Source organism: Phacochoerus africanus, chromosome 2 (assembly GCF_016906955.1).
Source record: "Phacochoerus africanus isolate WHEZ1 chromosome 2, ROS_Pafr_v1, whole genome shotgun sequence".
In the NCBI taxonomy this organism is placed as follows: Eukaryota; Metazoa; Chordata; class Mammalia; order Artiodactyla; family Suidae; genus Phacochoerus; species Phacochoerus africanus.
In genome coordinates this window covers 28,894,365-29,038,543 of record NC_062545.1, presented here as the reverse complement: position 1 = coordinate 29,038,543, position 144,179 = coordinate 28,894,365, and the positions used below count along the sequence as shown (strand labels likewise).

General features: G+C 38.9%; 2 protein-coding genes across 3 annotated transcripts; both read right to left on the bottom strand.

The window, feature by feature from the left end:
• Positions 1-16,481: 16,481 nt before the first annotated feature.
• On the bottom strand, positions 16,482-39,691 carry ALDH8A1 (aldehyde dehydrogenase 8 family member A1). Its single transcript, XM_047758244.1, has 7 exons — positions 39,554-39,691; positions 35,440-35,587; positions 33,789-33,944; positions 32,049-32,198; positions 30,391-30,647; positions 27,866-28,027; positions 16,482-21,118 (listed from the first exon to the last, which is right to left on the bottom strand). The coding sequence occupies exons 1-7, from the start codon at positions 39,689-39,691 to the stop codon at positions 20,666-20,668; spliced, it is 1,464 nt and encodes a 487-aa protein (XP_047614200.1). The 3' UTR covers positions 16,482-20,665.
• Positions 39,692-48,009: 8,318 nt separating this feature from the next.
• On the bottom strand, positions 48,010-132,926 carry HBS1L (HBS1 like translational GTPase). 2 transcript variants are annotated; one of them, XM_047758222.1, is made up of 18 exons: positions 132,708-132,893; positions 129,339-129,404; positions 122,720-122,848; positions 118,643-118,837; positions 82,365-82,473; positions 77,044-77,306; positions 76,404-76,569; positions 72,892-73,009; positions 67,161-67,307; positions 65,743-65,817; positions 65,095-65,212; positions 64,623-64,691; positions 61,748-61,852; positions 58,108-58,198; positions 57,572-57,680; positions 53,427-53,527; positions 51,302-51,446; positions 48,010-48,693 (listed from the first exon to the last, which is right to left on the bottom strand). In XM_047758222.1, exons 1-18 carry the CDS (start codon positions 132,748-132,750, stop codon positions 48,682-48,684), a joined length of 2,061 nt encoding a protein of 686 aa, XP_047614178.1. In that variant the 5' UTR covers positions 132,751-132,893; the 3' UTR covers positions 48,010-48,681. The 2 variants fall into 2 exon arrangements, with proteins under 2 accessions (XP_047614178.1, XP_047614187.1); XM_047758231.1 differs by lacking the exons at positions 48,010-48,693; positions 51,302-51,446; positions 53,427-53,527; ... (9 more) ...; positions 77,044-77,306; positions 82,365-82,473 and adding an exon at positions 114,997-117,185 and having other exon boundaries at positions 132,708-132,926.
• Between the last annotated feature and the right edge of the window lie 11,253 nt (positions 132,927-144,179).

Here is a 144,179-nt window from a genome sequence, read left to right as displayed (position 1 = left end):
TCAAGATCGCAACTGAGTACACAAAAGCAAAAGAGGAATCTGACTCTGAAATATTTTTCTGAATCAAGAAATATATAATAATTTGAAATAATTCTGAATATTAAACCAAGGAGAGGCCCAATATACAGGAAGAAGGAAAAAAAGGAGACACCCCCCCCCCCCACCAAAGAAGTTACTCTAAAGAGAAGTAAGTGATCCTGAGCCAAAGCCGGAGGGAGGCAATAACAATGTCAAGGCCCCAGAGGCGTGTAGATTCGTAAGAATTGAGAAAAGAATCTGTTAGACATGGTTCCGCATTGTAGACACTGCATAAATAATGAATGGATTCACTGATTGGTTTATTATTTAATATATTTCCAGTATAGTAGTTTGGGTACATTATAGATGAAGGAAACATACATCCTCACCTCTCACCGCAGTGACAACTTGAGCAACATCCGCAGAACCAGCTGCCTAATTCCAGTGTCATGTCCAATGACATAAGCTCACTGCTGTCCCAGGTGGACCTTCGAGAGGTCTGTGCAGGCATTGGATCTCCCTCCCAAGCTTCCCAACACCCATTCTTTCCCCTGAGACTGGATCCCCAACATCCTGCCAGATTGTCTCTTTGGCCAATGACCTTCTGAAAATGCAAGACCAGCACTGTCAGCACATTGCACGAGAAGTGCCCTAAAAATCAGAGCACTGACCAGGAGATGATGCCTCCCTGTTTTGGTTGATGGAGAAGAGCCTGTGGATGAACTCAGCTTGGGTCTGGGCTGAACTCATGGCTGAGACCATTAGATACTCAAGAGAACAAAGTTACTTTAGTCCTGTCTTGTGCACTTGATTGTGCTGAACCTAAGTGTAGCATATTTCTTTAAGTTACTCCCTCTAGAGTTTCTTTTTTTTTTTTTTTGGCTGTACCCGCAGCATATGGAAGTTCCTGGGCCAGGGATTGAATCCAACCCACAGTTACCACCTACACCACAGCTGTTGCAATGCCAGATCCTTAAACCATTGGTGAGGCTGGGGATTGAACCCGCACCACCACAGTGGGAACTCCTAAAACTTTTTTGACAGCATTTCAGCCCACTGCGTAACACTGGATCTGGTACCTGGTAAATATTTCACAAATATTTAGTGGATGAATAAATAAATGAATTTACTTTTAAAATTTTAATTGTCAACAAATAAATTTACCATTCCTTTCAATTTCCAAATATCCAAGAATCTGACAAGCTTACTATATCAGCTAGGAATGCTTTTGGCAGCAAGTGAAAAACAGAAAAAAATTCATGCACATAAATGTAAGCACATAAATGTAAACACATAAGTTTTATTTTTCTTGTGTAATGACCAGTCTGGAAGTGGGCAGCCTACTTAGTGACATCATACAATAGAATACGATTTAGCAGTTTAAAAAAATAGAATAATCCTGCTGTATAGCACAGGGAACTATGTCTAGTCACTTGTGATGGAACATGATGGAGGATGATGTAAGAAAAAGAACGTATATGTATGACTGGGGCACTTTGCAGTGTAGCAGAAATGGACAGAACATTGTAAATCAACGATAAAAAAAATAAAAATCTTTTTAAAGTAAAATTAAAAATAGAATAAACTACACATACATACTGTGATGCAGATGAATGGCAAAAACATTATGCTCAATAAAAACACCAAGGATTTCCCCTCGTGGATCAGGGATAATGAACCCAACTAGTATCCTTAAGGATCCAGGTTCAATCCCTGGCCTCGCTCAGTGGGTTAAGGATGTGGCATTACCGAGAGCTGTGGGGTAGGTTGCAGATGCAGCTTGGATCCCATATTGCTGTGGCCGTGGCTTAGGCTGACATCTGCAGCTCCAATTTGACCCCTAGCCTGGGAACTTCCATATGCCACAGGTGCAGCCCTAAAAAGACAAAAAATAAAAAACACCAAGCATAAGACCACATGTTATATAATTCCATTTACATGAAACCATCCAGAAAGGCAAAGCTATAAAGACAAAAAGCAGATTCCTGGTGGGGAAGCAAGTGGGGTTAATGAAGATTAGCACCAAATGTACAAGTTAGGATGATGAAAATGTTCTAAAATAGATTTATGCTGATGAATGCACAACTGGTAAAGTGTATATTATGCAAAGGGGTAAAAAATTCAAAGGGGTAAATTATATACTATGCAAAATAAGCCCGGATCATGTATTTTAAGTCAATTTAGGTCTCCAGAAATTTTTCAGCATCCAGGAGCAACACCTATCTGCATAAAGTTCCAAGTAGACATGAACTTCTGCCATCAGCAGGGCAGGTTTTGAATGCAGAGAAAACAGCCACATTTAAGGAACACCACGCTCCCCAGATAAGTCTTCAGTGGACCCTCCATTATACCCTGTTTGAAATTTCCAGCACCAGCCTCAGCAAAACTGTAAAGGTGTTGACTCCACTAGACCCACATAAAATGCTCTCTGGGTCTTTGGGCATCCTCCCCCACCACAGGCCTTCTCTTGAGCATACCAACTGGATTCTGTGGCAGAGTTGCTAGTTAATGCTGTGGGTCCCAAGGAAGTGAGAGGCTTAACTGTTGTGACTAATTTTGACCGAAGCTAAGTGCAACAGACACACAAAAAAACAAAAAGACAATAAAAACAGATCTTCTACTCAGTCCCATGTGATTACTTCTTAGCATAACTTTGACTTGCTATTTGTTAGTGTGCTTGAACACCCCTCTTTCTCTCTCATGTCCTCTCTTTTCTTACTTTAAGTTCTGTTAGTTTGCTAAGGGAGGAACGTGCAAGGCCAAGTTGGTAAAGCAAGAGAGATTTCTTAAGGCATCAGAGGGGGATGGGCTGAGCTCAAGATGGCGCCTGCCCTGACTACGAGAAGAGGCTGGGCTTATAAAGGATCTGTGGCTGGAGTTCATAGTGGGAACTTGCAGCAGGAACATGAAGAAGGAGGAGGGAAAGGTCAAGAAAGGGGCAGGGGGGGGTCAAGACCCAAGACAGAAGGCAGTTAATCCTTGTAGGTGGTTAGTCTATATAGGCAGTTGTTTTCCTCAGGGGAAAAAATGCTTCAGTTTTGGGAAGGGAAACCCAAAACTGTCAGACCACCAAAAGAGTAGACCTACGGTGGTGTTAAAAATGACATTCTACCAACCAAATTTGAAAATGGAATCGGCTTTATTCAACAGTTCATGAATGGGGCAGTATTCCATTGAGCAAGCAGACGTGCTCTCTGAGGGTTTGTACAAAATGGGCCATTTTTTATAAGAAAAAGGGGAGAGGGGTGCGGGAGCTATTCACAAAATCAGGGATTATTTTTAGGCCAGGACTTATATTGGGAGGAGGCATGAGAGAAGCCATTTGGGGCCTAAGCTATTTTGTGATCTAAGCCGGTCATAGGGCTTGTCCTTGAAGAAATCTCAGTAATTAACAATCTTAAGGGAAGAAAAGAACACAGGCACAAATGACTGTTATCAGGCAAGGGAAGTTACTACAGCAAAGATAATACATCGGTTGTAAAGATTCCCAGCTCTGTTTCAATGGTAAAGACAAGCCTGACGAGCTCAACCACCAGGTCAACTGGAACCTAAGGGAGGAGGATGTGGAGCTTTTCTTTTCCTTTTTTTTTTTTTTTTTTTTTTTTTTGCTTTTTAGGGCTGCACCCATAGCATATGAAAGTTCCCAGGCTAGGGGTTGAATCAGAGCTGCAGATGCCATCCGCAGCCACAGCAACGCAGGATCCTTAACCCACTGAACAAAGCCAGGGATCAAACCCACATTCTCATGGATCCTAGTCAGTTTCATCAACTGCTGAGCCATGAAGGGAACTCCCAATGTGCACTTTTTCTAACACTCTTGACGTCAATCAACTAAAGCTTGGATTCTGTCAAGCTTTGCCCTAGTTCTATGTTGAATTCTCCTCTGCCCAAGGCCCATCATGAATATTCACATGCCCTTAGCTTAAAACTTCTGCAATTTTGCTCTCCAGGGAGACACTGCTTTGGGAAAGAAGCCATTATTCTCCTTACTTGCTGCAGGTAATAAAGCCTTCCTTCTCCCGATCTTTGGCTTGGCTGTGTCTTTTGACTCAACACCCACCAAGAGGTGAAGCCAGTTTTCTGGTCACAGTGCCATGCGCTGTAATAATGGATGTAGAAAATACATAAGGAGGAGCAGTCGTTTGGGGGCAGGATGTGAGTAATGAGTTCATTGTCTGCCAGGGTAAGTCACAGCCCTGTGATCCACTTTAGGGGATGTGTCCAGAAGGAGAAGCTAAGCAGATCAAAAAAAAAAAAAAAAAAAAACCTGGAGGTGCAGGTGATGTCTTGGAAGATGTCAAATGCATTTGAAAAGTGTCCCTGTTCAGAGTTCTCCTGTGGCACAAGAGGTTAAGGATCTGGTGTTGTCACTGTAATGGCTTGGGTTCGATCTCTGGCCCAGGAATTTTATACGCCACAGAGCGCCTGCCCCCACCAAAAAAAAAAGAGAGAGAGAGAGAGAGAAAAAGAAAAGTGTCTGTGTTCAGACTGGAAAGTCTGCATCTTCTCTAAAGTGAGAGGGACTCTGCTCAGTGGCAAAGACATTAATTTCTCTGCAGAGTGGAACACCCCGCAGGAAGAGCAGCAGACGCTGGGTGGCCTAACAGAGGGGGCAGCCCTCGCCAGGACATGTAGTGCTCAGAGAGCCTCCATTTCGCAGTGAGAAACAACAGCAGGGTGACGCATAAAGGAGTGGGAGAACCGAAGTAACCTCACTGAAGCTTGTTTCACAGAGGAGGGAAATCAGACACAGAGAAGTTCAGTGGTTTATTCAAGGTCACAAACAATTGGATTTCAGAGCTGAAGCTGGAAAGTGCTCTTTTCATTACAGCATTTCTAAGGTCTCTTTCAGCCTTTAAAGCCCATGCTTTATAAAAGCAATTTATAAATAGAATGAGGGTGCTAGAAGTTTCTAAATAGCACCACACACCAAACACTGCTATTTAAAGAGAGACCTAATTGAAATTCATCAATCTCGCAATTCAGATGTCTCACATTAATTTTGTGCATTGGAGTAAAACTTGGATGGCAGATCATTGAAATGCAGGCCAGACAGATAGTGTGTCTTCAGAGCGTCAAGAGCATTCAAGAGTGCTGTGAACAGAGTTCCCGCTGTGGTGAAGTGGGTTAAGAATCCAACTACAGCGGCTCAGGTGTCTGCAGAGGTGTGGGTTAGATCCCACAGTGGGTTAAAGGATCTGGTATTGCTGCAGCTGTAGTGGAGGTAGCAACTCGGATTCAATCCCTGGCCTGGGAACGTCCATATGCCACGGGTGCAGCCATTTAAAAAAAAAAAAAAGAAAAAAAAGAAAAAAAGCATGCTGTCAAAATCCTTTCATTACAAAGTTTGCGTGTGGGATTTCCACTATTGTCCCCATGGCACAGCAAGTGGGTTGGTTAAAAAGTTTCTTCAACATGCCCCGCTCCAGCTCAAAAAGGAAAACAAATGTGGTGACAGCAGCCTTGTCCTCATGTCAATACCTGAAAACCATGAAAAATAGCACCTGCTGGTTCTCCTGGGTGATGTGTTCACTGAAAAAAGCTTCCGTCAGGCCAAGGCAGGCTCCCCGGTCTGAACTGGATTTGGAGTGTGTCTGACAAATGGAGGGTGGGGTCTAGAGAGGACGCAGCTGAGGAGACATTCACCTACCAGCTGCCATCGCAGGTGGAATCACAGACCAAGACCCGGCCACTGCTGGCAGTTGCTAGCTGTAGGGCAGACAGTGAATCTTCTAGAGAGACAAAGAGAGAAGGCCCTTCTCCCTGTCCCCATCGCTCTTCCTCTCTTATTTTTACTCTGTCTTGGGCCATCCAATTTCCCCTCCTTCCCTTTTCTTTGTCTTCATCCTTTTTTTTTTTTTCATTTTTCGTCTTTTTCAGGGCTGCACCCACAGCATATGGAAGTTCCCAGGCTAGGGTTCGAATCAGAGCTGTAACCACCGGCCTACAGCACAGCCACAGCAACATGGGATCCGACATGGGATCAAAGCCCAGTCTGCAACCTACACCACAGCTCACAGCAACACCAGATCCTTAACCCACTGAGCAAGGCCAGGGATCGAACCCACATCCTCAATGGATACTAGTGGGGTTTGTTACTGCTGAGCCACATTGGAACTCCCTGTCTTCATTCTCATTCTTCTTTCTCTGTTCCTCTTTCTCTTTCTTTTCATATTTTCTCCTTTTACCATGTCTCTTCCGGCTAACCCTCAACTCCAACCCTGGTATCTCTCTTAACTGGATACATGGAAATGAAGTCATTCTCAATCAATCTACGTCAATGATTTCAATGCCTTAAAAGACTAGTTCCATGGGAATAAGTGGGATCTGTCCTTCCCTCCTAAAAGTTTTCAGTGAGTCCAAATGGTCATGGGCTGGCCACCTTGGGATCCGGAATCACCAGCACGAGGAGGACACACCAAGGTCCACAAAGTCAGCACCACCTTGGTTCCTTGGTTGCCTGGGTGGCCAAGTATCAAAGTCTTCAGAATTTAATAACATGGAGGAGTTCCCTTGCAGCACAGTGGGTTAAGGATCCAGTGTTTTCACCATAGCAGCTCAGATGGCTGCTATGGTGCGGGTTCAGTTCCTGGCTCTGGAACTTGCACATGCTGTGAGTGCAGCCAAAAAAAGAATTTAATAATACAGATTCCAAGCTCTATTCTTGATTGAGACAGTAAATTGGACATATATGGGAAATACTCCTTTTACTCCCAACATGTAGAATAGGTTGGTATACTGGGGAAATACACACACACACACACACACACACACACACACACACACACACACACTGTATAATACAGCCACATTCAAAAGAAAGAAAATCTTGAGAATAAGACCTCCAAGGTCATAGCAGTGAAAATGTTTTTGGGCCAGGTAGCCCCCAAGTGTTTTGGGTGAAGCTATGTGTCTCTCAACTCTAGAGTTCCAAGCCCCTACTCAGCAAGTGGTTAGAGCTAAGCTCCCTGCATAAAGCCAAGAGTGAAAAATCCAAGCCCTATCCCTGATGAGTGACCAGAAAATTCTACAGCAAAATTCTAGCATTTCTTCCATAACTCTAATAATGGGCCCTCCCGGCAGGTATTAATCTATGTGGCTGACAGAACCAGAGGAATCTTGCAAGGAAGCCTGCTTTAATTCCGTATTTTGCATCTCATGTTAGCAAATAAGTAGTTAGCACAGACATAGGCCATTGGTGTCTAAAGCCAGATCTTTGGAATTTTGTGGGGAATCAATCATCCTTTTATTTGCCCAACCCTCTACTAGATAGGTCAGATATCCAACAGGCACCCCTGATTGGTTTTTATGGATGTTAATTAACAGCTTCATTGTTAGCAGGTCATTTAGAGACACTCAGCTGCAAAGACAGGCTGCTTCACTGAAGTCGTGGATGGGTCTGAGCTTCCCACTAAGGCTGTGAGTCTTAGTGGAATAGTAGCTCGATAGGACGACTATTTCCTATCCTGTTGTAACTTTTCTTCTTACTTTTCCACCTGCCTGGGAAAGCCGCCTCCAGAACACCACCCTAAGGAAGGGGTGTTGTCCACTTACCATCCAACATGGCGTTTCCATCGCCTCAGGTAGTGATGCCTCCGTGTATGTAGAATTTGATGAGCGCAAAAATACTTTCACAAGATAACCCAGTTCCTAGGAGATAGGACGGGGCGGGGGGGGGGGGGGGGGGTGGGTTTCATGGTTTCTAACTGCTAGTGAAAAAAAAAAAAAAAAAGGCCAAGGAGGCTTGGTGACTTGCTCACTGAAGAGCTGGGCTTGGGTCCTGGTTTCTGGTCCACTATACCAGGCATCCAGGTGGCTTCTCCCTCTGATGACATGACTTTCTATGATCCCTCTCTTGACACACTGACTTTGGCTAACCTGCACTCTCTCTTTTTTTAATCGTGGTAAAATATACATAACAAAATTTACCATTTCAACCCTTTTAAAGTGTACAGCGCCATAATACTAAGTACCTTTTCGTTGTTGTCCAACCTTCCGTACCAACCACCTCCAGAAATTTTTTCTCATCCCAAACTGAAACTCTGTACCCATTAAACAATTATTTCCCCACTTATTTCTCCCCCAGTCCCTGGTGACTATTGTTCTACTTTCTGTCTCAAGAAATTTGGTTATTCCAGGTACCTCACATACGTGGAATCAAACACTATTTGCCCTTTTGCCTCTGGCTTCTGTCACTTTGCAAAGGTTTTCAAGATTCATTCATACTGTAACAATGATCAGAATTTCAAGCATTTTTAAGGCTGGGTAATATTCCATTGTACGTATGCACCACATCTTTAAAAACTTCATTCATCTGTTGAATATCGCCGAAAATCTTCCCCTTAAAAGAAAACACAGTTATAACCAGGAAAGACTGCAACCAAAGCACTCTAACATACATCAAATGTTAAATTTCTACAGCTACTTCCACAGCCTCTATTCTAGTTACAAGCATGACTTTTGGTCCCCTTAAAGCATGTATTCAATGTTTATTTTATATTATTTATCTACTTAGATACATGTGGACAGGATACAGAATGCAGGGAGTAGGGAGAAAGAAAAATAGAAGTTTGTGGTCACCTATTGGCCCTATAAGTGAACTTGAATTTCTTTAAAGAACCTACTTATCTTCACGTTTGTTTACTTTTATGTCAAACTTGGGCTTAATGGATAAGAATTTAATTATCAGTATTCAGTGGCTTTATAACTCCCTCCATCCTGGTCTCCTTCAATTAGTTGGCAGTCTTTGAAATGCGTTTACAAAATGACCTATTTTCATAAGCATTCCATGGTGCCTATTGTACCAAACAGCCACAGCAATGCTCCTGTTTTCACCTACAAAGAAAAGTGCTATTCCTTTCCAAATATTCATTCATTCAACATATAATGATTACACACCTGAAATATACCAGGAACTAGTCTAGGTTCTAGGGACACAGCAGCCAAAAGGACAGACATGCTCTCTGTCTTCATGAGGCTTATTTGCTAGTGGGAGAGACCCAAAGTAATTAAATAATGAGGTAAACTCCATAAAATTCTAACTCAACTTTGAAGAAGGATGTCACCCAGCCAGGGATGCAGAAAAGGCTTCCACTAGAAAGGGTGAGTGATGTGAGTTTTAAAAGCTAAGTAGACTAGGTAGGAGTTACTTAAGTGGATAGTGGGAGACTGACGGAGGAAGGGGTTTAGCAGAAGACTGGACAGCACAGACGGCAGTTCTGTACTTGAAGAGAGTCCGGCATCTCTGTCTCATAACAGAATAAATAAGTTCTCCCATTCCTTTTTTTTTTTTTTTTGTCTTTTTAGGGCTGCACCCGGAGCATATGAAGGTTTTCCCAGGCTAGGGATTGAATCAGAGCTGCTGCTGTTGGCCTAACCACAGCCACAGCAATATAGGATCTTAACCCACTGAGCAAGGCCAGGGATTGAACCTGCATCCTAGTCAGATTTTTTACCACTGAGCCACAACAGGAACTCCTCCCATTCATATTTTACCTAATAGTTTTCACATGTAAGTGCTATAATATACTGTATCTAATGCCGAACTAACAACAGCTCTGTTAGACCATTTCAGGTTTGGGCGTGATCTCAGGATCTGCAGCTCTCTTACTCTACCACCTTCCCATCTTACACACACACACACACACACACACACACACACACACACACACACACACACACACCATCCACTTGAACTGCATACACGAGCTCAGCCCCACCAGACTGAGCATCCCCCAGGGTGGGAAAGAAGGGATCAAAGGAGCTCCAGGCTCAAGTCAGTATGGAGGCTGATCTAACCCTGACCTTATGCCTTAGTTCTCATAGCCAGGTCTCTAAGATAAGATGATTTTACTCATAGGGCTAGTGACAGCTTCCCCTCTGGGTAACCTTTCTGGTGTTGGCATCACTGTCTGACACTGGGGTTCTTTCTTGCTCCTTCCTATTTCCCTTCTGGGAATCAGTGCCCCATCCCTGAATTCCAGCAGAGCTTTTCTGTCTACCAACACATTTCCTGAGGTCAGCTCTGCCTGCCTGAATTTGGAAACCTCTGCTGCTCTGTAACTTCCCACTGTAATGTCTGTCTGCCCCTAGTAAGAACAGGCGCCCTTCAGCTTCCAGCTGTTTGTCATGACTGCCCCCTCGTGGTCATCGCCACAATCATGCTCTCACTTTTGACCTCAGCTCTGCTTCCTTCCCACTCCTTGAGCCCCTGCCCCACTCCTTAGCGGACACCCAGTGCAGGGTCCTTGCCCTTTCTAGTCTTCTACAGGTAGCCAGACCATGCCCTACCATACCAGACCTTGGGCTGGACTATACAGCAAAACTGTTCTTACCCCCTGGTCCAAGGACTTCTCAAGTCCTGTAACTAGTTAATAAATAAAAGCAGCTAGGTTACCTGGGACTTGTGAACTTCGACTCAGATATAAAAAATAATTCATGTTTAGGGAAGGATTTTCTTTTGTTCCTTGAGGAGCACGGCCATCCCCAGTAGGTAATTCCATGGCTGGTCAAGAAACGGGCCTCATGAAACCATCCTCGGCCTGACGAAACTCACACTGTCTATAGATTGACAGAGACCACAAGCCATAAACCAAGTGGCCAGGATCCATGATGATTAGATCAGGGTACACGGAGAGATCTGACCAGATCTCACACACTTCCGTTCCCTGAGGTCTGCCAGGATTCCTGAGGGGACAGGCTACACATGTCCGCAGTACCCACCCGGCTCTCTCACCACATGGCTCTCCCACCCCAGGGCACACAAGGCTGTAGAGCAATGAAAAGCATCAATTCTGCCCAGTACCGAGGAGCCTTTGTGCGGGGAACCAGCCAGCCCTCAAGAAAACCATAGTTCCCCAGCCACCTTCCTTCTCTGTACCCAGAGGGCACTTCAGCGTACATCAGCACACAGGCCAGGTCAATGCCAAGGACAACTACCCAGGCTGAAGTTTTCCTTTTTTTTTCTGTCCCCACTCTTTGGCACACTTTGAAGATAAGAAGAATGTCTCCTCATCTGTCCCAACCCCTTGCCATCAGCCAGAACAAAACCACTCACCCGTTTCCTTGAAAACTGCACAGGTTGCAGAAAGGCCAAGTTCAGCAAAGGCGCCAGGGGACATTAGTTGTCACGCCACCTCACATGATGTCTCAGGAATCTGTAACCTAATACAAACCCCCATAATCTCAACATTTCATCTTACTTAGCAATGTTCAGTGTCAGAAATGCGTGTATAGATCACAGGGGAGCCCTGAGTACAAGCTGTTCCGACCGTATCAGAGAAATACCTCGGGGGGTAGGGGTGAGAATGTCTGATGATTCAGATATATTTTCAAAAAAAAAATCCAGGAACCAGCACACAAATGAAATTACTCTGCACACCACACAGAAAATAAAAATGAAAAAGAATGAGGTATTTCACATTCCCACTCCCGGATAAGGTGCCCATACTGGCATCAAGCACACCAAGGCACTTTCCACTGCAGGCCTTCTGTTTGGTTCTAGAGAGAGGGTTTAATGACATTTGTAAGAAGAGCAACCACTAAACTCTTCAGCTTTGGTGAGCAGGTGTCACCAGGATAGGAAAACAAACAATTATGTCCCAACTCAGTGAAGCTCTGAAAACAAATGAAGATGAAAACTGTGGCCGCAGTCCCTTCCCACCCCCGACTCCCACCACAGCTGGGAAGTGCAATTTATTAATGTCATTCCTATGGGGCATCAGGGCTATAGAACTCAAAACCTCTGGCCAAGACAAGAGTTACTGGACCCTTTTCATCACCCCACCTGTCTCCTTATAATGCCCCCCCACCTTGAGCAACCTGGCCTACTCCTTCTTGCCCCCTACTAGGAAAGATATGTGGCCCACTCCTCACCCTGCCCCTATATGAGCCTTATATGCCCCAACCAACTAGCGGGCATATCAGAAAACCTGTATCAGAAAACCCTCTTTCCCCAACCAATCAATAGGTCAGCAGGTGTATCACGAGACCTCTCCTCTCTCCCTGGGCTGTAAAAACAGATATGACTGAGCTCAGAGTCAGCTCTCCCTGATCAGCAGGAAGTTGTCCTGCTGTGCTAGCAGCACCTCTTCTCTCATCTCAATAAACTCTTCTTTCTCTTCCCCTGCTATGAGACCAGAAATTCTTTTTCCAACTTGCATGCATGGACCATGCCAATTCCCAGTGAGGAGGGTTTGAGGTTGGGGATAACTAGTCCAGCTCAGGATTCTATTTTCCCATTGGACTTGCCCTTCACTTAAGCACAGCCCAAAACTTGTAAGTGAACGCCGTCTGAGCCAGCCACAGGTCCCAGGCAGCCGCTCAGTATTAGCATTCTCCATCCATTGTAAGACTCAATGACTAAATAAGGTCAAATAGGATTTAGATATGATGTGCCCTTCAATCTGGCCTGTTCCAATATGAACTTCATTCCACAGCTCCAACAGTGAGTGGTAGATATAGAACTATTTGAGTTTTAAAATCCCATGCTAACCTTTTTAAGGTCAACCCCACTAGAGAAATGTAAGAGTTTGCAAACTGAGGCTATTAAGAACTTGAGAAATTGTGAAAAGAATGCTCACCCCAAGCTTGGGAAACATGCTCGTGCCCATATTGCCAAGGGTCTCAGGCTGTGCCGCCCAAAGTCCCAGGCCAAGGCTCAGACCAAGGCAAGTCCACAGGTGAAGCTGCAGCTCCACCTCCAGCTCTGGCTCCCAGAGGTGCCCAGGTCCCTGCAAAGACTCCACAATAGGAGTTCCCATCATGGCTCGGTGGTTAACGAATCTGACTAGGAACCATGAGGTTGCAGGTTCAATCCCTGGCCTTGCTCAGTGGGTTAAGGATCTGGCGTTGCCATGAGCTGTGGTGTAGGTCAAAGACACAGCTGGGATCCCACGTTGCTGTGGCTGTGGCGTAGGCCGGTGACTACAGCTCTGATTCAACCCCTAGCCTGGGAACCTCCATATGCCATGGGAGCAGACCTAGAAAAGGCAAAGACAAAAAAATGTGTGTGTGTGTGTGTGTGTGTGTGTGTGTGTGTGTGTGTGTAAATTATGAAAAGAGAAAAAAGGGAAGACAGGATGAGGCCACCTTAAGATCCTTTAGAGCTTGAAAATGAAATGTTGCTTTCTGTATGGTTAACCTCTAAAGCAATCAAAACAGGAGATATGAAGCTATCTATTGTTGCCAAGGCTTGAATTTTTCCGAAATGGCTTGGTGAAGACAGAAGGAGGTATTTTCTGTAATGAAGGAGAAACGAATGACAGGGAGAGTGTGTTGAACAATCTGGAGGAATCACAGCATTTATTTAGGTTTCTGGAGCTATCTGGGTTCTTGAGATGGATAGCAAAGCACAAAGAACTGTCCAAAGGCAGAAATAGCAACGCGCACCTTATCATGCCAGAAATGTCATATTCTTTCTATAAACAATATGGAGCAAAGGTTCACGGAGAGTGAGAAGGCTGACCTGGAACAATGTTTTCACTACTCATCATTGTTGACAGTTACAAGAAATCAAGGGAAGGGATTTTCTTGTCTAATTATTTCTAACCTTAAAGTTCAGAGAGTTAGTCTTTCGCAAGATTAGAATGCACTAAGTACATCCTGAGGAAAGGGTGCAGTGCATTCCCTGGACCACTGTCCAGGAGATGTGAACTCTCTCCTTTTATTCAGGCTATCAGAGGAAGGGCCAGGGAGGGGAGGGGAGCGCAGTCACTGCTCTCAGTAAGTGCTTCCTAAGCGCTTTGTATAGCTTCCACTACTGGGAACAGGGCAGCAGACACCCAGGTGATGGAACTCAGTCTGACCCTAGATCACTCAGCCCAGGCCCCAGCCAAGGGCCATGGGATCCCAGGGAGTTATAAATAACCCCTCACAACTGCTTTCTGGTGATTTATTACTATTAAGGGGGAGAGGGCACTTCCTCAAAGATACCTGAAGTGAACGCAGAAAGGACTCTAGAAGAGCATCCTTTGACCACCTTTTTTTTTTTTTTTTTTTTTGCCTCGCAGTATATGGAGTTCCTGGCCCAGGGATCAGATCCCCGCGGCACCTGCAATCTATACCACAGCTGCAGCACCAGATCCTTTACCCACTGTGCCTAGCCAGGGATCAAACCTGGGTCCCAGCATTCCAGAAACGCCAACGATCCCCTTGCACCATAGCAGGAATTCTCTTTGCTCAACTTTAAACGTCAGGGAAATAGTTCAAAATTCCCTTGAAGAGATAAATAGGCTGATCTTCAAGTTTTTAACTATCTTGATGATTCTTCCATGCTTTGTTCCCAGGGATGTCTCAGGAAAATCGGATTTCTCCTATTTAGAAATTCGTGCGCCTTTGCTGCCTGTTTCCCAGGGGCGGATCTTGTGATCTGATACGTGGACCCCTTGATGAGATACTGCGGGGAGAGCATTTGATGCCCGCAGGAATCCGCTCCCACGCAGGCAGCCTGCACCTGGTGCAGCGGCCCGGCAGCTCTCGTCATCACAGAAATTATACAATATCACGGAGTGCTCCCCAACCCCACCCCTGAGCGCGATCGCCCCTGATAGGGGCACCTCCTGTGCTTGGAGTCTTCCAGAAAGGCGTTCCTACTCTCCCCCACCATTCACTGCTTCTGAGATTGAAACATTTGCATGGAATACTCCTTTTACATAAAAACTCAAACTGTAATTAACAACTCCCCCCACTCCCACATCTTATCCTCAGTGAAGACAGGGGCCAGCTGCTTACTATCTGTGGGAGGGAATTCCAAAATACTTACCAGAATTTGCAATTATTTCCATTGTCCTGAGAATACCCTACCTCTTTGATACTTGTATATTTCTGTTGGTCCAGATCTGCCTCTACTTTTTGCTATGAGATCTTGGCAAGACAGTTAATCCCTGTGTGCTTCATTTGTCCACCTGGGAGTGGGAGAAAACTGTACAGGGCGACCTCAAGATCCCTGGCAACTCTACCTTGTTATGATTCAATGATTCCAACAGTTCTTACTCTTCCAAGGAGTATTTGGAGTATTCACTGTTTTGTTGGAAATCGTTGAGTCACACTGGAATGACAATTATATGAGATTGGAGTACAATGCTATCTCCTGAAATAAGATTGGACTGAGGAATGTGGATGAGGAACGCAATGAGGTGTGGGAGGGAAAGCTTAATCAGAGCACAGAGATGGCATATCCTGGGCCAACAGATGAGATTAGGCAAATGCCAGACCCTTGATAAATGGCCAGCTACAATCAGAAACATGACTCTTCCCAGAAGAGCTACCCAGCATTCATTTGGCAGAAGTCTCAGCGTAGTGACGCCGATGCTTTGCACGGGCTGGATGAGTCAGCCGCTGGGGCGCTGACAAGCGGGGCGGTAGAGATTGACAACGTGGATGCCTGGGGCTGTTAGACTAATCAAAAACAGGACACACTCCAGAAGTCTTGCTTTAGACACCCATGAACAAAATGTCTTTCTTAAAGTACAGCCTGAAACCTTCATCTGCAGCGTCTGAAGTGAGGGACTCACCCCTGGGACATCTTAGAGGTAGATCCACCCACCGTTAATGGGGGGAGTCATAGGAAACTGTAGGCAACGCCAAGAAAAGATCCCGGGAGTGGCCAGGAGAGAAGGAATCCAAAGCAAAGGACCACAGGCTCTGGAGATCTCTTTAAAAAGTCTAGGCTCAGGCTTAGGGGGACATCCCATGAGGATGGCAAGCCTCTCACCCTCCCCACATGGGAAGAAGGGAAAGAAGAGGTGAAGTAGGGGAAGGTTTTCTCTTGGGTCAACCTCTCCAGAAACTACTGAGCAAACTAGCAGGACCCAGGGCCCTGGAGGACATCTTCCATGGGTAATTTAGTAAAGTGTCCAAAACACTTTGACTTTACAAACTGAAAGCCAGTAGCAGATATTCAAATATTCAAAGCATATAAATATTAATTGCAGCATCAAGTAGTACGTAAGGCCCATTACGATAAAAATGTGAGAGTTCCCTGGTGGCGCAGTGGGTTAAAGATCTAATGTTTCTGCTGTGGTGAGGGTTCAATCCCTGGTCCAGGAACTTTCACATGCTGAGCCTTCAACCAAAAAAGGAAAATAAAAAATTTTAAAAGATAGTAATTTAATTTTATGCTGCCAAAAATAGCCCTCCCAAAAAAATGATGGAAAAAATGATTCCTTTTACTTATACCCCTTTATTTTCCCAAGTCATGTTACATTTCAATTCGCTTCATCTTATCATGACTTCTGAATAGTGTTTTGTTTCCTTTACTCTAAGGTACCTTTTTACATATCTAAGATCGTCCAGATTATAAAACATCTTTTTTTGGCAGTGCCCAAGGCATGCAGAAGTTTTCCAGGCACCAGTGATCAAACCAGTACCACAGCAACAACCCAAGCCACTGCAGTGACAACACCCGGAACCTTAACACACTGAGCCACACAGGAACTCTTAAACATGTTTTTTAATCAGCATTCTTCAATCGCTACCTATTGTCCACTGTGCTCTAAATTGGGCCAGTTCCTTTCTAGGCCTGATTTACAGCTAACAGTTTAAGACCCTTTTTCATCTTATTTCCGAGGCAGTTCCTCTGTTCATTGGATTCAGTTTTTCCTTTTCCTGCACGCCACTCCCAAGTTATTCCAGGAAGAGTAAATAGGAGAAATTTTCTGAGTCATTGGATACCTTATTTTGCCTTAATTCTTGAATAACAGTTAGCTTGCTATAAAATTTAGGTTCAATTTAATTTGGCCTTAGAACTTTGAAGTTTTGCTCCACTGTCTTCTGGCACCCGTGTAATTTGTACAAAGTGTGATGACAATCTTTTGGGTTTTTTTTTTTTTTTTGGTTTATTTACTTATTTGGTAGGTGTTCTGGTGATTCCCTCTGCAAGCTTTATACCAGGAATTTCAAATTTTCGACAGAATGGTTCATGGCACATGGAGACTATTTTCTATCTGAAAGTCTTTTTCTAGCTCAGTGAAATGATCTTTTCTAATTTATTTGATTATTCACTTTTGTTCTCTGATCTTAGATTAGTTACATAGGAATGGCTTTCTAGAGCTCTCCGCCATCTCAGCTTTCAGATATTTTCTTTTCTGTCATTTTCTACATTCTGAGATATTTTCTCAACTTTATCTTCCAGATTACTAATTTAGTTTTCACTCACACCAATGATTAATTTCTACTGATTTTTAAAATATATTTGTGGAACTAATGCTTGATTTGTCGTGGCCTCTTTCATGTTCCCTGCTTGCTCTCTTTTCGCAGGAGCCTATTCTTTTGTGTGGACCCCCAGCCTCTCTCACCTCCCCAAGGATACTAATTTTCTTGCCTTATTTCTTTCCTTTATCTGTTTCTCCTGTAGTCAGTTACTCTCTCACGCATCTTGAAATTTCTCTTTTACCAAATATTTGATGGTCTTTGGTTGATCAGTAATATGTTTTAATAAAAAAGCATATTGTTGATTGTTATAGGTAGTTGGCAAAGTTATTCTTTGCATTTTGGAAGAAGAGTTTCCCCATAAGACCCATCACTGCATGGGGGACTAACTCTACATTTCTATGTGTGAAAGGGTCCGAGACAGGCTATTTTTAGGTTATGCGGGCAGTTCAGCTTGTACTGTTATGACTATCAAAGTGAGGACTTTACCTCCAGTGGGGAAATCTTCCATGGATTTCACTCCTAGGTGGAGCGAAGCTGCCTTTCCTTCTGCCTCCCGTGCGTTGCACACGAAGGACTGTTATCTCAGGCTTTGTGCCAACAGCCGCAGTGGAGACCTTCTCCAGAAAGGCCTTCCACTCCGGTGTTTGAGCGCTTCCTTTGTCTCTGAGAAGGGCAGGTGCCGCAGCCAACTGCCCCTGGGACCTCCTGGGACATGGAGGAGAAACTTGGGCCTTTGGTGTCACAGTGTCACAATTCTAAGTCCTTCGACTTAGAAGGTGTAGTCAGGGCCCACCCCAGACCCACTAACTCTGAATCTACTTTCTTTTTTTTTTTTTTTTTTTTTTTTTGGCTGCTTCCAGAATGCAGAAGTTGCCGGGCCAGGGATCCAATCAGCACCACAGCAATGACAATGCCAGATCCTTAACCTGCTGAGCCACCAGGGAACTCCTGAATCTGCATTTTTAACAATTGTTCTGAGTGATTCAGAAACACATCAAAGTCTGAGAATTGCTGCGCCATGACCTCTTTGCTCCTGTCCCTTCAGCTCCTGCTTGTCTGCCTGGGGATGCGATGCCTGAGCCTGGAAGCTGAAGCGACTCCACCCCCTCTCGGCATCCTCCTGCGCATGCTCCAGGCTGTCCTGAGCTTCAGCCACTTCTCCCCTTTCCTACTTATGAACTAGTAAACACTCAAGTGCCCATCCTCCCACTTAGAAATAATACTTTACAGACATAACCTTGTGACCCTGGCTTCTGATTTTCTTTATTTCAGTTCTGAGCCCCACAGCCACAGAGCCACCACAGGGGTGGGACTATGTGTGGAGGTACAGACTCACATGGCACCCTTAGCTGAAACATGAGACAGTATGAGGTGGCCAGGAAGAGGTAAGGTCTTGGAACTAAACTCACCCACTTGGTTGGGAGTAAAAAAGGAAGATAAGTGTAACTGGGGAGCTAAGACATTGTAGCCAATGGTTTGAACAACTGAGAAATGGGATAGTGCACAGTGAAGGAGAACAGCGTTTGGTCAAATCTGCAGCCGTGAGACTGGCATGTGAGCCCAGGGGGAGCTTCTAGAGACCCAAAGAGACACAGATGCAGGGCAACAGCATCCAAAATGTCTGCCAGCAGGAAGCAGGTCCCTCCACAAGGTAGGATCCAGAATCTGGATAAGAAGTGGCAACAGCAGGACCAGCTTCAGATTCTAGTGAGAATACCCTCCTGGGCAGAAAATCAGCGTGGTGGGAGATGGGTATTCAGGCACCAGAGCTAAGAGGTTCAGCTGCCAGATTTTGGAATCACAATAGAACTTAGGTCTTAGAAAAAACGATGAGTTTGGGTCAGACCAATTACAAGCATGAAGATGCGGATTCCCTTAGACACTGGAGCTGCTGAATTTCTTCCAGCTGACACTCCGAAATGGTCCTAGACTTAACTGATCGAGGTCAAGGGACCTTACTGGGGAAGAGGGAAAAGCGGGGGTGGGGAGGAGGAGATAGAAACTAAGAATCAGGTATGATCTGACACCATCATTTGACCTCAGAGAAGGGACTTATATTTTTCCGTATTTGTAAACAAGCCAACATGCCAAATCCTACACAAAATTACAGAGATTATTCTGCATCCCTTGATCCAAACTCCCCCAAATACCATGCAACAGATACCCTTGAGGCCCAGAGAGACTTCATGCCATCCTGAAACTCATTCTGAACACCTTCTGTGTGCCAGACACCTTGCTGTGAAGCGAGACTTAGAGAGAGATAGCACCTCCCTTGACCTTCAGCAAGTCCTGTTCCACCAGGAAATGAGACATGCAAACAAATCATGTCAATCCCATGTGGAAAGAGCTGTACCAGAGGAGTTCCTGGCTGTATAGATTGGGTTGCATGGCTGAGTGGAGGGAGGCAGGAGAGAGCAGGTGAGACGAGGGGCAAAGTGGAGAGAGACACAGAAGGGAGACCCCACACAATGTGTTCCATGAACCATAAGGGCTTTGTTGCTTCTGAAACACAAGCCAAGCTAAGCGTGAAATGGTCAGAGATTGTAGGGTATGGAATCTGAGAGCCCTGGGTTCAAATCCTTCCTCTGCCCCACACCATTTGTGTGACCTTGAACATGCTCCTTAATCTCTGTAAACCCCAGATCTCTCCTCTGATCAGGGAATTCAAGAAAAAAGCACTAGAAATACCACTATTACTTAGTAAAAAGTTCATGCTCCTAAGACGATAAAGATAAATAAGAATAAGAGACAATTCATGAAGGTATATGCCATATTGCTTACTAAAACTGCTTAACATTTATTGCTTCCTTTAGGATTATAAAGTTTAAAAGTCTCCTGAGATATATACACTAAGAATTTGAATTGATGAGAGTCTCTAGTAGGAATGAATCAGACTCTCCTTATTCTAAGTTTCCTCCAAAAGGAGTAGTTATTTTATATTTCTTTGTCCCTACACAGATATATAAAGTGGGACCTACCATCTATGCCTTCTCTGACAAACCCCATATAACGTTCATTATCAACCCTCACAGCCCCTTTGAGTAATGAGGTACAGTCAATTAGTCAGTTACCAATTAGCCATGCCAATGGTTAATGGATGTGGACACCATCTCAACAAGTTCCCCAAAGGCAGGAAATTGTGGTGATTTGTTTCTCTTTGGCTTTATAGTTTGTTTGTTTTTTACCATATACTTGAAAATGAAAAAAAAATCTGTGAATTTCCAAGAACTGAATCAAAGTGATGAAAAAATCCTATGACGACACAACCTGAGAGGAGGCTGATATTTGCTTGGCTTCCTTTATGTGCTTTCTTCTCTCCTTTAATGCCTCACTGAAAAGATATAGCATCTCTATACCAGCAAGTAAAAATGCTAATTGAGGAGGATAAGCTAGACTCTGGTGGCTGGAGTTTGTGCCAGCGTGTCTGTTCACGGCATTAGATGACTGATTCTCTGCAGCCAGGCATCAACCATAACAACCTCTCCACTGGCCAAGGTCAATGTTTAACGGTGATGGTTTTGACTTCAGTGAAGAATTCGTAAGAATCCTTGGCTCCTTCTCTACCCACCCCAGAACTTTTCATCCCCCCAAAAGGAAGGTTCAGCTCTCTGATGAGCCAGCAGTTGGTCCAGACCAAGCCTGACTGTAACTTCTTCGCCACCCGGTGGACGCGCCCCACATTGCCTGACCACACGGTCGCAGCCAGCCCGTATTTCACACTGTTGGCTCTTTGAATCACTTCCTCTTCACTATCAAAGGGGACCACACACGTCACTGGACCAAATATCTCTTCCTTCATGCAGCAGGACTCATCCTTAATGTCCGTTATCACCGTGGGAAGCATGAAGTACCCTCCTTGATTCCTGGGAGGGAGGTTCAACTTATCCACTCCCTCACCGCACAGAATTTGGGCCCCTTCCAGGCGAGCTTTCTTGATGTAACTTCTGACCTGGGCAGGTAAACATCATCGTTAGTAACATCTTATCATTTGTCTTCACGGAAAGTAGAAAAAATTCAATATTTTTGAAGCATCTAGGAAAAATGGATGAGGTCAATCCCCAACCCCCACAAAAATCTAAGGTTGACTATATTTTCACTCAGCTTCTAAGCCTGAGGGCAGAAGTTCTCTAACCATCATCTGGGCATTGAACCCTCATAAGAGGAGAGGAGTCATTTATTTAATATCTAAGTGCCAGGCATTCAGATAAGTGTTTTTCACACATTCTGGCTTAATTCTCTCAAAAATATACTAGCTATGTATTATTATCTTCTATTTGCTGATGATATAGTTGAGCCTCAGAAAGAGTAGATGGTTCCTATCAGTAAAGGTAGAATTCACACTCAGGTATATTCAGTAGTTAAATACACAAAGTAATATTTTCTCACTTTGGGAGGAGGCTATGTCTATTTCAGAAAATGATAATTTGAGTGGTGCATGAGACTTAATTAAAGGCCAGGATGCCTTTCAATAGCTGAGCTTCTAGACAAACAGTTTCTAATTTCTGTCTCATTACTGATGTTATGTGAAAATATATCTAGGTAATAAAGTAAAGCTCACAATAATGGGAAATAAACTATGTAATAAGTTGACCCAGTGACTTGGAGATAACGACAGATGTTTAGTAATGATGGCTACAGAAACAACTCATTATAATAAAGGTATATATGTTTATATTTGGAAATGTTGTTGAAATCACAATGATGTGTTATTCTGCTCTTAAGGGGTATTATAAGCATAGGATAAGTAGCAAAGTAATCCCAAAATTAAAAGTTTAAAACAATAGTCAAGTAGTACCTCGAAAGCAGGGTAAAGTTGGAAAGGATATTTTGGAATTCTATTATCTACCTGTTCTATTATCTACCAGTATTAGATGAGTACTCCATTGTAGATCTATATTCAATGTAGAGCTATGTGTTTGCCATGTAAAAATAAGAAGGTAATGCTGTTTTATTAATTTTGCTTCAGGAGTTCCTGTTGTGGCTTAGAAAAAAAGAACCCAGCTAGTATCCATAAGGTTGAGGGTTCAATCCTTGGCCTCGCTTAGTGGGTTAAGGATCTGGTGTTGCCATGAGCTGTGGTGTAGGTTGCAGATGTGGCTCAGATCCGGTGTTGCTGTGGCTGTGGTGTAGGCTGATTCAACCCCTAGGCTGGGAAACTCCATATGCCACAGGTGCAGCCCTTAAAAGCAAAACAACAACAAAAAATTGCTTCAGTTTGTAGAACACTTAATAAGCCATGAAGTCAAAGACATTTGAAAAAATAGAGCATTTTCTATTCCCCTCTACTATTCCTCCCCCTAAATGCACAGTGATCTCATAGCTTTCCCAGAAAAATCGTAGTCTAGTTTATGGGCAGAGTCTAAAACAGACCTGGACTTCTCTTCCCCCTACTGTCTTGTGCTTTTGAAGCAACCTCCCTCCCGCCACCCTCCCCCCACCCCCGACACACACACACATGGTAATTAAAAGATGAGTGAGGCGGCATCCTGGATGAACAGGGTGAGTGCAGGTAAGTCTCTAGAAGCCCCTGCTGGATGCAGAGACAGGACCTTTTTTTTCCTTTTTATGGCCACACTTGCGGCATATGAAAGTTCCTAGGCTAGAGGCCAAATTGGAGCTGCATCTGCGACCTACACCACAGCTCATGGCAATGCTGGATCCTTAACCCACTGATCGAGCCCAGGGATCACACCTGCATCTTCACAGAGACAACCCGTTCTTAACCCGCTGAGCCACAACGGAAACTCCAGAGAGCAGGGACTTTTGTCAGTGATTCAAACAGAGCATGGAGCACTCTAGCTTTAGTCAATCATCACATCTAAGCAATATTACAAGGTTCTCTCTTCAAAGCCCTTAGGATAATAAAATATGAAGGGTGTTGGTTTTCAAGTTGAAAACATATCAAATTATTTAATGTTTAAGGTGACTCCTACTAAACTGAATTTACTTTCTAGAGAAATTACCACTGGGTGGCACAGTATCTACACTTAAAGCTACCTTGTGACTGGTAACATGCTATAAAATGCACTGAAATAGGAATTACTGCTGTGGCAGAGTGGGTTAAGAATATGCCATTGTCTTTGCAGTGGTGCAGGTTCGATCTCCAGCCCAGGAGCTTCTGCGTGCCACAGGTGCAGCCAAAAAAAAAAAAGAAAAAAAAATCAATGCAATGAAATAGTCTTGTAAAACAGTTTCTTGAGAAGGGAGAGTAGAGGGTAGTTAAAACTCATCTTTTTTTTTTTTTGTCTTTTTTAGGGCTGCACCCTCAGCATATGCAGGTTCCCAGGCTAGGGGTCGAATCGGAGCTGTTGCCACCGGCCTACACCACAGCCACAGCAATGGAGGATCCGAGCCACATCTGCGACCTACACCACAGCTCAAGGCAATGCTGGATCCTTAACCCACTGAGCGAGGCCAGAGATCGAACCCGCAACCTCACGGTTCCTAGTCAGATTCGTTAACCACTGCGCCACGAGGGGAACTCCAATACTCATCATTTTGGACATAAAATCAAAGCGTAGATGTTGGAAAAGTGGGCTCAGGAGCCCGGCTATGCTCAAATCCCAGGTCCTCCACTTATCAGCTGAGGGATTTTTAAATGCTCTGCGCCTCAGTTTCCTAAATGCAAAAAAATGGGATTGACTACACCACCTATTCAGAGGGTTCTCGAGAGGATTACAAAGAATAATATATGTAAAATACTTAGTGCAATATCTGATACATAATAAGCTGTTCTTGCTTTTGTTGATGGTGACAGTGATGATGGTGAAGGTGACAATGACATAATGCAGACCGGCCACTCACGAGCTAAGCGACCTCAGGGATGCCCTCCCCTCTGGGTGTCAGTTCTTTTAACCAGCAAAGGAGGACAGGAAGCTGCAAGTGTGGACCTTAGTTAAGCCTGAAGCCCAGCCTTATTAGGGGGTATGCCCGTGAACTTCTTCTGGGTTTCCTCCAGCCTCACTGTCCATGCTCAAGAATTTCTCTCTCTCTAGTTCCTTGCCTCCGTGGGAAGGCTGGCCCAGGGTCAGATTCTCCAGACAGGCAAGTGGAGAAGGAAGGATTCCAGAGAGTGAAAAGAAAAACAAAAAGCAACCCTGTGAAACAGGCCAGGGAGACTTTTCAGCATTCCCCGAGGACAGAATCACCTGCCATCCCCTGTGCCTCTCCTGCCATCCTGGGAAGTCACCCCTGCCCTTGGGAGCCCTTGGCCATGACAGAACTGCTTTCACATGCTGGGAATGGATTTGCCAGTCGCTGCATCACCACGGATGGACACAAAGACCTTGTGGCCAGTTTGGTTTGGAGGAGATCAGGACCTCCTGCCGAAGAAGAGATCTGGAATGCAAAGCTGGCAGCCAGCCTTTCTTTGGCTCACAGCCCCCAGAGCTCTGGTGAAAGGCGAGGAAAGACGACCGCCAGTGGACCATGGCCACTGCCTCCTTGAGCCCAGACCGAGGTGTGGCACACTGAACCAAAGAGTCTTAGCCTGAAAAGAACACATGCACATTTGGGGGCTGCTTCCACTGGCTCCCTCTCAAAGGGCAGAGACACACAGGATTTCCTTCCACCCAGGCCCTGAGCTGAAAGACCCCCATCTAGTTCCACCTGATGAGAGACCCTAGGCCGAGGGCATACATGTCCTGGGCATTGTAGTGAGAATGGCAAATGTCCAGGGGCCCTCTCAGCCTCAGCTCGATGGTGCTGAGGCTTTATAGAGGGGAGGAAATGTGAGCAGCGCTGAGAGAAGCCCTACTCTAGGGGGGCGGGGTCTACCTACAGAACCGAAAAGCAAGGGAAGCCCCATGGGACCCGCAGTTTTATGTGTGGTGGGATAATGATATACCATCTTTATTGTTCTTCCCTAAAAAATAAAAATAAACAGCCAATGAGAAGCACTATTTTTAAGTTTTTAACTGTGAAAAACTGGCTGGAACACTGCACAAAATCTTTCTCCTAGAAGCAGTAGAACTTTGGAACTTTCTGAGATGAGGTAGCCTCTTTCTGAGATGGACTCATTAAAGGGCAGCGCATGGAGTTCCCGTCATGGCACAGTGGTTAACGAATCCGACTAGGAACCATGAGGTTGCGGGTTCGGTCCCTGCCCTTGCTCAGTGGGTTAACGATCCGGCGTTGCCGGGAGCTGTGGTGTAGGTTGCAGACGCGGCTCGGATCCCGCGTTGCTGTGGCTCTGGCGTAGGCCGGTGGCTGCAGCTCTGATTAGACCCCTAGCCTGGGAACCTCCACATGCCGTGGGAGCGGCCCAAGAAATAGCAACAACAACAACAATAACAAAAAAAAAAGACAATAAATAAATAAATAAATAAAGGGCAGCGCATGAGCTCAGCACAACCAGGCTTTGCATCACCTCCCCTTGGATGTCACATCATCGTGGGGCATCATCTAAGGGACACGACAGGGTCAGATGCTGGCCTTGACGACTCCTCTCCACTGAAAGGAACCAGAGTTGAGCGGAGACAGGTCCTGTTGGCTATGTGGGGCAGGGCAACTTGGACAGCCCGAGACACCAGCGGGCGCCTGTGCTAGAGCTCAGAAGGGTGTGGCAAGCAGGCTAAAGAGGGGGCCCCATGGGCCAGCAGGGACATGCTAACCATCACATATGTTACACTAAAGCCCATGGGAATTACAAGACATTGAATCCCGTGAATCTGTATTTGGTTCAAGTTCACTTATGTGAGGCAGAAGGAACAGATACTCAGAGTATGACAGAGCCTTGAACTACCAACAGGAGTTACGTAGGGTAGGATAACGAAATATCATCTTTATTGTTCTTCCTTAAAAAATAAAAATAAATGGCCAATGATAACACCATTTGAATGGTGTCAATTTCTCTTACACACGAAAGGCTGTGTGTGCATGTGTCTCTGTGTGTGTATGTGTGTGCGCGTGTGTATGTGTGTGTGTATATGCATATGGGGGTGCTACAAATCATTCAATTGCTACAGGAAAGTCAAACCCTTTGATTTGCCTCACTGAGGCATCTCCCCTTATTGGAGAAGTTGAACAGTTATTGTGACAGCGCCTAGTTTCCCTGCTGAGTTGATGAAGGGAACTTCAAGTCTCAGGTGAGTGGTGAATTGCAAGGTGAGCTTAGATGTCACCACGGCCTGAGCCGACTGGGTGGTACTTCTGGGAAGTTCATTTTGCTTCGCAGGAAGCAGTCGGCAACAGGCGGAAGTTATTTTTCACCACTTATTTGCATGTGTGGGTGGGTAGACGGGGAGCCCTGGTGTGGAGAACAGCCAGACCAGAGAGGACAAGGGAGCCTCCTGCACCTGGCGACATCTGGGTGGGGACATCCAGAGCCATGGGTCCCCCTCTGCTGCCTCTGCACCTGCGGTCTTTTGGGTGAATTTGATGGGAGGGAAACACAGCCATGCTGGCTGGCCTCACTTTCAATAAATGACCCAATATTTATCTAATGTGACCATTAGTGATCACAGCTCCAGGCGAGCCCCGGAGCTGCCCCTCCAACACACGGTCACTTCAAAGTCCATTCTCACCCACCATTTCCCATAAGACAATCTCACACTTTCTCCTCCTTGAGACCCGCAACACCTTCTCCCCTTCTCACCCTGCTTCCCATGTCCCTGAGAAAACAGAAGAGATAAGAAGACACCCGTAAGCTATACACCTCCCCGCCTACAAGCATACGGGCTTCACGATATAGTGAAGGTCAGAGTGAAAATGTAGTAAATCTGCCAAATCTGTGCAGTATCAGAGAGTTCTTCAAACCCAAGTCAAGCCTCTGCCCCTCATTGGTTCACTGATGGAGACATATTTGCCTTGATGGGCTTAGTTACTACAGCTGAAAATGAGGTCCTTCTAGCTCCAAAACTATGAGTTATTTTGGGAGTCACACCAGGTAATGAGTTTACATGACCTTAAGGACTCAAATTCCCTAAGCCACCCAGAGAACATCAATGGCTTCTCCCACGGAGGCCCCCACCAGTCACCTCAGCAACTAAGGACCACATCGTTTGAATCATGAATGCTCACACTTCCGGAATCCCATCGGCTGTAAGCTAGGGGTGGCCCCTTATAGCCTGGGAACTGACTGGGAACATCTACCTATAGAAATCCCACCACACTCAGACTGCATCATTCTCATCGGCTGGCCCTTATGTTTTGAAATTTGCCTTCCTCACTCTACTCATTGTATCTCTATACTGACTTCTCAAGTTTATTTATTTCACGTAGATGCTACTTTAACCTGGACTACATTTTTATATCTGTCTCGAACATTTTTAGATTCTACATCCAGAGACAATTTTCCATAGGTCATACTTTTTTTTGAAAACAGGGTAGGAATTAACAATATTTCAAAGCATGGATGGTATATGCCTGATGCTGAACCTCTCTCTCCAAATAAGAACTCTTTTTGTGGAGTTCCCATTGTGGGTCAGCAGGTTAAGAACCCAACACAGTGTCTGTGAGGATGTGGGTTCAATCCCTGCCCTCTCTCAGTGGGTTAAAGATCCAGTGTTGCAGCAAGCTGTGGCACAGGTCGCAGATACAGCTTGAATCCATCGTTGCGGTGGCTGTGGCTGTGATGTGGGCCGACAGGTGTAGCTCCGTTTCAACCCCTAGCCTGGGAACCTCCATATGCCACAGGTGTGGCCAGAAAAGAAAAGAAATAACTCTTTCTGTAACTTACACACAGGGATTTACTTACTTTCTCCAAATGAGCTTTACTGATCAGAGCTCCCATGCTGGCCGATGGGTCAGAGGGAATGCCCACTTTCCACATTCTGGTAGCGTCTACAAACCTCTTTAGAAATTCACTGTAGATACTCCTCTGGACAAAGATCCTGCTGGTGCAGAGGCATATTTCACCCTGCCAAGAATGATACATGAGGACAATGACAAGACAGGAAGACCCACTCCTTCATGGCTAGAGCACCCTGCACTTCTGTGTGCCTGTGGCGTATACAGGGCACTGGTCTAAGCAAGGGGGACAGTGGTAAATAAGACAAAGTGAGGCAATACCACGCAAAGTCTCATGTGGAATGGACCGCCTTGTGGGGAAGATAGGCAATAACACAAGAAAAGCTCAAGAAAAATATAACTTCAGGTCGTGACCAAAACAATATAAGAAAACTAAGCAGAGGATGAGAAGAGACGCTATGGAGGGGACAGCTTTTACTCTCTTTTATGAAAGGGAGTCCTGGAAGGCATTTCTCAACAGTGGATATTTGAATTGGCTTCTGATTGAGATGAAGGAGCTGGATGGACAAAGATCTGGGAGGAAAGGAATTCTCGGCTGTAAGTGTAGAAGACCTGCTGCAGGCATGAACTTGGAGTGTGTGAGGAAAGGCAAGAAGGTGAGTGGGGCTGAGGGTGGGGGTGGAGGTAGGGACAGGGGTCAGAACCATGTAGGAGGTGAAGGCAGGAGGTGAGGCAATACCACACAAAGTCTCATAGGCGCATAAGCTCACAAGGAGCTTGCATTTTATCCTCAGTATCATGAAAAGACCACAGAAAGCTTTAAGCAGCAAAAGGATGTGATAAAATTTACACTGTTAAATGATCATTCTGGCAGCTGCATGGAGAACACAACTGGAGAGAATGAGAATGGGAACAGGGTATTGTTAAGAGAGCTTTCCAGATGTCCAGTAAGCAGAGGTAGCTTGGACCGGGGCAGAATCAAAGGAGATGAGACTAGTGGTAGGAGTCCACTAAGGTCAACAGACTCTTAAAGGAGCATGGGACCCCAAAGTATGAGGACACTGGCATAGATGCTCCGGAGAAGTCATAGGATTCAGGAGATAGAGACATATGGGTATCTGTAATACAGCCATAGATATCTATAATATATCTATATCTAATATCTATAATATACGATAGATATCCATAATATCTGTATCTAATATATATATACACCAGGCCAGGGACTGAACCTGCAGCACAGCAGTAACCAGAGCCACAGCAGTGACAGCATCATATCCTTAACCCACTGAGCCAGCAGGGAGCTCCCAGGATATATTTTAAAGATAGAACCAACAGGACTTGTTGATGGATTAGTGAAGTATAAGGAAAAGAGAAGGTAAGAAGAAGGATGAGTCCCAGATGTGGGGTCTGAGCCGCAGAGCAGTGGGAGTCTCTACCCTGGAGGGACAAATGCAAGGCAGGCAGAGCACCCATGCTGCAGGGAAGGAGAGAGAGGGAAATCAAGAGTCCTGCTTTGCACAGGTTAGGTTTCAGGTGATAAGGGACATCCAAATAGGGATGCTGAGTGGTCTAAGCGATGTGCTAACAGGTTTCTGAGGAAAAAAAAAAAAATCATCCTTATTATCATTCCAACATAACATGTAATAGTCCACAAACCACATTCTGGACTTGTCCAAGAATCATGTGTGTACAGTAGTACATGTAAGCATAAATAAATCCTTTTATTACATTGATATTTGATCTTCACCACAATCCTTCCAACAACCAGGAGATGGACAGTTGCCCTGAGGCCCCTGCATGACTACAAGGTAAGAAACCTGCTTGAGGAGTTCCCGTCGTGGCTCAGTGGTTAACAAATCTGACTAGGAACCATGAGGTTGTGGGTTCCATCCCTGACCTTGCTCAGTGGGTTAAGGATCCGGCATTGCCGTGAGCTGTGGTGTGGGTCACAGATGCGGCTCAGATCCTGCTTTGCTGTGGCTCTGGCGTGGGCCAGTGGCTACAGCTCTGATTCGACCCCTAGCCTGGGAACCTCCATATGCCACAGGTGTGGCCCTAGAAAAGACAAAAAAAAGAAACCTTGAGACTGATTGACTGGCTTGAGACTGGTTCAGGTCTTTATTTCTAAGTGTGTGAATGCATTTGGAATGCTTTGGCAGTGGAGAATAAGGTTTCCTGGAGCTAGGACTCTTGGACAGCAAGAAAAGACGAGGAAAGCTATAAATAATGGAATGGAGACGCTTGGAGAAGCAAAATGGCACTCATCTGGCCATGGCTGGTACCTGATAAAAGTTGTGTTACTCGAGAAGAGAAGCAGGAGCTGTGATGCCATAAGGCCTCTGATTGACAGTAAGACTGAGCAGGGAGTCAGTGGAGTAACATAATGTAACCATTAGCCTTTCGCTGAAATAGCCCTGGATTGACCCACTCACCCCTGGTTTTGCACTGTGATGTGCCAGATCCAGCTTGACGAGGCTACGGAGTTAAACAAATAAACAAAGGAAAAAAGAACCAACCCAGAGGACATACCTGGTTGGCAAAGCTGGACCTGACCGTTGTGGGAACACACTCCTCGAGGTTGGCGTCCTCAAAGATGATGGCAGGATTCTTGCCCCCCAGCTCCAGCGAGAGCTTCTTGCAGTGGGGAGCACTCAGCTGTGTGATCCGCTCGGCCGTGGGCTGGCTCCCGGTGAAGGAGATGAGGGGCACCTCTGGATGGGACACCAGGGCCTCGCCTGCCCTGGGCCCCGTTCCAAACACAATATTTACCACGCCTGGTGGAACCCCTGGATGAGAAGGAAGGCCAGTTACAGGGATTCTTCTCAGAATGTCAAGCCTCAGGTCACATGGAGATGATTCTTCTTCAAAGTCCAAGAACTTGAATGGGGCTGGGAGGGAACATTCACGGCCACCTCTAGTTTAATAGCAAAGCAAAGACTACAGCATCACCTCTGCCTGTGGTTCCCCCCGAGTGGGATTTCTCCATGTGCTTTGCCCTAGAAAAATGCAGGGCTGAACATTCTACATAACTCATTCCATGATATTGACAAGGCCTCGGGAGCTGAGGATGCAGAGACACCCTCAGGCAGGTTAGGCTCTGTGAGCAAGGGGAGCCCTGCTCCAAGCTGGAGTCCAGGAGTCACAGCTCAGTGTGAAAATGTTAAGGAGAAGGAAGAGTTGACATTGCAGAAGCCAGAGAAGCGACTGACCAGCTTGACCTTCCAACCCTGGGGGAGCATCCGCAGAACACTCCAGAACGAAACCAGGAACACAGCCATTAAGCCGAAGAGAGCACGGAGCTGGAGTGTATAGTGGTTCCCAGTGCAGGGAAAACTGAGGAGCGTATATTCAGTTCTCTGCAGAACGGGCTGCTTCATCAGGTGGTCTACCGCTCTGCCAACCAGAGAGCTACCTAGCAATATTATCCTTTTCATCAAGATTCACTTGTGGTTCAACCATAGGGTTTTGAAAAAATATACTTATTGAAATATAGTTGATTTATAATATCCTGTAAGTTTTAGGTATACAGCAAGCAACTAATTATATATATGTATACACATCTATATTTTATAAATACATGCCTATGTATATACATATATTTATATCTATAATTCAATTATATATTTTAATATATATTTTATATATTGTATATATATATATATTCTTTTTCAGATTCTTTTCCCTTATGGGTTATTACATCATATTATTACATAATATTGAGTAGAGCTCCCTGTGCTCTACAGTAGGTGCTTGTTGGTCATCTATTTTATACACAGTAGGGTGTATATGTCAGTATCAGCTTCCAAACATACGCAGGATCTACACTGACTCTTGGAGACCCTGTCTGGAGCAGGCTGACGTCTGATTTGACGAGGCTCTGGAGGCCATCCAGTGCTGGGGCGCTGCCCATGGAACCCCTGGAGCGAGGAGCTGTTCTGCAGTGGCCCCATTCTGGGGATGAATAAGGGAAGCAGTGGGAGCCACCCCCTGGGTGAAGGGGATTTCTCAGAAAAGGACCTCAGAGACAAAAATTAAAGCTGTCCCTGGAATCTGTTTTGATGCTGAGCAGATTTCTAATCAAAATAATTTTCAAAAGTCAGTGACCCTAAGGTGGCTGAAGCGTACAAAACATAAAGCTCCAAAACTAACCCTGTGACTCCCACAGACCTTAACGGCTAATTAATTACCTGCTTTCTCCAGGAGTTTGCACATCATCCACGCAGTCACGGAAGTCAGCTCGCTGGGCTTGGCTATCACAGTGTTGCCAGCAGCGATCGCGGGAGCGATCTTCCAGGTGAGCAAGTAAAGTGGCAGATTCCAGGGACTGATCAGACCCGCTAACAGAGCAGAACAGAAGCATCGCCAGTAAAGACATGCCCCCCAAAGCAGACAGGGCCAGACGGGGTTTATTAACGCAACTCCTTCATGCCACACGAAACATCGATTAACTCCTCCAAAACCCCAAACGTTTGTAGCCAACTTCAGGGAACTAATTCTAAAATGTATTTATAAGCAGCTGTACCGTTTAAAACTATAATCAATACAGTTTACTCTTTTCTTGATGACCGTATTTACGAATGACAATAATTTAAGTTCTAAGGCTAAAGGGCTGTCACCTGTCCCTAAAGAGTTCCAGATCAGTCTTGAGATTTATAGACTGATCTTTGCATTGTTTAAACTTCTCCTTCCTCATCACGAAGGGGCCTGACTGCTATTTTTTCCAAGTCTTCCATCTCTGTGTCTAATCTCATGAATTGAGACATAAAATCTCAAGCTGTTGAGAATTATTTGTAAAATAAGAGCAAATAGGTTCTGAAACTGTGAAATCCATTTTAGCTAGCCCAGAGTAATTTTTAGTAAAAAAAAAAAAAAAAATCACCTCTATATTCTCACCTGTATCCTGACCAGATAGGTTTGCTAGGAAGTAACAGACCTAAAATCTACAGTATATCTCCATGAAATATTCTGAAACCATCCAGGCTACTGACCATAAAACATACAAAAATAAAATCTACATTAGGAATAAGTAAATGGATTCACTGTATTTTATACTCTGCCTTTAAGGCTGAGCTATGAAAGTAAACATATTTTATATTATTAAATTTCCCACTGAAAAATCTGTTATTTAGGGGATAAAATTTTTGCAGGGTAATGTATTTGCATACTTCTTAGCAGGAGGTTTGAGCTTTTCATAAAGCCTTGAAAGCACCATTTCTGAAGCGCTCAAGTAATCAGAGTGGTAAAATGTCCCATTTTCTTTCCTTTTAACTTATCTTCTTTTATCCTGCAATAAAATGGAACTAGTAAAAGATGGACGATTGTTTTTTTCCTCAGAGGAAACAGTGGCATCTAGTGGCCATTTTAAGTCATTGCGGTTATCTATATGTCTAAAGGGCAAGAAGCACAGAAATAAGTGAGGGAAGTAGATAATCCAGTCAAAGCCTTTTTGCCCTGTACCTGGAACTCTTCTAAATGCTCTACACTTATTTATTTGTTCAATTCATATATATAAGTATATAATGATAAAACTGAACTATTCCCCCAGTTTCCAGATAAGAATACTGAAGCACACAAAAGTTGTATCACTTGCCCCACACATACCTAAAATTTTTGCTCTTAACCACAAGACTCTAGAAATAAACCTCTTTTTTTTCATTACAAAGGACAAAAAGTCCTGGTTTGTGAATTGACTCTCAGTTTTATGCTTTCCCCTGTGATTCCTCAAGAACAATGCTCCAAGAGTAAGTAGGGAATTTGATACAAAGAAAATAAAGAGAATTGGATTTTTAAGGCCAATGAAATTTCAGATAAAGTACAAGAAATTTCCACTTCCCTTTTCTTCAGTCTCTTCCTTTAGATCAGTTCTGTGGGGCTCACCCAGCATCTCCGCATGCAGCTGGGGCCCTGGTGTTCATCACAGCACCTACCGATACCCACGGGGGTCCGCACAGTGTAGTGCAGACAGCCCAGGTGGTCCATCTGCGTGCATTCCGACGTGTGATGCAGGATGGAGGAGGCAAAGAACCGGAAGTTCTGCACAGACCGGGGAATGTCCATGGTTCTTGCCAGTGTTATGGTTTTCCCTGTAAGAAGCCAACGACAGAAGACACTGCCAGCGTACTTCACCTTGGGCTTGATGGAGACACTACCACGCGTGTGTACACCAGCTCCCACTGAAGTAACCTCCACCCCGTGTAGCCTGGGATGGGCATTCCTGGACTACAGGGAGCATTCATTGATGGTGGTTTGATAAAACTGTGAAATAATTAGGTATGAGGTTATAAGATGAGGTAGAGGGGATTCAAGTTGAGCCAAATGATCTTTGCTTTGTGGACTGGGCAATTCATAGTATCATCATGAATTCGCCAGGTGCTACCACTTCACCCATGCCAGCTCTTCCAGTTCAAAATCAGCAAACTTTGTACCTGCTACGGAGGGGTTGGAATAATAGGTGTAAACGACAGATGTATTAATTGTGCCCCAAAGCATAGTGGCGTCATGAAGATGGACACGGACAGAAAGACTGATAGGAACCCCATCCAGGATGCTGTGTGGCCCTTCCTCACCCATCATGTGCCTGTGCACATCCCAGATACACACTTACCTGGATTGTTCCTTAGTTATCGTTCAGATACTGCAGTCAGGAAGCATTTTCTTCTTAAGAGCGGGTAGAGTCAGGCAGCTTCCTAACTTTAGGCTGGTTTAGAGCACGCATGCAAATTTCAAGGATCTTGGCCTTTCCTCACACATATCATTATAAGGATTTACAGGCATTTACTCCATTACCCTGACTTCTGGGAAGGAGTTGTTTTGTTTTGTGTTTTGTTTTGGGGTTTTTGTTTGTTTGTTTTTGTCTTTTCTAGGGCTGCACCCATGGCACGTGGAGGTTCCCAGGCTAGGGGTCTAATAGGAGCTGCAGCCGCCAGCCTACATCACAGCCACAGCAACACAAGATCTGAGGAGTTTTAAAAAACTGGGAAATTGTGCTGGGAGTGGAATAGTGACCGACATATTAGAAATCTTTCTAAATAACTTGACTGTGTGACTGCTCTTCAAATTATCTCTGCTTTGAAACTCTTTCCTGAGAGCTGGTGGAGGACTGCACTATCCCCTGACCTCCTCTCTCCCCTCATCCAGGCCCTTTGCGCACATCTAGCAGCTCCTTCCACCAGTGTATTTATTTCCCCGCCTCTTGAACTTGGGTTTGGCTTTGACCTGCCTTGGCCATCAGAAAGAGGCAGGAGTGGGCCAGCTGTAAGCCTCCGCCTTCAGAGGCCTTGGCTGGTTTTGCTTTCCATCCTCCACCGCTGCCATGAGAAGCAACATGTTGGTGGAGGTGGGGGCGGGTGCTGGCCCACTGGGCCGTCCAGGGGCCCCACGAAGCAAGTGTGCTCAGTTCCATCCATAAGGTTAAGAGGCAAGAGATCAGCCTACAACCTGGAAAGAGGGTGCGGACGGCCAGCATCTGAGTAAGATGATGCGCTCCCCATAAAGGAGGGCCAGCGGCGTTAAACACTGGCTCTGCAGATGAGCGCGTGCATGGGGAAGAGGAAAGAGGCCGGCGGGGATGGCTCTCACCTTGGTCCTTCGATTCAGCCTGGGCCAGCTCCTCCAGGGACTCTTCCAGCAAGTCCGCCAGCCGGTGCAGCACCTGCGAGCGCTCCTGGGGGCTCCGGGAGGACCACCCCGGAAAAGCGGCCCTGGCGGCCTCCACCGCGGCTTTGATCTCGGAGGGGCAAATGCAAGGGGGTCGCTTTAGACTGCGGCTCCAGAGGGGGTGGACGAATCCAGAATCAACAGGTCTGTATACACCTAACTTTGTTTCCCCCAAATTTTAATTATTCAACAGTTCCCAGAGCTAAGTTGCTCACAAAGCAGTATTTATGTGACCAGCAAAGCAGCAGCAAGCAAGCGGGAGGGAGGGAGGGAGGAAAGAAGGAAGGACGGAAGGGAGGACCGACAGACGGAAGGAAGGAAAGAACTTTGTTTTAACCAGGTATCCAGAAAAAAAGCTATTTGAAAAGCTGGTAGACATTTTCAATAATTTCAAAATATGGACTTTTTTTGAGTATCATAGGAAAAAGAACACTTAGAATATAGAATCTCTAAACTCTTAATTCAGTTCAAACATACTTGATCAGGTTCAAAATTTCTTGGAAATCTCATCTCAGACTATTGTTCCCACTTGGAACGACTAATCATGCTAGTTATTTATAGACTAATTTCTATATATAAGGGAAGATGCCAAATGCTTAACACAATTTATTTTATTAAACCCCTTTTAAAATTCTGGAACATGAGTATTGCCAAGCCCATTTTACAGATGAGGAAACTGAAGCACAGAGAGCTCAAGTCACCTGTGGAGGTCACACAGCTAATAAGGGGCAGAATCAGGATGCAAACCCAGATCTTCATGGCTCCCAAGACCACGGCTGACCTCCTATGACACAACCACAGGCCCTGCCCCTTGACCTGCTCTGCCCAAAGGAAGAGTGCTCTGTTGGAGAGGCAGGCTTCTGTGGTTGAACAGTAGCTTGGGGACCTAGTTTCTGAGCTAAAATGGAAAGAAAACAACCTATGGGAAGGGATTGGCAGAGCCAACTCGTGCAGGCAGAATGAATTTTTGGAGGGTCTGCAGCCTGTCTCTTCTCTTAGGCAAGGTCTAAGCAGTGCCTTCTCCAGAGATGGCAAGTCCAAAGCCTGTGTCTCCTCCCACATGCACGACAAACACCTACAGTCACTCACAGCTTTCTCCCACCACTGGGTCCAGGCTCAGTCTAGGAATCTTTTCCCACAGACTTCCAGCAGCCACGGCACCCTTGCTATATCACGTGATCTGACAGTTCAGATGCCCTCTCACCCCAAATCTGACCTACACCCCTCTCTGTTTTCTTCATGTAAACAGAGTGACTTTCAGCTGAGCTGAAGTAAGGAAGAAAATGATTCTCAGGGTTCCCTGGTGGTTCAGCAGATTAAGGATCTGGTATTGTCACTGCAGTGGCTCTGGTCGCTGCTGTGGCATGGGTTCGATACCTGGCCTGGGAACTTCTGCCTGCTGCTGACAAGGCCAAAAAAATAATAATAAAATAAAGTGATTCTCATCTTAAATTATGCATTTCTGGAAAGTTGGTGGTTTTACCTCAAAAACTGGATCTCTCATGCAGACCTACAGGCAGGAAGGAAACAGAGGCGTGGGCTCTGGTTATCTGCCAGCAAGAGGAAGATTCCTTCCTACAAATATCAAAGCTTTCCATCATGGTTCAGCGGGTTACAAACCTGGCTAGTATCCATGAGGACGCAGGTTTGACCCCTGGCCTCACTCAGTGGGTTAAGGATCTGGTGTTGCCATGATCTGTGGTATAGGTCGCAGATGCAACTTGGATCCCACTTTGCTGTGGCTGTGGTGTAGGCAGGCAGCTACAGCTCCAATTTGACCCCTAGCCTGGGAACCTCCATATGCTGCAGGTGCACCCTTAAAAAAGCAAATAAACAAACAAACAAAAAACAAATGTCAAAGCTAATCTTCCTTCAGTTGTCAATGTAAAACTCTGATCTTTATGAAAAGTAGAAAACACAAGTCCAGTCATATTTTCTAAGTTTGTCTTATGTCACATGTCCTATGACCATTTAATGTAGAAGACATAGCAATCTACTATATACAATAATATTAGCAAAAGTTAATAGTTAGAAAGCATTTACTATATCCCAGGCACAAGGGACTCTACGCATGTCAGTCTGTTTTGTCTTCAGAACACTACAAAGTAGGTAATATTATTATCCCCATTTTATAGATATGGAGACTGAGGCCCAGGAAGATTCAGCTCTAAGTCAGGACCATAGGTGGTAAATGATGTCACTGATCTTTGAAGCCAGGCAGTGTGGCCCCGGTCCCTGTGTATGACTGCAACACTCCAGGGCAAATGCTACCATAAGTAGCATGCGTGTGTGTGTGTGTGTGTGTGTGTGTGTGTGTGTGTGTGTGTGAGACCACTGATCTAAGTGTCAGAGATGAGAGTGTTAGCATACCATGACTTCTACAATAAGGCTGATGAGAGTCTTTTTTTTTTTTTTTTTGCTTTTTGCTTTTTCTAGGGCCACTCCTACAGCATATGGAGGTTCCCAGGCTAGGGGTCTAATCAGAGCTGTAGCTGCCAGCCTACGCCACAGCCACAGCAAAGCTGGATCCCAAGCCACATCTGCAACCTACACCACAGCTAACGACAATGCCGGATCCTTAACGCACTGAGCAAGGCCAGGGATCAAACCCACAACCTCATGGTTCCTAGTCAGATTTGTTAACCACTGAGCCACGATGGGAACTCCGAGAGTCTTATTTATAGATTGTTATGACTTAGATTTGGGATAATTTGTGTGAATGGGATTTATGAGATCAGGTGGGATATTTGCACACTGGGTTGCTGGGAAATCCAAAATATCTCTTCCTCTACCAGCAGGTGAATTCATCCCTCATTCTCTCCTCTGAAAGGGCTGAGCCGTTGCTGCTGAGGATGTTTCACCAGAATTTAGCATACTTGTCATTTTTCACTTTGGACAGGACTCTGAGACAGGGGGAACTGGAAAACACAAAGCTCCGTGTCCCACATCTATCCCAGGTCACTTGAAGCAAACAAAATTGTGGGTTACAGTTTAACCGACAAATTAGCCAATATTTGCAAACTTTAATCCACAAGTCTAAAGGTTTTTTTAATGCAAGACAGATTTAAAATATTATTAACAATAGATAAATAATGCTTAGTTCTTTAAAAATTGCATATAGTACTTATTTATATATACAAAGGCTACAATTACCTTTATCTCTTAAAAAATCAGTTCAAATCCTTTAGACTTTAGATGAGTGTACATATATCAGCCACATTTTTACCCAGATATATTTACATTCTCAATAGTTATATAGTTATGTAGTTTTGATAGTTATATATTTGATAACTCTCAATAGTTACATATTTAGTTGAGTTTTGATAGTTATATATTTGATAACTCTCAATAGTTACATATTTAGTTGAGTTTTGATAGTTAGATATTTGATAATTATCTAATATATCTCAAATATTTTACAAAATTCCTCAATAACATTCATTCTACATTATTGACAAAAAGTTTAATAGGTGTGCCGTTAAGTTCTTTGAGTAAGAAAAATAGTGGCAGTGTTAAATTTAACTCCAAAAATACATGGGAATTTGATTCTGCATGTCATCATTCAAATGATTGATTTTCCCTACTAGAAAATTTTGAAGACATGAAGAATTATTAGAGGATAATCTAAAATAAATCCCTGAGTTTTAAAGTTTTGTCTATTTTCATGAAATAACACAGTGTTTTTGAAACCCATGAATAGAATGGCAAGTTTAGGCAACACTTAGTAGAGAAAAGAGAGAGCTTGATAATACTGATGACTCTTACAAATAATACATTTTACTACCCCCCCTTTAAGGCGTGTCTGAGAAATGTGGCTGCGTGTTAGGCTACCCAGATTAGGATCTGCTTCTGCATATAGGAACCTGAGGTTTGTTCCGTGTATTATACATACTCAGTTACGAATAAGCCTTCTCAGAACTAAAATCTCCGGCTAATGTTTACCACTCCTACCTCTTTTCTCAATCCCCTCTGCTCCTGGAAAATTCAGTCACCAACTGGCTAAGCACATTCATCTTCTCTGCGCTGATATACTCACCTCCTCTTTCCCACTGTTTGGTACCCTGCAGTACACGTCCCCTGTGGAGGGGTCATAGGAATCCAGATAGGAGTTACAAGGTAAAAATTTCCCATCTATGAAGTTTTCCAGCATCCAGGGTGCCCGCGTTCCAGCCATAGTTAAAGGACCTGCCTGCCTCTCCCCTCGGCGTTGTCCCTGCCACCTTTCCCACCCCTGGCTTAGTCTCCTCCTCGCTCCCAGCCCCCGTGCCCCTCATTTGCCAACCAGTGAAAGTGGGAGGAGACCTGACATTCTCCGAGAGCATTTCAGTCTTTTTTGTTTGTTTGTTTGTTTTTGTTTTTTGTCTTTTTGCTTTTTAGGGCCAGAACCCCCTGGCATATGGAAGGCTAGGGGGTGAATGGGAGCTAGAGCTGCTGGCCTACACCACAGCCAGGGCAACGCAGGATCCAAGCCGCATCTGTGATCTGCACCACAGCTCATGGCAACGCTGGATCCTTAACCCATTTCAGTCTTCAAGCTCTGAATGAAGAAAGTTCTCAAGTATTTCCCAGTCATTCAGTACATTATGAGAAATGGATAAAAACATGCTAAACTAGGAGTTTCCATTGTGGCTCAGCAGTAATGAACCCAACTAGTATCCATGAGGATGTGGGTTCAATCCCTGGCCCCACTCAGTGGGTTAAGTATCTGACACTGGTGTGAGCTGCAGTGTAGGTCACAGATGAGGCTCGGGTCTAACATTGCTGTGGCTGTGGTGTAGGCCAGCAGCTACAGCTCCAATTCAACCCCTATTCTGGGAATCTCCATATGCCACACATGCAGCCCTAAAAAGAACAAAAGAGAGAGACAGAGAGAAAAAACATGTTAAACTAACATCAGCTTATGTGACCCTTTAAAATGGTCAAAAGGTAAGTTCCCTGGTGGCCTAGTGGATAGGATTCAGTGCTTTCACTGCTGTGGCCTGAGTTCAATCCCTGGTCTGAGAACTGAGACCCCACATCAAGCTGCTGCACGCCATGGCCAAAAAAATAAAAAATAAATAAAATGGTCAAAAGGCATCTGTGTGTATCATTTTATTGAAACTATTCATTGTTCAAACACTGATTAAGTGCCAGGCCCTGAGGCAGATCCTTTATATGAATTTACTCATTTATTCTGCACAATAATCCCATAGAAAGTAATGTCATTACTTCCCTTTTTTAGGAAAAAAAAAAAACAACTAGCCTCAGAGTGGTGAAATTTGTCCAAACATGCATAGTTGGTAAGGATGAACCTTAATCCTTTGGTCTCCAAATCATGTGCTTTTCCCTCAATGCATCACTGCCTTTAGCCCAGAGGTGGCTAAAGGCAGACTCTCCCACTCCACTGCTCACCAGCTGCTCTCTTCCTGGGCCTCCTTGCCCCTGAACCACCTCTCCATCTAGAAACCAGGGCTGCCGCCGCCACATCTTGCCAGATACGCCACGAAGATGAAGAAACCGGCCCAAACTAAATATGACGTGTATAATACACCCAGGATTCATGGCCATGATGTAGGTAAGAATTTCTAAAAATTCAACAGGAAAGATAAGCAAAGGATATAAAAAAGTAATTCACAGCAAAGGGAACACAGTGACTAATGAGACTATGAAAGGGACCCCGCCTCGCTGTGAATCATGGAATGTGAGAGACAAAGAGGAGCCCGTGTTGCCAAGCAGATTGGAAAACATTTTTTTACATCGAACTATAGTTAATTTACAATGTTGTGTTAGTTTTAGGTGTACGGCAAAGTGATTCAGTTATACATGTACATTTTTTCAGATTATTTTCCATTATAGGTTATTACAAGATGTTGAATATAGTTCCTTGTGCTCTGCAGCAGGTCCTGGGTGTTAATCTATTTTTTATATAGTACAGTGTTTCTGCTAATCCCAAACTCCTAATTTATTCCTCCTCTTCTTTCCCTTTTGCTAACCATAAGATTGTTTTCTATGTCTGAGTCTGTTTTTATGTGTAAATAGGTTCATTTGTATCATTTTTTTAGATTTTACATATAAGTGATATATGATATTTGTCTTCCTCTGTCTGACTTACTTCACTTAGTATAATAATCTTTAGGTCCATCCATGTAGCTGAAAATGGCATTATTTCATTCTTTTTTTTTTTCAGCTGAGTAATATTCCAGTGTGGGAGTGCGTGTGTGTGTGTGTGGGGGGGGGGTGTATCACATCTTTTTTAATCCATTCCTCTGTCAGTGGACATTTAGGTTGTTTCCATGTCTTGGCTATTGTAAATGGCGCTCCTGTATTTAAGGCACAATTTAATTGATTTGTTTCATTTATTTCACTATTAATTTACTTCTAGATATTTAAGTGGTTTTAATGTGAGAGAGAAAAGGGATCATCTGAAAGCTAAAAGCTGGCCTGACCCTCGAAGCTGGCCATGGTGTTTTCCTGTTGACCACTGAGAGTTCCTAAATCTCTGACATCAGACAAGGGTATTCTGTGGGCCTGATGAAGTGAGACACTGTAGTCTCACCTGAGCACAGACCAAAGAGCACTGTGCAAACCATAAATGACTCTACATTGCCCTCTTGTGTCTAAAATTCATTACTGCTGCTGCTTTGCCTCACTCCATTTCTCCTACCTCCTAGATTGATTGATACCCTCATAGATTGATTGATAACTGCAGTTACTCTTCTGACAGCACCCAAGCCAGAAGAAACCCTCACTTGAGCCCTCCTTGTAATTACTACATGTGCTCAGTTTTTTACACCTTCTTTCTGAGAAGCCCCTAGATTCCTCCAATGTGTGACTGATCTCTCTGGCTGCAGAAAGCATCAATAAAAATAATTTAGACTACGGTTGTGTCCTGGTGGTCTTTGACTGATGACATCAATAAATGATAGGAATCAACATATGCTTGCTGCAGAATTTTCTACCATGATGTCCCCAGTCTTAAAGTTTTGAACTTTCTTCATGATCTGAGAATTTTAAATACTGCCTCCCTGATCCTTTCACCCCTCTTACAGGAGGACTTTTTTTTTTTTTTTTTTTGTCTTTTTAGGGCTATGCCCAAGACATATGGAAATTCCCAGGCTAGGGGTTGAATTGGAGCTACCGCTGCCGGCCTATGCCACAGCCACAGCAACCCTTGATCCGAGCCTCGTCTGCAACCTACGCCCACCTTGCATCAACGCAGGATCCTTAACCCACTGAGAAAGGCAAAGGATTTTACCTGCATCCTCATGGATACTAGTCAGGTTCTTAACCCTCTGAGCCATGACAGAACTCTCCAGAAGAACATATTTTGAGACTTTCTTACCTTCACCTATAAACAATGTCATATCTGAGTAATGAATTTGTGGGTTACAATTCCTCCAACTTTAAGTTTTATATATTTAGTTACTATGTCCCTTTGTCTTTTGGAATTTAATGCTGTAGAAGCCTAATCTTTTGTTTCTTTGAAGATGACATTTTTGGGAGTTTTGTCCCCAAGGTTTATCTAATCTGGTTGTAATTCCTTGGGGATGTTTTGCATAAAATATGCTGTGCTCTCTTCATAGTAAGATATGCAATCTTGGGGGCTTCCTGTTCATCATTTTCATCTAACTGCTTTCAAAGAGTGGTTTCCAAAGACTTCTATTTCATCGATTTTTCTGCAATTATTATTTATTTTACAGTCATCAATGAACATTTGAATTTCGCTCTTATGATTTAGGTTCCCATGTAGTCTCTTCTAACCCATCCTAATTCTTTTCTCAACTCAGCAACAGCCTCTTACATCTTATAGGCACCACACAGTGGTTATGGAAGGAGAACTTCTGTTTCCTGCAATCCATCTGAAAGAAAGATTTTTGCCTGCATGTGCTCGGGTACTAGATTTTCCCACAGAACTCTCACCATATTTTTGAACCATATCTAAAGAAAGAGAAACATACCTGAGCCCAGGACTGGAAAGTACAAATGTATCCAGTACCCCCCACCATGCACAGTCTTCCTGAGAGCTAGAATCCCTGGCAGCCAGTGGATTGCTGGTTTCCTTTCTGAAATGCAAGCACATTTGAATCTCCCCCTGGCCAAAAGGGTTGCCCCTGTTCCCGAAAGACTCCAAGTCGAGGCTGTGGTTCACCAGATAAGGCGGCAGACAGAAGCAGTATTAAAGTTTGCTTCTAACGAGTTTTCTCCTTCCTTCAACTATTAAAAATAGTCCCTTCACACAGCATAATAAAAATCGAATGTATAATTTTCAGACAATAGAAACATAAAGAAATGAAAATCATCCACAATGCCACCACCAGCATTAATTCTTTCATTGACTTACCCATCTTATGTACTATGCCAGTTCCTGAAAAAGAATCATAAAAGATCTCTTTCCCCTTGGGACTTGAAATTTAGAGGAAGAAGAAAACATTCATTAGTCACACAATGAGTATAAAATTGCACCCATGAAAGTATTCCAAGGAGAAAGATAAGGGCCCATGGAAGCAGATAGTCACCCATTTTCTAGTGTCAGAGGCCGGGGGCTCCCTGAGAAAGTGGTAGTGACCTGAGCAGGATCTCCTTCGCCTTCAGCATGTGTAGTTAGATGCTTCATCTCATCCCTAGTGTGTTCATTTTTTTTCCTTTAAAAAATCTTGAATAGCTTCGACATTTTCAAAGAACCCGATTGTAAATTACTCGATCCATTCATTCTGCTTTTCTCTGCTGGCAAGATTCCAAGCCCTCAATGCCAGGCTTTAAAGACCCTCAGGTTAGCTGGGCTTATCCTGCTGCTAAGACCCACCCCTCATGTCACTGGGTGGTTCTGCGGGCTCGTACCAGCTCTAGCCCCACTGGTGCGGTTCTTACTGGAGGTAGGTAGGTTCTAAAGAATGGTTGGTGGGATTATAACTCTTGCTTCCTCATAGCATCCCAAAGCGGCACTGCTGGATGCTTCTGCCAGGGCAGAGCCTGCCTCCCCTTCTCCCTCCTCTAATTTCTGAGCTGGGAAGAAATTGTGTTACAGGTTGAACTATTTTAACTTTTATAGAAGTAAAATTTTACTTCAGCATTAACAGCCACCCCCTCCTCACTTAGTCCCTTCTGCGTTGTCTTTAGGGCACATTCCTCCTAAATGTTTTCATACTGATAATTCTCATTGGCAGTTGGTGGTTTGAGAACCCCCTGGCTGAACCGTCAGCCCCATGAAGACCTGGGCTCCAGAGCTCTCTGCTGTGCCTGGAGTATCAGAGGCTGGCATCAGAGAAGAAGAAAGGGATGTGTTCTATTTATATATTTCTATGGATCTTTTTCTTTTCTTTCTAGGGCTGCACCTGCAGGATATGAAAGTTCCCAGGCTAGGGGGTCAAATCAGAGCTTCAGCTGCTAGCCTACACCACAGCCACAGCAACGCCAGATCCTTAGCCCACTGAGCAAGGCCAGGGATCGAACCTGTATCCTCATGGATACCAGTGGGGTTAACCCGCTCAGCCACAATGGGATATTCTTCTATGGATATTTTGACTGCTCCTGCAGCATTTGCAGGTTTCCAGGCCAGGGCTTGAAACTGCTCTAGAGGGGTGACCTGAGTCACAGCAGTGACAATGTCAGGTCCTTAACCACTAGGCCACCAGAAAATTCCTCTACGGATATTTTAGAAAGAAGTTGGAAAATAATGACCCAGTAGTTTTTATCAGACCTTATCTGGAAGCTTTTTAAAAAATTAGCTGTAGGAGTTCCCGTCATGGCGCAGTGGTTAACGAATCTGACTAGGAACCATGAGGTTGCTGGTTCGATCCCTGGCCTTGCTCAGTAGGTTAATGATCTGGCATTGCCGTGAGCTGTGGTGTAGGTCACAGACGCGGCTCTGATCCTGAGTTGCTGTGGCTCTGGTGTAGGCTGGCAGCTACAGCGCCGTTTAGACCCCTAGCCTGGGAACCTCCATATGCCGCAGGAGTGGCCCAAGAAATGGCAAAAAGACAAAAAAAAAAAAAAATAGCTGTATAACCTAGACTAATTCCTTTACATGGGGGTCTGAAAATTTCATATTTTTACATCTTTTAAAAAACATTTCTATTATATATATATATCCCAGTATTTTTGTAAAATCTTGATTTATTATAAAATGAAAAGAGCTTGATTAATGAGCACAACTACATAAAAAAATATGCACTAGGGACAGAAAAGAAATACATCAAAATGTTAGCAGGAATATTTAGGCAATATTATTTTGGGGGGAATTTTATTCTTTCCTCTACTTTTCTGTATTTTCTAAACTTTCTAGAGTGCACAATTACATTTTGACAATGGTTAAATTATCGATTTGTATAGTCATAGATAAAAAAAGACTATGTTTAGAAATTTTTTCTTCTATTTTTTTAAGCTGCAGCTTACTTTAGTTCCCAGGCCAGGGACTGAATCTGAGCCACAGCTGCAACCTACACAGCAGCTGTGGCAATGCCAGATCCCTCAACCCCCTGCGCCACCATGCCAGGGATTGAACCTCTACCTCCACAGCAGTCAGAGCTGCAACAGTTGGTTGAATTCTTATCCCACTGCGTCGTGGTGGAGACTCCTAGAAATTATTTTCCACACAATATTTGAGTTTAAAAACTGAAATATTGTCACAAATAATGAACAAGTGGAAAAACACTAACAAATCAAAATCTGAAATCGGATCAAATCTGAAATTTTGAAAAAATTTGAAAGAACACGAACAAATCAAAAATCTGAATTTTTCTTAAGCCAAATTACAGAGAAGCAATTAAGCCAGTGGAGACTCATGAAGAGTCGAGGTAAGAAGACGAAGCCACAGTGACACCATAACTAGAAGCGAAAGTCAAGAAGTACTTGAAGCAAAATGATCCAAAAACAGATGTACCATTTAGCCTGGGTAAGTTTCAAGGGTTGGACTTTCAGCCAAAAACAAGCTTGGACATGCTCACCAGACGCCTGGCTTAACCCCAACCTCCCACCGTGGGCCTCTTAATACCACCATCCGCTGCAACAAAACGCAATTATGGACATGATATGAATAAAAAGACCACTTCATCATACCTTAAGAAGGCAGAAATAAACTCAGTTCTACTACTGCCATTATTATTAGCTTTAGGCTAAATTCTTACTCAAATCTCTTAATTCTGTCATGCCCTTATAGACTATATGCAGTGGATGTTCCTTGTTTTGCACACCATCCCCTCTTCCTGCCCCCACCCATTCCCTCTTCCTCAGAGCAGTCTGAATTTCCTTCCAGGCCTTCCACAATCCTCAGCTATGAGCTTTGGGTGATAATGCCACATCCAAAGGATGCCCTGTGGAAAGAAATTAAACTAATTATAGTCGATGGTGAGGTTTCTAGGGCTTTTGGAAAAGACATGTTCTCTTAGCCTGTCCTTGCCCTTGATGGAGGGTCTGAGGATCTAAGTGTGGGATCTCAGAGGGTTCTGTACAGAGTCTGAGGGCAAAACTAACACTGGAAAAGGCAGAGTACAGAGGAGTCCTCGCTGACCTCGTGACTCAAGCAAGACTAGTTGAAAGTCAGGGCTACCACTCGGCTTTCTTTTTTTAAGTCACTTTTAAGTCAGGTTTCTGTCAGATGTATCTGTTAAATTTCTGATTACTATAGAAATAAAACACTTTCTTACCTGAGCAAGCTTACTCTCCAGTGACAACTACACAAGTACCTTCTTGTAAAGAAATGTGTTCACTTTGTGATCATTTGCAGGCAGCACACTTATGCTCTACACACCCTACCATATGGATGGCATTCCTTGATTAAGAAGAAATGCTGCTGGAGTTCCCGTTGTGGCACAGTGAAAACGAATCCGAGTAGGAACCATGAGGTTGTGGGTTCGATCCCTAGCCTTGCTCAGTGGGTTAAGCATCTGGCATTGCCATGAGCTGTGGTGTAGGTCGCAAACGTGGTTCAGATTTCGAGTTGCTGTGGCTGTGGTGTAGGCTGGCGGCTACAACTCCGATTAGACCCCTAGCCCAGGAACCTCCACATGCCCTGGGTGTGGCCCTAAAAGGACAAAAAGACAAAAAAAAGAAGAAATTCTGCTGAATGTGGTAAGGCATCACTATACAAATCACACCATTTCCCAATGAAAAAAACTGTATCATATGATCCATCAGATCGAAGTCCCAGGCTCAAGTGAAGACAAAAATCTACTCTAAAGCATCTTGTACCCAGGACAGAGCTCAATAAATACTTGTTAACTAAATATATCTTGGAGTTTGTTGAAACTTTAAAGAAAAACATGACTCAGAGGAGACTTGCCGTCTATAAGGTATACAAGATAAAGTCATCATATATGTAAATATAAAAGTGAGAATGGAAAAAATAAAATTGCAGCTAGAAATGGAATAGACTAAATTCAACCTGCTATCAGGATTATGGCAGTAAGATCTGGGAAACCCTTAAGGGTGAAAAAGACCCCATAAAACCCGCAATCCCACTTAGCGACAGTGGTAGAAAATCTCATAAACATCAAGGAAACACAACACACTTTGCTGTTATGCTCAAACTAAGGCATTTTATTAGCTGACCTTACACCTTAAATAATATCCTGGTTACCAAAGAACAATTTCCACTAATTCCAAACTAAACTTTCAAATGGTTGCTTGTTGAAGGAACATTCTTATGCTCAACACAAAATACCTTTATTTTAACCTTCAGCAAATCTTAGAGTTGACCAAAAAAAAAACAAAAACAAAAACAAAAAAAACCTGCTCAGGTCAAATATTAACTACCTTAATAACCCATTTTAATATTTTTTTTCCTTAAAAATGTGTCGTAGAGTTAAAAATCAAAAGAGAAAACTGTAAACATTCTGTAGTTTGGCTGGAAGTAGAGTTCACTTCATGATAATTCAATGTCTTCTAACACATTTTTCTGATAGTTTCCATAAATCTCAGCAAGGTAAATCCATTTATTAACGTTTCAAAGGAAAATCTAGTTTTTTAAATGAAAGTGCAGTATTAGCCTTTTTTTGCCCGTTGGCAACTTGAAATTTTTGTAGGAGTGATGAATAACACTTCTTTGCAGTGGATTATAACTTTAATTTTCTCTCTCATTTAAAAAAATATCAGTTGCACATTGTTGCTTTAACTGAATAACTGGATTCTTTAAAAATGGAGGTTGGCTATTTCATTGCATTTTAGAAACATGATAGATATTCGGACCCATCATTCTTTTATCTGTAAAAAAATATATACATATTGGTTATAACCTAACCAATCACATTATATGAACAACAACAAAAGGAAAATGGCAGTGGAATAACCATTACATCAAGATGAAACTTTTTTTCTTTCTCCTACAACTTTTTTCCTTCCCTAGTCATGTATTTGAGATTTTCTATAATCTCTCTAGTATTTTCCACAAGAAACTGCATCTTTTTGTCTTTAAATAGCCACACACAAGGCATATGTTCGTTCCCAGGCTAGGGACTGAATCTGAGCTGCAACTGTGACCTATGCCACAGCTGTAGCAATGCTGGATACTTTAACCCACTGTGCTGGGCTAGGGATTGAACCCATGTCTCAGCAGCAACCCATGCCACTGAAGTCGGATTCCTAACCCACCGGACCACAGTGGGAACTCCCTGCATCTTATTTTTCGAATGCTCTTTTATAAAGGAGAAATGCCTTGACAGATTAAATGTGATGCTGATGACAACGATATTAGGTAACATTAACTGAATGCTTTCTAAATGCCAATTACTGTGCCAAGTGCTCGGTACAGATCATTTCATTTTACAACTCCAGGAGGTAGATTCTAATACCCTGCTTCAGTAGATTAGTCTATTGCAGGAGACATGTTGTTATTTCTGCAACTAGGGATCATGGAGTAGTAACTCAAATTTGGATTTAAGTTTAACTCCAGAGCCTTTTACATACTTGTGTAACTGAGTTTTGATGCAACCTAAAGCCCTGTGTTCAAAGAATCCTTCCAGTTAAATGAAGTGAGTAACTTTTATGCAGAAAACAATCACATGAAGTAGTGACGTCCCTTTTAAAAATCTAATAATGCATGCATACCTGGGAGATATTGTGGGTTTGGTTCCAGGACCACCTCAATAAAAGAGTCCCAATAAAGCAAGTCACAGGAATTTTTTGGTTTCCCAGTGCATAGAAAAGTTATGTTTATACTATACTGTAGTCTATTAAGAATGCAACAGGAGTTCCTGTCGTGGCTCAGTGGGTTATGAACTCAATTAATATCCATGAGGATGCGGAGTCGATCCCTGGCCTTACTCAGTGAGTTATGGATCTGGCGTTGCCGTGAGCTGTGGTGTAGGTGGCAGATACAGCTTGCATTCCGTGTGGCATAGGATGGCAGCTGCAGCTCTGATTTGATCCCTGAGAACTTTCATATGCTGCAAGTGTGGCTCTTAAAAAAAAAAAAAAAGCAATAGCATTATGTCTAAACAATGTACTTTAATTTGAAACTATCTGATTGCTAAAAAATGCTAACCATCATCGGAGCCTTCAGTGAGTCATAATCTTTTTATAATAGTAAAATCAAAGATTGCTGATCACAGGTCACCATAACAAATAAAAAAAATAATGGAAAAGTGAGAAATATTGTAGGAATTACCAAAATGTGAAACAGAGACATGAAGTGAGCGAATGCTTTTGGAAAAATGGCACCTATAGACTTGCTTGACACAAGACTGCCACAAACTTTCATTTTGTAAAAAAATGCATTCTGTGAAGTGCAATAAAATGAAGCATGCCTGTATTCATAAGATCTACATTAATCATGATGGAGGTGAGGAAAATTTAAAGTACTAAAATTCTGGTTCGTTTTTGGCTAGTTTCTCCAAAACTCAACTACACCTTACATTATGTAATAGCTATGATTCAGAACTATTATTGGTATGTTAACTTTTTGAATGAATCATTCCAAACGCACTGAGAACCAGTTATTAAAAAAAAAAATTTTAGTGAGAGTTCTTCTGTTAAACAAAATCACTACCCCCAATTCATCTGACTCTTAAAAGTCTATATTCTCATAACTTGAACGGCATTCTTACAGATCTATTTTTTTCAACAAACTTTCTTTAATTTGGGACAGTATTACTTGTGCAGAAGATAGTTTGGAAGTCTCAATATAAGAAGATCTAAGACAACCAAATATTTTCCTCTTATCATTCTTTTAATTTTTTTTTTTTTTTTGTCTTTTGAGCTTTCAGGGCCGCACTCGTGGCATTTGGAGGTTCCCAGGCTAGGGGTCTAATCGGAGCTGTTGCTACCGGCCTAGGCCACAGCCACAGCAAATGCGGGATCTGAGCCGCGACAGCAACGCCGGACCCTTAACCCACTGAGCGAGGCCAGGGATCGTACCTGCAACCTCTTAGTTCCTAGTCAGAGTCGTTTCCTCTATGCCACAACGAGAACTCCTCTTTTAATTTTTTAATGTAAATTTTAAAATGTAGTTCTGGAGTTACCATTGTAGCGCAATGGGTTAAGAACTTGAAATTGCCTCTGTAAGGATATGAGTTCAATCCCTGGCCTCACTCGGTAGGTTAAGGATCCAGTATTGCTGCAAGCTGTGGTATAGGTTGTGGATGCTGCTCAGATCTGATATTGCCATGGCTGTGGCTGTCAGTGGCAGCTGCAGCTCTGATTCCACCCCTGGCCTGGGAACTTCCATATGCAATAGGTGCAGCTATAAAAAGGGAAAAAAAATGTTTTAATATCATAATGGTGCTCCCCCAAGCCATAAAATCTCAGCAATCATTCTTAGAAAGTAGAAAAAGACATAACAACTATAGATACACAATCAGTCACTTTAAAATACCTCAGTGACTACACCAGCAGCTATGGTAGAACCACTGTAGCGAAGCATGAACCTCCCCAGCTCTTTAAAGTCTTTGTATAGCTCAAGAGCCACTGGTCTTTGTGTCTGTAGCTCCACCAATGCATTCTGGCCTTTGGTCAACAATCTATCAAGAAAAATAAATGTAATTAAAACCTGCAAAATAAATATTTCACATTAAATCTACAAATCCACTTAGTCTTTCAAAAACTTAAAAAGAAGATCCCATGCCTTAGGAAAGAGAATATCCACTATACCCATAATTGGTATTTAAGTTTGGTTCTAGAAAGTTTGATTCTATCCCATACAAAGCAATAGAGCCTACAATGTGCCTACAGCGGAAGTGGAAGAGGAAAAGCCAAATGGTGTTGGTAAAAAAACAAAAGAAAAGGATAAAGCTACAAATACAGTGCCAGGAAAAATTAATATGAGAACATACTGAGACCTAGAATCAGCATCACTGAGCAAGGACTTTTCAGCAGGAACAGAGAGGGTTACATTCAGGATTGGATCTGATGAGCCCATTTCAGATTGAGAATTTTCCAAATCACCTGTCTAGGTCAAACAGCCTGGCTCCTGCCAAAAAATATAATTTATGTGAACCAACTGACTAGATTAGAATCCTAGGCTTGCCACATGCCAGTTTTGTGACCTTGAACATGTTATACAATCTCTCTAAGCCTCAGCTTCAGTTTCCTCATTTGAAAAATGAGGAAAATAATTGTACCTGCTTCATATGGTTGCTGAGAATATAAAGCACGTGACAGCACTTATGACAGAGCCTAGAAAATAATGGTCTCGAGACATGTCAGCCATTAGTTATATCACACTTTTCAGTACATTTTGGCAGACCTCATGCTAGAAGCTGAAGACTCAGGTTAAAAGAAAAGAACTATCTTTAAAAGAGAGTTTATGGAGTTCCCATCGTGGCTCAGTGGAAATGAATCTGACTAGGAACCATGAGGTTGCAGGTTTGATCCCTGGCCTCACTCAGTAGGTTAAGGATCCAGCACTGCTGCGAGTTGTGGTGTAGGTTACAGACATGGCTCGGATCTGATGTGGTTGTGGCTGTGGTGAAGGCAAGCAGCTGTAGCTCCAATTCAACCTCTAGCTTGGGAACCTCCATATGCTACAGAGGTGGCCCTAAAAAGCAAAAAATAAAAAAATAAAAAATAATATGAGAGAGGTTAAATAACCTCTTTCTTTTCTAACTACTCAAGAAACAGAGGAAGGTTTAGAGCAATGTGAAGATTCTCTCTTCCACTTGCAACCAACCCTAAATTAACCCTTTCACCACCTTTGGCCTCTTGCACAGGTGCAAATGAGAAGGAACACCTAAGGACTCAAAAAAGGGGATTTTGGGTGGGATTCCCCATAGTGCTGAAGTGAGGAAAACCCCAAAGCTGAAGCAGCCAGGCCAAACTGTGGTTAGCCTTTAGTTGAATTAGAATAAGAAATTCAAGTTTCTCAGGAAGCACTTCCTCTGAAAAATCCCAAGCCTATCCCAGCCAAAGGAGAACTGTCCACATCTAGACCTAGAGGGGACAGGCAGGAGGGTAATCACCTTGGCCTAGGGCTCCAGGTGGACTTCAAGCAGAAAATAAAATACTTTCCAGGTGGGAAAACACACTGGGTAGTCCACCTTCTTCTTGGGGGTATTCTCAGCATAGAGTGTTTTTCATGAGGGGGTAACAAGAAAGTTAAGAACAATCAACTCGAATTTGGGACAAATGGCTAGGCATAAATCAAATTCATCTTTAAAACTGTAGGATCGATTTTTTTTTAAATGCCTTCACTTTTACATCATCAGTGTCTAGGGCTTGATACTTACACATAAACTTACATTTAGATTTTTTTTTTTTTACAATTCACACACATCACCATCATACATAACAGAAATTATATCTAGCATTCATACCTAAATCGGAGCTTAAATATTTGGTTTTGTGTTTTAGTTAGTCCTTAAAAGAAACAATTTCTGGAACAAGTAAAAATAGACTTCATTTACCACAAAGAAAACCATTATATGACTGAATTAATATGTAAGGAATGTGCTTAAATTTTGTGCTTTAAATTGTGTTTATTGTTTATGTATTATAACACTCACTTAGGCTTCTTCTTTGTCACTTCACCGGTGCTTTTGTTTAAAACACTAATCAATCGTTTAATAACGGCGGGTTCACTGACAGTTTGGTAGTGTAACAGCACCTAAAACAAAAAATTGTAATACTGAAAGGCTATTCACTGCAGCACCTCTGGCTTCTATCCTGGCACTCAGGCTGAATCACATTAGCTTCAGGACTACTCAGTTTCCCCAGCTGCTTCCTCAATGTGCCACCACTCTGATCAAGTTGTCCCTTAACTTCCTGGCAGAAAAGGGTCATGGGAAGTAGTTCCAGGTTCTCTTCCACCACCTACTGTGTAAACTTGAGTAAACTACACACCCTTCCTTAGACGGTTATGATGAAAATTAAATAGGATCAGAGACAGTGCCTGTGACAATAGATGTTCAACAAATGTGAATTGTATCATTGTAAAAACAAGGGAAAGAGAATCACGTGATACTCAGCAGTAACTGCTTGTATTTATTGCTGGATAATGACAATAAAATATTATATGGGAGTTTGGACAAGCTTTGAAAGTCTTGACCTGAGCAGACCTAAGCTCAAATCGTGACTCTACACTTTCTAGTTGTGTGGTCTGGGGCAAATCCTGCAACAACCCATTCCTTCCCAATATCTCCAGCCTCGGGTCTCTTGTCACTAAATGAGGAAAACCAGGTATTATTTTAAAGTGGTGCCTAGTTCATGGTAAACACGAAGTTAAATGATTACTTCATATATTAGCTATTTTTGTTCATGTTTTTTGTTCATGTTTTGTATGTAAGGAAATTAATATCAGAAAGGCTAAGTGGCAACAAGGGTGCCCAGACCACTCAATAGGAAAAGGACAGTCCTTTCAACAAACGGTGCTACGAAGCTGGATATCCAAATGCAAAGCAATGAAGATGAGGCCTTACCTAACAACATATAAATAAAAAAATTAACTCCAAATGGACCAAAGACTTTTAAACAAATGGACTAAACGTACGAAACTCTTAGTTTTAAGAAAAGAGAGGAGGAAATCTTAATTTGAATCTGACAGTGACTTCTTGGGTATGACACCAAAAGTAAAGGCAACAAAAGAAAAAAGTAGATAAACTGGACTTCATCAAAATTAAAACTTCTGTGCATTGAAGGATACTTAAGAATAAAAAGACAACTCACAGAATGGAAGAAAATATTTCTAAATCATATACTGATAAGGAATTAAAACCCCAAATATATAAAGAAATGAAAAGATGCTCAACCTCACTAGCTATCAGGGAAATGCAAATCAAAACCAGGATGACAGACTCCTTCACACCCATTAATTTGCCTATTATGAACAAACAAAAAAATCATACTCCCCCCCCACACACACAAAAGGAAAACAAGTGTTGATGAGGAAGAGGAGAAATTAGAACACTTGTGTACTGCTGGTGAAAATCTAAAAATGGCACAGCTATTATAGTTTAATGGTTCCTCGAAAGTTAAACATAGATTACCATATGATTAAGCAATTCCACCTCTAGATATATACCCAAAAGAATTGAAAGGAGGGGCTCAAAAGGAAATTTGTGGACCAAGGTTCACAGAAGCATCATTCACAATTGCCAAAAGATGGAAACAAACCAAACATCCAACAGATGCTAAATAAATGAATGGATGAATAAAATGCGACATATACTTACAATGGAATATTATTTGGCCTTAAAAAGAAATGAAATTCTGACACATGCTACAACATAGATGACCTCAAAAACATCATGCTAAGTGAAACAAGTCTGACACAAAGGACAAATATTGCATGATTCCACTTACATGAGGGATGCAGAATAGGCAAATTCATAAAGAAACAAAGAAGAATTGTGTTTACGAGAGGATAGAGGGCAAGGTCATTAGGAGGAGTTCTTGTTTAATGAGTACAGAGTTTGGGATAAGGAAAAAGTTCTGGAGGTAGATGGTATGGATAGTTGCACAACAAGGTGAATGTACTTAATGCTAAAGAACTGTACACCTAAAAATGGTTAAAATGGTAAATGTTATAAATATTTTATCACAATAAAAAATCAAAATCAAAACACGAACTTAAAGTCTAATCCATTCTTCTATTTTCTTCCTCTTAAATATATAGAGTTTTTACCATATAAACTAATGGAAACAAAAATATCTATGTCTTAAGAAATTAGTCCTTAAATAGTGAAATTTTAATTGCTTACAAAGCCTCTTCTTGGTTAAATTTAAAAACTGTGAAAGTTTCTTCCCACAGGGAATGGATTAAATGACAAAACGTGACCATTTTTTTTCTAAAAAAAATCTCACCCTGGTATTCACAAATCAATATACACAGGTGGAGTCTCATAAAGCCGCACAAAAAACTTTTAATTCATAAAAGAAACTACAGTACACAGGAAGACAGTATTACTATTCAAAGTAACTACGAACCTCCTGACCTCTCTACCTCTCCATTGGCAAAAATTATTGCTGCATGAGTAAAAACACGCAGTAATCATCCTCTCCAGCTTCTCCCCATTGGACACACTGCTTTCTAAGAATGAGTGCCACTCATTCATAGCAATTTCTTGCCTATTGACACATGACTTTTGAATATTAAAAATGTATTTTCAACCATAACAATTTTTTGGAGAGAAGCCTTTACCCACTTAGCATATGGGAAAAATGGAATATAATTATAAAACTAAAATACAATATCTTACAAGTATAATTTTATAGGATCAAATTTTACACAGAAATAATTACAAAGGATTACAAGCAAAGCACATGGTTATCTCAAAGGTGCAAAAGCGTAAAGTAAATTTAAATGAGCTAAATAAATATATTCCCAACCTTTAAAATACTATCACCAATTTAAATACACTTTAAAGGTCAATTACTGTTACTGCTTTACTTTTGTTTCAAAGCTGCATCAAATGGTGAAAATGATCTGTTTATATTTTCAAAGGCAAGCCATTTAATGCCACCAGGAAATACTTTTCATTGTCCTGAAGAGACTGTACTATATAAGCTGATCAAGAAAAGAAAGTAAGTATAAATGGAAAAAATGCCCATTTGTTAAATGGCAAGAGTAAGATACCAAACTATAAACAGAGTATGGCCCCAAAGAGCTGAAAAACATTACACATAAAACAAAGAACGTATGCTATTCACTAGTAGTATCCTTTGTGGATAGGTAACATTATAGCATAAAATCTCCCCTTTCCCATAAACGTGTTATGTTCAGGTGGTGTTAGATGATAACCTGCAAACCAATCTCACAGTAGGCAGGGTCTAAATGTGTTGCTTCAGCACAACTGAAGTTCACCCTATGTCAAGCATCCCCAGAACATACTCATAAATATCAACAGGTGGATACAATGCACACAAAAAAAATACTCTGAAATGTAAAGAATGGATATTTATAGGTCATATGATTATAGAACATTCCTATTATATCTTTATTTTTGTGTGTTTTCTAAAATTTTCTATAATAATACACTACTTTTATAATCAGAAAAACTATAAATAAGCATATTAAAATAAAACAAAATCAGAAAGACCCAATCTAAGAAGCTTTAGAACACATCAAAAGAGAATCCACCCCTTCCCTAAATTAATTTTATTATTATAATCAATTTGTATCTTATTGATGATGAAATTTCTTCCCAATGTCTCTTTGAAAAAGTTCCCAGACTTAAGCATCAAAATAAAAAAAAAAAAAATAAGGAGTTCCTGTCGTGGTGCAGTGGTTAACGAATCCGACTAGGAACCATGAGGTTGTGGGTTCGAGGCTGTGGGTTCGATCCCTGGCCTTGCTCAGTGGGTTAACGATCCGGCGTTGCCGTGAGCTGTGGTGTAGACCGCAGATGCGGCTTGGATCCCGAGTTGCTGTGGCTCTGGCATAGGTGGCTGCAGCTCCGATTAGACCCCTAGCCTGGGAACCTCCATATGCCGCAGGAGCAGCCCTAGAAAAGGCAAAAAGACAAAAAAATAAAATAAAGTAAAATAAAATAAAATAAAATGATTTTCAAATTCTAATTTGTTTTTCTGGATTAGAGTAACATTAGTTGAAAATAACAATAGCATCATCACTTGTAAAGTGAGTTACTAATTGTGGAATAAAGTTACACTGAATTTATAAGAACAGTTAACAATTAAACGTTTTAAAACTTACAGGAAATCCTTTAGTGATAGGAATTTCAATATTAAAGATGAGGATTCGGGCTCTGAAACGCGTGCAAGCCTTAATGGGTTCTTTGGGACCACAAAATATGCAGCCAACACTGTAACAACAACAAAACAAAAACAGACAAAAAAGGGAGAGCAGGCACTTGAGAGAATGAAATACACATCCAATAGAAATATCTCTAAAGCCATTTACAAGATAAAGCAAGCACGTAAATTAGGGACTTTTCCTGAACATTCCCTTCTGGGTTAAAGCATGGCTTTACACCATTATTAACCTTATATCACTTTTATACCTTACAGTTTTCCTTCAAAGAACATGTCTCAGGTACAGGTACTGACGTGTATTAATTTCAACTTTAGGTTTTGTTTATCATTCATATACTTTCATAAGCGCCTATTTTTGGCCAGATGAGATTCAGATTAATACTCATTCTTTCATTTGAGCTGGTGAATTGCAAATTTTACGTGTTTTGAGGTTCTCTATCCAAAACAATGGTCGCTTAAACTCATTTTCTCACTCACTTGATTTTGATGATATCCATCCCAACCAACGTAAGACTAACATGATCACCCGCTGCTGCCCAGTCGACAGGTTCATCATGCAGAGTGATTCCTGGAAATGAGTAAGAACCAAAGCATACAGTGAAACACCTCAATATCAACCCATAACAACCAAGGGAATTTGGCTGACTTGTGCCTCATCAGTCACTACTCATCATTTTCAATATGAATGGACAGAGAGTGAGAAGTGTTAGCTGTGAGCGTTGAGGAAAACACACTTCCTCTAGACTTGACTCTTCTGGACCACCACCCTAAACATAAAGTGTCTTGCATTTGTCCATAAAAGGATGATTTTGACTTAATCAAGATTTTTTAAACTCACTTACATAACTGGTATATTCATTGAACAGGCCTCATTCTAAAACTTCTCTTCCATTAATGGATGCAGGCATAACAGTACATAGAGTTCCAATTCCTCCCCCAACCCGAGGCACAGGGAAGTTCCCTGGCCAGGGCAGTTCCCTGGACAGGGATCGAATTCAAGCCACAGCTGCAACCTACACCACAGCTGGGGCAACACTGGATCCTAACCTACAGTGCCACAGTGAGAATTCCCCAATTATTTTTAATAACATAAAAGAGGGGATTGGGGAAGGTATTCAGTAGTATTTTAATCTCTTAGGCTTTGCTTTAATCAGACAACAACCTAAACAATCGCCTGTGTTCTTCGAGTTACCCACAGGAAATCAGTACTCAGTTGGATGGTGTTCTCGGCAAGCCTGTCACTAGTCCCAGCTCAAAAGAACTGCTTCCCAGAGAGAGATGCACAAGGATAAATGGTTATATGAAAAGGTGATTAATAGCATGAGAAAACTTAATTTAAAAGTGATCCTATATATACTTATATTACAGCTGTTTCTATATACTTTTATTACATAGTGATAATCCTGGAGTGTAACAGCAAAGGGCAATACTACTCAGGTATTTGGATAAAGGCTTTTAAAAGGTTTCTCGGGAGTTCCCGTCGTGGCGCAGTGGTTAACGAATCCGACTAGGAACCATGAGGTTGCGGGTTCGGTCCCTGCCCTCGCTCAATGGGTTAACGATCCGGCGTTGCCGTGAGCTATGGTGTAGGTTGCAGACGCGGCTCGGATCCTACGTTGCTGTGGCTCTGGTGTAGGCCGGTGGCTACAGCTCCGATTCGACCCCTAGCCTGGGAACCTCCATATGCCGCGGGAGCGGCCCAAGAAATAGCAACAACAACAACAACAAAAAAGACAAAAAAAAATAATAATAATAAAAAAAAGGTTTCTCATATTTTCTGATTCTGTGGCATAAATTCCTTTCCATTGGAATTTGAGTCTTCTGCTGAAGACAGCAGGTAGCCCAACCACTGGGGAATAGTTCTTCACCGACATGTTTTCAATAAAATACAATTCACCCGTATCTTTCTGAAAATACTTCTTCTTCCCATACAACATACTCGTAAGTGAGTTTCTTCAAGACTTTTGAGGAGTTCAAGAACTTTAAGAGCTCTGAACCAACCTGAAGTTTTATTCAAAACTTCACGTAGATGCACATGGGCATTAATCTGAGAAGGGGGCCATAACTATCACCAAGGTGTCAAAGAGGTAGGTTCTGGACTACAGAAGTGTTGACAATTATGATACTTAAAAATGTTTGCTAAATTTTCAACTCATCTAATTTAATTTTTAAATGTAAATTTCAAATGACCATATCTGACTTGTGTTTTGAAAGGTGGAACTGATTTCAGGAGCCAGCTACTTACATAGACTAGAAACTGCCTGTAGCTTAGGATTTTGAAGAACTTTCTTGAAGTTTGATGAACAATACAAAATTTCCTCAAGATGATATATAATCTGATTTCCTTCCCCCAAACATGTCACATTGCCCTATTTATGATTTTATCTTTTAAGGACTTTCTTCATTGAAGAAAGAAATTCTTTTTTAACACTCTATGAACTTACATGTTAATAAAGTGGAAATATAATTTAGAATTTCCATTTGTTGGTAGCAGATTTAGTCAGTTCTCTTTTTTGGGACACTACTGGTTAGTGAGCCACAGTAGCACCTGAAGTGTTCAGACAGAAGGGTGCATTCAACAATCAAGTAAATCAAGCAAAAGCAACAAGGTGAGAAATTGAGGACTGAGAATCTCCACACCGGGTTAGAGGCTGGCTCTCAAGGAGGGAAGTGGTGCTTCTGACATGGTTTCCCTTAAGAACCACTGGATTAAAGATAAGTGGTTAGAGTTTTTCTGGTGGGGTAGGGACAGGAAGGAAAGAGGGAAAGAGTGCAGAACTTTCAGAGGTGACCAAGTCATAATTTCGGAGGTCACAAAGGAGCCAATCTGTAAGGTCTCTGACCACGGTTAGGGTCGTGGTTTTAATTTACGTCTACTGATTATATATATATTTTTTAATTTCCTATTATCAAAAGGCCTTTAACTTAAAAAGAAATTACTATTTCAAATTGTAGCTCTTGATCACTTTAAGAAACAAAGGCAGAGATCTAAACATGAAAACAACAGGTCTTTGGAAAATGGTTCTTCTTATAAAAGTGTGTATTATTTTTATCTACACAGAATTTTCCTGCTCCCTAAACAAGAAGAAAGAAAAAGGTAAAATGGAAATAACTTTGGCTTTCACTTCCTTATTCATCTTCAAATTTAGGTTAAACTCTGTTACCTAAACAGGTATTCATTAATTTCTTACAATCCTTAAGAAACCAGCTTTTAAAGTAAGTAAATTAGTTCAAATAAAATATATATTCAAATTCATAAACTATTTAGGTACAACTCTGAATATAAACCATAAATGAGAGCAACAGAAGGAAAAGGACTGAAATTTTTAAAAATTTTAGTATTACCCGTAGGTTATACAGTAGCTTAAAATTGTTACGAATAGGATTATTTTATAGTATATGTTTGGTTTTATGTTTAAGACAGAGACTTGGAAGCTAGGTTATAAACTTTTAGGCAGAATTCAGAAAAGAAGAAACATGTATACATGTAAGGTCAAATGATTCGAAGAAACAGTTATCAGATATTATGAAAGGTCATATATTAAATCCACATGCAAAAGCACTAATTGTGGCACTTCAAACTAGCTCAGTTTCTCTTTTCAAGATTAGGTTTCTCTGTATTTGCATCTTATTTTCTTACTTAGGTCTTTCTGTAATTTTTTTTTTGGTATAAGCACGTTCAAGGTTGTTAATTTATAGTAATTCTGAAATACACATTTCACAACAACAGACTGTAGCAGTCTGCTTTGCCATTGACTATTTAGCACCAGGATGGGGTCAGATAATTTCTGCTACTGAAAACTATTTTAAATGTATCCGACAGGTGTCTATACATCTGGTTCAATCCTAGCCAGGCTTCTCGAATCAATGTCGAAAAAAAAAAAAAAATGCTACCACAGTTAGAATGTTATATGCACATTTATATATACATAGTCACAACAGAAAAAAATCGTTTAATGTTTTCACATTTTTATCTTCAACAGTTAGTATCATTTTGACAGTCAGTTACAATTTCAGTAAGAGGTTATTTACTCTGGAGTTAATAACTAAACTACTTTTAAAAATCTGCTGTCTCAACTTAAGGGCTGTTTAACAAAAGAGCCTTGCAGAGGAATACCTTTTGCAGTGCAAGTTTCATTAGGAGGCATTGCTAGTAGTCGGTCACCAGTTTGGACATAACCAGCTTCAATTTTACCAGTTACACAAAATCCAGATCCTTGATCTGCAAAACATGCCAAAATCTTACTATGGTTCACACAACAATATTGTCTGATGTTTAATACTGCTAGCTATATACCTAGTTCTCTACTAGTTATATAAAACTAGTAGTTCGATGAACATTTCAGTATTTTAAATAGATCCACTAAATACGGCATTCTACTCTTTTCTCACAAACAAAAATACTTACATCATGAAAAGTGGGAATTCATTCACTTCTCCAATATTTACTGAATGCTAAGTACTAATAAAAATATTTACTTCAGAAAAAGTGGGAATTCATTCATTTCTTCAACATTTACTGAATGCTTACTAAGTACTAGGCACTGGGCTAAACTCTGGGAATAAAGAGATGAAAATATAAGCCCCTAGCCCATAAGGAGTTCAGCAAAGAGAAAGACAAAAACAATTACATTGTCCTGAGACAAATGCTATTTATAATATTCAATGGAAAAAAGAAAAAGGTGCATCAAAGAATCCATGAGGAGGGGGAATGACTACACTTTAGCTGGGCACTTAGAAGCAGAAGAAACAGAGTTTACCAGGTAACCAAGATGTGGGACAGTCATAACCAAATGTGGGATGTGCAGACCCATGTGTCATTTACATGGAATTGATTAGGGGACCAAAGGCAGGACAGGAGGCAAAAGAGGTGGGCGTGGGACAAATATTAAAGAGGCCTCATTAATCACATTTAGGGCTTGAATCTCATCCTCAGTTAAATAATGAGAAACCAGTAAAGAATTGTGAATAGAGAAGTGACATGATGGGATTTCTGTGTTGGGAGGGGAGGCTGACTGACATGAATATATCAACTGTAGAAAGGGAATAAACTCAAGAATTTGAGAATAAAGTATGACAGTTTTAGGGTGATTAAGGGAAGTGGGGGATAATGGCAAAAACAGAGAAATCTGAGATAAGGAAGCATTAACTGCAAGACAGGAAATTAAGGAACAAGGTCCATTTTAGCCTTGGTGAATGTGATGTATCTGCAAGACACAGAGGTAAAGATAAATTCCAGGGAGCACCAATCACATCAAATCCATGAGAATGGTATGCTTGGGAGTACTCTCCCTGTGGACATGCCCAGCAGCAGATAGCAGATGTATCCGGACAGAGAGAACAGGTGTGGTTCGAAATTTGGGGAGCAACAAGATGCTGGAATAGATGAACTCATGGATGCTGGTCCAAAAGGTTCAGGTAGAGTGAGAAGAGGAATGAAGTCATAGGACACGAGTTAAGAAAGAGGAACCCACAGAGAAGATATAGAGAGGTGAAAGAAACAGAAGAGCAGGAGAAAGTGGGTCACAGAAACCAAGGGGGAAAAGTTTCAAGGTTAATGTGGCTACCAGCCTCAGAAGTAATGCCAAATTCAAGTAAGATGGAAGTAAGATAGAACCGAAAAATGTGTACTGACGTTGGCAACCAAGAAGTCATTTGAAAATCTCAGTGGGAACACACTGAGGGAAGCAGTGTAAGCAGAAGCCAGGAAGTAGCCTGAAGAAAGAATAGGAGGTAAAAAAATAGTTAGCAAGCATTGAAAAAATAGAGTTAGCAAACATTCCTAACAAAAAAAAAAAAGAAATAGGCATTTTGAAAAGCATTATCATACTTCTTCTACCAGAATGCTGGAATATGATGATAATTTTAATTTCATTGAATGATTTTTGTGAAGCACCTTATTTATTTATTTATTAAACAATATTTATTAAGAATGTGTTATGTGCCAGGCACTGAGCTAGGTCCTGCAAATATGGATATAGAGGTAATAGTACTTGTCCTGGAGGAATTCACAATCTAAGTGAAATAAGCAGCACAGCAACAATTACAACACTGCATGAAAAAATCCAATGACAGAGGATACAGAGAACACGGAGGGACATCTTAGGGTATGTGTGTGGGTGACCTCACCAGTGATGGATTTACTGCTGCTCCGTTCCAAATCCACTCTTCACTGCCTGCTCTGTGATAATGGAGATCTGGGGATTAGCTGACATCTTTACCATATGGATTTTTCCAGTATGTAAGGATGTTATATTTTTTATTTATTAAGTCATTTTATCCCATTTCCTTTTTATGCTTTCCTGTGTAGGGTCTGGTACACATTAGATTTATTCTTAGGTATTTAAAATAGCACCTCCCTCCAACAAAGTCTGACCGTCTTCTAAGTCTGTCCTTCCTTGGGTTCTCCTCCACTGCCTAATAGTCTTTTTTTTATCATATTAATTATGTATAATAAACTTCCTGTTTCACCGATGTGTGGTATCTATCTATCTTCTGATTGGACCCAGACTGCTATGTATGGGCAGGAAATGGACAAGAAAAGAAAGAGAAACAAACACAACATGGGTGGACAGAGTAGCAAAAAGATCCTATGTGATCAAAAATAGTGAACAATCCACCTTGGTTGAAGAACACAGAAACTAAAGAAATCTAATGGCAGGGAAAAAAAAAAAAAGAAAAAAGAAAAAAGAAAAAAAACTATGAGCCTAGAAAGATAAAGGATCAAGGTTTTTTAATACTTGGAAGATGATTATGAGATAAGGAAACAGTAAGTAAATTGAAGATTTTTCTGGGCAAGGGTGTTAAGTAACTGGAACTGTGCACCATTCTGACGACAAAAATAGTAACTTCATGTAAGGATAACCTGACCCCCTTGCTGTACAGTGGGAAAATTAAAAAAAAAAAAAATAGTAACTTCATCCAACAAGAGACCAAGAGAGAATGGAAAGATAGGGGCCATACTGAAGAAGGCCAGCAGAGGTAGCACTTACCTTTAAAAACATCAGACACACATAATCTAAAAGGCTTATCAACAGACCTTTGAGGGGGCTTGAAGGAATCTGGAAAAAATGGCAAAATAGCAAGGCTTAATTTAAAAATAATTTTGGACTCATGTCCAGTGAGCTCATTATAGTCCATATCTCCTAGAAAATATATTTAATAGCAAGTTGACTGTCATTCATATAATACCTTGTAATTTATAAAATGTTTCCACACGTGTTTTTTCATTTACTGTCACGACAGTCTATGAGACAGGCAGGGTAGCAGGCATGAGCCTCGATAATTAAACAAGAATAATTTACCTTCAGTTTAAATACTATATGTAATTTCAAAACTGGTAACCCAGCTCCTCTGACTACACATCCCATGCTTTTTACATACATGACTGTCCCCCATAAAGAATTCTAAGTAATAATTAATACCAAGTTTATAATGCATTAGAATTAATGTCAGTATTCTTACCAATTTGTTCTAATAAACATAGTCCTTTATACCATTTTGTAAGTTCACTTGATTTAGATCTTGTGATTAGATTTTCACCACTGAGACCACTTGTAGGGATAAAAGCTACATCACTTTCCTATTAAAAAAAAAAAAAAGATGGAACACATGAAACTTAATACAGCATTGCTCTTAAAAAGTTAAAAGGTTCACTATTATCATAACTGTACCAAGTTTACAAAAAGTAATAGAAATCCTAGAACTACTGCCCTGAGGTTATCTGATCCAATAGTTTTAAACTCTTTCAATTTTGTAGGAAATTTACAAGTTTATTCCAAAACACTCAAGCAGTTTAACCTGGTAATATAGGCATATTTCACACTTTCTACCAGTTTCCACATTCCTCTGTGATCTACCGAGACCTATACATCTAATTTAATAGGTGAAAAAAAATATCTTCTACTTATACTACATCCAAGCCAATTTATAAATATATGTAATTTTCTAAGACGAAGTAATCCAAAGAACATAAGATATACATAATACCAGGGGAGATAAAAACAAAAAAAGAATTAAACATTCTGAACAAGACAAGAATACTAAAGTAGTTTTTCCTCTCCTATTAGTAAGATAAGACTTAATGAAAGTAACCAAATAAAATTATCTTACCTTAAAACCTGCTTGCTTAAGAAAGTGCCCAAGCTTTCCAGTAATCTCTTGAAATCTTTCTTGTTGCCAATTAACCTAATAAAGATCCAATTTATTTTTAAAACTATACTTTAGACCATACTATATATAAAATTTAAATTTCTGAAATAAAATATAAGATGATAAAATATAATTATAAAATTTATTAAATATAAAATCTATTAAAATTTAATTAGCTCAGAATGTCAGATCTTACTATCAGTATGATCTATAAGTAACTTTTCCTGCAACAGAAAACCTGGAAACAAACTCCAATATATGTAAAACTTTTTGTATATGCTAAAAGTGACTTCAAATGTGAGGAGAAAAAGTAAGTAACTTATTAAGTTGTGCTTGGACCAAATACCAAAAAAAAAATTACTGACACACCCCAATCTCCAGTCAAATAGACTTCTTAGTATATGTACATATAATAGGAACTCTAGTTAACCAGTCTCATGCAATAGTATTTAGGGGTAAATATAACAATGTCTGTCAGGAGTTCCCGTCATGGCGCAGTGGTTAAAGAATCCGACTAGGAACCATGAGGTTGTGGGTTCGATCCCTGCACTTGCTCAGTGGGTTAACGATCCGGCGTTGCCGTGAGCTGTGGTGTAGGTTGCAGACGCGGCTCGGATCCCATGTTGCTGTGGCTCTGGCGTAGGCTGGTGGCTACAGCTCTGATTGGAGCCCTAGCCTGGGAACCTCCATATGCTGCGGGAGCAGCCCAAGAAATGGCAAAAAGACAAAAAAAAAAAAAACAATGTCTGTAACTTACATGGAAATTCATGTCAAAATAAGATGGATTAAAGAATGGATACAGGGGTAGATAGACAAAAATGTGATCAAGCCAAGTGGTAGAATACTAATTAGCAGATATAATATAGGTGTTTACTATAAAATCCTTTCATCTTTATGTTTGAAAATTTTCAGATTAAAATACAGGGAAAATAAAAGGCATATGTAGCAATGATACTATAAAAGAACTATGTAAAAAAAACTAAAAAAGAATGGTTTATATATTTATATAACTGAATCACTTTGCTGTACATCTGAAATTAATACATTTTAAATCAACTATGCTTCAATAAAATAAAAAATGAATTTATTTTTTAAAATATGACAATTGTACGAATACAATGTGTATACTAGTCACATCTAAGGTCCTCAATATGATAGGACAGGATCCTTTTTTGGTTTGTTTTTTTTTTAATCATCATAGTTAATTTACAATGTTCTTTCAATTTCTGCAGTACATCAAAATGACCCAGTCATACATATACATACATTCTTTTCCTCATATTATCTTCTATAATGTTCCATTACAAGTGATCGGATACAGTTCCCTAACATCATCTTAATTAGCATCTCAAATGAATTCTCACAAAGGCTTTAAATACCTGATCCATTTTATTGACTGCAACAGCAAGCTGGGTTACTCCAAGAGAACGAACCAAGAGGCCATGTTCTCGTGTCTGTCCCCCAGTCTCAAATCCAGCTTCAAACTCTCCCCTGCTGGCATCTACAACTAAAACAGCTACATCTGCCTAAAAAAGAGGAAAAAAAAAAAAAAACCCTAGAAATAATGTCACATCATTTTAATTCAAAGGACAGACTATTAAATCGACGATGTTGGGTCAGATTTTAAAGGCAGATTATAACTTGACACCAAATCAAAGGAATTACACCAATGGATTAAAATTTTAAATAGGAAAAAATTCTAGCATATGGCCAAAAAATAAATGACATAGAGAATAAAAAATTTCCATGTTTGACTACATAACAATTACAATAACTGGGCAATGGAGGAAAAAAATTGAAACATAAGTCAACAGCCACAAATATTTGAAACATGTAATTTCTAAGGTAAAAGTTACAATCTTAAACTTGAGCCTTTACCAAAAAAAGAAAAAAGTCATAGCTTCACAGAAAGCTAGTTAAAGGATACAAGCAAATAACTTGCTAAAGAAGAAATATGAATGGCCAATAAACACTGAAAAATTCAAATTTATTACAAACCAACAAAAAGGACATTAAAAACACATCAGCACATTCCTCCCTTCTACCACTTTCATGAATCACATTGGTAAAAGACAAAATTAATTACATAGGCAAGAGTGCAGGGTGATTGGCATTAATATACACCACCTGTGGGACTGTAAGGCCACCACCTTTTTGGAGGGCATTGTCACAATGAGTACCAAGAGCCTTAAAATTATATCTATTTTGCTTCCCACCAACTCTATGTTTAGGAATTTATCCTAGAGAAATAATTATGGATCTACAAATATATTTGTCGGAGTATTGTTTATAATGATGAAAAGTTGTGAATAAATGAATTTTCAAAAAATAGCATATTCAGAGTTCCCTTCGTGGCTCAGCGGTTAATGAACCCAACTAGGATGCATGAGGATGCAGGTCTGATCCCTGGTTTCGCTCAATGGGTTAAGGATCCAGTGTTGCTGTGAGATGTGGTGTAGGTCACAGATGCGGTTCAGATCCAGCGTTGCTGTGGCTGTGGCAAAGGCCAGCAGCTGCAGCTCTGATTGGACCCCTAGCCTGGAAACGTCCATATGTCACAGGTGAGGCCCTAAAAAAAAGGCAAAAAAATAAAAATAAAAACAAAATATTTACCTTCTAGAGCCATGGAAAAAGAACTTGAATAACAAAGTTCCCTAAACTTTGTGGACCAATTTGAAAATCAGATGAAAGACATTTCTCCTCTTATATTCCATTTACACACAAAAAAGGAATTCTCTAAACTTAGCTCTTTTTCTTCTTTGGCCTTATTGATATTAGTTTTACAGGTTCCCACTATTCTTTTGTGTTGATGCTTCTTTCTGTGTGTGACTCCACTTACATCATATGGACGCAGTCTTTGACAACCATTTGTGCAACCTCAGGTGTTCCTCCATTCTCATCAATGATTTCTGTCAGTGCACCGTCAGGATAGTTCTTAAATGAACACTCTTATCTTTCATTTATCCCTTTTACAGTTTTTGCCTCACATGCATACCTGTTCTTATAGAAATCTGCTTTTCTGTAATCCAGGATATAATATCTAAATTTGGCACTCCCCTCTTCAGCTATCTCAGAGTGATAGTCATTTTTTTCACAAGGGTTCTCATACTCCATTCACATCAAGTGCTCTGGCCTTTCGATCAGAAGAGAGTCCACAACAGTGTTTCTCTTTGTTGTTTCCTCAATGATAATTCATGTTTCTGCTATTAGTTTTTAAAGATTTTTCACATACATTATCATATAATCCTCACCATGACAGAAAATGAAATGGTCATGAAATGGTCATAAGTAAAGAATCTATCAGATACTTGCCTTTGAACACAACTTTATAATTTAAATCAGAAATATCATGTACAGGGAGTTCCCGTTGTGGCTCAGCGGTTAACGAATCCGACTAGGAACTATGAGGTTGCGGGTTCGATCCCTGCCCTTGCTCAGTGGGTTAAGGATCCGGAGTTGCCGTGAGCTGTGGTGTAGGCTGCAGACACGGCTCGGATCCCACGTTGCTGTGCCTCTGGCGTAGGCCGGCGGCTGCAACTCTGACTCAACCCCTAGCCTGGGAACCTCCATATGTCGCGGGAGCAGCCCTAGAAAAGGCAAAAAAGACTATATATATATATACACACATATATCATGTACATACTTTGGTAGGGGCAATTTACACTATTATTTCTATTCTTTTTTCCCTTTATTCTTACCCAAATACTTCTGCTTTACATCTACTCTTAAATGCAGCATTCATAGCCAAACCTCCATAACTTATGTTAAACTCATTTCTTCAATAAGATCTAGCTCTTTTGATTAAGGATTCTTAGTTAAGAGCACAAACTAAAGCAACTGATTTGAAAACTAGCTCTTTCACTCATGTATGTCACTACCAGGTCTTACACCTCAGGCATATAGACAGCGGTCTCACATCACAGAAACACTGAGGGGTAAGTGCAGTTTATATAAAGAACCCAGACCTGCTTTCCAAATCCTAGGTTCAATGTCTGTAAATCTCCTTCTCATCAAGTTTTACAAATAACTGTCAAATTATATTTACTTTCTTGTGCTAAAATTTGAAATTCATTGAATTGGTATTAAGTCAAAAAGTATCCTTCCTAATCCTCTTTCCTATTACCATCTCAAAAAAATTACTAGGCAATTCCTCTATCTTTCGAAGGAATAGCTTGTCTTTGGGAGCTCAGACACCTACACATTTTCAAGGATTCAGAAGAATACCCCCCAGGATAGCTTCAAGGCTTCTGAGTGGAAAAAGCAACCTCTCCTCATCCATCATGTGTACTGTGTATATTCCTCTTACAGAACATCCGTGTTAGCATTTCATCCTCAGGTCTTACCTTCCTATCCTCCTACCCTATGATTTCCTTGAGGAAAGGCAGCATGTCCTATTATGCATCTTTGTATCCAGAAAGCCTTCAGCAGTATTTTGTACCCTGGGTAAGTAACAATATCTTTGAGCCTATTTCTTCATTTGTCATATAATGGAATTCAATTATGTAATTTCTGAAGTCCTTCCCTAGCTTAATACCATCAGGAATTTGAAATAAATGTTGTTTATGATTTCTCTAGACTCTAAGATGTTAGGATTAAAAAAACATTTTACTATAATTGCTTATACTGGTGTCTGCCTCTCCCATTAAACTATCAAAATATGCTGTATAGTCCATCATACCCCCATGTTGCCTACCATTATGCTTAGCACATAGAAGGCATTCAATTCACTGAATGAAAACATACACACACACACATACACGTATGCACAAGGAAATAAAGAGAAAAGTATATTGCATCCTTTGGTAAATGCAATGAGAAGTACATCAATTTAAAATGGAGATAATATGGGAGTTCCTTTGTGATGCAGTGGGTCAAGAATACGGCATTGTCACTGCAGCAGCTCGGGTTGCTGCTGTGGTGCAGGTTTGATCCCTGGTCTAGGAATTTCCACAGGCCACAGGCCAGATCATAAAATAATAAAATGAAAAAATAAAAGTCGGAGTTAAGAATCCAACTGCAGCAGGTCTGGTCACTGTGGAGGCACAGGTTCAATCCCCAGTCCAGTGCAGTGGGTTAAAGGATCCAGCAACTGTCACAGCTGTGGCATATGTGGCAGCTACAGCTCAGATTCAATCCCTGGCCGAAAAACTTCCAGATGTTGCAGGTGCAGCCATAAAAATAAATAAAAATAAGATAAATATATCAAATGAGGATAATATGTATTTTACAGAGTTGTTATAAGGATTAGATTAACCTAAATACCTAGTACAGTGTCTAGTCTGTGTTTAGTACTCAATCAACTGTGATAATGATCACTTTTCAATCTTCATTATCTCATTCAGTCCATGGACCTTAAAATAATATTCCAAAATATCGTTTTTTTTCAGGTTTTCATTTTTTCTATTATAGTTGATTTACATTGTTCTGTCAATTTCTGCTGTAGAGCAAAGTAACCCAGTCATACACACATAAATACATATATACACACATTCTTTTTTCACATTATCCTCCATTATGTTCCATCACAAGTGACGAGATACAGCTCCTGTGCTATACAGAAGGATCTCATCACTAATCCACTCCAAATGCAATAGTTCGTATCTACTAACCCCAAACTCCCAGTCCATCCCACTCCCTCCCCCTTTCCCTAACTTTCTTAAATACAATCAACTTTAATTTGAATTTATCTTCAAATATGTTGAATTTATTTATATATTACCTTTTTTAGGTTGACAAATGCTCATAAAATTTGTTTATAAACATTCCCTTTAAGTGGGTGGAAGAACTCAGAAAATGGCCAATTGCTGAACACTTTTGCCAAGTGACACCAGCAAACTTTTGAACTCTCCATATTTTCCAATAATAATCTATTATAGAAGAAACTAATGTCCTATATGCATAGTGCTATTTTCATTATTTCAGTTATTTAAAGCAATTATCTTTCCCTTTTTTCAGCACCCTCATTAAGAATCATGTAAGTTTACAAGTAGCAATTGGTTTTGGCCACACCTATGGCATGTGGAAGTTCCTAAGCCAGGGATCAACCTGCACCACAGCAGTGACAATGCTGGATCCTTAACCACTAGGCCACCAAGAAGCTCCCCTGTAATTGTTTCTTCATCCTATAAAGAAAGTAAATAAGAGTTCCCTCATGGATCAGCGGGTTAAAGATCCAGCGTTGTCACTGCTGTGGCCCTGGTTACAGGTGTGGTGCAGGTTTCATCCCTTGTCTGGGAATTTTTGCATACCACAGGCATGGACAAAAAAAAAGTGAATAAACCATAGGGATAAACTTCCAAGCCTCAGTATTTCTGCATAAATTAGCTCTTTAAAAAGATATACGACTTGAATATAAATAAAGAGGTAGATATTGAAATATTCACTCCAACTTGTTAATGAAACATAAAGCTATGCCTCATCAAGCACCTTATAATTATTTTTACTATTTGTAGCTTTTAAACATTTGCTTTTTTTTTTTTTTTTTTTTTTGGCTGTGCTCACAGCATGTGGAAGTTCCCAGGCCAGGGACTGAACCCAAGCCACAGAAGTGACAAAGCTGAATCTTTAACTGGTAGGCCACCAGGAAGCTCCTACATTTGCTTCTTTGTAATAAATCAGAAAAGGTTTTAGGAGTTCCCACTGTGGCTCACTGGGTAAGCCACAATGGAATTAGTATCTAAGAGAGTATCTAAGAGATCAGTATCTAAGAGAGTACGGATTGGGTCCCTGGCCTCTCTCAGTAGGTTAAGGATATGGCATCGCTGTAAGCTGTGGTATAGGTTGCAGACGTGGCTTAGATTCTGTGTTGCAGTGGTGTAGGCTGGTAGCTGCAGCTCCAATTAGACCCCTAGCCTAGAAACTTCCATATGCTATGGGTGGGGCCCTAAAAAGAAAAAAGAAAAACAAACAAAAAAAAAAAAGGAAAAGGTTTTATAAAGTACCAATAAAGAGATCATGAAAAATATAATATTTCTCTATTTTTTCAAATTCTTTAATAAGTTAAAATTTTAAATTTTAATATTTTAAAAGTTATAATCCTGGAATTAAAACTTCAACATCAGGAAATTTTATATACAATTAGTATACTTCGGTTAAGAAAATATCTGGTACCTGGGCTGCTCCTGTAATCATATTTGGAATGAAATCCTTATGGCCTGGAGCATCCATTAATGTAATAACTTTGGTTGTAGTCTCAAACTTTGTCATACCAACATCCATTGTTACTCCCCTTAAAGAAAACACAAAATGGTTAGAATGCACTATAGAAATCATCAGTGTTATGGAGTAAATTATTTAATAATATAGGCAAAATGACAGTCTAAAGTCTTAAGCAATAATGGGAATTCTTTTTTTTTTTTTTTGTCTTTTCTAGGGCCGCTCCCGCGGCATATGGAGGTTCCCAGGCTAGGGGTCCAATAGGAGCTATAGCTGCCGGCCTACACCAGAGCCACAGCAACACAGGATCCGAGCCGCGTCTGCGACCACAGCTCATGGCAACGCCGGATCCTTAACCCACTGAGCAAGGCCAGGGATAGAACCTGCAACCTCATGGTTCCTAGTCAGATTCGTTAACCACTGCGCCACAACAGGAACTCCTGGGAATTCTATTATATTGTCTATTATGTTGAATAACTAGGCTCGGTAGAACTTCTACTGTAACAGAATTACACCCGTATGACTTTAAAATAATCACTTAACCAAAATGACTAATATTTCCCATTTCCCTTTTTTTTTTTTTTTGAAGTAAGAAGTAGTGCAGATTGTGAACAAAAATACTATATAGAGACCTCTCTGGAGTGGGGAACAATAAATACTGCGCATGAAAAAAGATAAAAATGAAGAATGACTACCAATAGGTAGGCTTTACTAATTATAGAAATAAACCTATAAAACTTTCATTTGCAGGTTTGTCAGTATGTTAGACATTTAGCAAACAGGAAATATCAAAGGCGATGCACAATTTTTTAAAAATTGAGAGAGGAATGGTAGTGGTTTTGCATCCCATGTCATCCTTCTTTGAGTCCAACACAGTGCCTCTTCTTATCCATAAAAATGTAGGTTCAGATTATAAAAAAAGCCCAGGAAGTGTTGCTGTTGCTGTGGCTGTGGTCATGGCCAGCGGCTACAGCTTTGATTCAACCCCTAGGCTGGGAACCTCCATACACCGTGGGTGTGGCCCTAAAAAGACCACAAAAAAAAAAAAAAAAAAAAAAGCTCAGAAGAGCCTACAAAAGCACCAAATCTTTCTAGACTTTAGGAATTTAGAAAGGGAAGTCAGGTCGGCAACAAACTGGGTACTTATTCATCCTGGTTTGGCCAGAATAGTCCAAAGTAAGAACTGAACACTTCCTTTGACTACCAAAGTGTCCCAATAATTACAACAGTAAATTATGTGTTCACCCTAGCAGTAAGCTAACCATGGGTCTCCTTAGTCAAGTTATTCTAGTTTAATTCAAAACCATGGGCTATATGAGTTTGCAAAAGTCATCCTTAATTCTGTTTAATAATCCCCAAATAACTGCTTGAGAACAGTGATAAACTAAGGCTGAGTCTGAGTTTCTCCCTGGTCTGCTTTGAACACATTTTTTTTGACCCAGTTCTGCTCCACCTTTGTAACTGAAAGGATATGAAAATGTCACTCATACTACTCATATATGTCTAGCACATGAGAACAGAGGATTTATAAATATTTAACATGGTGGGATAAGCAACTTGTATTTTTGAAATGCTATGAGGGAATATAGTGTTGAATTAAAAAGCCCATTATGTATCTGGAAGCTGCTTCTATCTACAGAACAAAGGAATATTCTAAAAAATTCTAGCATGCTAAACCACAGAGAACTTCCAGCAGCAAACATATGACAGCCGGCCAGCAGGTTTATTATTTAAAAACACTACAAGTATTAATTATTCTAAGAAAGAGATAAGATTATTAGCTCACTTGCCCATTCAACTACTCACATATAAACTAATTCATGCAAGCCCTTCTAACTTAAATTATACTATCCTCAATCTCTTTACCCACTTAATAGATGGAACAAAACAAACCTAAAAAGCCATATACTTTAATAATCTGCTTGATAAGCTGATAGGCAGGAATTATTCAGTCTTCTAATACTGCTATCATACAAAATCCTACTGTCTTCCAATATTTGTTTTCCAAAAAAATTGCAACTGTCCAACTATTTTTTCTTACTAGGTTGTAAAACAAGCTTGTGATACTATAAAGAGTGAAAAAGACACCTATAAGAAAAAAACAAAACAAAACCCAAATCACTACAACATAAACTCTATTTACCAGAAGAGCTAAGGAATACTGTGACATGCTTTATTGAGAATTATCTTATACATTATAATGTAGACTATCCAATACTCCAAGAAAATACACATATAGATTTTTAAAAGATATGAAATCCAAATATATTCTTTAATCATATTCAGAATGAAGACATCAGAGAACACACAGTAAATTCTTTGTTGATTTAGCTTTCAGAGTCTTTATTATTTTGACATAGTAGGTATACTTGCCATTTCACCTAATTATAAGGTGTCCTCTTTCTTTCCTGACAAAGGTGCCAATGGCTCCCCCATCCCTAAACAGTTCTAACATGAAATATATTACCACTCTAAAAAGACTCCAAAGCAAGTCTTTTGCCAGAGATACATGAGTAGCAGTGTTCTCTCAGAATCTCCTCAAAGTTAACATTGAACACAATAACATATACAGGAGTAATTGAGTAAATTAGATCTATATGGTAGGAGACAGTGTTAGTTACTTGCTGACTCCATCTCATAAAAATATAGTACAGGAGTTCCCATCGTGGCGCAACAGAAACAAATCCGACTCGGAACCATGAGGTTTCAGGTTCCATCCCTGGCCTCGCTCAGTGGGTTAAGGATCCGGTGTTGCCGTGAGCTGTGGTGTAGGGCGAAGATGCAGCTTGAATCTGGCATTGCTGTGGCTGTGGCACAGGCCAGCAGCTACAGCTCCAATTTGACCCCTAGCCTGGGAACCTCCATATGCCATGGGTGCAGCCCTACAAAGACAAAAGACAAAAAAAAAAAAAATATATATATATATATATATATATAGAGAGAGAGAGAGAGAGAGAGAGTACAGAAAGTATAAAGATGAATTAAGTCTGGTAATTTGAATTTAATGTTCATTTTGTTTTTGTTTTTACTACAAAAAGTTACCTTTCCTTTACAACCTATTAATTATATATGTAAGCATATATTAATATATATACATTTTAAATTAAGTCTTGCTTCTAATGTTAATTCAAAATCACGATAATGTCACAGTAAGAAAAGTGACAACTGAAACTTGTCCCACAGGAAAAGATAGCTAAGTATTTATTGCCTTTTTCTCTGTGTTTTTAAAAACAATTTTGATAAACATTCTTTTAAACAATTCTCATAGAATCAGGAAGAGTAAAAAATGTATACAGATTACAATGAAAATTACAATAATATTATTTCCCTGATAATTAAAAGCTTTTTTCTAAGAAGTCTCTAAAACATTTCATGCTTTGTTTCATGCATACTCAACACATATTACATACTTATTTAAAATGCTATATACCATTTCAGAATGAAAATTTTGAAATATAGTTGACTACCTTTCCCTTTCTTCTCCAGTCTCATCCAAGACCCATGCATATGCAAACGAAGCTTTGCCAGCCTTCTTAGACTCTTGTTCATACTTATGCATAGTTCTTTTGTTTACATTACCCAGAAGATAAAGCAAATGGCCCATCAGAGTACTTTTCCCAGCATCAACATGACCTAAAGAAAATTGATTCAGGATTAATACGAGGTACATTTTCCAGATGCTGCTCACATTGAGGCACTGCATGAATATGTAATTCAATAGTTCATATCAGTGTTTAGAGTAATAAATACCTATTTTTACCAAGTAATAGTTAAAATTAACTAAATGGAGAAAAAAAGAGCATGTCTCTATCGAGAAGAGGGAAATGCCCTCAACTTCTGGAAATTAAAATTGTCAACGAAACATGCCATTTTCAAATGTTCACAACGTGAAAAGGCCACAACCAAGTCTAATGACCTCCTTGGTAACATGGCATTACTTTACCCAGAGTGACCTTGGTAACTTGACATTATGATGCAATGTCTCCTTGCTTCATATATATTTACACCCACACAGAAACACAGAATGAAATGAGTTTCCATGCTGCCATAAGAAAGTTACTGGGCTCAGGCAGCTGACTGACAACCCAGAAGAACCAAGGGCGTTACCAATGACCACGAGGTTGAGGAGCTGCTTTCCTCCTTGCCGCTTCTCCAGTTCCGCTTTGATATCTATTTGCTGCCTCAGTTTGCTAGACTTTTTCACTGGTGTTGGTGTTGAGCTCTGCTCTTCTGATGCTTGAATGGTGTGGGATGGAAGAGCTGATTTGGAAACAGTCTCAAGTACATCAGAAGAAACGACAGTGTTATCTTCACTAGAATGTCCTTTTTGAGGTGTGTGGAAATTATGACCATTTTCTTCAGCAGTTACTCTACAGAAAGCAAAGACAGGAATAAAGTGTTTAAAGCAACTCAACTGACATCCTCTCAGGTCAGAAGGCTGGAGAAGTTGTCTCTTCATATTTCTTAAACTTGCAGACCAAAAAAATGATCTCCTCTAAGTGGCTAGAGTCTGTTAAGGTGGAAATGATAAGTAGCCAGGCTCAAACCACACAAACACAGACTTGAAAGATCCCAGGAGAAAAACAGACTACCAAAAACTAAGATAAGAAGAAAATATCCTATAAAATAACTGAAATTCAATGTGTGAGCCCAGAGCTTAGCAATCCAACCCTATCAAAACAGATGGCATAAAGGAGGGATTCTGTAAAAATTGGCATCAAATAAGTTCCTGGAGATAAATCAGTATTAAAAAAATAGTTTTATCAGTTTTTTTTTAATTTTATTGGAGTATAGTTGATTTACAATGTTGTGTTAGTTTCAGGTGTACAGCAACGTGAATCAGTTATACATATACCCATTCTCTTCCAGATTCTTTTCCCATAGAGGTTACTACAGAGTGTTGAGTCTCCATGCTATACAATAGGTCTTTGTTACTCATCCATTGCATATAGGAGGGATAAAATGGGAAGCTGAGGATTTCCCTTGTGGCATAGTGGGTTAAGGATCCTGCATTGTCACTGCAGCAGCTTGGGTCACTGCTGTGACTTGGGTTCAATCCCTGGGCCAGGGAGTTTCACATGCCATAGGTGCAGTCTCAAAAAGAAAAAAGGAAGGAGGTTGAGACTGATATCCCTAACTCCATTCTTCCAACAGGACAGACACTTAAGATCTTTTTTACTCAAGCACCATCCTAAGGAAGATATCTCTAAACATCATTACTTTTTGGCATAGGAGTTTTAATTCATGAATTAAACAAATACTTGATTCATTAAAAACTATAACCTATAACTGGCCCTGATGTTGAGGAGAAAAATAGATACAGAAATGAAAAAGTTATCAACCGATCCCAAAAGCACATAATCTATTGAGGGACTCAGATATGTAAAGTAGAAACAATAGCACCTAGCTTATTTTCTTCTTGACAATGGCGATGGCTCCAAAAGTAAACACAGATCTTAATTCTTCCTTAGCTCTTTGACCACCTCCCCAGAAACTGTATCAATGCTATCCCAGGGACAGCTGTAAAAGATGTGATCTAATCAAGCAGCCTACCATCTGCCTTACCTTACCTTACCTTCAATGACACAGAAAGATTTAGGACAAAGAACAGTTAAATTGCAAGGTATCTTAGGAAGGAAACCAATTAGGAATTCACATTGTAGCTCAGGGGTAACGAACCCAACTAGTATCCATGAGGACACAGTTCAATCCCTGTTCTTGCTCAGTGGTTTAAAGATCTGGCGTTGCCATGAGCTGTGGTACAGGCTACGGATGCAGCTTGGATCTTGTGTTGCTGCGGCTGTGGCGTAGGCCAAGCAGCTTCAACTCCAATTCAACCCCTAGCCTGGGAACTTCCATATGCCGTAGATGCGGCCCTAAAAAGACAAAAAAAAAAAAAAAAGAATGAAACCAATTATACCCAACTCAACATGGAGCTGGCAGAAAACAATTATATACAGAAAGCAGTTTATAAAAATCACTTATGGGTTTCAGCGTAATGGAAATGTATATGAATAGTAAATCTATTTTCTTCTTGCGTACCAAAACAAATAACAGATCCACTGTTCCCTCTCAGTATATTTTTATATGCTCAACACTGACCTTTCCCTTCAGAAAGAGACACATTACTTATATTTGCAACTTCATTAAAAACCTCATATATATTCTCATTTTATTTTGCTTTTGCAAATTTCCACTAACCAACTTTGGTGTTCACTTTTTAGCACTGCTTACACAGATTTAGCTTCATCCTGAACTACAGGGAAAAAATTTAAGTATATGGAAAATGTCCCCATTCTTTTAAGAGTCCACCAGACTAAGTCAAGTAAATCAAATTTAGGCATAATTTGGAAACATTTATTTGAATGATCATATCTACTGCTAAAACAAAAACATGACAACTCTGCATTTAGAGGAGAGTAAAAAAAAAAAAAAACTTACAAATTACAGTGAAAGCATTCAACTAAAATGACTAGACAAAAGACTCTGGTTCTTTTTTTTTTGTCATTTCTTGCGCCGCTCCTGCGGCAATATGGAGGTTCCCAGGCTAGGGGTTGAATTGGAGCTGTAGCCACCGGCCTACACCAGAGCCACAGCAACACGGGATCCGAGCCGCTCTGCAACCTACACCACAGCTCACGGCAACGCCGGATCCTTAACCCACTGAGCAAGGCCAGGGATCGAATTCGAAACCTCATGGTTCCCAGTTGGATTCGTTAACCACTGAGCCACAACGGGAACTCCAAGACTCTGGTTCTGATCAGATCTGGATGAAATCATAATCTCTGGCTTCAAATCTTTCTGGTTTTAGTGACAGAAGCTTTTCTTCAAAGGAATATGGAAAACAGATAAAAGCAGAACAGCTATGGTTGACACACTGGGCGGAGCCCTGAAGCTCAGCTCACCAATCTAGGGAGCCCTACTCAGGGCACGACGAGCATCACAAAAACATGGTCTGACTCGATCATTTCATTTACAATTCATTAACTTGAAAGGTTTGCTTTTCTCTCACCTTCACGATAACATTTCCTTCAAGCGAAGTTTAGGCAAATTGCAAATTAGTTCACTAAATTATACAGTGTTAGGAACACGGCCAAGGTAATTAGAAAAGCATCCTGGGTAAGTCTGTATTTAATAAAAAATCTAAGATGAGGTCTAAAAATGATGATTTTGGGTTCCAGGTGATAATTACTGACTGGTATGAAAGAAAAATTGAGTTGGCTGAAAATATGTTTTCAGGTGCTTACTGATACAAGTGTATAACCTTACCTATTATGATCCTGGAAAGCTAATGATTTAGATTTAAGAGGTTAACCTTAGAGTTATTTATTTTCTATGCAAGATTCTAACCATTTTTACTTATATGCATTTTCTGGAAAGGTATTTACTATCTTTAATATTAGGGAAGAAAAGTTTATCATTTCAGTTTCTTCTAAGAAACGCAATATCCTTTTTTCTATAAACGGCTATTGGGAAGTACACTACATAGAAATCTGTGAGGCTGAAATCTTGACTCAGATGCTTTACAGAGACCAATTCAGAACAACTACTTAAGTATCACCCCTACTATAAACTTCCTTAAAAAAAAATCCTATAAAAGCATTTGATGTAAAGATAGCTTGACCTTTGAGCAATACTACATATTTCTGAGTATCTCCATTGTACCTGCAGACCCTCACATTCTCATGACCTCTCCCACAGCACCACATCAAAATACCAGCTCATAGGCTTTCTACCTTTATACTACCTCCAAGTTTATTTTTTAAATAAAATATATTTCCCCAATCGATAATTATTTAAACAACTCTTCTATGAAATGAAATGAATATGATTAATGGTCTGTGTTCTCATGAAGCATTTATTAGTCTTATAAGATTCTGAAAAAGTGTAAAGATTGCATTACACTTATAAAGTACAGAGGTAGGTTTCCAAGAACTATTTACTTGTATTTACTATTTATTTTTTTCTTGATCATTTATTACCCATTATTTTTATAAATATTCACATACACATTTACTTCTAATATACAAATAGATTATTATACATAGGTAAATCTAGAATAAAGCCTATTTTCTCATTCCCCTTTCTTTGTGCTATGCTCATCTGCATGTTGCTTTCTAAGCCTCTGAAACCTTCCCTTATGTAAGATTATAAAATCCTTAGAACAAGGAATTATGTATTCTATTTCTTTTTTCTCAATGAAAATAATCCCATAATAGGATTAAACAGCACTCAAAATACAAGTATAAAAAAGGTTATTCATGATTCTGACAACCCAACCCCAATTCAGAGAGAAAAGACATACACTGAGCTTTTTGTTACTGAAACAGGATTCAAAATTATTTTAATGAGCTAAAATTATTCAAATTAAAATTAACATTTTTATTCATCCAACCATTCAACTAACATGTACTAAATGCCTACTCTGCCTAAATATGAAGTCTTTCCCTCACTAAATTTGAACTCTAATAAATAAAATCTTGCCTCTATAAAGTAAAAAAAATGAACTAGGTAAACATTAACTTTCTTACCAACCAAGACTCAAGGATATTTCTATTAATTTACATAAGAGAATACTATAAGAGGGGCAAAAATGGCTGCTGAGTTTATTTTCTGAAATTGAAAAAAAAATTCTATTTTTTATATTTGATACTAGTGTTTCTTGTCTAACTGGTAGACAAAATATATATAATTTATAAATAGATTTAGGGAATGATTGAAAAACCTAAACAAATTTAAAGAGGTTTAAAGTTAATGTCTTCTTTTTAAATACTTAATGAATTTTACCACATTTATAGGTGCACAACAATCATCACAACCAAATTTTACAGCAGTTAATGTCTTTCTTTAAACTGTACTGTACTATCTCAACCATCCCACTTCCCTTGTTCATAAAAATTCCTGAGAGAATTCTAAAGATTGTGTATAGAAAGAATAAATGAGTGCTTCTCAAGTATCAATTATCATTTCTCACTAGATATTTACAATTCTAGGTTTTATGTCTTTGTTATACTGATCCTTTAACTCAATGACAATCTAAAAGAGTTTAAAGATAACAGTAAAAAAATTTATTGATTCTATGATTCACCAACTACATTTAATTCCCAAATACTGCTTACCTCTGCCATCTAGTGGCATGTGGATTCCCTACCTCACAGTGCTAGATTTCACAAAATAATAGGGTTTTTTTTATGTTAAAGTAGCTATATTTAACCTGTACGAGGAAACTGAAGTGAAGTAGGTTAATATACATTGGTAAGTCTAGAATCAAGCCTAATTTTTCATCCCCTTTCTTTTTTACTAGGTAGTACTGAGGACCTATTATAACTTCAATGATCACATTATGCAAAAGTGAAATAGATTCTCTCATAGTCTAACAAGGAGACAATACTAATTTCAAAAAAGGAACGAAGGGTTAAAAAGCTTACCCAGGCACTTCGAATCCCATAGTTTGCTTCTTTCCAGATACAGTCATTTTAGCAACTTTTGGCACAACATCTGATTCACTTCGAGGTGACTGGGAATCTATCGATTTTCCTAATTAAAGAGTAAAATATAAAAGACTAATTAATCCAAGTTGATTCCTAGAAACATTTATTACATATTGAATGCATGATAATTTTTCACAGAATGACATCTTTATATATTTTTTTGTCTAAAATATTCAGTGAAATATTAAAATGCTTGAAGAAATTCTTCTGTCACCCTATTCTGGGAAATCCCCTATTGTCAGGACTCTGCTGTGCTTACTCTCTACCAAATCTCTTCCTAATTTTGAACTGACTCTTTAGTTTCAGTATTAAGAGGTCGCAAGGTGGTTTCTGCACTGAGCCTCATGCTGACATTACACCTAGACCCTGTATCACCCTCTCCTACCACACCCTTTCACGATACTAAAATTATTTGGTCAGTTAGCAGATGGCTAAACTATTTTTAATCGTGGTACCTATAAACTGATGAGCAAGTTGAGAGTCTGCTGAATTGTGCTAGACACTGCATATATTTTGCTTGCACACAATACGAAACTTAGTAATATATCTGATATCTAAAAAGAATGTGGGGGAAAAGTCAATAGAGGAAAAGTGAATTAAGAACATGAAGGAAGATAAATTATAAGCTTAATCAAAGTAAGACTTTTATGCATTTGATCCTTTAAAAAATATATTTGTAATTCATGGTATTCTTTAGAATTGTATCTTTAAAACTTTCAGTAAGAGCACCATCAGGATGGGGTCCACATAAAATTATGGAAACTTGCTACACTGGTAAATATATATACAGAAACTGCTACACTGGTAAATATACATACTGAAATTACTTTTAAAAATTAGAAAAGATAAATTAACGTACACAATTGATTCAATATGTTTTTTGCTATTTGCCTACTATCTGCCAAGCACTATGCTGTAACTATAATGGTGAACAAAAGCAGACATAATCCTTGTAGTGAAAGAGCTTACAGCCTAGTGGAGAAACTATAGTAAATGATCACAAAAAAATTTAGAACTGTTACTGGTGTTATAATCTGTATATGGTACTATAAGATTTAGTGACAGGGCACATGAATTAGAGCACCTCCAGTGGAAAATCAGACTTGAGCAAAGATGCCAAAAATGAATAAGAATTAACTAACCAGAAAGGAAGAGGATTCCAAACACATAGAGTAGCATGTATAATGGCCCTGCTATGGGAGATGCCATGGACTTCAGAGGGAATAAAAGTAGAGGGGGAGAGAGACAGATCCCAGTTAAACAAAGCTGAAGAGGGGGACAGTACCTAGGTAATGCAGGACCTTTAAGCCACAGCAAAGATCTAATGTTCATTCTAATAGAATTGGAAGCCAACAAAATGATATAAGAAAGCAGGGGGAAGGGAAAGAAAGGAGAGAATAAAATAGTCAGGCTCAAAAAAGAAGTCTGGGCTGCAGCATATATTTGTGATTCATCGGCACACAACTAGTTGTTGAAGGCACTGACGTGAGTGAGGTCACCACGGGAGAGAATACTGAGTAAGAGGAGAAGTGGTCTGAAGACAAAGCCTCGGAAGAAATTCAACCTTTAAGCACAAGACAGAGGACAGCAAGAGAGAGGACAGTGAGCCTACCAAACGGTGAAGAAGGAGAGTCAGAGGAGGTGGGTGACAAGGAAGGTAAAAACTAAGAGTGTTTAATGGGCTGGCATCACCAGAGTCTGAGGCTGCTGTTCAGTCAAGTGAGATGACGGAAAACATTCACTAGTGACATGATCCCTTTAGATAAAGGTCACTGGTAGAGTTAGCAAGAGCCATCTGAGAGAGGTGAGGAAGAAAAGTCAGAATGAGTTTTCAAAAACGTGAGCAAACAGAGATAGCAAGTACATGCATACTATCTCTTATCCATAATTCCAAAATTTAACCTCTAAAAAATTAAGGGGTTTTTCCTTTTAATTCATTTGGAAGCAAAACCTGACCTGGAGTAAAATGAAGCTGTTTAAAGCCCTTATTTATCCACTGAAAGTGAAAAGCCACACATTTCAGTGCAGAAATAACAGTGCGATGATTATAGGGAGCTTCCCCACATCCCACCGGGGATATCACACCATCAACATTAATGCTCTTCTAAACCCAAGAAATTCTGAATTCTGAGTCAAATCTGGTCCCAAGGACCTTAGCTCAGAGATCTATAGATATGGACAAATGCCCCTCTTAAAAAAATCTGGTTGGAAAGGGAAGAATATGGTAGGATGGTAGCAAAAGGGAGGTATGGGATCATCTGAGGCAGATGATAAAACTGAGAGGGACTGGTTCAAAGTATCAGGGAGGAAAAATATCATGTTAGATATTTTACAATTTCTGAGAAGGTGGAGAGGGGTGGGACATAAAGCACAGGTAGAAACTGAATTAAGACAGGAGAAAGGCAGTTTTAATAATAGAAGGCAGATTTGCATGCTGAGAAGCTAGAAGATGAAAACTCTTAATGGTTAGCTTCTATTTCTTCATAACATAGCAGCAAGTTACCTGGTGAGACTGAAGGAATGAGGAAAGTAAAAAGACGGGTGAAGCAAAAAAGTTTTCCAATAGCATTGTTGAACACATACACAAAAATAGGGAAAACACTGGATAGTATTGAGGACCCATTTAAGATCTGTAAGAATGAATTTGCAGTGGAATCAGTCTGCCTTTCTATGACTTTTTCCAGCAATGGTCAGCTATTCAGTTACAGGCACAGAGAAGACAATGACTGCTTTATTCAGGGTTGATTCCACTCAACAGGTAAAAAGAGGAGGGGGGGGTGCAGAGAAACACGGTGGTTGAAGACACTGGAAACAAAAGAGGGAAAAGGGGTTTGATCCCTTGGCCTGGGGAACTTTCACATGCCAAGGGTACGGCCAAAAAAAAAAAAAAAAAATTGGAGTTCCCATTGTGGTCCAGCAGAAAGGAATCCGACTAGGAACCATGAGGTTACGGATTCAATCCCTGGCCTCGCTCAGTGGGTTGAGGATCCAGTGTTGCCCCAAGCTGAGGTGTAGGTCGTAGATGTGGCTCAGATCCCGCTTGGCTGAGGCTGTGGTGTAGGCCGGCAGCTACAGATCCGATTCACCCCCTAGCCTGGGAACCTCCATATGCCACGGGTACGCCCTAAAAAGAAAAAAAGGAGGGGGGGTTATTGAAATTTTAAATGATGAGCTTTAAGCTGGATTAAACAAATAAAATGCCAAAGGAAGAATACAGATGCACTGGGAGAAAGTTAAAGGACCCAAAGGCCAAGAAAAGGTCATGCTATAAGAAGTACAACCAGGTGGTTGTGGTCAGGATGGGACAAGTGATTTCATGATTTTGGAAGAGTGGAGTGACACAGTGAAGTGCTGATGAGAGGTGATGGTCCCTGGAAATGAGGTGGTCAAGGAACTGCCAAGTCAAGTAAGCTGTGATCACGAAGAACTTAGGGTATAGAAGAAAACGCTAAGTCAGGTGCCAAAGTCTTTAATGAAAAAGAAAATGTGACCATGAGGCTGTTTAGGAGATGAGAGTGGTGAAGACTAAGACAAGGCTGATTCAGGCAAAAGAAACTTCAAAGGAGAGATTTAGGGAAGAGGGGGAAGGCTGGCGGATGAAGGAATAATGGTGTTGGAAAATGCAGCAGAGAATCAAATTGACCTTCTGGACCCTGGGGTTTGAGAGGATATGCACAAAGTATGGCAAGAAAGTGGAAAACATACTAAGAAAACAAATTTGAGAATTATGGAAGGGTTTGATTTTCATGACAAAAGTAGCTCCAAAGTTATAGCAAAGGTAGAGAAGAGTAAGAGGAGTGGAGGATAGGAAGGAAATTGAGGGCATGACGATGACAATGACAACTGTGATGATGGGGAGGAGGAGGGCACGGGAGTGGTGTGTGTGGGTGGGGAGAACACCCCTGATTAAGAGGAGGCATGGCCAATTTTGGCTTCTGTCAAAATAGGGAAAAACAATTATAGAGCATAAAAATATCTCAATCCAGGCTCCACAGGGCTAATTCCTTCCTATTAAGATTTTTAATACTTTCTAACCATTTTGTGTGTTTAAAAAAAAAAAAAATCCCTTGACTCACTTATAAATTGAGTACATTGAAATACTGTAATTTGACTTTTCACAATATGGCCTTATAGTATTTCTAGGGATACAGTAAATATATCATTTTTCATTTTTGGTTACCCAAGATGCAGTATTTCAAAAATTTGGTTATTTAAATGTAACTCTTTTTTAGAGGAAAAATAAGCATAGGACTATGGGTTTGAATATCACCCATTAAAGCAATGGTTCTTAAACTTTTTAATTTAGGTCAGATACCACTTTGAAAAAGCTAGTAAAAATAATGGGACATTTTTGACAGAAAAATACAGCACATACATTTGCATTCTATTTCAAGGGTGTCAATATTCTAACCCTAGAACGCTCCCCTTGAGAGATAACCTTGACTCAGGGTATTTTGCAAGTGTGTTCATTCAATTTGATGTTATCCATAGTCAATGAAAACATAAATTTTCCACTAAGCTGCTGTTAACAGCAATGTGATGTACTTCCACTTATCCAACCACATTACAAAGCTCTGCTCATAACTAGCATCGTGGTCAGAATGGTCAAAAATGAATGAGTAACTAAAATAACTAGTCATGGATCAATAAGAGATACATATACAAGTATGCAAACCCATCACATAAAAGTGTAAAATGCTTACTGTGTTCCCTCATCTTCTCCAACCAATTAGAAATTCATTTACTGTGTAACAACCTCAAGAAACTGAGGTTTCAGTTACATTTTCAGAAAGTCCCCAAATAATGGGAGTACTGGAGGGAGAAAAAGGACCTTGGATTCAGATTCCTGGTCTGCAGCCAATGAATTGTTAACCTACCTTACAGCTTAAACAGGTCATTTAATCTCACTAGCTTCAGTTTTCTCATCTACAAAATGAAGTAAATTAAATGATTCCTAGTTCTATCAATGTACATGTCTAAGACTCCCAAACCATTAAGATGACCTTTAGATCAAAGAGCCTACTAGGAGGCAAAGTAAAATGCGCCATTCCAAAGGAAAATTATCAGTGTCATCCCCAAGTCATGTAAAATCCACCCACCAAATCATGGGTCACCAAAAAGAAATGCATCCTGAAGATTCATTCATTAGTGATTAGTGTTCAATCTCTTGTGGGATGGAGAACTGATCATTTAGAGTTTTGATCTGGATAGAAATAACACCTACCCCCAGTTAAGTCCAACCTGCTTGTTTTATAGACAAAAACAAAAACAAGAAACAAAGAAGTAACTTTGCCTTAGTGGCAGGGGCTGTACTTAATCAGCTCACCTACAAGTCCAGTTCCCCTTTCTCAGCCTCCAATTGTCTCTAAAGTTGATTCTTCTTCTGTACCTAGTGGTTACCCCTTGCTGGGCTGCTTCCTCCTGGAGCTATGATCTAAATAGCAGAATCTAGGTTTTCTTTTGAATCTGAAAATAGTCTAGGTCTCCTGTCCTATAGTCTTTTTTTTTTCAAAGTATATTCCTTTTTAAAGCATTCAAAGCTCAACTTCCTGAGCATCACACTACTGTCATAAACTTGCTGAATTTAATGAAACTTTCTGCTTCCATATCCACAAGATTTATCCTCTTCTGACTCATTCCTTTGGTCTTTAAAGCGCAATCAGTATTTAAGTACTGGCTCTCTGAGAGTAGGAATTGACTTATACAAATGTCCACATAGTACGTAGCACATGACATAGCACTCTGATTATAACAAGCATTCAAGAAACAGAGTTTAACGATTAATTCCTAAGGGTTTAAATTTTGAAACTATGAGGTGATCTCTATTGTTTTTGCAGGTTACCTTAGATCTCTTCTCTGGCAATAACCTCTATCTGCTCTCCACCTACTTCTTGCACTTAATACTTACTAGTCACCTCCTAATGTTTAGAGATCTGGGTTCTAGAAAGCCAATCTGGCAACTGTTATGTGCACTCATTATGTTTTCCTCTCAGGTGGTTTTTATATGCTCTATTACCTTCACAATAACCATGCAGAGTGGGTATAATTACCCCTACTTTAGAGTAACTTAAGTTCAAAGAAGTTGATTTGCCAAAGATTATACAACCCTGACCTGTGAAATAGCTAGATTTAAAAAAATAATAAAAGATATGACTCAATGGTGGCTATTCTCAAAGAGCTTATATGCTATTCCGAGAGATAATTGGAAACAATGTAAACATTAAGCTGTAGAAACAATAAGCAAGAGAATTCTAAGTATATATCTGACTAATTAGGGACAACTTAGCAAATGATGAGATTTAACCTGATACTGAAAAATAAACAGGGAGTTCCCGTCATGGGGCAGTGGAAACAAATCCAACTAGGAACCATGAGGTTTCAGGTTCAATCCCTGGCCTCGCTCAGTGGGTTAAGGATCCGGCATTGTCATTAGCTGTGGTGTAGGTCACAGATGTTTCTCCGATCTGGTGTTGCTGTGGTTGTGGCGTAGGCCGGAGGCTACAGCTCTGATTCAACCCCTAGCCTGGGAACCTCCATGTGCCATGGTTATGGCTCTAAAAAGACAAAAAAAAAAAAAAGAAAGAAAGAAAGAAAGGAAAACAAAGAGGAGGAAAAATAACATGAGAAAATTCCTATTTATAGGTTAACGGGGGAAAAAATTCTGAAAGACTGGGCAGTGATCAATGAACTTTTAAAGTAAGACTATATAATTGAAACTTTGAAGGAAAGAACTTTCTAATAAAAACAAGAAAGTTCTTTTTTATTTTCATGGACTAGTGGTTTTTTTTGCTTTTTGTTTTTTTGTCTTTTCTAGGGCCACTCCCGCGGCATATGGAGGTTCCCAGACTAGGGAGCTAATTGGAGCTGTAGCCACTGGCCTACGCCAGTGACACAGCAAGGTGGGATCTGAGCCGCGTCTGCAACCTACACCACAGCTCATGGCAACGCCGGATCCTTAACCCACTGAGCAAGGCCAGGGATGGAACCTGCAACCTCATGGTTCCTAGTCGGATTTGTTAACCACTGAGCCACAATGGGAACTCCTCAAGGACTAGTTTTCTCATTCAATAAGTAAAAAGTAAAACAAGTAATATTAAAAATTCTAAAGTAGGGAGGTTAATTACTGAGACTATTTAGAATGGGGAAGGCTAAATTAAGAATAGATAAGAGAAAAACTATAGACACTTACATGTAATAATGATTTCTCCATAAAAACATGCTGCCATCTCTCATCAGTCGATAATTCCTGAACTTTTCCCTAGCCATTAATGAGGGATCTCCCACTCTTCAGTCCTAGGATGCTTTACTTCTACCCTGAAGAGTCAATTCTACTTAGTCCAGCACGGCAAGAAATCTAAGGCTTTGCCATCAGAAAATTCACAATCTTGAGCCCAGTCATTAAAATATTTCAAAGACTGAGTTTATCCCATCTGTAAAATAAGGATATCACCACCTATACCATCTACCTGACAAAGATATTATAATATACTTGTGAAAGCACTCAAAACTATAAGAATACTCGCAAGTTAAAAAAAAAAATTAGACCTTTATTCTATGGAATTGTCACTGTTCATAAAATATCCTAAATCAAAAATGACTGCTGAAATTTGTGGTCAATGCACACTTACTATAATTATCTTTAGTTTAATCGACTGGGTATTGCACCCATTAACCTCTTTTGTTTTTTAAGTGATTTTAGGCAATTATAGGATCAAAAAGTGCTAGGATAAACATGCACCTAGTCACAGATAAACATAACACAAAAAGTATACCTGACTTTGATTTTAGCCCAGTGTTTTGTTTTGTTTTTAATTTGCTTAAGTGCCAGACAAGTAAGTTTCAAGAGTATATAACCCCCACCAAAAAAAAAAGATCTGGCAATACAAAATCCAGTGGGACTATTGGGGGGGGGGGTATGCTTGTGGATATATATGTATTACACAAGTAAACATAAAGTATGTGGAAATATATACAAAGGGTTAATACACACAACACACACACACACACACATATATACAAAACCCAAGAGCTCCAAACAACCAGTTAGAGAAAATGATTCAGAAATCGAAAGTAAGCAATAAATAACCAGTTCAAAATATACAAGTCAAAGGCGTGGCAGAGGAAATGGGGGTAGGGGGAATAAGCAGGAGGAGGGAGGAAAGGACTGAAAAGAGGAGATGGGGGAAAAGAAGGAACAAAGGGGAAAAGAGAGTAGAGGAATAGGTAGAGGGATTTCTACTTTTTAAAAATGAGCATCTGGTTTTGCAAAGGGAAAATGGGAAAAAGAGCGCTGATACTGTGGGGCAAGACTGCAGCCTGGTACAATCTTTGGCAGGGAGAAATTTGATAAAATCAAAAGTTTTACTACGTATACTCTATTTCTGGGAATGTGTTCTACAGAAATATTAACAGTACTGTGCAACAACATATGAACAAGATCGTTTATGTGGTGCTGTGTATAATGGTGAAAAACTACAGCTGTACCTCAAAAGGGAATGGTTAAACAAATTATGATGCTCCAAACGATGAAATAGTTTGCTTCAGATATAATAGCAGTAAACCTACATGATTAAAAAAGCATGACACATTAAATGGGAAAAGTAATCTCAGTATTTTGTAGTAAAGATGCTATATCATTTATTACTGGCATTAAAAAGTTTACACAAATGTTAAGTGACCTTTTAAAAAAAGTGAATACTTCTAAAGAGTGATATTAGGAAAGAGAGGAAGTGACTTTTCATTTCAAAATGCTCTAGTAAGGCGGAAACAGTTCTGCCTTTTGTGTTAAGTGGCCCCTTGAAAGGCTCTGAGGCTTCTTGACAGCTAGGACTGCATCTTTTGGATTTTTCCATTTCTGCAACTGGAATATCTGATATACTATACATCATTTATACATGTTTGCTGAATGCTAAATCAAACAAACAAAATCATTTCCTGATAGCTCTTTCAATGCTCTAATAAATTCCTAAAGGAATGAAGGTGAAAATTAAAGGAATTATAAATGTGCTGTCTTTGAACATGTAATCTCTTCCTGGGGAGGAGAAAAATTCGTGGTAAAATATATGCTGCACTCCTCAGATTTTCTAAAGCAGGATTTCTCAATCTTGGGACTGTTGATATGTTAGGCCTTGGAGGCAGGGGTGAGGGGTGTCCTATGTATTGCAGGATGTTTAAAAGCATCCCCAAAACATCTACAGATACAGTCAAATTTCCTTTGTGGGGTTAAATCACCTCCAGCTGAGTACAGCTAGAAAGATTTATTAGCAAAAAAAATGAAACACATATTATACACCATACAGGAGAACCCCAATAACCACTCCATGTTAAAACCCTCCAAGTCACTTGTCACTTGAAAGGCTGATAAAGTAGGTAAGACATTATTTACTCGGCTGCCAGATGGCTTAATTGGAATCCAGGCCCCACCACTTTAGTTATGTGACTTCGAGTGAATCGTTTAACTTCTTTCTGTGCCTAGTTTCTTCATCTGTAAAATGGTAACAATATTAGAACCTACCTAACAGGAATGCTAGGAGAATTTAATGAGCAAGCACAGGTAAGGTATTTAGAACAATGCCTGGCATATAACAAGTACTCAATGATTCACAGCACTCACAGAAAGCAACATAATCTGTGGGTCTCTGATGTCATCAAAGTATCAACTTCCTTTCCCTCATTTAACACCAAGAGAATTTACAGACACAAATTACTATCACAGAATAATTCATGACAAGGAGGAGGGAAATGCCAGTTGTGGGACATCATGCTAGGTACTGGAACAGATACCAGATCAAAAAATAAGGCAAGGAGTTCCTGTCATGGCTCAGCAGTTAACGAACCCCAACTAGTATTCATGAGGATGCTGGTTCGATCCCTGGCCTTGTTCAGTGGGTTAAGGATCTGGTGTTGCCATGAGCTGTGCTGTTGCAGGGCAGATGTGGCTTGGATCTGGAGTTGCTACGGCTGTGGCATAGGCTGGCAGCCGCAGCTCCAATTCAATCTTAGCCCAGGAACCTCCATATGCCATGAGTACGGCCCTAAAAAGACAAAAAAAAAAAAAAAAACTATTCTCAAGAAATGTTAAGTCTAATAGAGATATGACACCACCATTACAACGTGAACTGCTATAATGCAGGCATAATGACAGCGTATAAGAAAGAACCAACCAAGAACCAGGCAAGGTTTCCTTCAAAAGATTAATAATCAATCCTGGAGGGAAAAACAAGGAAAAGGGGATGGGGGAACGTAACCTGACACTAGTAGCATGGCTGGGATCTAGGGAAAGAGATTACATGGTGGGACATAAGGATAGAAAAACTGGCAACTCTTTTAGGGCCCATGTATAACATTTAGATACTTGATTCTGAAATATAAGAGCCCCTAAAAGAATTTAAGCATAAGGGTGGCATACCATATTGTGCTTTTAAAACTTATACCATGTTGTGCCTTTAAATTAACTGTGGATGGAGTTCCCGTCGTGGCACAGTGGTTAACGAATCCAACTAGGAACCATGAGGTTGCGGGTTCGGTCCCTGCCCTTGCTCAGTGGGTTAACGATCCGGCGTTGCCGAGAGCTGTGGTGTAGGTTGCAGACGCGGCTCGGATCCTGCGTTGCTGTGGCTCTGGCGCAGGCCAGTGGCCACAGCTCTGATTCGACCCCTAGCCTGGGAACCTCCATATGCTGCGGGAGCGGCCCAAGAAATAGCAAAAAGACAAAAAAAATAAATAAATAAAATAAAATAAAATAAATTAACTGTGGAGGCAAGACTGAGGGAGAACAGTTAGAAACTGTTGTACTAGTATGTGTAAGAAATTCTATGAACTGACCTATGAGAAGAACAATGGAGATGGAGAAAGGGGTATTTAAAGGATATTACAAGGTATAATTAGGAACAGTTGATGCCTGCATGTATGTAGTAAAGTGAGAGGAAGAAAAGTTTCCAAATTTTCAGCAAGGAAGAGTGGATGGCTATGTCATTACTAAAGAATACATGCAAGAGAACTAAGAGGATCTTGCTTCTCTTGGATGGTCTCTTTATCAAGTTTAAAATTGGAGCAGTCCATAGGGGAGCTGCTTCCTCCTAAACAGATGGAGACTACCACCAGATATTATGGTTTTTTTTAAACACCACTTAGACACTATCTCAGATTTTTAGAGTTTTTCAAGTTAAATTTTAACATGTGCTTGACACTGGGGACACAAAGATGAGTAATAGTCTCCGTTTTCAGGTAGCTTTCATTCTAGTTATGATGGGCATGCAAAGAAACAAGACTGAAAGAAAATACAAAGAAATTAAGAGAATTTTGCAGAAGACCTCAAGTGCTACAACTATAGCTGAGCAGGTACCACAGCATAGGCAATGACAGAAGGGGATAAGCATGACCAACAATACACTGTAGAACATGGTGATGAATTAAATGTTAGGGAGGTTAAAAAAAATAGAGATCTACATTCCTAGGACTCTAAAATTAGAACACACTGGACCTGAGATTCTTTCAAGACAAATAGAAACTGGATGGAAACCTGGATAATCAAGTCTGCAGAGCAGAAAGAAATGAGGGCAACACTGAAAAGAAGTAATCTTGAGACCTGGGAATGGATGAAAAAACTTATAGAAAGTGAAAGGTCAGAAGGCAGCCAATGAAGGAACTCTGACTAACAGAGGCAAGTGGAAATAAGTATTCACAGTCCATGTAGTCCTTACATGGAATTAAGATTCATACAATCATGCAATCGTGCAGGTTATATTATTAGATGTCATTTGGTGCAGTCCATCATTTTATAGATGAAAATCTAAGTACATTTCTAAAGATCATATGCCTGATTAATGGAATTTTTGCTCCTTTTCTCTAGGCTGTTGCCAAGGCACCCTCTCCTTCCCACCCTGTTTCTGGTTGCCTCTCCTCGGGATCTCACTGAAATGGATTTCGCAAGAGAACCAAATCAGGTTTATTCTGAAGTTAAATGTACACAAAATTTGCTCTATCAGGTGCCTCTATAAAACATTAACGCTTTGTCCAGTCGACTTTGTGATTTTAGTATCTACTCAGACACTTCCGATAATAATGTTAAAATCAATTATTCTGACTCATTTAATGTTTGCATTTCAAAATCTCCTAAGAATATAGTCAGAGCCTAGCACTGAAATCATTTTTAGCTCAACAAAGAAAACGTTCCCATTTGGTACCATTTTAATTTCCAGTGGGAAACTAGAAGGGTAGGCTAGTCTCCCTCTAATAGCACCTATCTTGTTAACCTTTTGCTTATGATCATTTTAGGTGAGGAAAATATTTAAGGTCTAAAGCATATATTATAGCATAATGTTATCAATTTTAGGTCACACATAATTCCAAATTCTTAATTTCACGCCAACTGACTTAAAATTTAAAAAACCTTTATTATACATCCTCGTGTAGCATATGTTATAATTTTCATCTGTACTATAAAGTAACAACATAAAGTATGTGCCTTACCTCTCCAAATAACCTCTAAGCTCCAGAAGGGTACTTTTTTTCCCCACAACATCCAGTCCAGTGCCTGGTACATACTAGGCATTCAAATATTTACTAAGATTACATAATTTTATATATGGAAAAAAGTAATATATTCTCTGAGCCAGTGATTCTCAGCTTGGGAGGAGTAGATAGATCAAGAAAATAAGCACATCCTTACCCCCTCCCCTTTAAAAACCATTGTCACTGACAGATACTGATACCAAAGTGTTAGACCTCAGGTGTCCCGGAACAGAAAAACCATGTTTGATAATGACTTCTCTGGTATAAAACTAATTTTATAGATGAAGTGAGGTCCATGTACATTAACAATTCATCTAACCTAGTTTAACATTCTCGGTAAATTATACCTACCTACATCTTATTGACTGGTTTCAGGTTCATAGCTAAAAAGATGTTGGAAGATCTGTATCAAGACAGGAAATTAGTTCAGATGATCTTTGAAAGTTCCTGCCCTCATAGTCCTATTATTTTTGCTTTTTTTTTTTTCCGGGCCACACCTGCAGCATATGGAAGTTCCCAGGCTAGGGAATGAACAGGAGCTTCAGCTGCTGCCCTACACTACAGCCACAGCAACGCAGGATCTGAGCCACGCCTGCGACCTACACTACAGCTCAGGGCAATGCCGGATCTTTAACACACCGAGCGAGGCCAGGGATTGAACCTGTGTCCTCATGGATACTAGCCAGGTTTGTTACTGCTCAGCCATGACAGGAATTCCTCATACTCACATTTTTAAAAATAACTGGTTAGCCTATTCAATGAAAATCTCTCCCTAACATGTATATCATTAAGTCTCTAAATGACATCAACTGTAAATGTTTGAAAACTTTAATACTATCAGCCACAGCAAGTAAGGTACTGTTAATGAAAACTATTCTCTAGGAAATAACACTCTTAAACCCATTTAAAAACAACCAAGCTCGGTTGGTTTGTTGCATATAAAATCCACGACTAAGCATGAGAGGTATTACAAGGGATACTTTTTAAAAATAAGCTTTTACAGAGTTCTCTTGCTGCGCAGTGCTGTGGCACAGTTTCAATCCCCTGGCCTGGGAGATTCTACATGCTGCAGGTGTGACCAAAAAAAGTAAAATTAAAAATAAAAACATTTGTTTACCTGATGGCATTAAGTAATTTCAAATTTGAATAGAACATATAAAGATGTGAAAATGCTAGTGCAGAACACTAGTTTTTGTTTTAAGTTTAAAATGCCTTTCATAAATTCTTAATCACCATTTTAAAAGTATTCTGAGTCAAACTGAGATGTAAAACTTGATTCCACGTTTAAAGATGCACATAAATAAGATGAAAAGAGGGAAAACACAAGATACAAAAACTTATCTTTTATGTATAATAATTGTATGTACAAACATTAATAACATAAAGAATAAAAATGCATAGGAAAAAACTGAAAGAAAATGTGGAAAAACACAAGATTTTTCTTTGAGTGAGAGAATTAAGAATGTATTACCTTGACATTGAGGAAAATAGTTAATAGGTGATTTGAAAGACTTCAAAAGGAAGAAAATTATTTTTTATTATATGGTTAAGATAGAAGGCATGTTTATAATTTAAAGTCACTCAGATCAAAACACCTTGAGTCTAAAAAACATTTAAGGTTATTTTTTAAAAACTGACGTTTTCCAGGTAAATACATTTTTTTGCCATCAACTGTTCTTCCTATGAATGTTTCAATATAGGCACACACACACACAAATAAAGATTTTCAGTATTTCAAAGAAATGAGTGTTAAATTTTCAATGAAAAACTACTTTAAATAGGAAATCATTTCACTGAATCTGACTACACATTTAAATTCTAGTTACGAGATGTACATTCAGAAAGTATAATTAGGCTACAGAGAATAAACCACTTCCTTCAACATTACAACTGCAATAACTATGATTTGCTCAGTAGGAACTATTTTTTTTTTTCACTTTAAAACGTCTTTCAAAGAGCACAGCCTGCCTCATCAAACCCATCATAAGTATCCATCGCCTATGACACAGAAGGAAAAAACGTCTTACCCTAATTGGGATCAGATTTCAATTTTTTATAAATACCATTGAGCCAGCAATTCTTAAAGATTAAAAAACTCACTCTTGATGAACAGATTTCAACCCTATGTTAGACTGGATTATATGCCTTGAAGTCATAGCTGCAAAAATTTATAATCTAATATTACGCAATTAATTTAAATTATGGTATGGTATTATGACAAATAAGAATGCTTGCCACTTCAAGAGTTAAGGAATAAAGGCAATACTCTATTACTAATAATTTTACTTTTTTAAAAAGCCATTTATATTTCTCTTTTTTTTCTTTGTGGCCACATTCACAGCATGCAGAAGTTCCCAGGCTAATGATGGAACCCATGTCACAGCAGTGACAACAACAATGTCAGATCCTTAACCCATTGCACCACCAGGAATTCCCATATTATTGCTGTGATAAAAACTTAAGTTTCTTAGACCAGAAATAGGACAGCCTATAAAACAAAGACTTTTTACAGGGTGGCATTGTATAAATCAAAACCCTTTTTGAAAACTAGACAAATGTACCAGTGTGCCTCAATATTCTTCCCTAGGCCATCTGTTTTAATTTATTCTAAACTCTCCCTGAGAGATCTCATCTATATCACCATCTCTGGAACTAACTACTCTTGAGTGTCTCCCTAACAAATCAAGTTAATCCTTCACGTGTTAAGCTTCAGCATGATGTTATTATGGGCAAAACTAAATTTGAGGAATACCTAAATTTAATGAGCTCCTACTATCTGCCAAGAAATGCTGTAAGGGCTTAATATAAGATTTCATTTAACATCAGAACTACCCCAAAAAATAAAGACTATTACTATCCTAATTTTGCAAATGAACTATGACAGAGGATGTTACAGCTAATAAATAGGTGCTTCCACTAGAATGTAATTCTAGTCTACACAAGTACCTCCTCCAAATTACTGTAGAAACTAACAGTGAAACTTGACATCTTGTAGTCATATAATTAGAAAAACACTAAACATTCAGATAGAGGAAAAGGCCCAGGGGAAATAAAAGGCTCATAGTATGCATATGAACTGAAATAAGGAAAAAAGATTACAAGAACCTTGCTGAAAATTTCAAGAAAGGAGTCCAACTAGCAAGAGATGATAAATGAAAATTAAACTGGCATTAATAATCAAATTAAAAAGACATGAAATTCCATTAATACTGTCACTATTTAGGTGTTATTTACACCATTTTATTTTAGTGACTGTAATATACACACACAGGCCCACACAAATTCAATTTAATCCTCATTTCAATCTAGTCTTCAATTTCCTTCCTAAATTCTACCTTTGAGATTTTTCAAGAACATGATTGTAAAGATAGGGAGAGGCTACTGTATCTGAATAATCCTAAACAAATTTAAGTTTTAAACATATACAATAGGTCATATACCATCTCCCAACACCATGTTGAATTATACATATGGGGCAAAGAGTCATTTGTAAGTAACTTAAGAAGATTGGTAACATTCCGTATTATCCAATATCCAGAAATAACTCTTTAATAATGAATACAGTGAACTTTAAAGCATTTTAAGGGAACTTTAAAAGGAAGGGAGGAAAACACACACTGTTTTAAGAGACTACCTAAAATAGAAGCTGAGTTAAGGATAAATCTTCATAACACTTTAAGATAGGTAATATTTTTTGCCATTTCAAAGAAAAAAACCAAGTCTCAGAGAAATCCAATAACTTTACCAAAGTCACACAGATAGCAAATGAAGGAGCTAGTTTACAAAACAGTATTAATCTAATTTGAGCACTATCACCCCCTTCTACGATACCACATGCTATCAGTCATAGCATATGAATTGATGCATTTTTTAAATTCTAATGAAAAATCTGAAAGAAAATAAAGTTCAACAATTTTTTATACTTTACAAAGGAATAAATTTTAGAGGAATTAAAAGTCAAATATTATTGCTAAAGTCATATATATGTATATATAAAATTCATACAATTCTCTCAAAAGAAAAATCAAAATCTTAGTGTGTATATATATATATAAAACCTAGAGGTTAAGGTTTCTGTTGTTTTTTTTTTAGTCCAAGACTGTAGCCTGGTAAAAAAGTGATAAAGTGACATGAAGTTTTTAAATTTTCTCTACAAAAAAAGACCATAAGGAAAATAAAAAGACTGGGAAAATTATTTACTATGCATATACTAATAAAAGGTTAATATGTATAATGCAGTAAGAAAAAGACAACCCAACTGGGTAATATCCCAAGCAAAGGATATAATTAGCAATTCGCAAGTTCAAATGGCAAGTGAATATATGAAAACATACTTGACTAATGGTCATGGAAATATAAATTAAAGCAGCAATAAGACATTAATTTTTTACTGTCAGATTGTCCACAATCAAGATAAGTAATGATGCTTACTGCTAGAGGAGGGATGACCCATAATACCTCTCACAAAGCAAAGGCCCTATCTATTTAAAGCAAAGAGTATTCCTTTCAACCCAGCAATCCCACCACAAGGGATCTATCACATAGAAAATCAAAAGCCTAGTTTTTAAGAATATGTACACAATGTTCTACAAACAGTATAGTTCACAGAAGCAAAAACTGGGCAATAAAATGAATATCCCTCAATATGGGAAATCTTGAATAAGTTGTAATACAGCCATACTGTGGAAGAGTGTATCATCACCAAAAAGAATATGTTGGAAATACTCCAGTTGACAGTGTACCATAAAGAAAATGTAAATTACATCTTTTTTCTTAAAATAGTATTAAAAAAATCCCTGTATGTAAATGTGTCTATTTTTATGTATGATTATGTGAAAATAAAGAAATACATGGAAGAATCTGTATCAGGCTGTTAAAAATGGCTAAGTGTGGAGAAATAGGGTAAGTAATCCTTCCCAAAAGGGCTTACATTAAAAAAAATAATGAATGGCAAAAAAAAAAAAAAAAAGGCCCACAAAATTCAGTGGAAATAATAAACCTCAATGTATTAGTCTTTAATATTTTACTACCACTTGTTCCTTAGGTGGTAGTAAAAGAACTTGTTTCTTTGAACTAAGTTCAGTTATCACTTGTTGAGCATTCTCTCTAGGTGCCACTGTATCAGCTCCATCACATGGGTTATTTTACTTACGGAAATTTCTAAGTTAGATACTATTTTCTCATGAATAAATGGTATTTTAGACACTGTCAACCCATAACAGCATGCACAATGCACCATGGATACAATTTCCAGGGACACACAGGGGACTATCAGCACAACAAACCACTTCCTGCCAAAAGCACATTCTATCTTTGACTCTTACCTATTCAAAACTTCAATATGAATACAATATTCTTTCATGTAATATAATTATACTTTATACAATAATGCTATCACGGCCATTATGACTGACAATTAAATGCAAGAAGTAAATTAGTAAATCTTCCTGAAGGTTACTTCACAGGATGTACTAAAGGCCTTAAAAATGTCTGTCCCTTTTTATCTACCAACACGACTCTAGAAAAACCTTTGTAAAATAATTGGAAAAATGTACAAAAAAAGTATATTTACTGAAGCATTTTTGTAAAAATACACTGAAAAACTTAAGTTCCTATAACAAGTCTTTGATTAAATAAAATAACAATACTATGAAACCTAAATTTATTGCCATACCTAAAAAGGTCTATGAGTGGTTGTTAGGGACTAGGGGAGGGAAAGTGGAGGGTTGTTGAATGAGTACTGAATTTCAGTTGTATGAGACGAAAAAGTTTTGGAGATTGGTTGTACAATGATGTGAATATACTTAACACTACTGAACCATATGCTTAAAAATAGTTAACATGGTAAATTTTGTGCTATATTTAAAAAAAAATTTAATGAAGTGAGAAAAACCTTTAAGATTTGTAGCCATGATTAAGTTAAATGGGTTAAAAAGTAGAGTGTGGCCCCGCTGATTTTTTTAAAAAAAAGAACTAATATTCCCTATGTGTAGAAGTGCATACAAACACACATTATAAAAGAGAGGACTTCACTATTAGAAGCATCTTACTCTAAGTGTTAGCTCTACCATTTACTAGTTTTGTAGCCTTGGGCAAAGAGCTCAGCCACTCTTCAACCTCAGTACCTACCTCTTGGTGACACAAGGTTATAAATAATTCCTACTCCGTATGATTATTGTGAGTATTAAATAAGATAGCAGACATATAAAGTTTAGTACAATATCTGGTGTGTAGTAAGTGTTCATTAATATTGCCTACTATTATTGCTTACATGCATCAAATGTTAATAGTTCTAAATTCCGTATAATGCGATTAGGTATCCATGGGCTCCTTTGCATTTCCTAGCTTTATTCAATGAACACTATTATTTATTATTTAAGCATGTGCTTAAAGATAGCACCAAGCTAGCAACCTATTAAAAAATCAGTTCTTCAGGACTTTAAATCAAACAATTGTTGCTTAAGTAAGGAATCAAAGACAACATAAGTGATTTAAAATTAAATGAACTAGAAAAGGACTTCATTTGTTAGGATCACTAATTTGCAAGGATTTAGAAACTGACACCAATTCTCTTTATAGGAATGCCAAAGTCTCTTTTGCTAATACTAGCAGAATAATAATAATAATAACAATAGTAATTGAAAGTAATTTTTATATACCTCACTAATAATAAAGCTGGTTTCCCAAACAAGGGAACTGAATTTTATCCTTAAGGCACTTATCAACAAACACAAAACAAGATTAAATTATTAAAATATGAAAACTTGTTGCAGGTAATATATAACAATGAAAAGGGTGTTCAAGTTCAAAAGAACTCAGTTTGATTTACAATTTGTCTCTTAACAGCTGTGTGAAATAAGGCAAGTTATTTCTTTTATACGTGCCTCAGTTTCTCCCACCTATCTCAAAGATCGTAATAACCAAATAAAACACACACACACACACACACACACACACACACAAAGCCTGACATAAAGCTTGCATTCAATGTATTAATTCACTTCCCTATTTTCCCTTGGGAGGTGGCATCACCCAGAACAGAATACTTTTACACATAGCTAACGGACGAACATACAACATGTTCAGCAGGAAAACACTTTGGCTATATTTCGTGTTTTTATTAAATCAGACTAAGGGGCAACTATAAAGATCTAGGGAAAAGTCTGGAGCTTATATCTATGTCCTCAATGACTACCCATTTTCCTGGTAAAAAGTGAACATGCAATAAATGCTGGCTAAACTGAACTGTATTTACCATCTTCCATTCTAATCCTAAATCCCGTGCTAAAATATTTACCAATTCTTAACACATGCCAAGCACTCAAAAAACATTAGAAAGTACATACAAATATATGTAATCTGAATATAATTTCTATGGTTTAAAAAAAAGGTAATTAGGATTAAAAGAAAACGGCATTTAAAATCCATCCAATTCTTACATGGTACTGGCTATTCATGAAGAAGATAAGCTGTTTTGAGAGTCTAAACCAAATTATTTTTTAAATTAAGCAATTAGTGGTTCAGTTTTTCCAGTGTAGGTGTATATACAAAAAGAGTCTTAAGACATAACTGAGAACACCCTGAACTACTAAAGTTCTTTCACGGAAATAAACCACTTCCTTTCAAAAGCCCACATAATTTTAAAGCAGAAAGCCAATTAATGCTGAAGTTTTCTGTGTGCAAGTGTAATATTCTTCTAACTGAAAAAAATTACTCAATGACAGAAAAATTAATGAAAAAAATTTTAAAGAAAAATATATTTAAAGAGGGATATCAAAAAACTGTTAAACATGCCTATTTTAAACTCCCTACAAAAAAAGATCAAAGCAGGAGTTCCCGTCGTGGCGCAGTGGTTAACGAATCCGACTAGGAACCATGAGGTTGCGGGTTCGGTCCCTGCCCTTGCTCAGTGGGTTAACGATCCGGCGTTGCCGTGAGCTGTGGTGTAGGTTGCAGACGCGGCTCGGATCCCGCGTTGCTGTGGCTCTGGCGTAGGCCGGTGGCTATGGCTCCGATTAGACCCCTAGCCTGGGAATCTCCATATGCCGCGGGAGCGGCCCAAGAAATAGCAAAAAGACCCCCCAAAAAAAAAAAATCAAAGCAAAATAAAATACATATTTTAAGTATATTACTGATAAGTTCATATAGGTTTAAACATGTTCATAACATCTCATATTAATAATTTTTCTTTGTAATGTAGACTTTTCGAATTAATCAGTCTTTATCTCCAGGGAGGATAGAGTCTCATAATACATCTGACCTGAGACTTGACCTGAGACAGGAGAAAAAAGAGGTTTCGTCTCCTCCTAAAAAATAGAACATCACTGTCACTTTCATTTAGTTACTCAGGTAATGCTGAAGAAAGAGAGAAATACAGCACAATAACTAAGTAGAAAAAATGATCTTATTTCAAGTGTTTACCACTCTGCTTTAATTTCTTCCACCTTCTCAAGGGGAAATCCTGCCATTAAGACTCAGGAATATCTGGGTATAGTTACAAATGATATTTTAATAGATATTCAAATTGCAGTTTACAAATATATGAAGTTTATTTAATGGACTACCATCACTACAAAACTAGCAACAATGTTAGCAAATAACTATATCCTCACTAGGCAAAATTAGGCTTTATTTTGTAAATGAAAATTTCAACTGAAGGGAAAACTAAATGAAATTGAAAGGGAAAGGTAAATGATGTATTATTATAACTATAGTTTGTAACTATATGAGTAAACCAATACTACTTACGACGAATCTTATAAAAAAATAATAGCTGAATTTACCAATATTAAATTATATTTCTCCAAAGATTCCAGGATTTTTACAACTGATTTTAATAAATATGATTAACATAAATATTTATTGGCTACTTTATTTGTGAGACAATGGAAACATCCATTTTAAGAACCATGTAAAATGTTAAATTTAATTGCACATGATTCCTTTTCTGTATTTGCGGATCAACACTTTTCTTCTTTAACGCTTTTTCACGATCAAGTTTTTTTTTTGAAAGAATCAAAATAAACTCAATGTTAGGAACGCCTCCACAGCAATCAAAAGAGTTAAGTCTCATTTTATACAGTAATGTCCATTTTGTCAAAAACTATTTTTCTTCCAAGTTGGTTGACTAATTATAAGAAAAACCCAAAAATCTATGTTACTCAGTTTTATAGTTTTGGTAGTATACTCCCCCTCAGTTGGTCTAAGGTGGCAAGGAAAATACCATCAGGAAACAAAGATTGTCCCACAATTTTGCTCCCTATTGATGTACATTCTTTTAGCAGCCATCCATATGACTGTATAACAAAATTATATAACTCATTCTAAGGTTATCTGTATTTGCTATTGGTTACTGTCAATATTAAATACGTTAACAAAATGAACTAAAATGTTATTTAAGTTAAGGAGACACATAAACATTTAATATATTAATTTAAAATTTAAAGAGGTCCAATTTAGTACAAGTTTCCATATAGACATTAAATTCTCACTCAGAAATTCTAAAAATATAAAAATACTGAAAAATTCTCCAAAAAAAGAAAATTTCTCCTAGCCTGTTCAGTGGTTATATCATGGTAAAGTAACTGTCATGAAAAATAATTTGATATGAACAGTGGAATTATTATACCTAAGCATCTAAACTTTAGGAACAAGGTCTGCCATATCACATAACCAGAAAGAAATTATTCACAAGCCTCTCATATCAAACTAGTTTCACAGTCGATAGGAGCATTTAATATAATCAAGTACTATTGGAAAAATATATCCAGGTAAAAAGACAAAGATGTTTCTATCTCACTTTTTCCCAAAGAAAACATATCCACCACACCACACACGTACAGAGAATAAAAGATGATAAAAAAAAAAAGAGAGAGAGAGAGAGAAAGTAGAAAAGTAAGCCTAGAGAGTGCACAAGAAATACAGATGGGGGGGGAACACACACAATTACTTACAGAAATAAAAGCCACCCTAGAAGCAGTAGAATGGGGCTAGCTAGCAATAGACGGTAACAGAAAACGGTACAGCAATGTCTGTAAAGCCCTTCAGGAAAGAAAGAGGAACCAAGGACTATTTATAATGCAGATACAGGTCAATAATCATTTCATATATTCAACAATTTGGAAAGTACTCCTCACATATATATTTGGGGGGGGGGGAGGAGATGAGAGCTGGAAAATATGTTAAAGCCAAACAAGAGATCAACAGAGGCCTAATCATGAGAAACCAATCAATTTTAAGATAACTATGGCTGGTTTAAAACTAAGGAAATTTTGAATACAGAATCAAAGGAAAATGCTATCAATCTTGGCAATAAATAAATAATACAACTAAATTTATAGGAAATAAAAGGAGAGAAGTAGTCAAGCATGAAAAAGTATAACTCTGATAAGCTCAACTTTTAAAGACAGGACTCATTAAAAAACTGTTTAAAGTTAATAACTTAGTAAGAGTCAAAATACATTATAAAAAGTATAAAGATAAACACTTTCTCAAAGAACTTAAAATATTAACAAAAATATGAGAAATAAAGAGGAGGTAAATAAAATGTGTTACTTTCTTCATCTTTCATGATAGATCAACACATACATACTGTTTAAAGTTGGCAATTTTTTAAAAAATGGTAACATGTTATTGTATTATCAACTACAACATTTCCAAATTATCAAAGGGTATATACAAAGTCAATACAAACACAAACCATATATTAACATACATAAATATAAAAGACCACAATATATTTAAGTGACAGTTATCCTATACATCTTATCAATGCCATAAATGGGGAAAAAAACTCATTGTCTCTGACAAACCCAACTATATACAAATATAGAAAACACAACTAAACCAAAGTGATTCAAAACACTGAAACCAAAAGAATGGACAAATAAAACTCAGAGAAAGCAGCAAGCATTAAACAAACTGAACTTAAACAGCATAAAACAAGCAAAACAGGAACTTTACATTAATGAAAAATTCAAATCCACAGAGAGATCAGATATCTCTACATATCAAAATGTACAGGATAAAATAAGATACAATTTAACTTACCTCTCTGCCTACAGCCAATCAAGGAAAACAGAATTTAAGTAAGAATACTGAACTCTATAAAAATTTGAAAAGTAACAGAAACATTTCGTATTCTTCAGAATTAGTATTCTTGACATGTACCTAAGAAATCATTATAAAACTACCCTGGATCACAAAGAAATACTCAATAAACTTCAAAAAGTAAAAGGTACAGACCATATTCTCTGATAACAGTACAATGAAAGCAGTAATCATAACAAAAACAGCAAACGAAAATCCCACGACAACCTAGGATTATTTTTTTAACTTAGATTCTTGGCTTAAAAAGGAAATCAAAATTAAATTACGCATTATCCATAAAATAATAATAATTCTAATAGAACCCAGAAAATGATAACCCTAAAAGAACCCACATGCCACAGCGATTCATAGTATTCATAGAAAAAACAATAACTACAGAGACAAAAGAGAGAATGGGAACAATGCCTATCAACTTCAAGAAGAGGAATAAAGAAAGGGTGGAACTTGGATTCCAACCTAACAGTTTATTTCTCAGAAGAGAGAGAGAGGTATCAGAAGTGTACGTGGCAAAATGTCACCTTCTGTTGAAACTAAATGGTGGATTCATGAGCTCTTTTTATATTGTTCCCTATGTTTCAAATTTCATAAATTAATATTTAAGATTAAAATTTTAAATGTATTTAAATTAAATGTTCTACCAGGAAAATAGAAAATAAAAAATGGAAAAGAGATGAGGGCATAAACTCACAAAGTAATGAACTAAAAACCAGCAGAACTAGTTATCAATCTAGGAGCCCACCTCTGGGGAAGAAAAATAAATGACAAGGTAAAACTCAAAAGGTAAAAAAGCTAACAGAGGGGAAAAATAGAGGAGATAAGACAATATTTAAAATAAGAATGGAGATTTAACCACAGTAGAGAAGAAATCTGAAAGAATAAGACAGTGTTTGCTGTAATAATAAACAAATACATTTGTCAACCTGGATAAAATGGATAGTTTTCTCAGAAAATTAAAACTTTCAAAACTAACTCTAGAATATTGAGAAAGATAATTCCTATCATTTCAATGTTCTTTAAATTACTAAAGGATAAAGAAAAATTTTCTAAGTTCTCTATAAAAAATCATAAGAGAAACCAAAACCTGACAAAGAATACACACAACTATAAATTAATTTTATGAACAGAGAGAGCAATTTTAAATGAAATATTATCAAAATCCATCTCATTAAATGAATAACCTAGCATGACCAATTAGGAATGTTCCAATATTTTAAGACTAGACCAATACTAGAAAATTTATTCAAATAATGTAATGTTTAGTGTCTAATAGTGTTAAAGCCTTTTGCAACTATGAAAACAATTTACATTTTCTCCAAAAATCTTGTGATAACATTAAACATCACAATAAAAATTAGAATTGAATTTTTTTCCCATAATCTGACAAGCTGTTTCTAAAGCTCATGTGGGAAAAAGAGCCAGGTGAGATAACTCAAGTAAACTATAAAAAAGAAGAGAAAAAGGAAGACAACATATATTAAAAAACTACAATAAAAAGCTTATAGTAATTAAAAAATTGATACCGGGAGTTCCCGTTGTGGCTCAGTGGAAAGAACCTGACTAGTCTCCATGAAGATGCAGGTTCGATCCCTGACCCCTCTAGGTGGGTTAAGGATCTGGCACTGCAGCGAGCTGTGGTACTTGGGTGCAGATGCAGCTTGGTTCTGGTGTTGCTGTGGCTGTGGAGAAGGCCAGCAGCTGCAGATCCGATTCAATTCCTAGCCTAAAAACTTCCATATGCCCCAAGAGTGGCCCTAAAAAGCCAAAATAGCCAAAAAAGCCAAAAAAAAAAAAAAGATACTAGGATAGAACAAGAAATGGAATAGTATAGAGTCCCAAAAGAAACGAGACATAAGGAGAGAAAAGAATTTAGCCTATGTCAAAGATGGCATTTCAAATCAAGTTAAAAAAGAAAAAGGATGGGAGTTCCCATCGTGGCACAGTGGTTAACAAATCCGACTAGGAACCATGAGGTTTCGGGTTCGATCCCTGGCCTTGCTTAGTGGGTTAAGGATCTGGCGTTGCCACGGGCTGTGGTGCAGGTTGCAGACGCAGCTTGGATCCCGCGTTACTGTGGCTCTGGTGTAGGCCGGCAGCAAAAGCTCCGATTAGACCCCTAGCTTGGGAACCTCCATATGGCAAGGGAGTGGCCCTAGAAAAGGCAAAACGATAAAAAAAAAAAAAGAAAAAGGATGTGTAACAGTGCAAAAGATACTGTGACAAACCCATATATCGGAAAAAGAAAAGATGTTGGTAGAAAAACCATATTCCTACCTAATAGAAGATGAACGAATGCTCAAATGTTTAAAAAAAAAAACTGTCAAACATACTGGAATAAATAGTTTTTGAAAATTATCTTGTAGCAGAGCAGAACTTTTCAAACAGAAGCCCATAAAATAAAAGATTAAGAAATTTGAATACAACAAAATTAACAATTTGTCTTCTAAAAACTGATCTAAAAAATGACAATCTGAGAATCAGAGAAAGTATTTTCCATCCATATAGCAAAAAGATTAATTTTCTTAGAATTTAAATATAAAAATTAAACATATTAAATACATACACACAGAAACATATTCCTAGAAGTCATTATGAAAGATAGCTAGCAGAAAACTGGGCAAAGACTAGGGACAGGTAGTTCCAAGAAAAAGAAATACAAATATTTAAATGTATGACAAAGCAGTCAGCCTTACTCATTAAAAACATACAAATAAATGAAAAAAAATATTTTCTAATTATCAAGTTGGCATAATACCAAAAAGAGTAATAACTCTATTTGTAAAAATTTGAACGGAAACACTCATAAACTCGTGGGAAGGCAATCAGCACAACCTCTATTAAGGACAAGTAGGCAGTATCTATCAAAAAATTTAAAGTATATACCTATTCGTTTAGAAATTCAATTTCTGGAAATGTAAGATGTTCATATTGGGCTCATTAGTGACAGCAAGTTAAAATGTTTATCAACGAGGGCAGTTTAATGTACAAACAAATGAAGGAATTCAGCTTTTAAAACAAATGAGATTGATCACTACATGCTGGTAAGGAAAGATCTGCAATATACTTTGCTAAGTGATAGAGATATTGAAGCTTTATAGTATCCTTCCATTTGTGTAAAGATATATACATACACACACACACTCACATTTAATATGTGTAACATGTAAGTAGAGTTTCCAGAAGAATGAAAAAGAAACTTTTTTTTTTTTAACAGATTTTTTTTTACAGTTTCCTCTAGGGAACAAGATGTGGGACTGTATTTAAGAGTGGGACTCTCTTTTTACTTTAAATCCTTTCCCACACATATGTGCCAGATATATTCTAAGCTGGGGGTATAGCAATAACCATATAAAAATCCTGTATTCATAGAAATTGCATGGAGAGGGAGAATGAGGAGCAGAGGGGAGACAGATAATAAAATCTGGGTATACACACACCAAGTCAGATGATATAATGGCGTGCAGGGTCATAAGGGAAAGGGACACAGGTATGGCAGCAGGGGACATTACGATTTTACATGAGGTGCTAATAAAAGGTGTATGGTCAACTATGGGTACATGTGAGGGTTCCCCTATCCCAAGATATGAGTAAAGAAATATATAAACTACAACCTCAAGAGTTAACTGTCAGAAGAGGAGGGAGAAGGGCAAAGCATTATTGAAGCAGAGGAAACTCAGGTAGGTGTTCTTGGGTGGACTGAGTATTGGATTACACAAACAGAAACCAGTTGATAAGAGGTCTTATAAAATAAAGAGTTTATACAGTGGAAGAGACAATTAGAGCTTACATTTTGGGAAAATTATTCAAGCAGTATTATACAAGTATTCTGAGGAAAATAAACTGAGAAGTCAGTTAAGTATCTTAGTAATTCTGGCCCTAAGAAGAAAAAGTAGCAATAAGAACAGACAGTAGTTGGTTGAAAAATGTAAATCAATCCTCAATTGAGGATTCCATACTTGCAAATTCAACTACTAACTAAAATTTACTTGTAATCCCCAATCACTACTTTTGGCATTTCTCCAGTCTTCTGAGGACAAGTGCAGAGCAGCAAAAAATCTGAGTAGCCCAACATGCACATTCTCAGCTGAGATCCAACAAGGCGAAACTCTGCCTTCTTGCTTTAGTTCTCATACTGTAAACAAGTGTCCTTTTCATGATCTCTTCACTGCCAGATTTTTCACATTATGATTTTAGTTGGTATTTTGCTGTTTAAAATGGTCCCAAAGAGGAGTTCCATAGTGGCGCAGCAGAAACAAATCCAACTAGGAACCATGAGTTTGAGGTTTGATTTCTGGCCTTCCTCAGTGGTTTAAGGATCCATCATTACCATGAGCTGTGGTGTAGGTCACAGATAGGCTCAGATCCCGCGTTGCTGTGGCTGTGGTGTAGGCCAGCAGCTACAGCTCCAATTCAACCCCTAGCCTGGGAACCTCCATATGCCATAGGTACAGCCCTGAAAAGCAAAAAATAAAAAAATTTTTTAAAAATAAAATGGTCCCGGAGTTCCCGTTGTGGCGCAGTGGTTAACGAATCCGACTAGGAACCATGAGGTTGCGCGTTCGGTCCCTGCCCTTGCTCGGTGGGTTAACGATCCGGCATTGCCATGAGCTGCGGTGTAGGTTGCAGACGCGGCTCAGATCCCACGTTGCTGTGCCTCTGGCGTAGGCCGGCGGCTGCAACTCTGACTCAACCCCTAGCCTGGGAACTCCATATACCGCAGGAGCGGCCCTAGAAAAGGCAAAAAGACAAAAAAAATAAAAATAAAAATAAAAATAAAATGGTCCCAAAGAATAGTTTCAGCATTGTCCAGTGTTCCTAAGCTGTGATATGCCTTACAAATAATATCAGTGTTATATAAGCTTTGTTCAGGCATTATGTTATAATGCTACTGGCTGTGAGTTCAATGTCAAAGAATCATTATGTAATTAATATATGAAGTGTCTTTAAACAGATACATAAAACAAAGTTATGTACTGACTGGCTGACAAAAATGTTGTGACCAAAGGATCAGCAGAACCTAACCCTGTATATCCCGTAAGAGCAATGGTCCAGTGTTCACTAAGTCAGTGTTCATATTTTTATTTATGACTATAAAACATAACTATGACAAATAACAACAATAAACTTTATATATACACACATATATATTTACTTGTTTGTAAGCACAAAATAAAAGGACTGGTAATCAATTATAAGAAGTAAATGAGGGAGAGAAATCAAGGATGATGCTAGCTAGGTTTCCGGCTAAAGCAACTGAAAGATGGTGATACTGCTAATAAAGACAGGAAACAGAGGAGGAGGTGGCATCTTGGATCAGGAAGACAAAGGTGTCAGCTTCAGAGAGTGAATGCCATGTATGCGACTCACACTGTAACAAATATAATCATGTGTTTAAGTACCCATTCTCCCCTCCCCTCTGAGAATCATCTTTGTTCCTCCTATAAGTAAAATGATGCTTTCCTTTAAGACATATAATATAAACCAGGCATGTCAACATCAAAAATGTGCGCTTTATCTTTGAAGAAAATCTTTACTGCCAAGTAGTTTTTCAACTTGTTAATAGAAACCTTCAGCATAAACTGCTAATTTTTTTCTTTTTTTGTCATTTTGTCTTTTTCTAGGGCCGCACCCATGGCATATGGAGGTTCCCAGGCTAGGGGTCGAATCAGAGCTATAGCCGCTGGCCTACACCAGAGCCACAGCAACACAGGATCCGAGCCACGTCTGCAACCTACACCACAGCTCACGGCAACGCCAGATCCTTAACCCACTGAGCAAGGCCAGGGATCGAACCCACAACCTCATGGTTCCTATCGGATTCATTAACCACTGTGCCACGGCGGGAACTCTCAGCATAAACTGTTAAAATGCCATTCTGAAATAGCAAGCTTATATAAAAAAATCCTAACAGATAAATTGTGATATTTTCACATCTGATTTTAGAAAAACCTCAGAATTATAATTTATTTCAATGTAACTTTTACAAAAATGTATATATACACTCAAAATGTAGCAAGTCTTTTACTCCCTAAAAATTAAAATTATAATATACAACTACATACACTGAGCCTGACATAATCATAAAAGAAAACGAGCCAAGAAATTGTTATCAATCCCTCCCTGTCTAGTCAGCATTAGCCTTGTTTCTATAAGTAACAGAAAACAATGTCTAGGCTACCACAAAACTGATTATATACTTGTGTGAACACAAAATAGAAAACTTTGATAGGGCTCTTTCTTAATATGTAACTGTGTACTTATTTGCAACGGTCTACATTCAGAAAAGCACTGGACTAGAGTTCCCTTGTGGCTCAGTGGGTTAAGGATATGGCATTGTCATTAAAGCAGCTTGGGTCACTGCTATGGCACAGTTTCAATCCCTGACCCAGGAACTTCCACATGCCTTAGGTGCAGCCAAAACAAAAAAAAGAAGAAGAGAAAAAAAGGAAAGAAAAAAAAAAGAAAGAAAAAAGAGAGGAAAGGAAAGGAGAAGAAAAGAGAAGAGAAAAGTACTAGACTAGTTTTATCCCTGTGTGTGACAGTTAGTTACATGACCTCCCACTGACTACTAAAAATTAAATACAATACACTGGAAATAGTTATCACTATTTACATGAGAAGATAAAGAGTGAAAGAAAAGTTCAAGAAAGAAAGATTCAAAGCTAAAGGGAGGTTAGAATACCAGTTCAGTTAACTAGGAAATAAGAAAAAGAAAAAACAATTAAGAAAGAAAAGCTAAGCAAAATGTTCTGTACAGAAGTGAAATCCTGGTTCTTGGCAATTAATGGTAAGAAGAACCATAACCAAAAAAGCTAACCAAAGACTTTAGAATGCAAGAAGAAAAAACGTCTATGAACACCATCTCCTTTAAAAAATTTAATAAGTGAGGAGGAAAAAGTCATTTTTAAATATATTTTGTATTTTATATCACATTATATAATTACATTATTTCAATTCCTAAAACAACCTCTCAATGCACTTGATCATAACAGAAATAAAAATGGTTTTGCACTTCAAAACTGATATCTGAACTGGAAAATAAACCAAAAACACTTAGCATACCTGAGCTATCAAGACAGCAGTCAGTCTATAAACAGCAGCTGGAGGAGAATATGCACTTAGTGCAAGCAACTGTCGTCACTAGGAATGTATCCATAAATACAGGCACTCGTCTCTTTACCAAGGGCAATGGCCAAGGGTAGAAGGGGTCTTCTTGGTTCCACTCTCTGAATCTCAGAGACTGTGACACTTCCTTAATTAATGGGGCAAATGCATGTCACGTACATGCCTGACAGACCAGTAGTCATGACAATGGAAACAGGGAGACTTTTTAAAAACTGTTACCTTTCCTATCATCCTATAATATAGAATATTTCCCCCCCCAAAAAAATCTCATAAATAGTAGTTATAATCCTGATCAGCCAGCCAACAAAGGGAGATCTAGTTCACTCTACAAGATCTACCATGTGGCTCAAAAATTAGCTTTTTAATAGAAGAAGGTAAAATAACAGTAAAATTGTTCAACTTCGATATGGATTAAATATGTATTTGTGGATTCATGTGCAAAGGGACCACCTGTGCAGCATTTAATCTATCGGCAATTACCGTGAGGTCCAAACAAATAATTGGAATACATTTCTCTTCTAAATTAGAGACTGCCTATACCATATAAATGTAGTTGATGAGTCTCAGACTAATAGTTCAAAACTACTAAAATGTTTTAGTAAGGTGCGAAACTAATAAACAAAATCAATATTGGATAATTCAAACTTTAAAACTGATCATAAAACACAACTTGCGATTTATGTGATCTAAGTATCAATACTATATGCACTGAAATGCAATAAAAACCAAAACTGAAGATATCACAAGAAAGTGTCTGGTCAAGAATAATGAAGACACGAGGCTAGCTTAAGCTTTTCCTAGCATGTGAAAACATCATTTACAGCTAAAAACATTGACATGCCATTCTGAAAATAAACAGAAATAAGAAATACAAAGATAAAATGCATAGTGAAGTAGCTATTAGAGAAAAATATTTCTTTACTGGGAAAATATAGCTATTTTATTCTCATTAAGAAATAATATTTTATATTTTTTTCCTGTAAGAAATAACTAATAATATAATAATGGCATCTTCTTATATAAAAGACCCTAATTCCTAATTAGCAATCATCCTTGGTATTCCATTTACTAGAAAATATAAATTATCAAGAGTTCAAATTGGCCAGATGTTATTCTTAGCAATAGTAATTCCTTTCATTCTACTAATTTCTTTAAGGCAGTCATTCTCAAGTAGAAGTCATCCATCAGAATCAATTGGGGACCATTTTGAACATACAGATTCACAGAGTTTCCATTGCAGTGCAGCAGAAATGAATCTGGCTAGTATCCATGAGGATATGGGTTTGATCCCTGGCCTTGCTTAGTGGGTCGGGGATCTGGCATTGCTGTGAGCTGTGGCATGGGTTGCAGATGCAGCTCTGATCCTGCGTTGCTATGGCTGTGGCATAGGCTGGGCTATAGCTCCAATGTGACCCCTAGCCTGGGAACTTCCATAAGCCATTGGTGCAGCATTAAAAGAGAAAAAAAAAAAAAAAAGAAGACGACGAAGAAAGAAAAGAAAAAAAATACACATTCCCAAGTGTCATCCCTAAGAGACTGGTTCACCACCATTATCTGGAGCAAAACCACAGTATCTGTATTTTAAAAAAATTCCCCCAGTGGTTCTGAGTGCTAGTTGAAGATGACTGCTTTAAGGCATGAATTACCTACTTGTTCTACAGACTGGAAGAGCTCTTATTTGGTCTGCCATTGCTAAAACTTTGTCATTATAGCACATAAAGCTGTAAGTATCAAAGAGTAAAACTCCACATTTCATTACTTTCAGTAAAAAAGATTAAAGAGATGTGATAAGATGTCTATTCAAAGAATATGCAACCATACTTGAAAAGACTTTCTATATATTTATTTTAAAGTGTGCATTTAGGACAAACGGTTTTGAAAATATAAAAAAATAATTTATGTATTAATCCATCTTCAATATGTACATGGTCCTTTAAAAGGATTTTCATTTTATTATCATCAAAAATGTATTTCAACAACTTCCACAGTATTCTTAAAAGTCAGGAATTTTAAGATTTTCTAATAGAAAAGTTTTAATATTCACCTGCAGAAAAATAATGACACTAGGAATGATTTCACTAATATTTTAAAATATAATACTGTTTTAGCTATGCTATGCCAAATATCATTAGAAAAATCTTCATCGCTAAACTATAATAATCCCAATTGGTGGCATTTTCATTTAAGAACAAAGCACAAAAAAAAATATTTTATAAAAGAAAATGTCTCACTGTAAAAACTTATAAAGTTGAAGGCTTTAAACAAAAATAGCTGAGGTTTGATCTCACAATATCAAGTTGCCATATGCACTCTGTAAACATATACCCATTATAGGCTATCAACCTAAACCAGTTATCACTAAAAGAATATAGTCAAAAAAAAGTTTCAGTGCAAAAGTACATATCAACTAAAGTTATCAACTGACTTAAGACAATTTTAACATAAAAATCACAACTTAAACCCCCAATATAAAGTAATCCTATAAAGACTAAATTAATTTAAAAGAAAAAGCTACAACAGTTATCAAGTTTTCCTTTTGTTACTATTCTCTAGTAAAAGCTTTCTTTTGATTAGCTTTTACAATGTCATCAGGAGATGCTGATTTGAAGTCAAATGGTGTTATTGCTATAAGAGGACTTATTTCTTTGTCCTTTACATCTTGAACTTGTCTACTATAAAGAAAAGTCTTATAGAGGTCAAGGGTGCGTCGCTTGCAGCTTTTCAATGGATAACGAAGACAAAGTGTTGAAGCAAAAGCTGAAGGTCTGGCAGCAAGGGCCTTGGTCCAAGACAGAGAAAAAGGTGATTTCCTAGTCAGAGAGCCTTTACAGTTTTTCTTATTATCCTTAGCAGAACTGGAATTTTTCCCTAACTTTGAACTTAGAACTTTAGTCCCTGACATTGGAGCAACTGATTGGTCTACAACAGGTTTTGGAACAAAATCCGGGGCTTTTATGAGGACACTAAGATCGATATTCGAATGTATTCCAGGTGACCTCATTTCAGATAAACTAAGCATACAGGAATCTTTCTTAATCTGAGAGTTGTCTATATCAATCGTTTCTGCAATCAAATCAGAAAGGGATAAATTCTCAAGGTCTCTTGTTGGAGAAGCTTTATGAAATGCCAAAGACGAGAGAGATCCTGTTAATTCTGATGTTCCAGTTGATGACTGACACCGATTTGCTAGTTGTGACAAGGGAAAGGATCCCAAACTTAGATCTGTGCAACTGGCAGATGACTGGTTACAAAGATCGGATAAAGCAAAGCATTGGCTTGGACTTTTTTCTTTGTGCTCCTGAAACAGTTCAGCTAGGTATGGATTTTCACACTGGGAAAACTGTAAGTTGTCATTTTTTAACATGCAACTCTTGGCACTTTGTTCAACTGAAGAAACACTTCCAACTTTAGTCATTTTACTAGCATTTAAATTATCAAGAGCCATACTTTCCAATGAGCTAGTTAAGAGCAAAGGATTATTTAAACTTCCTAAGCTGTTTTGTACTAGAATGTTTCGCAAATCAGGTACTGAATTATTTTGAATAAATAAAGAGTTATTAGGTGTTGAATTCTTTATCATTAAGGACTTTAAATCTGGTATTCCTTTGAATGCAGAATCATCTGGGGGAATACATTCAGAAGCCTGAGGTCTTAATAAATCAGCATCTAGACTCTTTGAAAGCAGACTCTCCAATCTATCTGTGGATGATAATCTGACTGATGGCTGACTTTTATTATAAGAATCTCTTGGCATATCACCAATTAGGTCAGCTAGTGACAGCTCTTTTGTTAACTTACATGATTCTAGTTTCTTTTCACTTTTAGGTCTGTCAAGTTTTTTTTTTTTATGGAGCAAATAGTGATTTGGTACAATCGAGGAATTTTGATATCCATGTTTTGCTACTGGGCCAGAAAAATCATAGGGTTTGCTACTGCAATCCAAATGGTTTGCAGGTTGAGGACAAAAGCTTTGAACATTATCAGCTGGAATTTCAGAGGAAGATAATAAGACTCCTTACCTTACAAGAGCCATTAATTTTCAGATGAATAGGTTGACATATGCAGAAGACAGTCACAGCAACCAAAAGGAAACATGAAATGAGGCATTTAATTACTAAATGTTTCTCTTGATTATGACATGAATAAAGTGATACTTGATCATTATTTAATAAAAAGTGAACATTCTAAAAAACAGTAGTAAAGGATTTTACCTTCCTTTAACCATCTTAAGTGACCTTCATACTTTGTTCACTGATATACATAAAAGTAATTACCAAGTTAGCTAATGTTCTAATTTTCACAAATTTTATAATGTGAGGTTTTCAGATACCTAATTAGTCAGGACTGTCTCAAATTCAAGACATTGAAAAACCAATGGAAAGAATTAGGTTCATCTTCTGCATTTTTAATGTATTAAATAAAAATAAACAAATTATACCCTATAATTTCTACCATGACCTGGGATGAATTCTTAAATGACAAATTATAGATTCATTCTCATATTATTGGTAAGCTAAAAAAAGTGCATCCCACCCCCCAAAAAATAAAAATATAATTTTTAAAAACTTAAATAAAACGTTTATTTCACAGTAAAAGACAACATACAATTTCATTGTGACAAAAATCTACTCTGTAGGTTATAGGAAGTTATCAACCCAGTTAACAAATCATCTTGCTCCTACTGACAGATATCACAACATTTAATATAACTGGTTCCCTTCTCATATGGACTAAGATCTAAATTTAAGCCCAAATTCTAAAAACTTAAAATTAAAGATCTGGCTATGAAATGTAAGAGTCATAGAATTATGATACTTATATTCAAATAAAACTCAATTATATTCACAAAATGTTATAAGCATAAAGGGATTCTATCTCCTGACACATTAGAGTTAAAAAAAAAAACACCAATAATTAAAAAGATCTGTAAGATACTAGTAAGAAGCAAAAAGTATTTTGTCTTGCTTTTATCTAATTTTATTTCCCTTATATTCTGTTACAAAAACAAGCAGGGAAATAATTTAAAAAAAAAAACAGGCTTTAACATAGTGCAGGCAACATAGCTACTCAGCTTAAAAATTCACAAACTGGAAGATTAATTGATAATAATCAAGAATTATATAACATGCAAAATTTTCTGCCCATCTTGCTTAATAGTGCAAGCAAATCAAAGCCTCCTTTAAAGCATTAGCTGTAATGAGTTCCTGTTGTGGCTCATCCTCATAGTGATGCGAGTTCAATCTCTGGCCTCGCTCAGTGGGTTAAGGATCTGGCGTTACCATGAGCTATGGTGTCGGTCACAGATACGGCTCGGATGCCGAGTTGCTGTGGTGTAGGCTGGGAGATGCTAATCTGATTTCACCCCAACCTAGGAACTTTCATATGCCTCAGGTGCAGCCCTGAAGAGAAGGGAAAAAAAAAAAAAAAAACATAACTATAAAACAACTAAAAGAGAACAAGTAAAAGCATACCTTTTGCTATCTTTCCTGTAGGTATTGCTGCCTCATGCTTGACTTTCAAATTCTGGATTTTATCTTTCTCCAGAACCATTGATAAAGCCTTCTGCACATCAAATTTGTTCTTCAGAACTGCTTCAATCAATATGTCATCTGGCACAGCATCTCCAAGTACCTCTCTCATGTGATCAAGGCATGAATAAAGACGAGCTAGAACAGACAGTAATAATTAAAAGCTAACTAAGCAGTGTTATGAAAGAACCTTCAATCCTCTAAACTGAAAAAAGGATTTTGAAATTATAGTAGGATGCTCAATTCTCATTTTTCCTTGGCAAAAAATTACAATGATTATATTTTTATCCACAAATCCCTTAACAGAGGGACAATTTCAATAATTAAGATATCACTCTAGGAAGTTCCCTGCTGGTTTAGTGGTTAGGATTCAGTACTTCCACTACTGTGACCCAGGTTCAATCCTTGGTCTGGGAACTGAGATCTCACATCAAGCTACTATACACTGCAGCCAAAACAAAAAACAAAAAAAAAACAAACCACTAAAAAAATATATCCAAAGTAATACTGACTAATGCTTGAAAAAACTGTAAACTGATGTTCATAGCAACGCCATTCACAATAGCCAAGATATAGAAACAACCTAAATGTCCATCAACAGAGGAATGGATAAAGATGTGGTACATATACACAATGGAATACTACTCAGCTGTAAAAAAAAGAAAGAAAGAATGCCATCTTCAGCAACATGGATCAACCTAGAGATTATCATATAGAGTGAAGTCAGAAAAAAAAAAAAGACAAATGCCACATGATATCACCTACACATGGAATCTAAAATATAGCACAAATAAACCTACAAATAAATCTACAAAACAGAAACAGACTCTTAGACATAGAGAACAGATTGCTAGTTACAATCTCCTGGGATAGACCATAGAGGAAAAGCATATTAAAAAAGAACGTGTGCATGTGTTTGTGTGTATACACACTGTTTTGTACAGTAGAGACTGACACAACACTATAAATCAACTATAATTTAAAAAAGGAAAAAGTGTAAATTGTATACTCTACTATCTATTTCAGTCAATGATGATTATTAGGTCTACACTGATGATTTTTTACATGTGTAGAAAGGGAGGGTTAATTATAAAAATATTTCTAACTTGTCAGGGAACCCAGTTAATCACTAACTATATTTCTTAAACCTCTTGCATTACTACCTCAAGTTTTCTTTTAGGCTAACTTCAGTTCTCCCAGGCCAAATAAAATCATCTTTACAATGCTTTAAAAATGGGCAAGATAACCTGATATAAAATGTCATAAAAATAAGGAAGTCCAGTAGATTAAGAGGAGAATGGACAGTCATTTTAAACATAAAAAATTTAAATATGGAAGTGTAAAATCTGTAAGGATTTTTATTTCCTGATGACTGCATTATCACAAAAACTACTGATAATATTCACTAATGATGTTAGTTCCACAAAAGCAAAAGCTTTATATCCCTAGATCCTAAAATAGTATCTGGCACCTAGAGGCCACTGAATAAATATAGATGAATATATTAATTTATATTTGTATAGAACTTGACAATTTTCAAAATACTTATAAGACATACATAATATATAAAATATCTTTTTAGAAAAGACAAAATAAATAAAAATTAAAAAAAGGAGTTCCCCTGTGGCACAGTGGTTAACGAATCTGACCAGGAACCATGAGGTTGCGGGTTCAGTCCCTGGCCTTGCTCAGTGGGATGAGGATCCGGCATTGCCACGAGCTGTGGTGCAGGTCACCGACATGGCTCGGATCTGGCGTTGCTGTGGCCCTGGCGTAGGCTGGCGGCTGCAGCTCTGATTAGACCCCTAGCCTGAGAACTTCCTTAACACCACGAGTGTGGCCCTAGAAAAGACAAAATACATAAATAAAAATAAAAATAAATAAAATATCTTTTGTAATCCTCATTTTGTAATATGAGGCAATTTTTAAGTCATAAAGATGACTAATCATGGCAATACTAAGTTTAGCAGTAATCAAAACAGAAGTCAGGTTTTCACACTCCCTAATCCATGAAAGCAGGTCACAGAATGCACTTTACATTACATTTTACATGCTTATATACTGAACAAGGAATCTACTGGCAATATTGCTCCCCTTTTTAGTTATTAAAAATAAATTCCTCAAATATTTGGGTAATTCTGCTTTGCCTGAATCTAATACTAATTTTAAGCTAGTAAAATGAACTTAAAAAATTACAACAACAACAACAAAAGACAAAAAAAAAAAAGGAGTTCCCGTCGTGGCGCAGTGGTTAACGAATCCGACTAGGAACCATGAGGTTGCGGGTTCGGTCCCTGCCCTTGCTCAGTGGGTTAATGATCCGGCGTTGCAGTGAGCTGTGGTGTAGGTTGCAGACGCGGCTCGGATCCCGCGTTGCTGTGGCTCTGGCATAGGCCGGTGGCTACAGCTCCGATTCAACCCCTAGCCTGGGAACCTCCATATGCCGCGGGAGCGGCCCAAGGAATAGCAACAGCAACAATAACAACAACAAAAGACAAAAAAAAAATTATAACTATTTTATAAATACATGAATAACTAAAACTGGAACAGAATACTTAGTATATAGCTAGCATCAGGACCTCTTCTAGTTAATTACAGCAACTGTTATCTACACATACACAAAGAGTAGAGATATGGAGTCAGACTGTCTTCGCTCCTAATGCCACTTATTAGCTGCTAAAACTTCAGCCAAGTTATTTCTGTATGTCTCATTTTCCCCCTCTGTAAAATGAGAACAAGAGCCAGCCTACCTCATAAGGTTGTTATGAAGATTAAATATGCTAATACCTAAACCACACTTAGAACAATACCTGAAAAGCAGTCCGTAGAGGGTAGCTGTAATCATTATTAATCTTATCATGCAATTACTTACATATGTCAGGTGGGAATGATAATTTCATTCTCAAACCTAACTCTGAATTGCATACTCCTTAATCATTCTGAGGCACAGCAGAAAAAGTCTAAGACTCCTACTTTATTCCTACCCTCTTGCCCCACAATGACAATGATAATACATCCTTTAAAAATACAAAGACTACTGAGGTTATACTGCAGCTCCTCTACAAACTTGTCCAGACTGTCAAATGTCTTTACAGACTTAATAAAGAATTTTTTTAATTCTCTATCTACTGTTTCCCTTTCTGCTTTCTAATTTTGTATATTTGTGCTTTCCATTTCCCTTGATTTGGTTAGCAACTGATATATATATTACTGATTTTACTCAAAGATCAGCTCTCAAATTCAGATACTTCCTCTTTCTGGGTACAAATTGTTATAAATTTTCAATTTAAAAACATTTATAGAACAAATGCACACTCCAGAGAAAGGGTAAATCAGCTCAGTCTGCTCATTACCAACAAATGGCATTACTGTTATTTATACCTGGCGATTTTAGTTCTGCTACACTATTCATTAATCTATAGCTTGAGTAGTATGCTTGAAACAATGTCATATTTGAAATTTATTTATAAAAGACAAAAGCCAAAATACAAAATATCTTTGTTAAAACATTTAAGAGAACTAAAAACAAGCAAACAGAACCAATGTTATTACCATTTTCGAGTTCTATCTTTAAACTTAATTTACATATCTATGGCCATTCAGGATGCTTGTATAATGTTACTTTGGATTTTAAAAAAATTCTATGAAAACCAGACTTTTGGAAGCTTTGGAAAGAAATGAGCTTCTGTAATCTAACCATAATCTCTACACAGAGCTTATTAAACAATATATATTGCTAAAAGAAAACAATCGGTGAAGTTTCTCTCCTAAGGAGATTTCAATCAAAAATTCCAGTTACTAATTAACAGCCATACAATCAATTTTTCAACCATACAGTTAACCACACTCCTCACAAAATATGCAAATTTTCCCTGAAGATATAATATAATTAAAGTTTGTAGCATCACTACACATAATCATTATTATAAACAATAAAATTGATAAGATTGACAAATTCTAATAAACTGATCATTAATCATTCTCAAATAAGAAACACAGATACACTACTTTTTACTATACCTTGATCAATTCCACTTAGCTGATGGTCCAAAAGAGAATTGGAGGATTCTTTCAAATCTTCATAATCATATTCTTCTACAGGTTCAACAACTGAAGGTTTGTCACGTCGTGAGTAAATAAACTGAGCAGCTAGAATATAAAATGATTGAAGAATGCTGTAATACAGCCCTTAAACTCTTTTTTTTACAACAGTTAAAATAAAAATTAAAGATTCTGACCTACCTACCTGTATAGTCATTTGCCCACATTCTATAACAGACAAAAACAAAAGCAGACAAAATATATGATACCCCAAATTCTGCTCAGATGTCCTCATTAACCATTCACTATCCTCTTATAATTGTCTTCCTTCCTTCTTCCTAACTCCAAAAGCATTCCACTGAACTTACTTTGTTCAAAACTTGCAAAAATTATCTTTCCTAATATCTCATCCTTGCCTACTACTACTCCATCTTTCCTGAAATTTTCTCTTCTTTGACACAAATATTTTAAACCTCATATCAAATGTGCTCATTTGTGTAATTAAGAAAAACTGAAATATAGACTAATTTTCCTTCTCTAAGAACTACTAATTTTGTCTGAACCCAGGAGGTGACCAAAATCATAGGCCTTAACTTTAAAACAACTTACACTTTCAATCATACACTGACACTGTATATTAGTGTCATATACCTAACTGACCTTTAGAGTCTGTGCTACTCTGCAGTATTAGGCAGTGTCATCACTCAATATATAATTGGGCATTATATATTTCATTAACAGGTAGAAAGACAAAATATCAAAGTGCGAAGGAGAAAATCACCACGATTTTTTTTATACTTTTGGAATCCTGGTGCTTTTTTTATTAAGGAAGAGAGAATAAAACATTTGCAAAGTATTCACTCCTCCACATCAACTGGATGCCTACAGAACTCATTTCCTGGAGAACATGCTCAATCGTGAAAGAATAAAATTAAAGAACTGATAAAAACAGTAATACAGTACTCTAAAGGCAAGGTGTTATCAGGAATTTTACAGTACCTAGCTTTCTGGAAAAGCACATAACATGCACGTGTATTGCTCAGCATTCCCACAGCAGGAAAAACATCCTATTTTACAGATTTTCTTTTTTTTTTTTTCAGATTTTGATCACTTTTTTCCCATTAAAATCTCAGAATGGGAGTTCCCGTCGTGGCACAGTGGTTAACGAATCCGACTAGGAACCATGAGGTTGCGGGTTCGGTCCCTGCCCTTGCTCAGTGGGTTAACGATCTGGCGTTGCCGTGAGCTGTGGTGTAGGTTGCAGACGCGGCTCGGATCCCGCGTTGCTGTGGCTCTGGCGTAGGCCAGTGGCTACAGCTCCCATTCGACCCCTAGCCTGGGAACCTCCATATGCTGCGGGAGCGGCCCAAAGAAATAGCAAAAAGACAAAAATAAATAAATAAATAAATAAATAAAATCTCAGAATGAGGGATGTGTCATCAAATGGCATCTTAATATTGTGTAATACTTAGCTGATTTTTTTTTTTTTAAGCATTACATCAAATAACAATTTGTCTTACAATTTGGGGCATTTTAGATACAATAAAAGTGTGGTGGTACCAAAAAATGAAAACCAGGTTATTTTGTGCCTAAAGATTTTCAAATCACTTTTCTGGCTTTAATACTTAGCCTAAAGGTAACAAATACACTTTCCCAACTTCTCATAGCTCTAAACTGTGAGGAAAAACCTAAGATAAATCAAAAAGTAAGTGAGGCAAGAAATCAGATACTTCTGTTGACCATTTTCACCTAGGAAATACTGATAGGGAAAAGCTTATAAAAGGCCAAGCTTCAGGAGTTCCCGTTGTGGCGCAGTGGTTAACGAATCCGACTAGGAACCATGAGGTTGGGGGTTCAGTCCCTGCCCTTGCTCAGTGGGTTAACGATCTGGCGTTGCCGTGAGCTGTGGTGTAGGTTGCAGACCCGGCTCGGATCCCGCGTTGCTGTGGCTCTGGCATAGGCCGGTGGCTACAGCTCCGATTTGACCCCTAGCCTGGGAACCTCCATATGCCGCGGGAGCGGCGCAAGAAATAGCAACAACAACAACAACAAAAAAAGGCCCAGCTTCTCTATCTCCAAGGATCTATTCTTCCTGGTGATTCTTCTCACCCTCTCCCACTACACTGTGGCCATTGTCTTGGAAGTAAATAATATCTGGTTTTGCTGCAGAGTGGGGAGGGAAGGTGGGTAGGAAAAATTCCCCAGGGAAAGAAAAAAGCTAATAGGGAAAAAAGAAATAGTCCAGATCTTTGAACTGGAAATGACAGCCCAAAAGGCAAGAAACTTGATGTTTAAAAAAAAAAAAAAAAAGAGAAAAGCAATGGAGAGGAAAGGATAAATATAAAATGCTCTCCTAAAAATTTAAATCACGAAACTCTGATAGAAATGCTTTCTGAAAAATTAGATACCCACAGTGACTTTAAAAATTTAAAGCATTTTGACAAAAATAAAAATTCAGGGAATCAAAACCTGACTCCTGAAACTGCCTAAGAGTGTTTCCTAAACATCTTAAAATAAAAATCATGTGAGGCATTCATTAAAGATACAGGTTTCTAGGCTTCTTCCCCTAGAGATTCTGGTTAAATGGTAACGGATTGGGGCAGGGAAACCATATTTTTACAATGACTCCCAGCTGACTGGTATCATCAGAAAAAGTAGAAAGTAGAAAGGCTCCCCTTTCATCTTTCCCAGCAATAGCTCACTTTGTAGAACATCATCAGCTACCTTCCCAAAATAAGACCCCCTTCGGCAAAAACCTTCCTAGGCAAAAACCTTCAATAGGCTGACATTACACACCTAAAACTAAAAACTGCCTCCTCCAATTTGGCTCCTAGTTCCTTTCCTAGCCCTCTTTCCTGATGCAACTGGATAAATCCTGTAAATCTAAACACAACTCACTTAGAGGCCATTGCTCAGCCACAATTGTTTCCTCTCTCTAGAATGCCATTTATTCCCAAATTTATCAGTCTCAATTCTACCTCCTTTCAGAAGCCTTTCCAGACCGCTTCAGGCAGGATTCTTTCTTTACTTTCCATATTGCTGTTTGAACAGAACTTTTAACAAGCTGACTTTATGCCAAGCTAACCGTTAAGTTCATTTAGAATAGGGTTTTCCCCTCAAATATGAATTTTTGTTGAAATTTCCTGGATGTAGAATTAATAGAGGGCAGGGAAGGACTGGGAGCTTGGGATGGCATATGCACACTATGATTTATGGAAGAGATGGTCAACAGGCACCTGCTGTATAGCAGAGGGAACGCCACTCACTGTTCTGTGACAACCAATATGGAAATGGATATGTGCACTGAGTCACTTTGCTATACAGAAGAAATAGCACAGCAGTGTAAATCAACTATACTTTAATAAAAATTTTTTTAGGGAGTTCCTGTTGTGGCACAGTGGTTAACGAATCCGACTAGGAACTATGAGGTTGCTGGTTCCATCCCTGGCCTTGCTCAGTGGGTTAAGGATCCGGCGTTGCTGTGAGCTGTGGTGTAGGTCGAAGAGGCAGCTTGGATCCTCCGTTGCTGTGACTCTGGCGTAGGCCGGTGGCTACAGCTATGATTCGACCCCTAGCCTGGGAACCTCCATATGCTGCGGGAAGCGGCCCCAGAAAAGGCAAAAATAGACAACAACAACAAAAAACATTTTTTTTAAAGAATTAAAAAAAAAAAAAACAGGGTTTTCCTTACATGAATTAAGGATGCTCTTAATTAATTAATTGATGCTCTTCAGAGTCGGAATGGACTAAATAAGGAAAACTACTGTTAAAGCAATCAATCCTACAAGGAGGCCATGAGACTGAAGTGGCTCTAACGCCTCCATTGCAAAGGGAAAACCAATCCAGAGTCAATTCCTGTAAAGTCCTCAGAAAAGAACTAACCACAAAAGCCAACTAAACTCTCCCAAATAATTTAGTGGCTTAAGCTATTACCAATCAAATAGTTTCTTTGCTTAGCTTCAGGTCTTCTCTATAAAAACCTTGCCCCAGCTCCTAAACACTTCCAATTTGGAGCTGCCTGATTCGAACTGATGTTTACTCAAATAAACTCTTCAAAGTTTTAATATGCCTCAGCTCATTTTTTAACACTTCTAATTGTATTAGTTGAGACAAGATTTATAATCGTTTAAATAGTTTTATACATAGACTCTTTTTGCTATCCCTAGCTCTCTAATGTATGTTCCATATTCAGTATCAATATTTCTAAAGGAAGGGAAAAAAAGCTATAACATTAAGAAATCTTCATTCCATCAGGAAAATTATGCTTAGGAGATTAAAAAAATGAAGATTTTAGAGAGAAATTTCTATTAATTGGTAAAGTCACTCACTTGTCACAATTCATTAGACTGCAATTTTGATCACCTCTTAAACGACATTAGCTGCTGCTTTCAGAACAGAAAATATCCTAAAACTATTCATTTTTTAATTGAAAATCACTTGGAGAAATATAACTAAAGTGGAAAAGTAAGTTTCTGATCTGATATTACTGCTACATTATGCATGTTTTGGAAAATATAGAAATCCAAAACCACATGCTTTCATTAAAAATACCAGTTTGTACAGAAGAAACTCAAAACAATTTAACCATCTCCTGCTTTGACAAAGTCAGCTGATATCCTGGTACATACAAAGGTAACTCTCAAAGAGTCAGATTGTCCTGAATATTAACCACATATAAGACACATATCAAGAGCTATGAGGATAAACCATGACCTCATGAAAGCTAGGTCATAAAAGCAATTCTCAGAAAAACACCTTCAGAATACCTGACCTTATGGACTGCTAGCTCATTACTCAAGATTAAGAATGATTTAATTAGATAAGCCTAGATAAACAAATGCATTAACCTGCAATACTAAGATGTCTTTCAGCAGTCCCTCTCCCTATGAAGGTTTCCTTGTACAAGCCATCATCAACCAATTTCCAAGTCCAGGAGACCTTAGTTTCTGTAATTATCTCTTTGAATCTCTTTCCAAATCTAGTGCTATCAGCCCCTACCCTAAATAATCAGTTCTCAAAAGAAGCATCAGCATATACCCCAGCAAGCTTGTCAGAACAGCAGCTGTGCTAAATAACTGGTGCAATTTCTATCTCTTAACAAAACTCTGACTGACAACAGTGTAATAATAAAGAAAGAGAAAAAAACACTAGTCAGGGTAAATGAGAAAAGTACACATAAAGAACTAGATGAATTCAGAGTAATTAAGTAACTGGAAAAAAGATGACAGGAAGAAGAGAGGTGCTAAGACAACTACTTGAGCACCTATGCCTTTATAAAGAAATTCTGAAAAGTCAGAGGGGGAAGTTCCCCACTGGCCTAGCAGTTAAGGATCTGGCACTGTCACTGCTGTGGCATAGGTTGGATCCCTCACCTGGGAACTTCCTCATACCACCGAGGCAGTCAAAATGAAAAAAAAAAAAAAATCAGAAGGGACATATTTGGTCTTCAGAGACTAAGAGTAGGATTAAAGCAGATACAGGTTTACAGAACAGCTCAGCAGACTATAAGGTATTAAAGACAGGGCAGATTTTGATGGAAATTTTATTTACTATATTAAACCTTTAAACTTGTGGAAAATGAGTTCTGTGAATTTTATTTATATTGTGCATAACTGTATTTAGTTATACCTGCTTCTGTGGCATCATAAAACTCAGAGCATTTTAACCAACTGTTTATAGAGCAGGCTAAAATTTAGAAGTAAACATACTGTCAGGGAAATTAGAGAAAAGTCTGCATCAAAGACTCTGTCTTTGCCATAAAGGACATAGGAATGTTTTCTATATGGTGGCAAAGAAGAACTCTTTCAGCAAATGAGACAGAAGATACAGATCTGATGTGGAGGAACTGAACGCTAAATCACTGCACAGTTCCATTACAAGTATGAACTACATGGATTTATTTATTTACCAAACTGTTTAACGGTAGATAAACTAAAGAACTAAAGTACTGTTTGAAGGAAAGTCTATGCATAGCACTTCAATACATTCTTAGGGACACAATTAATTTATTTGTTTGTTTGTTTGTTTTAAGTGCTACAGATGCAGCACACTGAAGTTCCTAGACTAGGAGTCGAATCCAAGCTATAGCTGCCACCTACACCACAGCCACAGACCCAACCCATTTCTGCAACCTATACCACCACTGGCAGCAAAGCCAGATCCTTAACCCACTGAGCAAGGCCAGGAATCAAACTGGCATCCTCATGGATACCAGTCAGGTTTGTTTCCGCTTAGCCTCAACACGAACTCCAGGGATATAAAATTAACTGCTGTCTGCCTTCAAAAGTTTTAGACTGTCATTATTGCCTAAATTACCATTTTAGTCAAGTTAGATTAATTCACGCATGTAAAGAATATTGGAAAACCATAGTTTTTAGAGTTTTCTTTAAATTGTTTAAAGCTAAATGATAAAATCAAAACTTTAAATTCTATTCATAAGGAAATTATATACCTTTAAAAGTTAAAATACAATTATTTTTCTAAATGGTACAAAATATTATAGTCTTCTGCAACATGCTGGTCCTAGAATGACAATAACACTTACTTAATATTTTTAAATACCCAAATAGTGAAAATCAAATTATTTTTAAAAATTCACCTGTTGATGGCGAAATACAATAATCATCCTCTACAGACTGGCCATAGAGATCATCATCTTCAAAATCTAAAATAAAAATACAACAGATAAATTTACTCAAGTTTTTTTCATATTCTTAGTTATTAATGAGAAAGCATCTCAATTCTCTCCAAAATAAGTTGTTCATCTAAATTAAAGAAACCTGAACTGTCTACTTTTCAAAAAAATGCTAAAAATTTTACCCAAAGGAGATACTTTACTTTCTATATTTATAAAGACATATATGTTTTTAGGTTTTTAAGCCAAATGAGTTTTAGGAGGTTTTCCCAAGTTTTCATTTCACGTGATCGAAGAATAATCCTGTAGATCACGTACTTGAATTGTCTTTCCTGTATTGACAAAAATCTGAAATAAGACATTCAGCCATTTTTTTACCAAGTGCCTTTTCTAACCACAGCATTTATTTTCCATACAACTGACTGGCACAGGGTACACAATCAGACCATGAAAGCAGTTTTCCTTCATGTAGAGCTATATAATCTATGTATATGTCAATATATGTCAATATAAAAGCCAGCTTATCCTAAACTCCCTTACTCTGCTCTAACCAACTGGCCTTTTTTCCTACTGACTAGAATATGCTATTGGCCTAGATTTTCCTAAGGCTGTTTCCGTCTCCAGCTAAAGTTCCAGCTCAAATGTCAGGTATTTGCAGAAGTCCTCCCAGATCACTCCAGGTAAAGCAGCAAGTCCCCCTGCACAAGCCCCTCTCTAGATATTCCTCCAACTGAATGTCTTCAAAGCACCATAGCCGGCTGGTTCACTCCATTAGACTATAAGCTCCTTCAGGGTAAGACTGTCTATCCAACTATCCGACATATGTTTGGTATGAATTAATACTTGTTTTATCATAAATTAATGAATCAAACAATCTATAACTAAAAACCCACAAGGAACATAAATATATTTATTTGAATAATACTAACACTGTGCCAGGGACTATTAGAGACATATGGGGTGAGGGGGTGACAGGCACATTCCCAGATCGCTACAAACCTAAAATCTAACAAGGAACACCGACAAGAAAACAGGCAATCACAAAACCACATGACAAGTGTCTAACATATGAGAAATACATATGAACAAGAAGAGAATTGGGATTGGGGTGGCTAGGAAAAGATCCCCAGGAATATACTTAAACCAACTCCAAAAGATAGTTGGCTAATTTCTGACAGTATTCATGTAGCAGTAGCAAGAACAGCATGTTCACAGGCTGAAACCAAATAATTATGGCCAAGAAAAATTAGATAAATGCTACTATTGGATAAAAAGGTATAACATTCAATAAATTATTATCACAATCCTAAGTTAACAAAAATTTATTAGCAAATAAATGAGAAACCATTCACAAAAAATATATTTAGATATTAAAGACAACAAAAATCTCTTTTGAGTCAGTTTTTCAATACTGAAATTGACCCTAAAAGTGTCACAATATCAAAAGTTAAGAAATTATTTTCTAGGATTTCTGTAAAATGGTTCTTCAACAATATTTTGGAGTATTTACTGCACATAAAGCAATGTGCCAGCTAATGGAGTAAATATAAAGTATGGGCTCTGCCTTCCTGATACTTATATTAATTAGGAGGTGAAGCAGTCATGTAAAGTACTACCCATATTACAAAGAACAAAATGAGAGTTAAATAGAGGAACCAACAGGTTTTGGAGAACAAAATCTCAGTAATTAAGTTATATTACTTTCAAGAATTTGAAAATTACTGACAGAAGGGAAAGCTTAACTGGGGAGAGGAGAAATAAATGGTACACTTAAAATAAGTAGAACTTTTATAAGCAGGAAAAGGGGACAAACCAACTACGCTATAGGAACAGCTTGATTATGATGTCATCAGCTGTTCCAGAGAAATGTGACAACCTGATCTCCTTCAAACCAAGCACCTCTCCTTTAAGGAAAGAAATCCTGCTTAAACTCTGACAACTCAATCTGAACAGCACTCTCACTTAAATAGCTCCCACCACACTCTGTGAGTACATTTTGCAGCATTTCGTAATCATCTGTTATTTGTGTATCTCCCTTAAACTCCCTCAAACATGATGCTGTTGATCCCCAAAAGTCAAAGAGAACTCTAAGCACTCAATTAATGTTGACTGAGGAAATGATAAATATCTATTAAAGAAATGAATAAGTAATAATGGGGCTAATTCATGTCTTTTACAACATATTTGCAAAAATATCTCCCAGGCTAAAATCATTTCTCAGGTAACAATGGTTCACACGCAATACTTAACATCCACTGAACACCAGGAAACTAACATGCGCTGGGCTGACTGGATCACTGTATCCAAATGTAGCACAGGGTGTTAGCTGCCTCTCACTATGATTAGTGCACTCTGATGTTCTAGAATAATCTGCTACTAGTATCAGTAACAACCATTAGTATATACTAAACACATTTTATGCTCTGCACTTTACAAAGTGATAGGTATTTCTTTTGTATTCAATCCATATGTTTACAGTTTGTATGATGCTTGGTGATGCTTATAATTATCCACTGCAGAGAAGTTGTGCTTGTCCCAAACGAATTCTCTTTTTAAACTCCTAGACAACCTTCACATATTTTTTCTTTTGTTTCACCTTTAAAATCATTAAGTTCTTTTCGAAGCCCCCTTTCTTTTAGTACTGCTTACTGGTTTTTTTCCCCAAAAAAATACATGTTGAGCATGACCAATCAAGAACTAAGTACACACCTCAACATCATCCGATCAACTTACTCTTTGGGCCTTTTTAATATGTGTTTTCAACCATCTCCTAAGTTTCCAATTTAATTTGAAAAGCATAGAAAATAAGCTAATCTGCTAACTCAAGCCAGGTTTTGCACTAAATATCTATGAACAAACACACAAGATTTATCATGTAAATCTAACAGTTACAGCTGAACGGTTGAATGTAAGCATTAAGTCAATCCATGTTTTACAAATAAGAATGTTTCACGGGCATTTTTGAAAGGAGAGAGGGGGAGAGGAGCCTGAAGTAGTAAAGTGTGCAGCCGACCTGGGAGGAAACAATGGGAGAGATGATCATGCTTACGTGCCTTAAGTATCACCACAACCTCGTCGAATGTCCTTCCCATATGACGCCCTGCAGCACCTCCCCCGCCTTACATAAAAATCAATCCCAAAGGGCAAAAATCACGACATAAAACTATGCCATCTGCTGACACTCAAACGTCCAGTTATTGTCTACAAATTAGCCCCCTCTGAACCCCAGCCTGGTTCCAATAACGAGAAACAAACATACCAAGTAGGTGCCAACCCGCTGCGATCCCAGCTGGAACGGTTAAAGTGCCATCCCGGCATGACCTCGCCACCTACCTTCATCGTAGTTATAGCCTCGGACATTCCGATGCCGGGCCATGACGGCAGAGAGGGCGTTTGCCACAGCCCCTTACAAAATACCCGCTCAGATACCGACAAGGCGCAGACTGCGGCCTGGAGAACACCTATACGCCATCTTGGCTTCCGGCCGGCCTCAGCGCTGAGCGTCTGCGCACGCGCAACGTCTTATCCGTGTACGGCAACCTCTCAGGGTCATGGCCGCCCTGAGGACGCATGCGCACTCATGCTTGTCCGGGGAGGGGGGCGTGGCGCGTTTAGACTGCCCCACCCCCAGATAGGTTGGCCTGCGGGGCTTTTGAAAGAGCGGAATCTCACCTATAATTCGTTGGGTTAGAGCAAATGGTATGGGTGGAGGTTCTTTGAGGTAAGCCAGCTTTCCAGGTTCTTTTTTTTTTTTTGTCTTTTTTTTTGCTATTTCTTTGGGCCGCTCCCGCGGCATATGGAGGTTCCCAGGCTAGGGGTCGAATCGGAGCTGCAGCCCCTGGCCTACGCCAGAGCCACAGCAACGCAGGATCCGAGCTGTGTCTGCAACCTACACCACAGCTCACGGCAATGCCGGATCGTTAACCCACTGAGCAAGGGCAGGGATCGAACCTGCGACCTCATGGTTCCTAGTCAGATTCGTTAACCACTGCACCACGACGGGAACTCCTCCAGGTTATTTTCTAAATTTAATTTATGATAATCTAGTGAACAAGTTGCTCAGTAAGAGCTGGAACCTTGCCTTACCCAACTTCCATCTTTGGGGCCTACTTAGGCACTAATACACATTAACATATATTTATTTGGTATAAGTGATGCCAGAAATATGTTATCAGAATCCGCGTTCTTGTTCACGCAGTTCAAGAATGCACAGGCCACAGGCGAGCAAAGTTTTTATTACAGGAAAGCAAATCGCTCCCAGGACTGCTGGGACAGGGGGTGGGGGGCTGAAGAGCCCCCTTTCTCTATTGTCCTATAGGGGTTTTTTATCCTTTAAAGATGGGGGGGTACCAACGTGGGATCCGGAAAGTTGGGGTTTTTATCCCATTGGCCTTGCTTAATTACCTTTTATTAAGTCCTGATCCAGTAGGAGGTTTAGGTATGGAAATGTCCTGTAGGTCTCACGGTTTCTTTGCCCTTTTCTTCCTGTAAACTGAGTCACAAGGGATTAGCAGTTAATGTCCATCTGGGTATAAGTACACTCCCTACAGTAAACAAGGCCTGTGGGGATGTTACACTCTGGAGCCCCTAAGCCACAGATGTTAATCAATAGCCTCAGCAATGAATGCACTGAAACCCTTGCTCCTACACTGACTACCTGAGTTAGTATTCTGCCTCATAAGGATTAGTCTAAGCTTAGAGGGGGAAAAAAAGACTCTTTTAAAACAAGTAGGTATGATTTAATTAAGATCCTGGCTATTATAGGAACCATGCATTTGTGTGTGTGATTTCACGGTTTCCTATTCTGTGCTCCACCCTGTATTAATACTACTACTACTAATAATAAACAACTGTCTGCTCTTAGCCTTGTAAATGGTTATCATCAGCATCATAAAGATGACTTCATTGAGCATTCATTGAACACAGTACCTTGCTGAGTGTTAAATATATCTTGTTTGACATAGCATTGGCCTTAAATGGTGATGAGCATTAATGAATAAATCTATAACTGAAACTGACAGCACTAAGGGCCTGAACCTAGCCAGAACACAGATTGGGACTTGAACCCAAGTGCCAGGACTCGAGCCCAGCCTAAATCCGGACTGGGATTTAAACCCAATGTTTTAAATTAGAAGCACTCACCCTATGTCTGGACTCACTGAGGTTCAGGTTCTTCATGTCTCTGTACAGAAGGAATTCAGCGAGAGACAAGGTGATAGGCAAAAAATAGGTTTATTAAGATAGGACACTTGTGAGAGATGCAAGCGGGCAGGCAGGGAAGTTCTGCCCTGAGGATCCGGTGGGCTACAGTTTTATCATCCAAGGAGAGTGGGGTTGGAAAAGCCCAGCCTCTTCCCTTCTGGGAGGAGTAGCTCCTCCTTAGTATCCAATAAGGTGTGTATTCAAATCCACAGAAGAGTGGTCCTCAAACTCTCGCCCTTGTTCTGAATATGAATGCAGGCCTAATCCCATCCCCCACCCAATGACCTGAGGCAATTCTCAAGGCTCCACTAATGAAGCAAAGCTGCCTTATGATGGCTTTTTTGAGCAGTTTGTTTACTTACAGCGATCTCCCAATGTCTCCTAAATTTCCCTCATTATCTGTGGTCCTTTATTGGGACGTCTAAAAATAGCTGTGTCTACTCCATCCCTATCATAACCAATTATTAAATGTCATTTCTCAAATCACATAGTGAATGATGCTATGTAAAAAACCAACCTCCTTATTATACTCAACAAACTAAACTTCAGTTTTAGTTTATGTTTTTGAAGTGGTAAAACTTTACATTGAATTCTAGCAATAAAAGTCTACTCAGCTTATTGTTCACAATGGAAAGAAAGAATAATGATACAAATTCAGTTCATATTTCTAAAGGACTTGAAAGTAATTTATACATGTGTTTGACTGTCTACTACCAAATGCTCTTAAGTATCATTGCTGTTCAATGTAACTCCAAGATAAAATTTTACATGAGAATAGATAGTTGCTAATTTTATATGGCTTAGGTGTTTTCTCTGTTGTATATTTTTAGGTAATGTTTACATTGTAGCCTGTTTCTTTGTCTGTAAAATGGAGATGGTAATAATATCTAACTCATGGAGTTGTAAATAATAATTTATCCTTATATGAAAGGGTTTTATATAGACAAGACAATGGGTTTGAGCTATGGATTGTAAATTCAGGGATGTGACTAGGAAACATACTGGGGGCAAGGGAGGGGCTGCAAAACTAGCGGAAGATAGGGGAGATGTTTCAGTAAGTTTGTATAGATCCATTTCAGCATCAATTCCCAGTCTCTGTTGATAAAGATATATCTTATCTCTCTTCTTGGTATAGAAAAGACACTTTTCTCATGGGAAATTTTGTGAGCTGCATTTAGGTAGAAAGGAAAAGGTCTGAGAGCCCTTCTTGCATTGGCTGTTTCTCAAGTTACTTCAACTCAAAACAATATGCCAAGGCATATTTGGGACTGACATACTCAGAACTTCTTTAGTACTTAGTAAATGCTAGTTCTCTACCCTACTAATTAGAAAGCTTTATATTTGTTTCTCCAGAACCCTAATGTCTAGACTTTGAATGTTTACAAAATATATTCATGAATTTTACTTTTTTTTTTTTCTGCAGCGTGCAGCACCTGGATGTGAGATTTCCATTCCCAGACCAGGGATTGAACCTGGGCTGCAGCAGTAAAAGCACTGAATCCCAACCACTAGACCACTGGGAAATTCCCAATGAATTTTAAAAGATAAATATAATATCCTGCTATGAGATACATAAAAAATACCATAATCAACTATACGAATAATTCATGTTTGTATCAACTTTTTAAAAAAATTATAAATAAAGTAGCATAACCGTATTACAAAAGTTTTTAACACCTTTGAAGAATCACTGGCAAACAATAAACTGCACATATTTAAAATATACAATATGTTGAATCTATAGATCAATTTGGGGAAAAATGACATGTTAACATTGTTATAAACATTTAGCCTTTCAACACATGCACATCATGTGTCTAGTTTCTCTCAATGCTGTCTAGTTTTCAATGACTGGTCTTATACAGCTTTTGAAGATTTAACTCCAACTATTCCATATATTTTTATTCTGTTCTAAATAATATATATTTTAATTTCAAGGTAAATATATATAATTAAACTATTAAAATTAATAAGTTAATTAGGGCCATCAATACACACAAAATGTATTTGTATATACTAGGAACAAACAATAGAAAAATTAAAAAATAAAGACAAATAAGCTATATTAGCATTAAAAATATCATCAAATACCTAGGAAGAAAATTTAGGAAAGACAGATAAGGGCTAAAGTGAAACTAGAAAACATTGCAGAGAGAAATAAAGAAAATCACATTAAATGGCGAAATACACCCATGTCTGTGGATTGGAAGAGTCACTATTATTACGTCAAATGGAAGAAATATCCATTCCACCCAAGTTGTTCTGTATTTGATGTTGTCCTAGTCAAATCCTAGAATTTTTTTTGGTGGAAATTGACAGATTCTATAATATAAATGGAGCTGCAAGGATCCTAGACTAGCCAAGACAAGCTCAAAAAAGAAGAAGTTTGAATGGAGTTCCCATCATGGCTGAGCGGAAACAAGTCTGACTAACATCCATGAGGATGCAGGTTTGATCCCCAGCATCACTCACTGGGTTAAGGATCCCGCATTGCCATGAGCTGTGGTGTATGTGGCTCAGGTCTAACATTGCTGTGGTTGTGGTGTAGGCTGGCAGCTGTACCTCCAATTTGACCCTAAGCCTGGGAACCTCCAATGCTGCCAGGAGGTCCTATAAAGGCCAAAAAAAAAAAAAAAATGGGCAACAGGGTTCTTCCATGGTATTTTCAAGACCATCTCTGAGGAGTTCCTGTTGTGGCTCAGCTGGTTAAGAATCTGACTAGTATCCATGAGGATGCAGGTTCAATCCCTGGCCTCTCTCAGTGGGTTGAAAGATCTGGCGTTTCCACTAGCCAAGGGGTAGGGTGCAGCAGGTGAGGTTCGGAGCTCACGTTGCTGTGGCTGTGGCAGCTCCAGTTCCACCCCAGCCTGGGAACTTCCATAAGCCATGGGTGTGGCCCTAAAAACAAAGAACAAACAAAACAAACAAACGAAAAGACTATCTTTGATATGGAATAAGGGACTATATACATTAAAGAGTTTTCAAATGTTTCCTTTATATCCTCAAAGTGCCCTGTTTTAAGGATATTAGAAAACCTAAAAGCTTTGCTATATCTGGGTTAGAATTCATTCAGCAATATGTCAATATTTCCTGGAATACATTACAATGTGTTTTCTGTTTTCATTTCTAAACCGATTAATTTAGACTTAAGTTTAAAATTTGCTACTCTTGCTTTAAAAAACAAAAAACCCTATCCTTGTCAACTATTTAAATATTCGTAGGAGTTTTGGAAAATACAATATGGTGACTTCTGTACACCATAATTATTAAAAAGAAAAAAGGAATTGATCTTAATCATTAAGAAAGGAAGAGTGGAAGAGAGGGAGAATTGTTGTAACAGTAGCAGAGCACATAAGAAAAGTTCTAGAGTTTTTGACTTAAACAACTAGGAAAGTATAATGAATACTCCAAACTATAAAATGAGGTAAGTAGGCAGAAGATTCTTTCGGGATCCTTTGCAGTTCTGTGATTATGATTATACATTAATAACGTACCTCTAGTCATTTTGATTATTATTACCAAGTATCTGTAAAATCTATAACAGGTGTCGTAATTTTCCTCCTGACCTTCTAAATTAATTATATAACCCTCTGTCCTGACCTAACGACATTCTTTCCCTTCTCTATGGTATTTCCTGACTACCCTTATGGTTATGCACTTTTTCTTTTCTCTCTCTCTTTCCGTGTCTTTCTTTTTTCTTTTGCTGAGTGAAAATTGGCAAGATCCAGTGAATTTGTTCTTCATCAAGATAAAGCTTTGCCCCCAAAGGGCTCGAGGCCATCCAGGGATTCCGTATTTGACAGAAGCCTTGACGACATAACTAAACAAACAAGACCGTATTCAGGGAAGCTGAAACAGATCTTCAAAGAAATTCAGTGGGTGATTTTTACATTTCTTTGGGGTATTATAGAGCTTAATGCAGAACATACCAAAACTTTGAAAAGGCAATGGTGGGGTCATGAACTTCATAAGGCAGAATGATTCCCTACAAGAACACACCAGAAGTCAAAGTGTTCTGTATTTAGATATGCATTACACCCAATGGGGAATACCAGCAAAACTGTAAAACCTGGGCAAAATCTTCTTCCTACACAGGTAAGGATTTTCAACCACCAATCCTGGATTATCTGACTGTTATGCACTGTGTCATGAAATAGAATAATATATATGGTTCAGGAGTTCTTTATAAGACTCAGTTTTTCAAATTTCATTTTATTCTAAATGTTCTAGAAATAACTAATCCTCCAATTTAAAATATTTCAATGGAGCCACATTACTTATGAAACGAGGTTAAATCCTTAGAAAGACACCAGCGTCCTTTTGATTTCACTGCTGCCTGGTTTCGCACCTCACCTGACACAGCTCCACTAGTCTACCTGAGGCCCCCTTTACCACAGTTCCTGCTTTTAGGGTTTCATGTTCTTGGGGCTTCTTAGTCCCAAGTTCTTAGGTCTTCATGTTCTTAGAACGTGTGCACATGCTTTCTCTTCTGCCTAGAATGCCCTTCAATCTTCATGCCCTCTTATATTACTCAGGAGAACACCAGTAGCATCACACATTCTGTGAAGCCTTCCTTAACTCTGACAGAATAACCACCCTTACTCTGGACACTCAAAGTAACCTCTGTTTGTCTCTCCTAGAACACATATTAATAATATTCTAATTGTCTGTGTTTGTATTTGTCCTTCTCCATCTCCATACAGTTTCCTTAAAAGCAAGACATCTTTTAGCTTATTTTGTATCTACAGCATACATACAGTGGTCAGTAAAAAACTGGAATGAATGTGGGGGGTGGGGGGATGCGCTGGTGTTGTGGGATGGAAATCCTATAAAATTGCATTGTGATGATCATTGTACAACTATAAATGCAATAAATTCATTGAGTAATAAAAATTTTTTTAAAAATTAAAAAAAGCAAAAAAAATGGAATAAATGAAATACATTTTGTTGAAGGATTGTTGAATGAATTTATAACATGTAAAATAGGGAGTTCCAGAGTTCCCATCATAGCTCGGCGGTAACAAACATGACTAGCATCCATGAAGACTTGGGTTCTAACCCTGGCCTTACTCAGCGGGTTAAGGATCTGGTGTTGCTGTGGCTGTGGTATAGGCCCACAGCTGCAGTTCACACTCAACCTCTAGCCTGGAAACCTCCATATGCCACAGGTGTGGCCCTAAAAAGAAAAAAAAATAGTTCCTGTTGTGACTTAGCAGGTTACGAACCCAACTAGAATCCATGAGAATACGGGTTTGATCCCCGACCTCGCTCAGCAGGCTAAGGATCTGGTGTTGCCATAAACTGTGGTATATGTCACAGACACAGCTTGGATCCAGCATTGTTGTGGCTATGGCATAGGACTGAAGCTGCAGCTCCAATTTGACCCTTAGCCTGAGAACGTCCATATGTATCAAGTATGGCCCTAAAAAGCAAAAACATTTAAAAACTTTAAAAATAAAAGTCCATAGTTTCTCCGACTTCCCATTGTGGCTCAGCAAACCTGACCAGTAGCCATAAGGATGCCAGTTCGATCCCTGGCCTTGCTCAGTGAGTTAAGGATCCTGCATTTGCTGTGAGCTGTTGTGTAGTTTGCAGACATGGCTCGGATCCCACATTGCTGTAGCTGTGGCATAGGCCGGCAGCTGCAGCTCTGATTTGACCCCTAACCTGGGAACTTCCTTATGCTGCGGGTGTGGCCTTAAAAAGAAAAAAAAAGCCTATAGTTTTTTAGACAAGGAATAATGTAGAGGCATTGGGGGAGATACCAATTAAGAAAAGAAACATCATGTGGTTTGACTATTGCACTGTCTGAAAAAGCTTGACCAAGGGAAATGTATTAGTTCTGATTGGAAATTTGAAGTGAATAAGAAAGAAAGTTGGGTGGGAATACTTTGGTGAGAAGATGAAATACTTATTTGTCCATCCCCTTCTCAATTCAGGCTTGCTGGGTATATATACATTGTTACTTCTTCTTGGATCTACAGCTTGTCCATTTCTGTGTATCATCTTGAAGGCTGGGACACATAGGCTCCTCAGCCATGGAAATGAGGTGTATCCATGGTGAAAAATTCTTCAAGGCACCAATAGAGTATTAATAACAAATCAAAGAGCGAAGCATTTTTAAATTCCGAGGGAAAATTCAAAGCAAAGAAAATTTGCAAATCAAATTTAAAAGAGACAAAAGCATAAACATAAAAGATAGGGTTTGAAAAGGTAAAATAGGTTCTCATTAGAAGTCATTTAGAACAGTGAACTGTTTGAGGAATTTCCCTTCCTTGCCTCGGCATGCTCTGTTTTCTTTGAAAAGGCCAAAGATGAGGTATGGGGTCAATGTGTTGTTTAGGAGCCTAAATCTGGAATAACTCTGAGAGGCAAGAGTGAAATAATTTACAAAATCATTTAAGCTCCTTGGGATAGTTCTTGGAATTTCTGAAGAGGAGCAAGTTGGAAGAAGAGAAAAGCAGAAGGGAAGCATTTTTTTCTTCCTCATCTCACTATGTGTCTAAGTCTAGAGATGTTGGTCATCTTGGAAATTTGGGATATGGGACAGTCTGGAACGATGTTGCCTGAATACTGAACCACGGATTTTGCAGACTGTCCCATAAAATCTGGTAGCAGTTTTGAAAAACTCAAGCAGAGATGAGGCCACTTGATACTGATTAACTTTCTTTTTTTTTTGTCTTTTTTTTTTTGTCTTTTTGCCATTTCTTGGGCCACTCCCGCGGCATATGGAGGTTCCCAGGCTAGGGGCTGAATCGGAGCTAGCCAGGGCATGGCCAAAAACAAACAAAGAAAAAAACCCGGGTAGACCTGTGACTATAGTGGAAGCACCATTATGTGCCTTCTCTGCTACCATAAGAGATAAAGAGATAATACAGCCTCCAGCTAATCCTTTCAGGATGCTCATTCATGGAACTTGGTTACATATTATAAATAAGACAAATAGCCACATGGAAAGGCCATGTGTCAGTGTTCCAGCATCAGTCTTATCTGAGGTCCCAGATGATAGCCAGCATCCATGACCTTGAGCTTCAGATGATCCCAGTCCCCAGACTTCCAGATGCCTCAGCCGATGATAAGTAGAATAAAGAAAACTTGTCCTCATTAATACTACTCAACTGCAGATTTAAAAACAAAAACAAATGTTGTCTCATTTTAAGCCAATAAGTTTTGGGGTGATTTGATATATAGAAACAGATGGCCAGAATAATTATCGACCCCAATGTCCAAAAATATTTCAAGGAGGGATAGCAATAAATACTGCTATGTTTTAATAAAAAGTTCCATTAAAGTATTAATGTTAATTTTCAACACTATTGATTATAATTATTTATATGATAAAGAATCTAAGTTTAGAAAGTTTGTTTTAAGTGAGATTTTGGTGGGTTTTGCTTGGAGTTTTTTGGTTTTGTTTTTTTTCTTTTTCTTTTCTTTCTTTCTGTTTTTTGGTCACCCGCCACTATTCTGAAAACTGCCCCCTAGGTATTCCATGAATAACCACAAAAGACCTTTTTATTCCATTCCATTGATATTTTATACTAAAATTACCCAGGAAGGCTAGTGTAACAAGGGCTTGATTTTTTAATCGAAAAATTTATGTTATGAAATTCTGTAATCTCCACTCTTTAACATGTTACCCAACATGTTAATTGCCTGAAAAGTTTTAAGAAACAACTATTTTATTCAAAGGTTTATGCTTTTTTAAAAAACCACAACTCAACAAAGAAACTTTTGATAAAATATCCCCTTTCCAGGTAATATTAATATGGGTCATTTATGATTTAAAAAAATATTATTACAGTGTTATTACATTTTAATTGTGTTGATAATTGGTTCAGACTTATCCCAAGGACTTTTAGTTCTGTAAGTCATTTTTTTTAGAGGAAAAGAAAAAAAGAAATTAAGCAAGATACAATTACCCATGTCTCTAAAATGGTCTTAATCACATTCAATAAACACACAACATTCTCTGTAAGACTGTTTTTAAAACTTCAGTAAAATGCTTAAGAATTAATTATTCCTTCCACACATTTTTAGACCAGGCAAAATGTGAGACAATGTTTTTCTCCCAATCAGGACATATTAGTATATATGTTCTGAGGGATAATGTACATATTAGTACATTATCAGCACACACATCTGCTTTAATGTACACGTAAGAATAGGTAAGTCATACCTGTTGACAGCCAATGAAAAATAAGAGAAAACAATAAAAAGCTTCCTTGGAAAATGTTATTGGAAAAACGTTTTTTTTAAAAAAATCACAATCTGGGAGTTCTTTTCGTGGCTCAGTCATTAGGATCCTTGAGAATTCGTGTTCAACCCCAGACCTCACTCAGTGGGTTAAGGATCCCGCGTTACCATGGGCTGTGCTATAGGTCGCAGATGCAGCTCAGATCACAAGTTGATGTGGCTGAGACGTAGGCTGGTGGCTGTAGCTCCAATTGGATCCCTAGCCTGGGAACCTCCACATGCCACAAATGTGGCCCTGAAAAAAGCAAAAAAAAAAAAAAAAAGAAAGAAAGAAAAGAAAAAGAAAAAAAAAGAAAATCATAGTTTGTTCAACAAGCCCAAAAGGAGGAGCCAAACATAGACTGGTGTTTTGCTGTTTTGTTTTTTTTTTTCTTTTTAGGGCCACACCCATGGCATATGGATGTTCCCAGGTTAGGGATCCAATCAGAGCTGCAGCTGCCTCCGGCCTATACCGCAGTCACAGCATCTGAGCCACATCAACAACCTACACCACAGCTCACGGCAACACCAGATCCTTAACCCTCTGAGCAAATCCAGGGATCAAACCCTCCTCCTCATGAATACTAGTCGGGTTCTTAACCTGTTGAGTCATGAGGGGAACTCCACCCTTGCTTGTTTTTAAACAAATTTTACTCCATGATCTCTAAATTTCCTTCCAGTTTAACACTTCCATGATTCTGGAATAACAGGAATACCAGCACCTGTCACCTTTGAATATAAAAGAAGAAAGTACATATATAATGTTCTTCAATAGATCTGAAAATACAAACAAGTTTCCAGCCTTAATGCTTCATGCTGATAAGACCTGATCACTCTATAAGGGACTCCTTATAGATTAAAGCAAATAAAAAACTAAATTATAGATGCTCATTTCCTTGTATAGAAAGCTGTAAGAAACAACATAGTACCTGTTCTAAAACTGTTTAAAAGTAATATATACAAATTCGGACATTAGGCAAAATGTAAAAATTATGTTAAATAACCAAATAAATGCTAATATTGAAATAAATGCTTTCTGGGAAGTTGATGAAAGGGAACCGTGAGAACTGGAGATTCTACCCAGAGGGTACAAAGACTAAGAGAAAGAGTTATGGGCCGAGATAACGTAAGAGAATGAGTATCATGCTCTAGAAATTGTGATTATATAGCTTGGAACTAATTAGCCTAGAGAAGAGGAGACCAACTGCTATTATGAAATATATTAAGAACTGCCCTATTTGTAATGGAATCAATTTATTTTGTGTTGCCCTAGAAGGGTGAGCTTGACAAGGAGGAAAGTTTCAGTTGAATATGAGAACAATGTGAACACAGTTTTCCAACCTTGGAATGGAGTGCCTTAAGGGACAGTGC

What these genes read in the sequence shown, in the direction of transcription:
- HBS1L (XM_047758222.1), bottom strand. Translation starts at nt 132,750, where the DNA reads ATGGCCCGGCATCGGAATGTCCGAGGCTATAACTACGATGAAG. An exon ending in ATGGGATTCGAAGTGCCTGG is followed by an intron (nt 77,307 to 82,364) that starts GTAAGCTTTTTA and finishes TGCTTTCTGTAG; the next exon opens with AGTAACTGCTGAAGAAAATG. An exon ending in GTGACAAAGAAGAAGCCTAA is followed by an intron (nt 51,447 to 53,426) that starts GTGAGTGTTATA and finishes TTTTCTTGATAG; the next exon opens with ATTGTTGACCAAAGGCCAGA.
- ALDH8A1 (XM_047758244.1), bottom strand. Translation starts at nt 39,691, where the DNA reads ATGGCTGGAACGCGGGCACCCTGGATGCTGGAAAACTTCATAGATGGG. An exon ending in GCGGACCCCCGTGGGTATCG is followed by an intron (nt 32,199 to 33,788) that starts GTAGGTGCTGTG and finishes CTGCTCTGTTAG; the next exon opens with CGGGTCTGATCAGTCCCTGG. An exon ending in CAAACTCCTGGAGAAAGCAG is followed by an intron (nt 30,648 to 32,048) that starts GTAATTAATTAG and finishes CTTCTCATCCAG; the next exon opens with GGGTTCCACCAGGCGTGGTA.